The 140,217-nt window shown below is 46.7% G+C and overlaps 11 protein-coding genes, 2 long non-coding RNA genes and 2 pseudogenes across 20 annotated transcripts; 8 read left to right on the plus strand and 7 right to left on the minus strand.

The window, feature by feature from the left end:
- The first annotated feature begins 5,804 nt into the window (after nt 1-5,804).
- LOC120651050 lies at nt 5,805-6,836 on the plus strand. The gene is made up of 5 exons (XR_005665911.1): nt 5,805-6,170; nt 6,287-6,317; nt 6,408-6,447; nt 6,563-6,602; nt 6,722-6,836. It is a non-coding gene; the product is annotated as an uncharacterized LOC120651050 (long non-coding RNA).
- Nucleotides 6,837-8,854: 2,018 nt separating this feature from the next.
- LOC120650322 (DEAD-box ATP-dependent RNA helicase 35A) lies at nt 8,855-12,124 on the minus strand. Its single transcript, XM_039927443.1, has 2 exons — nt 10,991-12,124; nt 8,855-10,084 (listed from the first exon to the last, which is right to left on the minus strand). The coding sequence occupies exons 1-2, from the start codon at nt 11,986-11,988 to the stop codon at nt 9,220-9,222; spliced, it is 1,863 nt and encodes a 620-aa protein (XP_039783377.1). The 5' UTR covers nt 11,989-12,124; the 3' UTR covers nt 8,855-9,219.
- A 776-nt stretch (nt 12,125-12,900) lies between these two features.
- Nucleotides 12,901-15,339, minus strand: LOC120650397 (treacle protein-like). The gene is made up of 2 exons (XM_039927551.1): nt 14,991-15,339; nt 12,901-14,310 (listed from the first exon to the last, which is right to left on the minus strand). The coding sequence occupies exons 1-2, from the start codon at nt 15,048-15,050 to the stop codon at nt 13,213-13,215; spliced, it is 1,158 nt and encodes a 385-aa protein (XP_039783485.1). The 5' UTR covers nt 15,051-15,339; the 3' UTR covers nt 12,901-13,212.
- A 481-nt stretch (nt 15,340-15,820) lies between these two features.
- On the plus strand, nt 15,821-18,572 carry LOC120650475 (annotated as a pseudogene). The gene is made up of 4 exons (XR_005665639.1): nt 15,821-16,036; nt 16,313-16,569; nt 16,655-17,105; nt 17,974-18,572. The product of XR_005665639.1 is annotated as an apoptosis-inducing factor homolog B-like (transcript).
- Nucleotides 18,573-21,890: 3,318 nt separating this feature from the next.
- On the plus strand, nt 21,891-26,338 carry LOC120650552 (probable E3 ubiquitin-protein ligase RHG1A). Of its 3 annotated transcripts, none has more exons than XM_039927871.1 (6): nt 21,891-22,126; nt 23,305-24,696; nt 24,885-24,935; nt 25,041-25,139; nt 25,326-25,478; nt 25,994-26,338. In XM_039927871.1, the coding sequence occupies exons 2-6, from the start codon at nt 23,404-23,406 to the stop codon at nt 26,132-26,134; spliced, it is 1,737 nt and encodes a 578-aa protein (XP_039783805.1). In that variant the 5' UTR covers nt 21,891-22,126; nt 23,305-23,403; the 3' UTR covers nt 26,135-26,338. The 3 variants fall into 3 exon arrangements, with proteins under 3 accessions (XP_039783805.1, XP_039783681.1, XP_039783738.1); XM_039927747.1 differs by having other exon boundaries at nt 21,892-22,121; nt 25,994-26,213; XM_039927804.1 differs by having other exon boundaries at nt 21,892-22,105; nt 25,994-26,213.
- Nucleotides 26,339-27,755: 1,417 nt separating this feature from the next.
- Nucleotides 27,756-31,903, plus strand: LOC120650720. 3 transcript variants are annotated; one of them, XM_039928130.1, is made up of 4 exons: nt 27,756-28,455; nt 29,603-29,770; nt 29,894-30,349; nt 31,602-31,903. In XM_039928130.1, the coding sequence occupies exons 1-4, from the start codon at nt 27,878-27,880 to the stop codon at nt 31,621-31,623; spliced, it is 1,224 nt and encodes a 407-aa protein (XP_039784064.1). In that variant the 5' UTR covers nt 27,756-27,877; the 3' UTR covers nt 31,624-31,903. The 3 variants fall into 3 exon arrangements, with proteins under 3 accessions (XP_039784064.1, XP_039783997.1, XP_039783921.1); XM_039928063.1 differs by having other exon boundaries at nt 29,603-29,734; nt 29,813-30,349; XM_039927987.1 differs by having other exon boundaries at nt 29,603-30,349.
- Nucleotides 31,904-38,226: 6,323 nt separating this feature from the next.
- Nucleotides 38,227-42,825, plus strand: LOC120650898 (putative adagio-like protein 2). 2 transcript variants are annotated; one of them, XR_005665875.1, is made up of 3 exons: nt 38,228-38,676; nt 40,646-42,459; nt 42,553-42,825. XR_005665875.1 is itself a non-coding variant. In XM_039928230.1 (2 exons), the coding sequence occupies exons 1-2, from the start codon at nt 38,426-38,428 to the stop codon at nt 42,243-42,245; spliced, it is 1,851 nt and encodes a 616-aa protein (XP_039784164.1). In that variant the 5' UTR covers nt 38,227-38,425; the 3' UTR covers nt 42,246-42,825. The 2 variants fall into 2 exon arrangements, 1 of the variants encoding a protein (XP_039784164.1); XM_039928230.1 differs by having other exon boundaries at nt 38,227-38,676; nt 40,646-42,825.
- An 812-nt stretch (nt 42,826-43,637) lies between these two features.
- LOC120651008 lies at nt 43,638-46,563 on the minus strand. 2 transcript variants are annotated; one of them, XM_039928364.1, is made up of 3 exons: nt 46,014-46,563; nt 44,322-45,305; nt 43,638-44,048 (listed from the first exon to the last, which is right to left on the minus strand). In XM_039928364.1, exons 2-3 carry the CDS (start codon nt 45,248-45,250, stop codon nt 44,012-44,014), a joined length of 966 nt encoding a protein of 321 aa, XP_039784298.1. In that variant the 5' UTR covers nt 45,251-45,305; nt 46,014-46,563; the 3' UTR covers nt 43,638-44,011. The 2 variants fall into 2 exon arrangements, with proteins under 2 accessions (XP_039784298.1, XP_039784376.1); XM_039928442.1 differs by lacking the exon at nt 46,014-46,563 and adding an exon at nt 45,510-45,989.
- Nucleotides 46,564-51,269: 4,706 nt separating this feature from the next.
- On the minus strand, nt 51,270-57,266 carry LOC120647984 (annotated as a pseudogene).
- An 8,901-nt stretch (nt 57,267-66,167) lies between these two features.
- On the minus strand, nt 66,168-70,152 carry LOC120651131 (endoglucanase 5-like). The gene is made up of 2 exons (XM_039928544.1): nt 68,903-70,152; nt 66,168-67,140 (listed from the first exon to the last, which is right to left on the minus strand). The coding sequence occupies exons 1-2, from the start codon at nt 70,010-70,012 to the stop codon at nt 66,418-66,420; spliced, it is 1,833 nt and encodes a 610-aa protein (XP_039784478.1). The 5' UTR covers nt 70,013-70,152; the 3' UTR covers nt 66,168-66,417.
- Nucleotides 70,153-77,845: 7,693 nt separating this feature from the next.
- On the plus strand, nt 77,846-83,641 carry LOC120651197 (U-box domain-containing protein 52-like). The gene is made up of 10 exons (XM_039928650.1): nt 77,846-78,122; nt 78,242-78,363; nt 78,678-78,799; nt 78,885-79,054; nt 79,159-79,201; nt 81,018-81,312; nt 81,429-81,512; nt 81,653-82,195; nt 82,391-83,143; nt 83,260-83,641. The coding sequence occupies exons 1-10, from the start codon at nt 77,861-77,863 to the stop codon at nt 83,335-83,337; spliced, it is 2,472 nt and encodes an 823-aa protein (XP_039784584.1). The 5' UTR covers nt 77,846-77,860; the 3' UTR covers nt 83,338-83,641.
- LOC120651326 lies at nt 79,255-80,998 on the minus strand. The gene is made up of 2 exons (XR_005666142.1): nt 79,880-80,998; nt 79,255-79,691 (listed from the first exon to the last, which is right to left on the minus strand). It is a non-coding gene; the product is annotated as an uncharacterized LOC120651326 (long non-coding RNA).
- Nucleotides 83,642-84,642: 1,001 nt separating the features above from the next.
- LOC120651267 (VIN3-like protein 2) lies at nt 84,643-94,733 on the minus strand. The gene is made up of 4 exons (XM_039928743.1): nt 94,276-94,733; nt 91,745-92,426; nt 86,492-86,799; nt 84,643-86,413 (listed from the first exon to the last, which is right to left on the minus strand). The coding sequence occupies exons 1-4, from the start codon at nt 94,292-94,294 to the stop codon at nt 85,188-85,190; spliced, it is 2,235 nt and encodes a 744-aa protein (XP_039784677.1). The 5' UTR covers nt 94,295-94,733; the 3' UTR covers nt 84,643-85,187.
- A 14,763-nt stretch (nt 94,734-109,496) lies between these two features.
- Nucleotides 109,497-117,892, plus strand: LOC120651053. The gene is made up of 3 exons (XM_039928397.1): nt 109,497-109,722; nt 109,966-110,100; nt 117,455-117,892. Exons 1-3 carry the CDS (start codon nt 109,580-109,582, stop codon nt 117,639-117,641), a joined length of 465 nt encoding a protein of 154 aa, XP_039784331.1. The 5' UTR covers nt 109,497-109,579; the 3' UTR covers nt 117,642-117,892.
- A 173-nt stretch (nt 117,893-118,065) lies between these two features.
- Nucleotides 118,066-119,707, plus strand: LOC120651060. Its single transcript, XM_039928410.1, is given in 3 exon segments — nt 118,066-118,203; nt 118,205-118,291; nt 119,051-119,707. Coding segments are annotated over 3 exon segments (804 nt in total). The 3' UTR covers nt 119,630-119,707.
- Nucleotides 119,708-140,217: the final 20,510 nt, after the last annotated feature.

Raw genomic sequence — 140,217 nt, forward strand, 5'->3', positions numbered from 1 at the left:
AACAAAATCAAGCAAGGCAAGCTTTTACAAACGGCAGAGCAGAATCTGTCCCCACTCTGTGATTTAAAGAAGGCAGACAATTCCACAATTTGGAAAGCTGGAATTTCACAGGGAGTCGTGCACTTTTAGTGGAAATCCCACGAAATTCCAGCGTTCCAAATCGTGTCTTACATCCATCACTTGGGTTGATCAGGAACTAATCTATGATCCTCAACATGGAGAGAAGAGCAAGAACGATTGATTACTATACGGCTATTAGCAACTGATGACTACACTACCAGTCCTACCGAGATCACTGGTCATGGAGATGAAGCCTTCCTCTTCTCCGTTTCTTCTTGGCCGCCGCCATGGCATGGACACTGGGAGGGAGTCGGCGAGAGGGAGGGACGCCGGTTACCTCGCTGCAAAAGCACGCGCGATCCTGTCATCTGTTATGCAGGGGGTTGGCGCCGGTCGGCACGACCCGCTTGTCGTCGTCGTCGCCGGGCAACCCCTCGCAGGCGGCGCCAGCTTTCTTCTTCTTCCACTTCTTCCCCTGCTTCTTGCACCGCGCGACTCTGGCGGCGTCGAAGGCGGCCGTGGCGGCGACACGCCCGCCGCCGCCGGCACTCGCCCCCGAGAGACGCGACGCGGGCACTGGCGCGCCGGCGCTCGGAGCGCTGTGGACGGCGGCCAGGAGCGCCAGGAGCGCGACGAGGCACGCGGCGGCGGCGGCGAGCGGCGCCCACCGTCGCCTCCTCATGACGCCCGCCTGACTGAGGCCCTGAGCGCGGAAGGTGGCGGCGGCGGCGGCGGAGTGGAGCTGGACGTGCGGCCTACGTGAGCGGAGGAGAGGGATGTGCTGGTAGAGACGTAGAGTGGCGGTGGCGCTGGCGCAATGGCACCAGTGCAGCGTCGTCACAGTGGCGCAGAGCCAGAGTAGCAGCTGTTGCGGGTGCTGCCAAGAAGTTTCTGATGGCAAAAGATACTGGGAGTGAGTTCAGGTAGTTTATAACTTTATATATATATATATGCTCGTTTAGGCCGTGTTTAGATATTTCGAAAAAAAAAATTGCGATTGAATCTTGCGAATTTGAAATATTAAATGAAGTCTATTTACAAATTTTTTTGCACAGATGGGTTGTAAATCTCTTGACGAATCTAATGATGCTAATTAATTCATAATTAATTAATAATTAGTTGATGATTACTGTAGCATCACTGTTGCAAATCATGGATTAAGTAGGCTCATTAGATTCGTCTCGCGATTTACAGCTCATCTATGCAAAAAAATTTATAAATAGACTTCATTTAGTACTCTATGTATGTGTCGAAATATTCGATGTGATGTTTTTTTTGCGTTTATGGGGTGGGAAGCCTTGGCTCGCTGGTTCTCTCTCTGAATTTTCAGTTTTCTCCCTCTGAATTTCCCTGGTGAAGTCCATTTCTGTTTCAGAGTGTGATGACCGATGGTGTGATGGCAATCAAAACACATCAATATACACATTTGACACGACCACTCATACTATAAATCTGTCAGAAATCCTGCAAAACTCTTTATGCCACAGTGCATATACATTTCCTAGTACTGAACGAGTTCATCACTTGTTTTTCCTGAACAAAGACGATCTTTACGCGTGTCAGAGGCAGTGAGTGATACCTGATAAAGGGTGTGTTTAGTTCATTTTGCAAAAATGTGTAAAGATGTAAACAGGACATTTGAAGTACTAAATGAAGTCTATTTGCAAAACTTTTTGCATAGATGGGTTGTAAATCGCGAGATGAATCTAATGATGCTAATTAATTCATGTTTAATCAATAATTAGCGGATGGTTACTGTAGTATCACTGTTGCAAATCATGGATTAAGTCGGCCCATTAGATTCGTCTCGCGATTTACAGCCCAACCATGCAAAAAGTTTTGTAAATAGACTTTATTTAGTACTTCAAATTAGCAAGATTCTTTTTCACTTTAATGCGTTTACAATTTTTTTGCGTTTACATGTAAAAACTAAACAGGACAAAAGGAAAAAAAAAGAGGTCAAAGAGGGCATAGTACTCCGTACCACCCAAGTCCGCTAGGACATACCTACTACACCGATGAAAAAAGCTGCAGCAGAGCCCCATTCCTCTGGCAACAAACCGCATTGATGAGCCATCAATCCTCCTGTTGCAGCAGAGAACATTGAGAGGACTAGGAAGGAGCAGAGAGCGGCCAGAGAGACCGGCCGAGCGTGGTAGCTTGCCATGGCAAGGGCATTTCAGTTTCAGTTCACTTGTTTTGTTTCTCTGCATGGCATTGTTGCCCATCAGTGGAACTGGTATTCTAAGCATGTTTGCAACCCTAACCCTAAGGGTCTATCTGATAAGAACTCGGAACACATGGATTCTAGATCGATGAACTACAGACTTGTCGGTAGGCGGTAGCAACTGAATCCTTCTTCCTTGTTCTTGTTCCTTGTAACCGTAAGAGAATAGATGGTGCTCTCTACACTAGCAGTAGCAGCTGTTCCTCAAAAGGCTTCTACAGAGCTAGGGCTCCCGGTTCCGTCACGTTGCCACCACTGTTGCTGCCATCAGCTGCTTGAAAACGTACATGGCTCAGTTATATGCTTCCTCTCCATTCCGGCCCTGCTTGGTTGGCTTAGCACAAGTAGCATAAAAATTTTGATCAATAATTAGAGGTACTAAATAATGACAATTTGCAAAACTAATTCCACAACGCTGCACTACTTCGCGAGACGAATCTAATGAGGCCTTTGACCGCACGATTAGAGGATGGTACTGTAGCATCACTGTAGCCAATCATCGATTAATTGCTGTCATTAGATTCGTCGTGAAAAGTTACACCCATCCGTGAAAATGTTTTACAAATAAACTTCGTTTAGTACTCCATACATATAAGATTCTTTTCTCGAAAATTGCGCGCGCTACTCATGCTACCAGAACCAAACAGGGCCTCAATGTACTCCTAGTCCATCCTATAAGAGACAGATTGAATTAGGCTAGGACCACCCTATAAGGGACGGATTGAATTAGGCTAGGACCACCCCGCATTCTGCCCCTGCTGAGGAGCTACAACCTTGTGAACCCGGATATTTGTACCCAGAAAATGCTACCATATTAAAATCGATGGCTCATATCAGCCGCTAGGAGCCTGCAACTCAATCCGACGGCTACGGACGACAGGCTTCAACGCGTTGAAGCCTCGCCTTCCGCCGTGCATGCCCGCTACGGCAACCGCCAAGCCGCCGGGGTTCGAATCCAGAAGCGGGCGAACAAAAAAAAACCACCCCACTCGACGCCTCCTCTCCCAACCTCTCCTGCTGCCTCCTCTCCCCGCCTCCGCGCACACATCCACCGTCGCCGCCTCCCCTCAGCAGCGGCGGAGCGGGCCGACTGCCAGATGGGTGCAGGCAGAGTCGGAGGGGCTGCTGTTGGGCGTCGCGAGGCCGCGGCGAGGCGAGCCGGAGGCAGCGGCGCGGGGTGCCGCTGTCGCCGCCGACGCGGGGCCGCGGCGCGGGGTGCCGCTGTCGCCGCCGACGCGGGGCCGCGGCGCGGGGTGCCGCTGTCGCCGCCGACGCGGGGCCGCGGTGGGGGTGCCGGAGGTCGCACATCCGTGCTGCCGTCCGCAGAATAGCGCCACGGTTTCCTCGAGTAAAAAAAACCACCGCAGTCTCCTCTCCCTGCGGCTGCCGCCTCCTCTCCCCACCTCCCCCTCGCGCTCTCCACATCCCTCTCTCGCTGCCGCCGCCGCAGGCGCCTCTGCCGCCACCTGCTACTCCGCGGCATGGCCGACGAGGTCCGTCGGGACCGGCCGGACTCGCGACGCCGGGCAGGCGACAAGGGGGCCTGGTTGAGGCGATGCCAGATCTGGCGGGGGACGACCAGGTGCCACCCATCCCCCAGCAGGTAGAGAAGGGGCCGGGTCCTCGGCGACTAGCGTGGCCACCACCGGAGGGGAGGCTGCCGCAGATCCGTTGCCGGCCGGAGACCGCGTCGCGGAAGAAGGTCGCCGACGCCACGAGTGCCGAGGAGCCACGAAGGAGGGGCTGAACGAGGCGCCGGCGAGGGAGGGGCACGGCCGCGAGCCGCCCGGCAGGGTGGACGCGGTGGAACTGGAGGAGGGTGGACGCGACCTCACGCGGACAGCGGCGGCCCGACCACACGCGGAGGAGCGGCGCCTTGCTTGGGCAGAGATGCAGGTGGCAGAGGCCGGCGGAGCACGGTGGAGAACGCCGAAGGCGGTGCCGGCGCCAACACCTCTCCTGGCGCGGCGGCGTGGCTTGGCTTGGAGGTGCCCGACACCTCGGGTGGCGCGACTCTGCAGATCCCTGGTGGAGGAGGCTGAGGCTGGCAGCCGCGGCGACAGCTGATGGGTAGTACAGCCCTGGGCTGCTCGACTTCCACTCCCTCGACACCGAGCTCCTCACCAATGTGAGCGCGATTTCCTTGTCTTCTCCGTCGTATGAATTCGCGATTGGTTAACCCCCCCCCCCCCCCCCAAGCTATCCTGATTGCTTAGGAGCTTGCCTAATCTTCCGTCCATTCTCTAAACCTCTTAATACTTTGACAATTTTAAACAAATTAAAATGGAAGAAAATATCAGCTGGCCTCAGCTCAAGCTCCTTTGCAAGAATCAATGGCTCCAGATTCCACAACTTTACCCTATTTATTCAACTAAAACATAACTACTTATTAAGTTTGCCTTTCAATTTTGCATGTTGAAGACTTGCAGTGAGATCAGTAGCTCAACACCTTTCCAGCGTTTGGTATTTTAGTCATAGGCAAAGCACCAAGTCAGTAGAAACTTGGGATAAGAAAGGTGGGAAGGAGATGGCCAGATGGGTGTAGTTAGGAACATGTAGAAATGCAGATGCAATATATCACTATAACATTTTTGAATTATTAGACTAAACTTTTCTTACTATGACATTTTCTAATTAACAGACTTTAAACTTTTCTTACAAAAAATTATAGAAACTTTACCGTGTTTGCAAATAATGGGAATGAACTTTGTTTTAGGAATTTATGTCTATAAGACTTTTAAGTTCTTCATGATAAGGGTCTTCATGGTGTAAATATATTTACTTTACCTTATTATTTATATGCATGTATGAGCCAACAAGTGCTCAGATTTGATCCAACTGTAGACCGAGTTATGCATCTAGTTCTCTCATTTTGGAAGTATTTTAGATTCAACTAAATCCAGTGTGAAATAAGGAAAGTACTGGTTTAAAACTTTAAACTGAGTCCTAAATACAATGTCATTGGATAGGTTAATTGAAATGGCTCATTATTCTCTGCCTTAATTCTTCTTACTTCCTACGAAAAGGACACTTGCTCAGCGCATCTTGGAATAGTAGTCACAAATTCAGTTTACATCTTTATTTTTAAGTTCTTAATTAGGACTCATGGTCTGTTTGGTCCTGTCTTGCTTCATGTTTGTTCTTATTGTTGTGAGGTAGACCCACTCTTACCCATCCCTAACATTTAGTGATGCATTCATATTGATTTCTCCTCTGCATGATCAGTGTGAGAACCAATATATTTTGAGTCAAATATTGAAGTTTTGGATATATCAGAAATTATGTTGTAGCTAAACATATTGAAACTGGTTAGCTGATTTGTTTGTTTGGGTGGCCTAAAAATGGATGATTTTGAGACAGTAGCAATGTTTTGGATTTGAAAGGAAAAACATTATGACCTTGAATAATTTAGTACCTCAAGAACATTTTGTGTACTTTAGTTTAGTTTGGAAACATTATGTCTTGGAGGAGTGGGGTCACCTGATGGAATGCTTGGACTTGCCGAGCTAATTGGGGGTCACATGTTTCGAATTGTTTGTTGCTAACCTAGAATACCCAAAGAACAAGTCATAGAGTTTTGCTTCATAATTTTCTTGGTTCTTTTTTGGGAACCATATTAACTGATGATGTTTTGCTTCTTTCAATTTCCCCATCAAAGGTTATTAGTTGATTTACTTACAGCATGTTATGCACCACCATCGCAATTTACTTACTGCATGTTATGCACCACTACCGGTAGCATTGATGTAAAACGTGTTGAACAGTGTATCTTTTCATGAAGAGAGGTACATGTTTTTAACGAAGTTTGTTCCTTTTCAGTGTATCTGAAGCTAAGCTTCCAGAGTATCCACAGAAGACTGAAGCATTGCATGTACATTTGCAGGTAACATGTAGATATCATGCAAAGTTTTATCTATAGCTGATTTCCTTGCATCAGTGGGGTTTTATATTTGACGAAAAGGAGTTCTATTGGAATCAAAATGAATCACTGTTGACCAGGTTGGAATCTGAGAGGTCCCCATCCCAGATGGTGAGCAAATCGCTTCCTTCTCCTCTGATTTCTGTGATGCTCAGTCTGATCCTGTTCTCACTCTTGCTTTGTTCGTGCTCCAATTTGTAGAGGAAAGAGGATTTCCTGCCCATTGGGGGAGAAGATCTCAGTGAGGATCCATCATTTATTTGGAATAATCTTTCTTTGCTGATTGATTGTTTTTTTAAGCTTTACATTTTAATTTTGGATGACTCATGTTCTTTTCTTTGCACACATTTGAGCAGAAGGCCGGAAAAAGTATCCAGGATTTCAATGGACAATGGGGTTGGATCAGATGTTTTTTTCTTGATGCCACCTATTTAAATATATGTCTATGATATGATTTAATAACTCGGACATGTCCTAATCATTGATGCTCATGTAACTCCAACGCTCTTTTGTAGGACATGAGTTTGCTTGCAACAGCTGAACATGACTGATAGATTCCATTTTGCAAACAGTGACAGCCCTCCCATTTAGTATTGGTCATCCATCTGCTTTCGATGCAATTTTCGGACAATATTTTCCACTTCAAAGGTCTTTGGTTTGCAGTGCAATAATGCTTAATTCAAGTTTATAGGTTGAGTTGAAAATAGTATGGAAACTCACATAAATAACACTTGATTCACCTATCTCTTCTATCATGATTTTGTACCTTTTCCCATCAGTATGCAGTATTTATTTGCTGAATGATTGAATATAAATATGTTCCTTCGTCACTTTTATTGTACCTTTTATTGTCTCTTCTATCATGATGTTTGTACCTTTTATTGTCTATCTTGCTGAGTTATTTTCACAATTCATTCTAAAGCCAGTAATCTATTTGCACATGCATGTGCTACACAAAAATGACTATGAAATTAAAAAAAGTTTAGAATTTGCTTCTTATCCTTCGGAACTGATCTATAAGCGTATCAAAAGAAATACAATAAGAAAGTTTAGAGAATTGTTTAGCTGCTGTGGCATATAATTGACTGCTAAATTTTACCCGTTAAGCTTCCAGAACTCTATATCTGTATATTTGCAGACTATTCTGTACTGATCTATCCACTGCTTTAGCTAACTTTGGTTGTTTTCGATTCTTACTGCATCTTAAACATGTGATGCTGCACTTAAATATGTTTGTTTTTTTTTTACCCGTAGCGTTAGCACGGGCCAAGTTACTAGTAGTCAGCTTAGGGCGGCTGTCCTGCATGTCCGCGCCGTAAGCTAGTCGCTAGAGGGCAGCCATGGCGTCCATTCCACTGGACAAAGATTTGCTGCCAAGCTCAAAGAGCTGTTTCAGATTTCCATGGGATTCCTGAAAAAATCAGTAGATTCAGACTATTGTTTGGTTTTTATTAGGCTGCTTGGCTTGCGAGAAACTGGAGGACGTGCCAAATTGCCAATGCCTTGTTTGGTTATCAGACCAATGCCAATGCCCAATGGCAAGCACGCTGTCGTTCTGAATTCATCTCTTTTACCTTTCGCATCTTGTGTCATCATGCATCAGTTCCGTTGCGTAGCCCTTGTCTGGTTGCGATGAACTCCGGAGGTTGACGGGTCGGCCAGTGTGCCCGAGACGCAAAGCCTGGGACATCACTGCTGCTGCTTGAGACATGAGAGAGGTGACATGTAGATGTAGCCGCAGGAGCAGGACAGGAGCACTACTCCTCCTCCCTCAACACATGTTTCTGAACCCTTTGATTGAACGTTTCCCCCAGCATTCCATGGCCGGATGGCCCAATGTGCAAACCTAAAACCTAGCATTGTAGCCTACAAGCAGGCACCTCCAGGCTGCTGCAATCTCTAATACCGAATCGACCTGGATTAGTGAGCATCTAACGGAGCATGTAATCCGCTTGTAGAGTCTCCAAGACAATTCCTTGAAACATACATGTTTCTGTACGAGGAAGCAGCTGATCTACTCCAGCAACAACTGAAGCTTCAGAAGATGCATAGGCATTAGCTCAGACAAGAAAACGCAGTCAGGACAGAATTCAGAGGCGAATTATTGGATGCCATTAGGAACTCTAATTTCCATGAGCCATACAGTGCTTGCTTTAATTTAACACCGCAGGGATTACACAAATGAACCCTGCCGACTCCAAGGGCCTGTACATCACTGTAGGAAAATGAGTACTATGGCACAGTGCCTGGCACCAGCATCATTGCGTCAGCACGGCTGCACAGTACCCATCAAGCACGAAGAAGCACATCAGCTCATGCAGTACGGTGTGATTGTACGGTAAACGCCCAGTGTACCGTTCCACGATGGATGGCAGCACTGAAAATTCGCTCGTTAAAAAGTTATAAAGTTCGAAAAGAAAGGGAGCATTGAACACAATCTGTACTAACACTGGCTTCACAGTGTAAACACCAAAGCCAGTTTTGGAAAGAAATACCAGTAAAAGCTCAGCTTACATCAACCAGGGCCTCCCAGTTCATGCGCCCAAGCGACACACAGTGGTGATCAGAACAACGTATATCAAAAAAAGGCCCACTACCAGCACGATTTTTTTTTTCATAGGTAAAAGAAAAGGAGAGAATCCATCGCATGGACAAAGATTAATTAACAGATCACGCACATTAGACATGGTATCACCTACCAGAAATGTATTCGCTCGCGGAAAGAGATCAAAACAGGTGCTTAAAGAAATTACTTTAAGGAACATATGCTACCAACCAAACAATTCTCTTTCGGTTACATTTTACAACAGGGTAAAATAATCTAGTCTTCTTCCACATATCCCGTCTAGCAAGCAGCATGATACCAAGCATATCGAAGTTTGGTCGTGCAAACTGTCTTCCATCAATGAGGGGGCAAGGTGCTTCGGCTAGCTGATACAGATAACATGATGGAGCACAAGTTGCCGCATCTTATAGCTTCTAATAACCATACACAAGCACCATCCTAGAGCAATCATATTTCTCCTCGGTAGCCCCCGCCGCCAAAGTAGTCTTTCCTCGAGCCTGCAATTGCCATGGATTTCTGGTGCTCCAGCTTCGGACAGTCACCAACACGATGGCCAAGCCCACCACAATATGCACATCCCTTGACACCACTCTCCTTGGCAATTATTTCCTCATCCTCCAATGGGTCATCGAGCTCTGCCAACACCGGTGGAATCCTCTGCTTTGCCTCCTTCAGCAGATGCTTGAGATCAAGAAGCGTTGTCTCTGTTTGGTTCTTGTTGATGAAGGTAGTTGCTATGCCAGTCTTCCCACATCGACCTGTTCGACCAATTCGGTGGACATAGTTCTCTATTTCGGCAGGCATGTCGTAGTTAATGACATGCTGGATGTCAGGGAAATCAAGACCCTTCGATGCAACATCAGTAGCCACCAGAACATCCTTCTTCCCAGACTTGAAGGAGTCAATTGCATTGTGTCTTTCCTCTTGATCTTTTCCTCCATGGATCGCAACAGCCTCCACTCCCTTTAGAAGAAGGTACTCATGGATGTAGTCCACATCAGCCTTGTTTTCACAGAAGATGAGAACAGGCGGTGGAGTCTTTTGGAGGCATTCAAGGAGGTATATAATTCTAGCGTCTTCCTTGACATACTCGACTTCTTGAATGACATCAAGATTTGCTGCTCCAGCTCTCCCCACATTGACAGTAACTGGTTTCACAAGGGCATTCTTCGCAAAATTTTGAATCTTCTGGGGCATAGTAGCAGAAAAAAGAAGGGTCTGCCTTTGATCCTTGAAATGGTCGAAAACCTCCTTGATGTCATCCTCAAATCCCAAATCAACCAGCCTATCTGCTTCATCTAAGGTTAAGTACCTGTGCAGAGAATGAAAGGGACATTAAGTAACTTGAAACAATGTGCAAATACTGGTAGAATGGTAGAGATGCGGCGAGATTGCCTATTTTCAATCAAGCAAATTCTGAACTGAAAACATAAAGCTCTGAAACATGCAAAATTGCCTAAGCAAGGGGCCAATTTGCTTGTTAGATTACTCAGTTGGAAGAAACAAATTAGCTAAAGACAAATAATTCAGGCTAAAATCTGAAATCTGGTCATAGTGACCGGATTGTCAGTTAAGAAACTAACATTTTTACTGCAGCAATTCATAACAATCATTGCTAAACTAGATGCATCATTTTACCATAACTAGTACATGACAACTGCAACAGGAATACTTCAAACACTACTTTCTCAAGGTAGAATTTTTACTAAAAGAAAACATAACTTCACTTTACTTCAATAAATAATTGTAAAGCGGATTAATAATAAATTACAAATGCTGACTGGGTGAAAATTTTTGCTACTATGAGAGCATATGCTACTCTTTCCTTAGAACAGGGTGCAAATTTTTGCTACTTTGTGCTACTCCTTTTGCAAGAGGGATTTGTTGCATCCAACATGCACCATGTCCTACATGACATAATATGATATGTGATGGCATATTATACACTCTAGTACAAAGAAACCAAACCAAACAAAATTGAGTAGTCCTTCATAGCCTTTTACTGCTATGGCCACACTATGCGAGCAGGTTTCAGACACAGGGCTCATGAAAACAATGTCCAAGCTAAACTTTAATCCCAGCTACTAGAGGTTATAACTTATAACAGAATATTTTTTGTTCAGATATTCACATCCACAAACAGCTAAGCAGCTAACATTAATATATCCAACAGTTAAGCTATGGAAACAAGTTTCTGATGCAAAAATTAAACACTCACCTGCAGTTATCGAGATTCATCTTCTTCTTGGCAAGCAAATCTTTGAGCCGGCCAGGCGTTGCCACCACAATGTGCACGCCCTTCTTCAACACATCCAGCTGCGTCCTCATATCCACACCCCCAATGCAAAGCAGAGGCCTTATCTCCGGGTACCCAGCATCCTTGAGTGGAAGGAGGAACTGCTCAATCACATCATAGGTCTGCTTGGCCAGCTCCCGCGACGGGCAGATGATCATCCCAAACGGGCCCTCCCCAGGCACAATCGGCATCAATATCTCCTCCTGCAGCGCTACCATGATAAGCGGCAGCACGAACACGAGCGTCTTCCCCGACCCCGTGAAGGCGATGCCGATCATGTCGCGCCCGGAGAGAACCACGGGCAGCCCCTGCACCTGGATGGGCGTGGGCTGGACGATGCCCCTCTCGCGCAGCTTCCGGAGCATGGGCTCCGGGAGGCGGAGGTCGCGGAAGTCCCGCGCGGGCGGCGGGACGTCGTTGCCGTCGACGATGATGTGCCACTTGCGGCGGAGCTCGTTGGCCTTGGCGAGCGGCATGCGGCGGAGGCGGAGCGGCGGCTTCCACCCGGTCTCGATCGGGTCCGTGTAGACGATGCCCTTGGCGATCTCGCGGACGGACCTGAGGGACTTGAAGTCGGAGAGGTTGTCGATGACCTCCTTCTCCTGCTGGATGCGCTGCTCCGTGGCGGTCACCTCCGGGGCCGCGCGCTTGAGCTGCGTGGCCTTGACGAGGAGGCTGGGCTTGGCGGCGGCGTCGGGGGCGGAGGGCTGCGGCGCCGGCGGCAGGGGCGGGGGAGGCGGCAGCGGGAGGGAGGAGGCCGCGGCGGATGCCGGCGCCGGCTTGGAGAGGCGGAGCTGGCGGAGGCGCTCCGCCTCCATGGCCCGGCGCTTGGCCACCGGGATGTACTCCTCGTAGTTGTCGTCCTCGTCGGAGTTCGCCGCCGCCGCCGCGGCGGCAGAGGAGGCCGCGGTGGCCGCCATCGGCGGGCGTGGTTGGGGTTAGGGCTTGGAGGGGGGCTGCGGTGGATTTGGGGAATGGAGGAATTGAGCAGATCGGGTCGGGGTGGATCGGTCTCGCGTGCGGGGAGGAGGAGGAGATTTTTTTTCTTTTTTGAGTGGAAGAAGAGAGTTACCGACGTGAAAGTTGAGTCGGTGGAGGCCCACGAGGGATTAGGCCCAGCCCGTAAACAGTAAGGCACGGCCCGTCCAACTAAGGGCCCAGATTGGCGGCTCAGAGAGAGAGAGAGAGAAGGTAAGCACCATGACGAATCTAGCAAAAGAATATTTTACATTATCAATCTATACATAATACCTTAATGTTGCCATGGTCACACATAAAAAAAATTGACATGTAAAAATCCTAAGCGTCATTTATAATTGGGGAGAGTACTCAATTTCTATAAGCCACGACCATATGAGTGAGGATATAGGCGTTGTACCCGTCATATTGAATCTTTGGACGTATGCATGGAGCATTAAATACAGTTAAAAGAAATAACGCATTATATAGTTTATCTATAAACGACAAGATGAATTTTTTAAGTCTAACTAGTTTATAATTGAACACTAATTATCAAATAACAACGAAAGTGCTACGGTACGAAAATCCAAAAAATTTCGAGAACTAACAAGGCCTAAAGGGAAAAAGAAAAGGTGGGGGAGGAAGAAAAATGCTTGGTGCATCTAGTTCTCTTGAAGATAAAAGGCGTTGGAGCTTTGGTGACCTGTAACGAGAGGTAGGAGGGTAAAGTGTTTTTTTATTCCATGATGATGATCATTGCCAATGGGAGTTAGCAACTGATGTTGCACCACAACATCTGCAATCCTATGTTCACGTAGGTTTTGGAATTCAATCGTAATGGACAATTTTCAACAAACACACACATGCTTTAATTTCAGGGAAGACTAAACCGATGAAATTATAATTATACGAAGAATGTTGGCAAAAATGTAACACCGGTCTTCTTCCTCCTTACAAAATACTCCTCCGTAACACGACGAGCTCCATGACGTGACACACTATACGCAGGGGCGACCACAAATTAACCGGGGGTTAATTAGTAGTAACAGAGATTAACGAGCGCCGTGCACGACGGCGGCCGGCGGCTGGCCGGGGGAGGTAATAATTAATCAAGGCAAAAGACACGAGCGTGGAGGGGCGATGCGTCGCCGCCGCCGCCGCGGGCCGTCCGGGGTTGGCCGGCCTCAGGCCGACCGGCGGCAGCGCTGCCGCGGCGTGGCGGCGGCGTCCTGCTTGTTGCTGTCCATGACGGTCTCGAAGGCGCCGACGAGCGCCCGGACCCTGCTGCACTGGCGCATCTCCAGCAGCTTGCTGCGGGCCTCCTCGATCACGTCGTTGCTGCGCGGCGTCGCCTCCCACCGCCGCGGCTGCTCCGACTCCGCCCGCGCCTCCATCGCCGTCCTCACCCGGCTGCCCTGGAACTTCCTCGCCGCCCCCTTCTTGTCGCCCTGCTCCTCCTCGTGCTTCCTGATCGCCTCCTTCACCACCGCCACGAACTTGTCCGCCACCTCCTCGGCCGCGGCGGCGACGGGCTCCGCCGCCGGTGCGGGTGCCGCTCCTTTCTTGGGGGACTCCACCTCCACCTCCTCCGTGGCGGCGGCGGCGGCAGTCTCCTTCTCATTCTCCTTCCCCTCCTCCGCCGGTGCCGTCTTCGCGTCGCACTCATCCTCCGCCGGCGCCGCTGTCATCGCCCCGCAGTCATCCTCCGCCACGACCGGCGCCGCGTGATGGTTCATTTCGTGTATGATCTTCTCGGGGACGACGTCGGGGTGGTCGTGGCGCTCCTCCTCCTCCTGCTGCTGCTGCTCCACACCGGCCGCGGTGTCGCCGTTGCCCTCGTTGCGGGCGAGCTCGGCAGCAGCAGCACCACCACCACCTAGGCTCACGGCGCAGGCCGTGTCGGAGACCTTGCTGGTGGGCGACGAACCGCGCTCCTCGCCGGCGGCGAGGTCCTTGCTCCTCACGCGGCGCGACCTGCTGGAGCGGAACGCGCGGGCGGCGCGCTGCATGAGCCTCCTGGGCGACCACTGCGACGCGTAGTACGCCGCCATGGCCGCCGCCGGCGTGGTCGGCTTGGACTTGGCCTTGCCGGGCGTGGACGGCGGCGAGCCGGCGCCGGGCTTGGCCGCGTAGGACGCCGACAGCCCGGAGGGCGTGGTGGGCTGGGAGGCGGGGTGGTGCGCCGGGTTGGAGCTGAACGGCGACGGCGGGTCGCCGAGCTCGCTCGCGCACCGCGGCAGGGACCGCGACGGCGCCATGCCCGCCTGCTTACCAGCAGGGACCTGCACACAATGCCAGGAGATCCGTATCGTGAACTCGTGATGGAGATCAACCACACCAACAAAAAAAAATCCCCAAAATCCAAATATATATAGATATGGTTGCAACCAGGAGAGGGGATATTTCGTGCATGATCAAAGGAGTCCAGCACTCCAACGAGATCAAGAATTCGCCATCCCCCTGTCCCAAGGACGCGTAAATCTTTTGACTTGATCTTCAAGGTATCAATCATACTTAACATAAACACGACGCATGTACATCCACAGCACATTCAGATGGAATAAAAAAGTTTTTCTTTTTCACACATTGCAAAAATAATATTACAAAAATGTTACTACTAATAAACTCCACATGAAAAATAGAAACCGAGTCCTAAAGGCAGCAATGTAGTAGAGTGATCATGAGGAGATGCATGCATGTATGCATGAGACTTGGGTCATGTTTAGTTCCAAAAAAATTCTACAGTGTCCGTCACATCGAATCTTTACACACATGCTTGGAGCATTAAATGTAGTTGAAAAAATAACTAATTACACAGTATAACTATTTCATACGAAATGAATCTTTTAAACCTAATTAGTTCATGATTAAACACTAATTGCCGAATAACAACAAAATGTGCTACAGTACCAAAACTTAAATTTTTTTGCGAACTAAACACAGTCTTGGGAGATGAAATCACCTCGAGCTTGACCTTCATGCTGCAGGCGCGAAGTTGAGGATCACAGGATTGGCTCTGCATGACGGGGCGGCGCTAGGCTGAAGAAGGACGGGGCAGAGGGCCATTTGAAAGCCCTCGCAGAATGGCCGAGGCCTCGGGAGGCGACGGTGGTGGCAGGGGTGGCCAGCCCAGGCCAGGCAAGCGGGGGAGGGAGAAGTCGCCGAGGAGATCGTAACGGCCGGGATTAAGACGAGACCGCGGCCGCGCACGTGGCGGCGTCGCCGGCCGCTCTCGAGCCCCGCCGAGACTTGCACGGCCCGGAGGGTAATTCGGTTGCTCACCGGCTATCTTTGACCTCCAAACACACGGCAGGGCACGCTCGGCCACAACCCGATTCCATGCGTGATCCTGAAGAAAAAAATCACGCAAAAAAGGTTTTTTTTTTTTGCTATCGGTGACATCACAGATATTTGCAAAAGAAAGATTTTTTTAATAAATAAATAAACACGAAAGGAGCAAAGACAAAGAGGTATCGCCGTATCGGGCAGAAGGCAAAGGATTCCTTTCGTCTAGTTTTTTTAAATCGAAATTCCTTTCTTCTTGATGTACTCTACAGTAGAAGTTGACGAATTTAAAAGAGATATTTATGCCCAACGAACGCGGTTTTTCCGCCGGCGCGTCGCGTTCGGCCGGCGACTCTAGCGATGGTGGGGCTGCCATGGAGCTCCACCGCCCCTATCTCGGCCGTCGATTCGCCAGCGGACGGCGGGATGCGGAGGGGCACCCGGTTCCTTTTTTAATTTTTAGCCGCCAGCTTGACAGATCCAGCCTTAATCCCACTCGAGCTTGATTAACTAGCGCTAAACCGGGGGCGTGAGCTGCAGTTAAGCAGTTTGCTGGCGGGGGAGCTGTCACCTGGTGGGCGCCGGCTCGAGCGAGAGCTGAGAAGCGATGGCGGCAGCCGCGGGGTCGGGGAAGGCCAGGGTGGTGGTGGTCGGCGGCGGCGTCGCCGGCTCCATCCTCGCCAAGACCATGCAGGGCCACGCCGACGTCGTCCTCGTCGACCCGTAAGCCTCGGCTACTCGGCTCCGGCCCCTCTCCGTTTTTCTGTCGGTTTGGCCCCCTCCCCGTGCAGACCACATGCTTGCGGAAATGCCAAGTCGTTCTCTGGTGCTTGCTACCGTTTGTGCCCGTGCTCCCACGGGCGGATCGGGCCGTGTGATTCGGCGGGTTGATTTTGCCCCTGCTGACTCTGGATGCAAACAGGATAAGAGACCTGACTGGTGCTTGAGAATCCGGGAGAACGAAATGGGGTGCTTTTGTGCTATTCCTTCTAATCACAGGAAGGAGTACCTGGAGATCCCCTGGGCTGAACTGAGGTCAATGGTTGAGCCATCTTTCGCTGAGAGATCATTGATCTATCACAAAGATTACCTCACCGATGCAACCATCGTAACGTCTTCTGCAGTCAGTATCACTAATGATGCCGTCCTGACAGCTGACGGTCAATCTCTTCCGTATGATTATCTCGTCATAGCGACTGGCCATGCGTTGACTTCTCCTGGCAGCAGAGCTGAGAGGATAAAAGAATTCCAGAGAAGTAACTGCAATCAAGCCACATACTGAAAAACAGTTTTGTCGCCTTCCCTAACCTACTTATACTTTGTTTTGTATGCTTGCTGCAGATAATGAGAAGATAGAATCATCAGGTTCTGTACTGATAATTGGGGCGGACCAACTGGTGTTGAACTAGCTGGAGAGATTGTGGTAGACTACCCGGACAAGAAGGTGACCCTTATCCATAGAGGACCACGTCTAGTCGAATTCATTGGAGATAAGGCATCAAAGAAGACTCTTGATTGGCTGACTTCAAAGAAAGTTGATGTGCTTCTTCAGCAATCAGTTGACTTAGGTTCATTATCGGATACCGAAAAGGTGTACAAAACATCAGGTGGAGAAACAGTAACTGCTGATTGCCATTTTGTATGCATTGGTAAGCCACTGAGTTCATCGTGGCTACATGACACCATCCTTAAGGAATCTTTGGATAACAAAGGGAGGGTAATGGTGGAGAAGGACCTACGAGTGAAAGGTTATAACAACGTTTTTGCTATTGGTGACATCACAGATATTCCTGTAAGTCTATGCTTTGAACTTATTGTTCTCCTTTTTGCGACTGTTGCTGTCTTCGTATTGATTCCTCTTTTTTTTGGACCAGCTTGAATTTAATTCCATAGAATACCAATCACCCAAATTTATGCAAACTGAACATTCTTAATGAGTGCGTATCTATGTAGACTGATTATTCTCATTTGTCAGACCAGCAACAAATTTAAATTTTGTATACAGCAAGTGTTTGGTTGGCCTAAATGTGATAATACCAATGCTTTGCAAAGAGTGAATATTCTGCAAGAGGGCGTGCCTTTGTACACTGATATGTAGTCGCAATCAGCAGTTCACTTCTTTTGCCTTTTGACGCACACTGCTTTTCATGTAACCTGAAGCCCTTAACCATTTTCTTCATAGTATCCGTTAAAGTTTTCAGTTATTTTGGGAACTGTTCATTCCATCATAATTTAACTATCCTTTAACAATCATGACGATGGGGTAACTCTGTTCACAAAGGCCACTGCTACAAGAAAGTCATCAACTTATTCCATCTACACCCATGGCCTTACACCCCTTATGAATTGAGTAATCCACGATAAACTTATTCTTGGAGGTTAATAGTTTTTCTGCTAAAAGATATTAAAGTCTCATTGCCCTACTATTAAAGTTGTTCCTTAATTATGTTGTTGTGGGGAGAAACTTGTCCATATAGTGGAGAGTGATTACCGATCATTACAATTCATGTTCCTTCATTTTTATATTGTTCATGCCTCCGTGGAGGAACCTCGGTTAGAAAACAGGGGCCATAGAGCATCATCATCAATTTTTAATTTAGGAAATGGTGACTTGATCCAAAAACTATGAATTATTGAAGCTAATGTCTATTAATGTTCAGGAAATCAAACAAGGGTACCTCGCCCAGAAGCATGCACTACTGGTGGCAAAGAACCTGAAACTACTGATCAAGGGTTCCCCAAACACCAAACTGGCAACTTACAGCACTGGCTCTCCGATGGCACTGGTCTCTCTTGGAAGGAAGGAAGGGGTGGCTCAGTTACCATTCCTGACAATCAGTGGGTGCTTACCAGGCAAGATCAAGTCTCGGGATCTATTCATAGGCAAGACAAGGAAGCAGATGGGCCTGAATGGTTGACTTCATCCGTGGAAGCATGGAAATGAAACTTCCTGTGCCCTAGTTTTCAGACAAGGAAATGGAATTTCTTCAAATAAAGAATGTGCTGTGCTGATATGCCCTGTATTTGTGCAAATGTGATGGTGTGGTTGCCTGAATGGTGGTGAGCAAAGTGTGTTATGTACATGGCTGATTGGTAATGAACAAAGTGTATGCTATGTACATGTATTTTTATGGAAGAAAGTTATGTGTATGTATACAAGGACCCTTTTGGTCCAATACAATGTCATGTCATGTTCAAACAATGAGCGCATTTGTTTGCTGGTAAAAAGCTAACATGAATTCTCTTTGCTTGTTGGCAACAATGCCAGCAATGGCAATTTGATGCCTATGGGGCGGGCCTGTGGGTGGAGATTGGAGAAGATCCATGTCCCTGTCAGGGGCAGTGCCTATTAAAAGGCGCTCCTGGGCCCGAACTGGATGTAATAGAATGGTGCTTTCTCCAGAAAAAGGAAAAAAAGAGAAGGCTGGGAGCCTGTCTGACACTGGCATGCACTGCTGAGAAATGAGGAAAACATTTTGGTAAATTTCTTTTTTTTGGTATCATATTTCCTGTCTTTCCATGAGCCATCAAGTGAGTGAGACATGTCATTCTATGCATGGCCAATCCATTTGGTCTGGTCCTATGGGTCTGGTGCAGGCTACTACATATGTCATGTGCACCACTGCTCATCCGTTTCATGGATTCTGAAGCTTTGACTTTCGCGGTTTTGCCTATGCTTGGATCCTTATCGCAAATTGTAACTGCTTTCAATGGCGATGAACTAATGAGAAGGACAAGTGGACTAACCTCTCCTCATACTTTACATCATTGCAAGCATCATGCTCAGTCCTAATGTCTTTTTTTTTTCTTTTAAAAAAAGTCCCATTGTCATTATGCTGGGTTTCTCTCTCTAAGTCATGCTTCCGAAGCTACAGCCATGATGTTCACTCCCACACTCATTATCTTTCAGGACTTGACCTGGACCTTTATCTTCTTATTAGGATCATGGGATGCAGAAGAAAAAAGCTGAAGCATAGCACTAGAGGATTGCCGGACGAAGCTGGCTCTTGAAGCTCATTTTTTCTTTCTTTCTTTTCTTGTTTCTCACGCTAATTTCCTGGCTGCCCTGTGATCTGAATCCAAATGAACGTGACCTTAATTTGGGGGCAGGTGCGCAAGGGTGTGTTTAGATCTCTCAAAAACTCCAAACTTTCCATCACATCGAAATCACATCGAAATATTAAATATAGCAAATGACTCATGCATGAAGTACTAAATGTAAGTAACTAAAAAACTAATTGCATAGTTTTGATGTACGTTGCGAGACGAATCTTTTAAGCCTAGTTAGGTCATGGTAGGACAATATTTACCACAAACAAACGAAAAATGCTACAATTTATTACAGTGTCCGATGTGACTTTTTCTACCCGTTTTCCAGGAATCTAAACACAGCCCAAATTGAATACCTCAAGCTACGATTTTGCAAGGGCCAAAGCTACACCTTGCCCACTTGTGTGTGGGCCCACGGCCGGACAGGACGCGTTGCCGTCTGATTTGTCGAGTCTGTATCAGCAGGCTGCACCGCTGCAAGCCTGCAAGCGCCTACTGTACTAAACCAGCAGCCAGAAAAGAAATCTTATCATCTTAACAGCGCGCCTATCCTAATCTCCCCATTACCGCTCCTGATCACATCATATTTGATGCCATCACGCTAACCACCGCGGGAACCCTATTTTTTTTCTCACATCATCCCGACTCCTTGGAAACACGTACTGTACAGAAGAGCTGCGTATCATTACGAATAGATCCTTCCGTACGAGGCATCACGAACGCATAATAAGAAAAGGGAACTAATTTGGGTACAATAATTATGGAATTATGGAAATAGTTGTGCCCAGACCCAAAGTTCAGACAATCCCCTGGACGTGGGTTTCAGGTGACCTTTTCCGATCATTGGTTAGCTGCAGCCGACCCATTTGATGCTGTTGCCACCCACTTCATTAGTTTGCCCATTGCCCTTCTACAAAGGAAGCTGTATGTGTACCTGTGTGGTGACACGCGGGTTAATGCTGGGTTAGTGCTGCTTCACTAGAGGAATTTAATTAGCTCAAAGAGGCCACTATAAGCGCCCACGACCTAACAGACAAACCACGCACGCGCGCAACGAACCTGAATCGAGCACAGCCATCTTTGCGTCCGCCTCAGTATGTGGAGAACTTGTTTAGTTCGCGAAATTTTTTAGATTTTGATACTGTAACACTTTCGTTGTTATTTGACAATTAATGTCCAATTATGAACTAATTAGGCTTAAAAGATCCGTCTCGTGCTAATCAGTTAGACTGTGTAATTAGTTATTTTTTCAACTACACTTAATACTCCATGCATGCGTCCAAACATTCGATGTGACGGATATTATAAAAATTTTTTGGGAACTAAACAGGGTTAGTTCCTTTTTTTCCCAAGAAGATAAACCCGAATGCACCTGCCGTGTAATATAATTGTTCGAAAAAGGTAAATCGTAGAATTCATTTAGCGTGAACAGTGAAGAAATCTTGAATATTCACGCAAGGGGAAAAACAAACTAAACTGTTAACAAGATAGGGCTATTGGGTAAGCTAATCCATTAGCTAGGTAGCTGGAATTAGTTAGGTTGAATCAGCTAATTAGATTCTTGCTATCTGGATATATAGAATGATTTTTTGAGGGAAATATATAGAATGATTTTAGCTAGGCATTAACGGGTCATATCTGAATCCACACAGCTAAAATTAGGCTGTGTTTAGTTCGCAAAAAGTTTGTATTTTGATACTGTAACATATTTCGTTATTATTTGACAATTGATGTTTAATCGTAGACTAATTAGATGTAAACAATTCATCTCGTTCTAATCAGTTATACTATATAATTAGTTATTTATTTCAACTGTATTTAATGCTCCGTGCATATGTCTAAATATTCGATATAACGAGTACCGCAGAATTTTTTTTGAGAAAGTACTCTAGAAAGAAAGGTATATTACCACATTACAGTACATGTACAGTACAAGTCAACAATTCCCACCAGGTCCTTGTTTAGTTGCAATTTTTTTGGAATTTTGGTACTGTAGTACCTTCGTTTGTATTTGATAATTATTATCTGATCATAGATTAACTAGGCTCAAAAGATTCATCTCGCAAATTACAGACAAACTGTGTAATTAGTTATTTTGTTTAGCTATATTTAATACTTCATATATGCGTTCAAATATTCGATGTGATGAAAAATCACGTAAAATTTTGAAATTTTGGATGCAAAGGCCCAAATTGCCGCACGATCTCCCGTCTTCATTCCCTTGCCATTGCCGCACGATCTCCCGTCTTCGTTCCCTTGCCATGGTACGCACGGCCAGAAGAAAAACGTACTTTGATAAAAAAAAAGAAGAAAAACGTACTACTACCACGTTACGTTTGTCACGTGCCCGCGCACTCCACGTTTACCGTGCTGCGTCCCCTCCCCGCCCGGGCCCACTCCCCGTGCAAAAATACCTGAGCACGCACGCAGGCGACAGCCCCCGGACCTGGCCCGTCATAAATGGCCTCGGATCCACCCGGGGGGAGGAAGGAATCCAAGCCAAACCAGGACGAACCCCCCCCCCCCCCCCCCCCCCAAACCCCCACTCGCTTCTTCGCCTCTCGCCTCCTCCACTCCCACCTCGGCGGCGTCACCTTCCCCTCCCCGCGCGCGGGCAGCCGGGCAGGGCGTCCAATACGGCGTCGCGCTTGGGGCGCCTTCCGAGGCGGAAGCGGGCCCCCTCCCCCCTTATCGAGCTCTCTGGACCGGGTGCTCTCGAGCGGAGGCTTCTAGGATCGGGAGGTGATCGATCGATGCTGTGAGGTTTTGCTTTTTTTCCTCCTCCCGTTTCATTTTGTTGTTTGGCATGGGCCGGCGTGATTCGGCGGGTTTTGCCCATCGGTTTCGGAACGTTCGGTTTGTTAGAAGGATCATCGCGCGTCTCGGGCTGGGAAATGGAAGGGAGTTTCGGTTTAATTTCTTGGGCGTGGTTATCTTCAAACGGTTCAGCCCTTCGGGGAGCAGTTAACCTGATTAGATTTCAAACGAATGATGTCATCGCACTCCCTTCTTCAATGATAATGTCATGATCAGTGGAGTGTGGTCCCGGATCCCTTTTTTTTTGGCTTATCTGCAAAATATTGTCTGCGGATTAAGGTTATATTCAAGCTTGAAATTATGAGGTTATCTTTCCTCTCCTGTACCGAGCTTTGGCGTCCTACTGGCCTGTCCCAAATTCTCTCTGATTTGAAATTCTCTCTGATTTGGTCCTGTCCCAAATTCACTTTGATTTGGTTACAGATGTTGGGTCCTGTCTGTTGTTGATCCGGAAGGTGAGTTGGTACGTGGTAGTGGTACCACCAGCACCTCGGACGTGGTTGCTTTTGATACAGGCTTTAAAAGTTAAAAAAAATCAGGTGATAGAGCTCACCTTGTGCCCTGTGCTCTGAAAAGCGATTATGGTTATTGATTCTACAAGTGTGGCGTGCTAGGCAAAAGTGTATCTTAATAAGTAGTGACTAGGTTGTGAATGCTAAGGGGCGATTTGACTGTATACCTGTTGCCCTTACTAATCTTTAGGGCATAACATTCTTCCAGGGTTTATGTTCTATCTGCCATTTGGAATTGTCCATATAATTAACGGCTAGTATTAAGGATATCTGCTGAAACTTGAGTGCATTTTTCATTGCGCAGTGAGAGGGTGTTTGGATGAGGGATATTCACGTGGCAATTTATAGGACATGACCATCCAGTTATATATCCGCGAGCCAAATAGACCCTTGATCATACTTGATTTTTATACATTAAATTTCATAATCTCTCTACTTTTTTGTTGTGGTACTGGGGATAGTTTGCTGAAACCTTGGTCATAGTGGGATTGTTGATGCTAATATTAGTTCCAAAGTGGTTTATTATCTGCTTTAAAAGGTATCCATTCTCAAAATATCCAGGGGCATTTTTCTAAATGTTCTTGCTCATTATTATCTGCATCCATCCTCCAGGTTTTGTTGTTTGCTGACCTTTACCAAATTATCTACAAATCTGCACAAGTATAAGATACTGCAGAAGGATTCTCGTGGTGTCTATTGTGGACTAATTGCATGGAGGAATATTCAGACAGGAGATCCAGAACAGAAATTGCATTTCGCGGGAGGGGTTCCAGATTCTCTTATCAAAATCAAAGTCCTGAAGAGAGGACTAATCACAACAGTGATGGACCGGGAAGCAGCACTAGACTCGATCCTATGAAAACGGGAGTTACTGATAATCAAGAAAGACCAAGATATCTGCATGATTCGTTTAAATCTTCAAGCTCAAAAGTGGGGCATGCAAGTTCCTCCAAATTTCCACTTAGAAAGTTTGAGGAAAAGCGAAGGCAGCCTTTGTCGACAGGGGTTGACATTGCTGAAAGTGGTAGAAGAAAGGCTGAACCCTTCAAGCAGCTGGAGAGTAGTAAGAAAATCATTGTAGGTGATGAGAGTTCAGACACTCTGCGGATAGAATCAAAAGGTTTTACTACTGAACAAGGTCGTTTGTTAACACCTGGTCCAGAATGCTCTCATTTTGCTGGTCCTTCAGGTGTTTCTGCACATAGAGCCGAGTCCTTGGTCCGAACTGCTTCACTAAGTTCTAGGACACATAGACAGAAAGAGAAAGAGGTGAATTTGGGTACTCCAGGAGCATGTTCTTCATCTTTGACTAATCGGTCTACTATGCCTAGAAATTCCACCACTGGTGTGAGGCCAGCTTATGGTCATGTTAGTGGAGTACAGAGACGTGGTCTTAAAAACCTTGGTTGTACTTCAGCACCTGATGTTCAGCCTTCAGGTTGTTCATCTGATTCTGTTTATAGTAGGAGGTTTGAGTTCATGAGAAAGAGGGCTTCTGATCCTGAAAGCTTTTCCAGATCAAGGAGCTTTAGTGGACCGTCTAATTCAGATCACTCATCTCCAACATATATTCGCGATACTGGTCCCAGAATCAGAATGAATGAATCATTACTTTCTCAACAAATAATAGAAAGCAGAAGCAGAAACCAACAGGAATCAGCAGTTTCAGTTAGGACAAGACGACCTTCTCATGCCACTACACTGAGGGCTCCTGATGAACGAGCAGATGGCATGCTTTCTTTGCATGAGTCATCCACAAGGAATGGGCAATCAGCTCAGGAACATCTTTCACTGGAAGAAGTCTCCACCGAGAGTTCAATAAGACCATTGTTTGCGGAATTACCTCATGATATTTACTCATTTAGTCATTATCAAAGCTCGAATTCTCAAGCTGAAAGAGGAAGACCAAGCTCCCTTTTCGAAGAAAGTCCTCCACAAATGTTCCATGGACTCATGGGGGAGAGAGATGGTCATAGACGCATAAGCATGGGAGGAATTGCAGAGGTTGTTGTTTAAAATGTTTCCCATAGTGGTTCCAGCTATTCTATTATTGTTGTTACATCTTATGTTAGATTAATTCAGTTGTATATATATTGGTACTGTTCTCAATTTTGATAAATGGCCTTAACTTTGACTAAGGAGGTGGTGAGAGTATAAAAGTTTCAGGACTAAAATAGATTTATTTTCTGTAGGTTTTACTAGCATTACAGAGGTCTGAACAACAAGCTGAGCTGGCTTATGAGGTTAGTTGCCTGGTATTCGTTGCCCAAAAAACTTAAAGGCTAATCTGTTCCATGGTGCATTTCACTGAACTGTTGGATAACTCTCTTTTCTTTTCTTTTTTGCAGCAATTGCTGGTGCTGGAAACTAATCTATTCCTTGGTGCCTTTGCATCCCATGATAGACATAGAGACATGCGGATGGATATCGACAATATGTCATATGAGGTATTTTCTTCGTCGTTCAAACCTAAAGGCTGAAGGGGTTTTGCTAGAGATTGCTTTTCTTCCAGGAACATCCCTTATTTGGCATTTGAAGCTCTTGCTATGATTTGTGTACTACCTTTGGCCATTATGATGGAATCCTTGTTCATAACATACTTACACGAGGTGCTTGCATTTCCTTCTGATCAGGAATTACTGGCACTAGAAGAGAGAATAGGTTCTGTAAGCACAGCCCTTTCTGATGAGCAGTTTGCGAAATGCCTCAGAAGAAGCATATATTGTCCAGTTGCTACAGGAGTAAATAAATCAGTCATAGATGACATAAAATGCAGCATATGCCAGGTACTATGTGATCAGTATTTCTCTGTTGTATAAACAATAAACAAAACACATATAAAGATGAACATCAGGCACTTTTGTTTTCCCATGAGGAACTGATAAGGCAGTGGGGAAGTGAATATGAGTTACTGGGAACTGGTAATTTTGGACACTAAGTGCAATATGTTTAATTTTGGCATTGAACAATGGTCGTTAAGCATTGTTTACATTTCTCACTGAATTTAATTGCAGTTATTAAAATGTACTGTTACACTGTTTACTGGATTCCTGGAAATGTAAATAGCACTGTTTATGCTTGCTTCTTCAGTATCCTTGTTATCGTAAGTCTTAACTGTTGTACCCTTCAATCTACCATATTCAGAAGCGACTGCATCCACTGTTTTAATCCCACACCACCACCACACGACACCAATTTCAGTTAACCACACGCCCTTATCTGAAGGGAGCGGAGCAAAATATTCTGCCATGCATTACTTAATCAGGAAATCTTTACTGAAATTTACACCTGCCTGTTCCAGGAAGAGTACAAGGAGGGTGAAGAAATTGGGCGGTTGCCATGTGAACACCGGTACCATGTGTGCTGCATTGGCCAGTGGCTTAGGCAGAAAAACTGGTGTCCAGTATGTAAAGAGTCAGCAGTACCTTCGATGGTGGACTAATCCAAGGATGTTTCAAGCTAGTATGTATCTGGTGCCCATGACTGTACATGTGAACATGTGAATAATATGGGCTAGGTTCCCTCTAGTTTCTGAATATCAGATACTTGGATTCCGTATGGCCCTGGAACTCTGGAAGACTCCTTAAAGTGCTATTGGAATGGATCGAATCACTGGTCGATGATTAAATTACGTTAAGTTCAATCACGAGAGCAGCCCTTTCTTGTTGCAAGATGATGACCATTCCATTCCTGGAACCAGAAACACCTCGAAGCTTTTAATAAATGTTATGTCAAGCCTTCTCGCCAGTGTTGTAAATGGTACGGATATTTTCCGATCGTATTCGAATTTGATCAGGTCTGAAAGGATTTTTATCCGTTCGAATTCGATTCTGAGTATTCAATATCCGTAACCGACCTGTATCCGAGTACTCACAAGTTACATTTTATGATGTCGATACCCATTACAATCTTATCTAGCAAATACTAATATTATTCGTATTCGGCTCTGTTTTCGAAGAAAAATATGAAAACAAATACGATGTCAGTAATATCCTTCCGCATTCGATCTGTTTACATCCCTACTTCTCGCTTTATTTTTGTTGAGTGGGAACACTTGAGCTTGGAATGTCCCGCAAAGTTGCTTCGTAGAATTACAGTGCTTACAAGATGAAATTGACTGGGAGTATTTCCGCCCCCCTTTTTTTACTTAGGGGTTCCATAAATAAATGCTGCTGATATTATAAATTTTATTCTGCGGCCACACTCAGCAGCGTTAGAGAGAGAAGATCAGTAACCAAGATGAAACTGTTACGGCATACGGTAGCATTTGAAATTTTACTCTTTTCTTCCAAAAAAAATGCGTTGGAGTTTTTCATTCAGTACATATTTACATTTGAATTTTCAAGGGCTGCGCTAGATGCCAGAGATTCTGTGGCTAATGACAAACTCTCGGCCCATGTCACTTCTTACATGATATTGGTCGAAGCTGTTGTCTTTCTTGCATGATCGAGAGCTACAAATGGGATGGCGCCGCACCACACCACCGCCTGCCCTGTGGATATTGTCGCCCATATTGACCACGCCTGGCGTTGGCAAGGCAGGGGCGAAGCTACTTGAGCTTCACTGGGGCGGTCGCCAGCGGCGTCGTCCCGGAGGAGCTGCGCCAGCATCGCGGAGCTAGCCGGCGTCCTCGAGCCGGGATAGGTAGGCGTTGATGGCGCCGCACTCGCCAAAACAGAAGCCAACCGAAACAGCGAGGCGGACGCTGGCCAGCGCATCGCCGATTCGTCGTAGAGCAAGCAGGCCATGGAGCGCTAGACGCTTGCCGAACTGGAGCATCAGGTGGATGGGGCCTTGGCTCGGGTACGGTAGAAGGAACAGGCAGGAGGCAGCTACCGCCACTGCCACCGCCGGCGGCTGTCAGCTTGCCATCACTGTGCGGTGTGGGATGAAGTTGCGGCTCCCCATGGCGGCGCGGGTGTGGAGGGCGGAGACGCCGATGACGGGTAAGTGGGCTGCCGCGGGTTACCCGAATCAACCCGCTTCTGCGGAGTGGGCTGAAATACTGAATTATATGGGCCCAATGGGTTGACGTATCGGAGTTGCCCGCGCCGCTTGCAACATGACTCCTCCGGCACGCATCTTGCCGGCCGCCGCCGCCTTCATCGGCGGCAAGGCACCTTGTGACCTTTCAAAACCCCCCAATTTGTCTCTAATTTCCCAATCTGTCTCCAGGTAGGTCGCCATGTCCGCCGCCGCCTTCCCCAGCTGGGCGATCCTGGAGCCCTTCGTCTTCCGCCGGGACGACGACGCCTCCTTCCCGGACGAGTCCAAGGCGCCCGTCAGGGCGTCCGGCACCACATCCTTGGGCGCCCCCTTCCGCATCGCCTTCTCCTTCGCCGAGCCCCCGCGCGTCTCCCGCCTCTACGCGCAGCTGCCGGGCTTCCCGGGCCCCGACAAGCTGACGCCCCTGGCTTTCCTGGCGACCCACCACCGCCTTGCCCTGCTCCAAGTCTGCACCTTGCTACCCAATTTCGTTATAGTGCAGGACTTCTTCATCTTCAGCGCCTACCACGACCCTTCCTCGCTCCAACGGCTCCCTCCTTCTAGCGAGATGGATGCCCAACCTCCTCCTGGTCATCTTGACTACCTAGTCGAGCGGCGCCTGCTGAGAGACCGACACATCGGCCTCTTGTGCCGAGGCGAAGGCGAGCAGGAGTTTGTGGTGGCAGAGCTCCATCTCTCCAAAATCCGCAACAAGGTCCACGCTGACATCTTCTTTTTGAAATCAGCTGTCCCAGCACGATGCGGCGAAAAGTGGAGGATGAAGTCCATTTTACCCCCTGAAGTTGTTGAGGAATCCAAATTACCCCCTTGAACTGCAATACCAGGAATGGAACCCCCTTCAACTTTTAAAACCGGACAAATCACCCCCTGACTGATTTTCACGGTGGTTTTGGCAGTGGGCCCCACATGCCAGCCTGCGGGCCCCACATGTCATCCTCTCCTTTCTCTATCTCTCTCTCCCTCTCTCCTTTCTCTTTCTCTATCTCTCTCTCCTCTCTTCTCCAGATAGCCGCCGCCACGCCCCTCCCTCCGCTGCGCCTCCCTCCACCGCCACCTCCCTCCGTCACCGCCGCCTCCCTCCTCCGCCTCCCTCCGCAGTGCATCCCTCCCGCCGCCACGCATCCTTCCGCCTCCCTCCCTCCCTCCGCCGATCGCCGCGCCTCCCTCCGCCGCCCCGCCGCTGCCGCCCTCGCCGCCAGCCGCCCGACGCCGCGCGTCCACTCCGATGCTCGCACACGCTGAGCCCTTGACGCGTGGAGCACCTCTGCCTCGGCCGCCGCCGCCCAGAGCACCTCACCAGGGACACACGCACGAGCTCCATTGCGGCGGGAGCCCAAGGCGGTGGTGCGCGGCGACGGTGGGAAGAGCTCTGTGGCAGCGCAACGAGAAGCGCATGAGCACCGTGAGGTGGCGACTGCGGTCGGGACACGGAGAAGGCGCCTGGAAAGGGGGTCTCACCGAGCGCGGCGGACGGCGCCGCCTGGCGGCGCGACGGACTGGCGGGGAGGCGGGTCCGGGCGACGGCAGGTCGGGACGACGGCCTGGGGAGCTCGGCGGAGTCACAGTGGAGTTCCACGCCAGTGGAATCGGCCGGCGGTGGCGTGGAGGCGTCGAATTGCGCCGGCGGCGCGAGCTCTGTGGCAGTGCGGGCAGGCCCGCGGAGGAGAGAGAGATAGAGAAAGGAGACAGGGAGAGAGAGATAGAGAAAGGAGAGGATGACTTGTGGGGCCCGCAGGCTGGCATGTGGGGCCCACCGCCAAAACCACCGTGAAAACCAGCCGGGGGGTGATTTGTCCGGTTTTAAAAGTTGAAGGGGGTTCCATTCCTGATATTGCAGTTCAGGGGGTAATATGGATTCCTTGACAACTTCAGAGGGTAAAATGGACTTCATCCAAAAGTGGAGCTCCGTGCGTGTGCCCATCCTCCACAGCGGCGACCCCGGCGATCTGCTCTTCTGGCAGACTGAAGGCGTCGTCCCCGTCGACCACTGGCTGTGCTGGATTGACTACTCCCGGGGCATGCTCTTCTGTGACTTGTTCGGAAAGCCCAAGCCTACAGTCTCCTTCCTCAGGTTACCTTTGGACAATCTCCCTAATAATTTTTACAACCGCAGCTTCACCCACAGCCGGATGTCCCGCGGCGTGTCCGCCATTGATGATGGCCGTGCGCTCAAGTTCGTCCATGTCGCCCGCAGTGATGGCATTGGCCATGGGGCACTCAAACCCGGTGCTAGCTTCACCATCACCTGCCACACCCTCAGATTAGACGGTAGCATGGCGTTGTTGAAGAACAAGGGCATGTTAGGCCGCATGAGGTGGATCGAGGACTCCACAGCCACCTCCGACAAGCTATGGCCAGCATCTGCACACAGGGAATCCCCTGATGAGTTCCCACATGACATTGTCATATTCCCCCAAGTGAACATCGACAGGCCACATGTGGTTCACTTCCTTACCAGCTCGTATGAGCCTTTGAAAAAGATGTGGCTGGTTGCCATTGACATGAACACTGCAACCGTGGAGTCTTCTTCTCAGTATATCAATGGGAAGGAGGATCTTGCAACTGTGGACTCCGACTTGACCACACTAAGGTCCACCTGTCCCATGCCCTTGCTTACCTGTGAGCTATCCAAGTACCTCAATCCCCCAAGGTAACATTATATTATATTGCTGCTGGCTTTTATCTACCACCTGCTTAATTGATTTTTGCTGGTTGCATATTTATTGCTGCATATATGCAATTTGTTCATCACTTTAATCTTGTTAGTATTTCACTACTGAGTACTGTAAGAGCAGCCTATTTCTCCAACTAGGACATTTAGCGATTACATTTATTCGCAGTTGGAAGGAAAGTATGCTACATATTTACCTTCAGTGTCTGTTTTTGGCAATTCTTTTCTATAGCATAACTACTTTATGAAGCACTGTTATATTGCCGCTGGCCTTATCCAAGTGTACCTCCTGCTTAATTGATTTTTGCTGGTTGCATATTTATTGCTGCATACATGCAAGTTGTTCATCACTTTAATCTTGTTAGCATTTCACTACTGTCAGGCCCAATCCTGAGGGAGTAGTATATATACATGTACATATACAATTAGAACGTACAACCAGGGCAGATAAGAAACGAAACGATGTGTCGCGCATGACTCCTCCCAACTGACTGACTCCCACGATTAACTAACGTTGATTGGTAGCCACGCCTAAGACTACACGATCTACAGGCCTTTTAAGTGATACCTTTGAGTTGGTTCAACACGTTTAATTTGTAGCTTTGCAATAGCTTTCAACCTTCAATTTCTATTTGTTTTTTTTTAATTTTCAAGCTTCAAGAAATATTTAAATGATATTAGTATTAGTATCTTTGTTACTGACTTGGCATCTAGAATTGCAAGAACAAGTTTTTGAGATAATACCATATATAGTACTAATATGTATAAATTGTTTGGCTAGAATTTGTTTTTTTATGCACTCGCTTATTGGCGAAATGTTCTACATATAGATTTATCATCACCATTAATATTTATAGGGCCCCATCTCCAATCTCGCATCGGCCCCCCTAAAACCTCAGGACCAGCCCTGCTACTGTAACAGCAGCCTATTTCTCCAACCAGAACAGTGATGTAGCCTGCAGGCTACTTAGCGAAAGATAAGCAATAGGCTTAGGAATGGTGGAGTTGTCAATACCTTCTTTCATATGGTGTTGGAAATAAATTATTAGCAGTTAGAAGTAAAGTATACTACGTATTTACCTTCAGTGTCTGTTTTTGGCAATTCTTTTCTATAGCACAACTACTTAATTTATGAAACACCGTTGCATGCTAGCCTGATCTTGCTAACAGAAGTAAGTTTAGTTTGAACATCCATTTAGACCACTTTTTTCACAGTATTTATGTACTGCAGGAAGAGGAAGGATGTGGAATGAGTCACGTCTGCCAACTTCATCGTACTTCTTATATACTATCTAATGGTTCAACAAGAAAGATCTATGTCATGTTTGTCAACAAAACTGAAGGAGCTATTTCATATCGTGGCCTATTACGGTCTACTTCATGCTGTATGAACAGATAAGTTATATCAAGTTTGTGGTGTGTTGCATACTTGCATAGGTTTGTCAAGAAATTGTGTGGTGTGTTGAGTTTTCAAGTATAATCTTTAAATTGTGTCCTTGCCTGTGCTATACCAAGTTTGTATGTGAAATTTAATCTGTACTATGTTACCACTTCTAACGCTATGGTGGTATATTTATGCAGTATATGTTGTGCTAACTTAATTGTTGGTATCCTGTTCATGTAAATTATTACAAATCATTGTCACCGCTATTCGTAAAAAAAATGACGCGCATCGTGGAGTCTGGCGCGCAATCACGGAGTGGTAGACATTTGCGTAGAAAACCTCACATGGCCAAGGGGCACAGTCCATACACTTCTTTTTCCCTTGTCTCTACAAATCCTTCTCCCTCTCTCTGAATGGAGGGACGGTATAAGGAATCTTTTGTCTGAACGGAAGCCCTCTGAAATTTGAACTCCACACCCCAGTTAACAACTACCTGGGCAGCAAGACTTTTTGTTCTTGTCACAATCACATCCATCCATCTAGAACGCAATGCAAAATAAATGAGAAACGATTTGATATAAAAGAGCACGGAAACAATGGTGATCAGCAAAATATGCCGGAAAGAATGCCACTAGGGACATGCACTAGGGCTCATCTGTACTTGCAATGATGGGATGCAAGTCAACGCTTGCTTGCTTGCTTGAGAATTATAATCCACAGAGGGGAGGGCAGGCGAGATGAGGGGATTGTACAGTCAGTACTCCCTCCATCCTGAAATGTAAGGCATTTTAGATTTTTGCAGACAGATTATGGAGGTAGAGAAAAGATACATATACCCCTCATCAGTGCATTATTCAGTTAATCAATTGCTTAATTTTTAGTGCGCGCACCAAAATTAAGGAGACTAGCATGCCTTTTTTTACTCCCTCAACCCACCATAATTGATTTTTTTTTACAAAACTAGCACCAAAACCAAAAAGATTAGCATGCCTTTTTGTCCAAAAGGCTCGATGATGCCTTATATTTAGGTACAAATTTGAACCCTCAAATATCTTATGTTCCAGAACGGAGGGAGTATATCTTCACATAATTAAGTAGGGGGTGTTGAGTGGACATTTGTGCCAAAATACGAATCATGGTGGCTTTGTGCTTGAATGAGGAGCAAGTGGCATTGCAATGACAGTTTGGGATGCTGATCATGAGCTTATAGTTTACTTGGGTATGATGATGGTGGGTGAAAGTGATTCGAACATCACAACACTTACAGAAATGGCAACATGAGTTGATAAGCTCAAATATCTCCACATGCATAAACAGTACAGATTTCCTATTGGAAGTCTCGCTGTGAAAGAGCCCGGTTCTATGAACATGCAAACCTAGGAAATCAATGTCACACAGGATAGAAGAGCCTAGTTCATCATCTTGATGAGCTCGTTGATGTAGTTCTCACGGTTACCGGCATCACCACCCTCAACATAGTGGTTCCTCTTCTTCAATTCAGGCCACCAAGTGGTGCCTTCAGCTTGAATGGCAACAGGAAGTTGTTGGCCTCCTTGAAATGTGGGCGAACGGTCATGATCTCATGGACAAGATCAGTGGCGGAGCTCGGCAAGAAATTTAGGTGGGGCATAATTTTTTATGTTATCTTACGGCCACCACGTATGAATGTTAAATATGGTCTATTAATTCAACAAATACCAACTAAACAAGAGTAAGAAATAAGAAAATCCAACAACCTATGAATTTGAAGACAAATTAGTTAGTACAATGTAAGAAAATCCAACTAAACCTATGAATTTGAAGACAAATTTGTTAGTGTATAATATATCATATATGATTATTTAAAAACAGCAGCACATGAGAACAAGGAGACATATCTAACCAGCTCGCCCTGCACTGTAGAACTGAGCTGCTAAGGCAGGCAGACAGGCAGCAGCGGGCACTAGGCGGCAGCCCTGCAGGTTTGCCTGGCTCCGTCGATGGAGACAGCGAACGCTGCTGCTCTACCGCTGCGCCTGACGAAGAAAAGAAGGGTATTAGGGGCTCCTCGTTGGCAGTAGGTGGGGCAGTTGCCCCACCATGCCGCATGAGGAGCTCCGCCTCTGGACAAGATCCTCTATGCATATGATGTTGTGATTCCCGAGGCCCTGGCAGGCAGGAAGTAGAGGGAAATGATCATTTAGATTCAAATTGAAACACACATATCTGAAGAATGATCACAGAGGCTTTGGGGATGGCTCACCGCCTCAATTACATTGTTGTTGCTCAGAGGAATCATCTGCTTGTTCAGCTTTTCATAACTTACTAAGTTGTGTCACTTAGGTCCATACCATTTGACGTGGCGCCACATGACATAAATATATGAAAAAAAATCCTTCAAATTTGTCATCTTCTATATCTCGATCCTCCTCATTCCCGCCCTGACGTCCACAGCGCCGCCGCCCCATAATCCGCCCTGTTGCCGTGCCGCCGCTGGGCGGCCGCCACATGAGGCCGGGGCCAGGGCCCTGCCCGCTCGTCTGCCCGCGCCCAGCACGCTGACGGCGACCGCCCACAACCGACCGGCCTCCCCTGTCAGGACGCCTCTAGCGCCGGGCCCTCCTCCTACTAAGGGCAACCTCCCGCGGCGAGGCCCCCTCCGAGTGCCGACTCCCGCGTCGGGCCCGCCTAGGGGTGGTAATGGGCCATGGCCCTAATGGCCTCTTCACAGCCCAATAAAGCCCTTAAAATTTTTAGTTCAAAAATACATATGTTTAGAGCCCGGCCCTTTTAGGGCCCGATCCTTAGATTTTCTAGTTCAAAATGTTGGGCCCTTTACCACCCCTAGGCCCGCCTCGCGGCGAGGCCGCCGCACTCGCCATGGTCCGGCTCGCGGTGAGGCCACCGCACTGCTGAGGCCGCCGCCCCGCGCCGGGCCCGCCTCCCTCCGAGGGTCGCCCCCGCGGTGAGGCCACCTCCAAGGGCCGGCTCCCGGGCTAGGGCCACCTCGCGGCGAGGAGTAGCAGCGCAAGGGCGACGTGCGCGGCCGCGACCAAGGCTATGAGGTGGGCGGCCTCGAGGACCAAGCAGGCAATGTGCGGGAGCCTGCCCAGCGAAGGGCTCTTCGCCTGCTCCGGCCATGGTGTCCAGCACGGTCATGGAGTCCATGCCAGCTATGGGTGGAGATGTGGAGCGGCCGCCAGCACTTGGAGGCCGCCCAGACCGAAGAGGAGAAGACCTCAATTGATCCGAAATGGAACTTACTTGTCAATTGATGGAAATGGTGAGCTTTGTGGCGGAACACCTCAACTTCATTTAGCTCCATGTTCCACAACTACTGCTGAAAAGAATAGAAAACAGTTGTCAAAATCCTTCGGGATCATTTTGGTTCAATGAGCGGGATTGTATTCATAGTTTTCGTTGTTGCTATCTTTCAGTTGATCCGAAAGAAACTCACACAAATACAGGGAAGCCAGCTCGTACCCATGGCAATGCATGAACAGACTCCCCTACCATGTGCTGTCAAATGGAAAGAAAAATCCTAAACCTTAAACTCTAAAGGTATTCAGACCGGTCTAACCAAAAATAAAATAAACCAAAATAAAACCGCAAGGAGTATGAAGGTTTTGAAAGTGATCGAGTGCTCTAGCCTAAGAGGAAGAGGAGGTAAATTAGACAATCTAAAAATCTTAACTTATAGCTCCAACTAATTTGCACAATAATTAAATTAAAATATGCTATCTAAATGTGCAGCTACGGTTCTTCTCATGTGAAACTCTCGTTCCAAAAAAATTATGCAATCTATAGCCAATCCTATCAAGATAGTACTCTATGAAAGTAAAGGCACACAAGGTTGCAATATAAAATGCGAAAATATAAAGGAGGGAGGAGAGGAAGCAAACTCTCGACACGAGAATTTATCCCGTGGTTCGGATTGCCACAAATGCGCCCTTACATCCATATTGTTGAAGCACTCACGAAAATTATCGCTTCCCGGCAATCAAGTCTTTCCTGCGGACACAACCACGGTCATTTTGATCCCGATTTCTATTAAGGGAACTCCACCAAGAAGGGTTGTCGACGCCGCTCCACAATAAGGCGGAGGGTCGAAGACATGCCGGCAAGCCACCGAGACTCCAAGGATGAACGGCGCACCGAGATACAATATAGTTCACTCTAGAATCAACTCAGAAGGCTCATCACCTTGCTCTCACACTCTCTCAAGAGCTAACCTATCACTAACACTCTCAAATGTGTGCTAAGGACTAAGAATTTGATCACTAAGCACTTGGATGGTTTGGCGAACTTCTTCAATGTGTCTAGGACTTCACTTGAGGTCCAACAACTCCAAAATCACTAGGGAAGCCATATATATAGGCTACCAACTCGAACTAGTTGTTTGTAGCCGTTGAGGCATTTCTGTCCTAGCCTGCAAATTTTTCAGTTGATCAGAAACATGTATTATTAACATACATTTGGCATTTCCTTGGACTGAATTATGTGTGGAGTACAGCAGTATGATTCCTAGGTCGTAAAAAGGCAAACGGGTCTGCACTTTCTGCTTCGCCACCTATTCGCTCTTCAAAAGTTTGCCAAAACCATCCTACCAAATAACAACCAGCCTCGTTTTGTTAGGCTTACCGTTTAAATAGGTGTCTGAAAAACAAAAATGCTTTGTGCAGTATGAAAGATAGTCTACTCCTATATGACAACAGAAACACCACTAATAGAGTAATGCACTGGCTGTTTCACTAAATCAGGTGACAAGTTGCCAACATGCACGAATGGCCGGTCGTTAGGTTTTGCTCAAACGAGCCAAGCCGGCAGCACGCTTCCCTCTTTCTTGTGCTTTTCATCTGTTCAGTTGGTGTATCATGCAGATTGAATGTAGTATGAGATTGTTTGATGGTACGTCATAGAGTTCCGCAAAAGCGAGGGAAAAAAAGTTCTCTCTCGGTGAAGGTTGTGTTCAATATTCAAAGACTAAAGAACTATGTACAAGATTTGTGCTTGGAGATCATTGCAATAATACATCATATCAACAATTAATTGAATACTCCTAAGAAAAAAAACACTAAGATATTATGCTCTTATATCGTATTCATATGGTATGTACTCCCACCCTTTTAAATTATTAGTCGTTTTGGCTTTTCTAGACATACAAAATTTCACCATGCACCTTTTTTGCGAGAAATTTTGTTATGCATCTAGACATAACTAGGGGTGGTAAAGGGTCCAAAATTTTGAATTAGAAAATCTAAGGCCCGGACCCTAAAAGAGTTGAGCTCTAATCTTATATAATTTTGTGTAAAATATTTAAGGCTCTTGTTGGGCTGTGAAGAGACCACTAGGTCATGGCCCATTACCACCCCTAAACATAACATATATCTACATGCATAGAAAAATTATATACCTAGAAAAGTTAAAACAACTAAATTAATTTAGGACCTGAGGCCGTGCATTCATCATATATATTGCTGAGGCGATGCCGTGCATTCATCTCTTTTGCGTGCCATGCATAGGCTGATGTCACGCACGCTTAACCCCAAACGCCACATGCATGCAAAAAAAAGCGCCGGCACATCTTGCCATTGCAAGTCTGTACACGATTATAGCAATGAAAAGAGCAAAAATGCAGGGGTGACAAATGATACCCGAAAGTAACAACGAAAGAATAATCAAACTATTTAATTTTTAGTTATTCAAGTAAGCACTGTCGTTTCATTTTCTAAAATAAGATATGTTCATTAAACGGTGATACATCATTGATGTAACCTAACTCAAACATCCAATTCTGATATTACATATATTCCAAACTCATTGTCCTTTTTAGTCTATGAATTTTCTTTGAGATGTACTGGTACCAACATTTTTTAATTTTAGTTTTAAATAAAAATAATTGAATAGATTATATTCACTATTTATGTTTGATTTTTCATTTTTTCACTTGTTATTTTGGCTCCTATTTTAAATATTCGTTAAAACCAAATTGCTGTATTTCTTTTTGGCAATTTACAGGCAAAAGTGGTGGATGTTTAATTTCTTTTTTCTTCAAGGTAAGGCATCATCTACACGTGAGACAGCTTACTTTCAAAGGACATGAGGGAACTTGCACGGTATGTAAATAAACCAAGAAGAAATTTCGTGTGTGTCGTGACATGCACAATCTAAGACTGATGATGTCCTTCACTTATTTTTAAGGATTCTGTTCAAATTCAACCTATGTCCTAAGGATTTGATTACATCTTTATTACTCTCACAATTTCGCTTTACCGTATAGTACCATGCAAAGATAATCGTTTTCAATCTCAGTAATATTTTTTTGAAATAAAACTATAATTTTTCTGTGGCTAGTAAAACCCCTCCCCGCCCCACCCCCCACCCCCAACCTCTCCCGTCCTTCCTCTCCACAGCCGTCCGCCCGCCGGGACCCGCAGATCCGACGGCGCCGATCGCCCCACCCCGCCCGCCGTCTTCCCCAACCCCTCACCCCGGTCGTCCACTCGTTCGCCGCTGCCTCCTTCCCCCTCCTCCTCCCCGATTGCGCCGCCCCGCGATTGGCCTCGCCAACCCGCGCCCGCCGCCGCAGTATAAATCCGGCCCGAGCGAGCCCTCCGCGCCGTCCCCACCGCGCTCCGACCACAACCCTAGCGGCGCGCGCCGGCATGGGCTAGGGTTCCCCCGCGGCAAAGATGGAGTGGGATAGCGACTCCGACGGCGGCGGCGGCGGCGGAGACGAGGATGAGGAGGAAGAGGAGGAGGAGGAGGAGGTCCAGGCCGGGACCGGGCCCCCGGGGTTCTCGCTGGCCATCGAGGGCGTGCTGGGCGCGTGCGGGATGGTGGTCTCCGACGCGCTCGAGCCCGACTTCCCCATCATCTACGTCAACCGCGGGTTCGAGGACGCCACCGGGTACCGCGCCGAGGAGGTGCTCGGGAGGAACTGGTAACCACCTGCCCCGTGCGCTCCAGTTTGGAATCCGAGCTGGGTTGGTTCTGTGATTATGACGGGGGGATTCATTCGTTGCTAGAGGAATCTCTTAGGGTGGATAGTTGGTCGACCACGGAAAGTTATTTAGCGTGCTTGCTGTTTTGTGGTGACCTGAGCAGTATCCCATAGCCCGTAGATAATATCTAGATTTATAGCGGCCGGCTGGAATCAAGTTAAGATGCTATTGAACTTGTTTGGTTTCCAATGTTAAATTACTGACAGGTAGTATTTCTTCCTTTCCTGTGTTAATTTAAGCACTGTAGCAATGAGGGAGTCTATTTACATGAACTGTAACAACTAGACTAATAAATTCATGATGGTTTTTGGTTTATGATCTATGTATAAACATGTTTATGTTAATGTATGATGTGCTGGTTTTAGGTTTCCCTTAGAGAAGGAGTTGATTCGAACTGTTAGTTGCTTCAAATCAATTTCAACTGCTAGTCCCACCAAGTTATATGCTAGGAGTGGCAATTTAAGATGAAAATGGCCTGTTTCCCTAATATTTAAATTTTATCCTAGGATATTAAGAAGTAAGGAGGTATGTATTTTGGCTCTGTATAATTCTTCGCACTATCCAATATTCCAATTCCCTGATTATAACTCTGTTGGAAATTCATTTTGAGATGGGGTCTGGCCTACTTATTTTCGTTTCATTTCTAGTTGATTATGTATGAAACTGTTTTTTTACTTCATATGTTGGCAGTGATCTTTATCTAGAATTACAATATTCCACTTTATATAACTAGAATGGATGCGTTTTGTTGGATAAAAGGGCACCAGTTAACAACTATTCCCTCCACTAATTAGCTTATCCCAAACATCATATATTTAAAAACGGAGGCAGTAGTAGTGGATAATTGATCAGAGATCATCTTGAGATGTTGTTAACCTATTATTGAGGACTTGTATATGGACTTGAGGCAGAAAATTTTGAATTATAGTTATAGTTGCTTGAACGTCTAGAGCACTGTTCTGTTCTGTTTTGTTTATGCTTCTCTTCAAGTTCAGCCTTGCAACAGAAGAGTTTCATCATCTGTCAACAGATTGCCTCATGGACTGCATATTACTGTTATGATTAGAATTTTGTCAGTATCTTTTAGAAAGACTTAGTGATGTCCGCCAACCTTGGCACCATACAACACATCCATGATGGATATAAAACTGTTTGCTCCTGGCGTCATATACTACTACAAGTTCCTAATTTATTTAGAAAACTGGGATCCTGCCCTTTCAATGTTAGGCAAAGTCATATCCAACAAGGTGATGGCAGCTTATTACCAGTGGTACCAGTAGCCAGTTTCCTTCAGTGACCAAATAGTTGCCTTAAGGAATTTAATGGATACATGTTGATGGGTTTGGATTTACATGAAAAATTGTAGAGGAAAGGAAGAAAAAGCTTTTGTTGATGGTTTAAAGATGGTACATATTTAGAAATTCTGTACAGGCATATGTTGTCTATGCTGACATTCGTTAGTTTTGTATGCAAATCAAATTTGGGAATTAAAAATAGAGGACTAGAAGTAACTGAGTTACAAATGCCGGCCTTAAGTACCATATTTCATGTGGGTTGGACAGTTAAGGCACACTACATGTAGTCTTTAGTTGTATCAGTAATGTCACCAGTAGTTAACTAATGAAAGCACACAGTGAACTTCTGAATAATAAAACTTGCTTTGCTGATATTGTCTCGAACATTGTGCTCATAAAATTAAGTATGGAATGGATGCAGAATGTTATTCTCTACTGCTACTAAAAGAGGGTTAATTAAGTTCAGTTGACCAAATACAGATTTCTTAATATTTTCTTTCACCTCTGAGCAAATTTGAAAATTTAACATCCTATGTTAGCCATTTTTTTTTGTACAATTTTCACTTGCTTCTTCTTTAGTATTATTGTTAAGCTGCCTTTTTTTTTATTGCAGCCGGTTTTTGCAATGCAGAGGACCATTTGCTCAGAGGAGACATCCCCTTGTTGATGCTGCAGTAGTTACTGGGATTCGGAGATGTTTAGAGGATGGGACCAAATTCCAGGGTGATCTGTTGAATTTTAGAAAAGATGGTTCTCCATACATGGCAAAGCTGCAATTAACACCAATATATGGAGACGATGACACAATAACACACTATATGGGCATTCAGTTTTTCAATGATTCCAATGTTGATTTGGGGCCATCTCCTGGCTCTGTAACAAAGGAACTTGTGAGATCTACATGGATTGCACCAGATAACACTCCCCCACCGTCTTCAGTGGGCAAGGGTAACTTATGGGAACATTCTAGTCTCTTCCTACTGAGTGATGAGGTACTGTGCCAAAAGATCTTCTCAAAACTGTCACCCAGGGATATAGCCTCTGTAAACTCTGTTTGTAAGAGACTGTACCACTTGACAAAGAATGAACACCTTTGGAGGATGGTTTGTCAGAATGCATGGGGCAGTGACGCTACTCGGACCCTTGAGAGTGTGGCAGGATCAAGAAGTTTAGCTTGGGAACGGCTAGCTCGAGAGTTGACCACCCTGGAAGCTGTTGCCTGGAGGAAATTGACAATCGGTGGTGCGGTGGAGCCATCTCGGTGCAACTTCAGTGCCTGCGCTGTAGGGAACCGTGTTGTCCTTTTTGGTGGAGAAGGTGTTAACATGCAGCCAATGAATGATACATTTGTGCTGGATTTGAGTGCCAGCAAGCCAGAATGGAGGCACGTCCATGTGAGCTCGGCTCCTCCTGGTCGCTGGGGCCATACCTTATCATGCCTAAATGGATCACGGCTGGTTCTGTTCGGTGGCTGTGGGGGGCAGGGGCTACTGAATGATGTCTTCATTTTGGATCTGGATGCACAGTATCCAACTTGGCGCGAGATTCCTGGCCTTGCACCACCAGTGCCACGGTCGTGGCATAGCTCCTGCACAGTGGATGGTACAAAGCTGGTGGTTTCTGGTGGCTGTGCTGACTCTGGTGTACTTCTAAGCGATACCTACCTCCTAGATGTTACAATGGAAAAACCTGTGTGGAGGGAGATACCTGCATCTTGGACTCCACCTTCTAGACTTGGGCACTCCCTTTCTGTTTACGACGGCAAGAAAATCTTGATGTTTGGTGGTCTTGCCAAAAGTGGCCCTCTACGGCTCAGGTCCAGCGATGTATTCACTTTAGATTTAAGTGAAGACAAGCCATGCTGGCGGAGCATCACTGGCAGTGGGATGCCAGGAGCTGGTAATCCTGCTGGAGTTGGCCCACCTCCTCGCCTTGATCACGTCGCGGTGAGCCTTCCTGGAGGTAGAGTTTTGATATTTGGTGGGTCTGTGGCGGGTCTTCACTCAGCCTCGCAGCTTTACCTCCTGGATCCAGCTGAAGAGAAGCCGACCTGGAGGATTTTGAATGTTCCAGGGCGGCCTCCACGGTTTGCTTGGGGCCACAGCACCTGCGTCGTGGGAGGAACAAAGGCAGTAGTTCTTGGAGGACAAACTGGAGAAGAATGGACACTAACTGAAATGCATGAGCTTTCTCTGCTTAGCTCATTAGTTTGAAGATGAAAAGCTTCCTTGAAGAGACATTTCTGGTGAACAGCTGCCTCTTCGTGTGTGTGACTCAGGCTGAAACAATTTTTTCCAACAGTGGGGCTACAAAAATAGGGTTCGCGAAGTGATTTTACTCTGTTATCTCAGGGCAGTTGTGGAGTAGCCCCTGAGGTGGATCGAATCTGATTACTCAATCTATGTCTGGGAGTCGCCTCATCTAGAAGTAGGAATAAGTTACCTCTGCTGTTGTTGTTTGTATGGTCTACGTTGCAATAGCATACATAAGCTAATCTCAGTTCTTATCATGTTTCCAAAGGGAGAGCTGGCGTTATGTAGCTGGAGCCATGCGACACACTCATTGTGTTATGATGGCGCACATGCTGACACCGCCATTGTTGAGAAGCGATGCTGTGGTCTTCTGGTTTTTGACCCATCGATTGCTGCTATCTGGAGAAGCTGTAACACTGTTGTATTTACTTATACTTTTGCATTACTTTGTGCTTACACCAAGTGATAGTGATACTTGTGACATTTTCTTTACCGTCTTGATTATCAAAGGATGAATCTCAATAATTCCATCTTATTCGTACATTTGCCTTATGCTAGGAGCCTAGGACCGTGTTAATGTCTTGACGTTGATGGTGACCTGATGCTGAATATCAATTTGCATTGGCCTCTTTCTCCGAGCTGGGATTGGTACGGGTGACCAACCGGCTGTTGTACGCTAGGGCAGGGTCAGGCACACCGCCAAGTTTATCCAATTACTTCTCTCAATTTTCTGTTCTGTGATTTTATCATCTGATTACATTCCATCGAGTAATTAGGGTTAACATTTCCTGCTATTTCTGGAGAACCTGCAGCACTGCCTTAGCTTCTCCCATCTCCCAGTTCTAAAGACACTTTTTCGTTTAACTGACTCTGACGCGTCATCTTTATCGAAAGGACATTGATGCGTAAAAAGACCACCTGATTTTTTATCAGAAGGGACATTGATACGTAGCAAAGACTACCTGAATTAAGTAAAAGAGACATTTGATGCGTAACAAAGACTCGGAGGTATGAGCTGCCTATCCAGACAAGCAAGGCATTTTCAAGCCACTTGATGATTGACATCAAACAGAATCAAAGCAGACACACCACGGAAGAAATCAGAGCAAAGGCAACGGCAGTCGAGCACGAAAGCTCTCGATAAGCCCAAGCACAGATCAGGAGGTACGGTACGGAACATGCTTACGAGCCCAGCACCCAGTTCCTTTCAGCGCCTTCCATTCCAACACGGAAGGAAGTCTCTTCCACATGCCCAGCAGCACAAGCAAGCAAGAACACAATCATGCAAATGCAATTCAAAGCTAGATTGTACCATCTTCAAATTCTCAACAATTGTCAAAAGAGGCAAGAAAATCAGCATGGTAAGTCTTAGGAGCATTTTTGCTGTTAAAGTAGGCTGCATTCCAGAGAAGCATTTTGAGATACAAGGATCTGCAAGACAGGAAGCTGATCTTCAAACACTGCTACCATAAGTAGGGAGCTAAATATTTACATTAAAGAACCTGCAACGGAGATGAAACCCGCTGCAAATCAACAGTAACAAAAGGCTTGCTGCTATATTTTCTGTACAGGAAATTTGGGCTGCCAGAGCACCTCCAAGGGTGGAGAGTTTTATTTTCTTCTTTTTTGTTTAAAACAAAGGAAAAATAAATGAACAGAGGTCGAGCAATTCTGATTGTTGCTGCATCAGACATCAGCACGGCTTTTCCTTTTTTTGCTGGTTGATCCTACAAGTGTGAAGGTCGGTGTCTGAACCTGGGATCCCTAGATTGAACAATGGTAGAATGTGTATCAGAGATGTTAAACAAACAAATAAAAAGAAGATAATGTTTGTTATAGCTGTAGTGTTGTTGTGCCAAGACACGTCCTATGCTTGGACATAGTTTTATGCTTAAGAAAGAAGGTTGCAAGATGGAGAACATAAAACAGAATTACATTTCTATTGGTTTTATGGTTTTGTATCTGCATGTGTACACCATCTTAATCATATAATATCTAACAATAGGGAGCAGGAAATAGCAAAATAAGTGCGCAGACCTGTAATGACCAGCCATTCTCCTTGACGCTGCAACCCTAGGCATGGCCCCTGTAACTATATATTCGTCATCAATTTCATCAAATCTAATTTCTCTTATGTCAACAGATCTTGTTGGCACTTCAAGGGCAAGGCTTTCTTGACTAGATCTATTGCTGCTCCTCGTTCCACTATCTCTCCTTTCCCTTGCTCTTGCTCTTCTTCGGCCTCCTGAAGATCTACGGAACGCCTTGCAAAAAATACAGGATGCCCACCAGTTCCTTCTAACCCTGTGGTAGACTTCATACTCATCTCCAGCTTCATCATCCCCATACTCGATGACATAATCTCCCAAGACTATACCATTAGGAACCTGTGCATGTATTGTACTCAAGACATCTATTATATCAGAAGACTGCTGCAAATTCTCCCAGTCAACCCGGCGAGCAGGATCAATTTCTGAAGGGCGTGAATTTGGATGTTTTTGCTGGGTGTGCTTCTGAAGTTCATGGAAGTTACCAGCATATGAGCATGAACTCTCTTCACAACAACTTTTCTTCTGGTTAAGATGCAAGCGAGCCTCATCAATAATAAACCACCCAATCACATCACCTCTGCACAACGGGCAGGCTGGGCTGTTATTTGCATTAGATGAAATGATATGAATGCTATTAAGGGGAGCCACAGTAAGAGATGAGACTTTCACATTGACTGGTATCCCATGAGCAACTTTGAACCTCTCAAGACAGTTTGAACGTGTCTGATCTGTGTCACATATGAATGGTCTACAGCCCTTCTCATATGAGGTACACCTCAGTAAGACTGCATTATGAGGGATATCGAGACAGATAGGGCAACTAACATCCTCCACCCAACTCTGATCAAATTTTATGTCCAGATCAAAGGAACTGGGCTTTACCACCTTCTTCATTAACAAATTCCCAGAACCCATGCTGAACTTTGTAGGTAGATCTTTGGCGCTATCAAGTTTATCTTCTCATGGCAGCCTGCACAGCATCAAGCAGCAAGTCGATTAGTATATGAGCCCTGTCATTTAACACATCATATGGATTTCCTGTAACCAATATAGCAGCAGACTTTGCATATGGGAACAAGAACAACCTTAGTATGTTTACATCAAAATTCGTACACGCTACTACAGTTTTTCAAAACTCTTGCCATGTAATCAGAAAAGGTGATGAACACAGTACCATCTTTTAAGAGAAATGTTGACTTCTCAAGAGAAATGTTGGCACAATCAGTTAGATTGTGCAGGTATGAACACAGTACCATCTTTTAAGAAAATTCCCAAAACCATCTAGCGAACTGTAAACCAGGAGAAATTGAACCGACGTTTGGGGGAAGCTGAAAAGGATATATCACGAAAGATTCATAATATTCCCTGAAGAAAAACTGATCGAAATCAATTGTCAAAGCCCATCGACTAAATCCATTCCGCAACAAAAAAAGAGTGGTTAACAAACTCTAACTAAATCCTTGCCCCTAAATCCCTCGCACGAACTCGAGACCAAGCCTACAAACCCCCAAAAAATCCACTGCATCGCATGAGAATTTCTGCAGACAAATCACACAAGAATACCGGGGGAAAAAACAATAACAAAAAAAAACAAGATGGAGAAGAAGAACATGGGACCGGCGCACAACAGCCGACCGCCCAAGAATCGCCAACGGGGAGGGGACAGGTCGGGTCGTACCGCTGCGTCCTGCTCGGCGGCTCGCTGCCGGCAGGTGCCGGAGAGTGGCCGAGGAACGGCGGCCGCCGCAGAAAGTGACGAGGTGAGGAGAGGTGAGACGTCTCCCTCGCCTCGCTCCGCGACGCCAGGTCTCTCTCCTCCCGTCTCTCGATGTGGAGACGAAAACGAAGGTTGCGACGTGGACGCCAGGCCACTGACGGCACCGCCGCCGCAACGGAGAGGACGAGGATCGAGGAGGGTGAGCTTTCCTCTGCTTTCTTGTTGTACGGGCCGTGAGGTTCTTGGAGCCTAGACGCGGGTCGCCGGAGGTTTCCCCGGCCGGAGCCTGGATGCCGGGGGAGGTAAAGGCAGACGAGGACTTGACGACCTGCAGGCTGCAGGTGGTTTGGTTTGTCAGCGCCGGTGGTTGGATTTTGGGAGCATTTCTGGGAGAGGAGGAAGAGAGGGAGAGCGAACTGAGACTCTGTGGCCTGTGAGTCCCTTTGGTATCTGCCATTGTGATGGACTCTGGAAAACGGATGAATTTCACATAAAATTTTTAAGGTTGAAAACGGGACGGGAAAATCCCGTATCCCGTCCCGACCGGCACCATATCTTGTAAAAACCGATCATATACTGTTTCCGCAAGAAAACAAGAACGGGAAAAAATCGGCAGAAACAGGAACAGAAACAAAAAAAGAGTCTTTTGCCGACTGCCGTCAGTTGTTCCCATTTTTTGCCTGCATACCAATTCAGAGTCCCAATTCCCTCTAGGCCCGGCCCAATAAACAAACCCTAAGCCTGCCTAATGCCTAGACCCCCACCCGCGGCCACCCCGACTCCAATCCCCCCACTCGGCCGCCACCCCCCATCCGGCCACCCCGACGGATTGGCGAATGGCGATTGGCGACTCCTCTGGTCCTCCCACTCGGCCGCCACGGGCCACAGCGACAGGCGACGGCGCCACCCCAGAGGCCCAGACCGAGATCCGCTCCGCTCGCCCGCTCCGGCGCTCACCTGGCGCCACGCCGCCGCCCCAATCCCTCCCTCCCTCCCTCCCTCCCATCGACCTGGCTTCGCGTCGCGCGGCCATCCAGGTCCGGTGTCCCAGCCGCCGGCCCGCTGCCCGCCAGGAGCAAGACTGAAGGAGCCCAGACCGGCAGCCGCCGCCCGCGGAGTCGACGCACTGGCGAGGCAGCGAACGGACCGGAGTCCCTGCGTCTGCCGTCTGCGGCTTCCCCTCCCTGGCCACGCACAGGTTGCAGCACAGCAGTGCTGTTGCATGCATGTGACGTTTGTGTGATGGAAATGACCTGCTGTTGGAGACTTAATGTTGCTGCAATGATGTTTGTTTATCAAAATCATTTATTCAGTATATTGTTTTGCATGTGAATGATGTATGGTTGTATCTATTGTGTCGAGCTAAATGTTTTGAGTAGTTACATGTGTTGTTCCCGATTTGAGGTACCGATGTGTTGTTCCCGATTTAAGGTACCGATTCCCGATCGTAATCGACAAATTTCCGACCGATATGTTCCGTTTCCGATATCCCGTAATATCGTTTTCGTTTTCCCGTCTGCTTTTCCCGTTCCCGTTTCTGAAAGAAAAAAAAACAGGAACAGTAACGGATAGGGTATTTTTCCGACCGTTTTCACCCCTAAAAATTTTTAAAGAACAAATTTGTTTTGCAGTAGTTTTTTGATACATTGTTTTGCAGTGGTTGAGAAGGGGGCCAAATATCTAGGCTTCACGGTTTTTTTTTAATAACATAGGCTTCACGGTTGAAAGTAGGAAGCTCATCACTTTGCACTTTTAAAGAGAGGTGCTTTTTATGCACTGTTTGTATTTCACGGCTCTCACTGTTTCGACTAATTTGGTGATTTTATCCTCTTAGACTTGCAGCAACAAACGAAACAAAATATATACAGTCTCTCTCTCTCTCTCTGCTGCAAGAATAAAATTCAGTACAATAGGATTCTTTCTTTTCGTGTCTTCTATTAGAACTAAAAAGATTTTTCCGGAGTGGGAAACCAAACACTTAAACGTTCACATCTCAACTACTGCAGATGGAATATCAACTCACCATGAAAACAAATGTACTGAGGTATGATGATGCACCAAATGCAACAAGCAAAGGAGAAAAATAAACATTATAACCAGTACTGCACTACGATGTGTGTCCAACAGATGAAACATCAAATCATCAATGCAACAAAGGAGAAAAATTAAATAAACATAACAAGCTATCTTATTATACAAAAAAGAAAAAGAAAAAGTTATCTATGGTGGTTCCACATACTACTGACCAAAGGCAACTTCCACTATTAAATTAGTCTTCTGGCATTCATATCCAGGTTTATGCATATCTAATGCCGGTGGCCAAGAGAATTGTTTCCCTAACCAGAACTAATGTGATCTCACACATTTGCAATAATTTACACGGGAGACAAGATTGCTGCCTGGTTGATCAAGCTAATGTTGTCGACAATGTCTGCATCAATAATGCATTAATCAGGTAAAGCATGCAATTTTTATTGGGAAAACGTCGTCAGGTAAAGCATCTACAGTCTCCAAAAGCTAGGAAAAAAGAAGGCCTAAAAAGTGCTGCTAACCTTTTGTCGAGATCGATCAGTGCTAAAATGCTAAGCTCCATAAGCATGATTCAAGCATCGAATTCCTACAATATTCACCAATCATTCAGAGTCCCCGTGCAAATGTTTGATAAATCAGTGCCTTCATTCTCAAAGATACATTCTTTTCAAAAATCTCAAAGATACGTCATACAGGCATGGATGGTATATAAAGTTATAAACACATAGTCCGATTAAGCTGAATGAATATATCCTCTGACATTGTTAAGACCTAAAAGCATTCTAAGGGTACTTTCAGTAACCTATAGATCACTAACTCACCTTTTGGTTTTCTAAGTTGAATTCTGTAAAGACAGAGAAAAGGTTAACAGAGAGCAAAAGGAAAGCGACTTGTGGTGTGGAAAGAATCAAAAGGATGTCAGCAGAAGGGCGGAAAGCCATGAAGACGGGAATGAGCGGTTTAGCGGCCTGGTTTCTTGAGGGGTAATCTACTAATCTTTGTTTGCAATGCCTCATACGACTCTTCTCGGAATAAAATTCCAGTGACTCTTATTCCAGTGGCTCTTAATGGTTCCTTCTTCTGGGTCGCTTTCGGTTCGACTTTGCATTGATAGACTTGATAATTATTCATTAATTAATATATTTTTAGGTTTGAGTAAGTAAATTTTACTCTCCCTGTCAGACATATTTGTCACCATTGATTTTTTGCTCAAACTTTGACCAACAATAATTTCTTAGTTTAGTTAAATAAAGTGAAATGGGTACAATTTGATATCACCTAAAGTACTTTAAGCATGCCTTGTATGATTCTCAATTTGCATGAATATCCATAGAAAATATAAATAGTTGAATGAATGAAAAAAATTAATGGTAACAAATATTTGAAATAGAGGAATTGGTACAGTTGGTTAGAAAGAAGACACCATCTACGAGTTATGAAAATGGACTCTCAACAGTGAGAGATCGAGGCTGGATTTTCCTTAATATAAAAAAATGAAAATGGAGGCTGCTGGGTTGAACCAAAGGCAACGGAATATTCTGATTCTCTTCTCTTTTATAAAGTCATCTGCAACAAAATGAGCTTCACATGCTGATTTTGGGAAAACACTTGTCAAAGTCAGAGCCAGGTCTAATCTAAATAATTGTATTTTTTGGTATATATTGTTTATCCATAATCAAACTTCGAAACTCTCTTCATTAAATTAAAGTTTCCAATGTTAACTTTTTCATGCTGTAATAATACAAAACAAGAACAACATAAAAGTTATATCCATGGGACAAATAAGAAGTTTCAAAAGGTGATTAGACTCTTTAATCTCTGAGGTATTGTTCACGAAGCATTAGCAAGTAGCTAGTATGTGCAAGTAAATTGTGACGACTAGGGAGACAGGCTACACCCTACACCTAAAGTCCTTGGTTCCTTTCATTTTTTTAGAAATAGCAAACCGAATCAACTTTTGATGATAGTGCCTCACAACTCAAAAGAGCAGCATAGATGTATCCATCAACGACTCAAAAAAGCAACCCGAACGTCACATTTGCTGGGTTGGAATGCGTCATGAGACTGATTGAGATAGGCTATTTAACGCCAACGGAATTGGAGTAGGAATAATCCGTTCTCTTTTTTTTTAAAATATGCTTTTTTTTGTCCTTCTCCCAAACATAAAAAATTAACTATTTGCTTTATTGTTCGAGGACACATACAGTAGTTCAAATAGACGAGCCCTAAAAAAATCATATGATTAGCCTTTAATCTTGTTGAAGGACCCGATCATTACAAGATGGAAGATCATAGTCATCCATCGTTCGGCAGTGTGTGCCGACGTGTTGTCTTGACCACACAATTTCAGTGAGGCTGACGCCAGCTATGGTTGGTGGATCGAGCTGACACGTCCTTTTTTTTTAAGAAGAAGAAGAGCCGACACGTTTCTCCTAGTACACACTTTTGCTTGTACACACGCGGCAAGCATGCCCAAGCATGTGTTGATTTATTTTTTTTTATTTTTTTGAGCATGTAGCTTCTTCAGTCACAAGTACCAAACATGTCATATTTGGGTGAAGCTAGTGCCTACCTCTAAATTTCAGTATGAAAGTCAAAACAAAAAATTATATAGATAAAAATTTAAAATTAAATAATTCTAAGAGCCGTAACTCAACACGCATGAACCACGTGCATGGTACGTACTCCGTATCAGCTGCAGATGTAGAATATATTCCTTCAGTTATGAAATGGTCACAGTTACGTGCAAGGAATGTATGGGTTAGGAGCTTACTCAAAGGTTTGACATTGTGCAAGCTCGATTGCTTGTGTACCATAACAAGCAAAATCCAGGATAATCACCTATAATTAATTGGGAAATGTTTACATGAATGCCTTCCAAGTGATTTTTAATCTTGTATCAACATCTGTTCTTTCTGGGTAAACACTTTGCATCAGCATCTTCAGATCCGGACAAAACTTTCATAACATCGCCGCCACCACATAGATGGAAGAAGTTGTGGACACAGGAAACCAGCAAAGAACAAGACAGAACTTCAAGTACCATTTTCAGGTTAAAGCCAGAGTACCATCAGATACATGGCTCAATGGCTGACAAGTCTACTTCAACCAAGAACGGCTCACAAGTTTGCAGAGAGACATAACACAAGCTCCATTATGTAACTGAAGAGGGCTCTTAATCTGAGCCTATCTCATTGCCGGACCAGGAGAGGCCTGTGATATCTTCCCAACGCTTCCTTCTACCTCAAAGGCACTTCCATTGCCGGCATAGCTCAGATCACCACTATCCATCGCTGAGTTCCGCTTCCCGTCACGGCGGGCCTCGAGCTCCATGCTCTCCTTGATCTGCGCCACCACGTCTGTCAACGTAGGCCGCTCTCTGGAGATTTCTTGCTTGCAATGGAGTGCCAGGTTGGCAACTTTCCAGACTGAGTTGACATCGTAGATGCCTCCCATGCTTGGATCTATGATGCTCTCAATGCTGCCTTGGTCGATGGGGACAACAGGGGAACGGCCGGTGATGAGCTCCAGGAGAACGACTCCGAAGCTGTAAACATGCACTGAGATCCCGTGCGGTACTGCACGTGCAGTAACTGCCGCTGACATGTGGGCCCATGTGCCGTGGGGCCCACGTGTCAGCGGCAGTCACTGCACGTGCAGTGACTGCACGGGAACTTCGTCCCTGTAAACATCACTCTTCTCACTGATCTGGTAATTGCGGTAATACCTGTGTAAGGGTAGAGTTTAGTTAATACTTGGTCTGACAGGTTACGAAATATTTCATTCCCATAAGGCAATGCTACTCGAGCTAATGCTGATGAAAAAGGTTTTTTTTTTGTTGTTGAAGCTGGAAGTGGATAGTATAATATAACTGTACACGACGTACTCAGGATCTAAGTAGCCCATTGTACCAGCTGGTTCAGTGGTGATATGTGTTTTTGAGTCGCTGAAAACCTTGGTCAGACCAAAATCAGCAATCTTAGCACCAAGATCTGTGGTCAAGAGGATGTTCCTACTCTTCACATCTCTGTGGATCAATGCTGGCTTACATCCAACATGCAGGTACTCCAGACCTGCGATAAAGTAAATGCGTACATTGTTGTAACAGTGTACAGGTATAAAGGTAATCCCAGAAGACGGTGCATTCATACCTTGAGCAGCATCAAGGGCGATTTGAAGTCGTTGCTCCCAAGTAAGTGATTTTCTAGTAGAAGTGTCTAGGCACATCAACAGAAGCTGAACACAATCAGTATAGATTTAAAATAAATGTTGGAGAAATGCATTCATTTCATAGACTCGGAAACTAGTGTGCATAAGCGCAACTGCTTTAGGAACTGTGAATAGCTTCTCTGAGAAAGTGTAGCATCCCTCTGTAATTTGAATGTAAAAATATAGCACAGAGCTTACTTCTAATTTAGGACGCCTAAAACCAGGATTATTTTATATAAGCATCTATATTTGAACAAATAAGATGAGCAACCTCTCAGATGATCCTGCAGATTCCCTTCAGGCATGTATTCATAGACAAGGGCCAAATGATTTTTGTCCTTGCAATAGCCAATCAAGGATACCAAGTTCCTATGATGTATCCTTGTCAAGTGTTGAGCCTGCAACATAATTCAGAAAACTGTAGTTCAGAAAAAAATTTGACGTTTCTTAAGAATGATTACTAAGTGTAACACTGTCTACAAAAACATAATATACTGTTTCCTAAAAAAACATAAGATACTTCAATATACCCGTTCATTGGAATTCTGAAACAGCTGGTTTCGCAAAGAAAGAGAGGGTGGATACAAGGAACATTTACTGCATTCTGTCAGCATATTTCGTAAGAGGGATATGAATGGAAAAGTGACACAGCTACTTCAAATTGATTTCCTTTTACCTCAGCAAGAAATTCTTTACTCCCTTGTGAAGATGATTCTGAACGCACTTTCACAGCAACTGGATTTCCATTCTCCAAGTAACCAAGGAAGACAGCTCCAAACCCACCTTTTCCAATCTCTTGGCTGAAGTTATTCGTAATATGCTTCAGTTCTCTGTAAGAGAATTCTCGGTTCTCAAGTAATGCTGTTTCATCTTTCAGACCATTAGCCTTTCTTTTAGCTGCATGCATATGGAGAGAGTATTAGAAGGCAACAAATGTCAGTGTTTAATGTATAAATAAATAAATAAACCATGATTTTTCCCTAACTGTATTACCTTTTTCCTTGCGTATTCGGCATAGCAGAAAAATTGAGAGAACAAATAAGGCCATAACAGCAACTATTGGAATGACTATGGCAGTAACAAGTGCCCCTTTCATTTTCTTCCGACCTGATCCACAGGTAGTAGTGGTACCATTCCCACATAAATTTGCATTATTACCAAGCCTGGTAGCATCAACATGTATGGAATATTCACATTAAGGGTATGCTTTGAACATAACCCGAATAAAGAGAGATGCTCTATAAATTCAGTTATCAATCAGATCTAAAACTAGGCAAGGAAGTAGCACTGTCACTGTTCTTAGAGTTGCCATTTTACTAAAAAGAACAAATAAATTAAAAAAACCCATAAATGCATTGGGAAAGAGTAGAGTAAGAATTGAAATTTTTTGATACCTTCTAGTGTGGATAAAAATTCCAAACACAAAAGCAGAATTTTGTTTATTACCGATGCTATGATATTGTTCTAATTTACTGACTATTATAATTACTACCTGGTAATGGGATACTTTTTGCTTCCTTATTAAATGGACAGTCAAAGAATCTGAGGAACAAGAGAAGTCCAAATAAAAAATGATAAATTTAAAACAGAAGTTACAATACTAAAAATTAAACTCAACCTGCGAGGGGCAAGCCGGATGTTACAATACTATGCCAACAGCTTTGGAATAAAACCACATCGTGCAAACACATTGAATAAATAACATGATTTATAAAACATACCTTATTGATAGAGTCCCATTTTGCGATTTTTGAAGAAGACTGTAAGGAATAGGTCCACTAAGATCATTGCTGGAAAGATCCCTATAAAGAAAATTCATGGCATATGAAAAGTTTATTCTATGAAAATTCCATAACTGGAGCAGATATTTAGTATGACTTACAGAAACACTAGTAATGGAAGCTGCCCAAGAACATCTGGAATGGAGCCATAAAAGTTGTTGTGTGATAAATCCCTGGAATAGGTAACAGTTCTTGTAAGAAATAGCTTTACACCCAGGCTACATAGAGACATGAAAATTTCACAAAATTACCGCAGTATACTGTATGAAGTTTAAAACAGTCTGTTCACTGATTCAGCCATAATCATTGCAGTTATATTAGGATTTTATGTGCAAGGAGTGATGATTTAGAATTTTGATAGTATTCCTGCCAATTCTTTTGGTGTAGACAGTTTTGTTTCCTCCAAGACATAAACTGTTTTAGTTATAGAACAGAAAAAAAGAAATAAACACATGAACAACCAGAGTGTGGGTTGGGTGGAAGGGGTAGTGGGGATGAACCACATGGGTGTAATTTGCTAGTAGTAAAGAAAGAAAAGGTTAATGTCTACAAGTGAGAAGGAAATCCTACAGGTACTGGAGTGCTTTCAGATCTCCAAAATATGTAGCGATGGAGCCGACCCAGCCCATTTGAAGACAAGTTTCTGTAAATAAATAAATAAGAGTGCAGAATAGTTAGATTCCCCTCTTGAGAAGTCATAATGTTTCTTTGGAGAGTCTAAATATTCAACCTATAACTATTCAATTTTTTCAAATATCACTGAAACTTACAGTGCTGTTATTCTTGAGAGACCGGCTGGAGGATAGGTACAGTTCAATCCTTCCCATGCAAAGGCTCTTGGAGAACATGGGTCACCCATCCAGTTTTTGCTCACACCAAAAGTTCCTTGGATTGCCATCATAGCTCTAGCTGGTATGCAAAACAAGAAATAGTTATATGAACATACAAGCTTTTAAGATACTGAGATGCCATCAAACCTATTTTTTCAATGAACAAGAGGGGCAAAGCCTCTTGAAGATACTGATACAAGCTTTTAAAATACAGATTATGTATTAAAAATAAAAAAACGAGTTACAACAAATAAAGTACAGAAAAAGGGGGGAAAGGAGCTAAGGTCAATACACCTAAAATGTGATACAAATGTAGCAGAGTTTTAAGATTGTAAGAAAACCAAAGTTGATACAGCAAGTAATTATAGAAACTTGCAAACCATATTAATATTGCAGTTTTAAATCCATACCATCTACAGGATCAGTTGCAGTCTCACTTATTGGTTTAATCAGATACATCTCCATAGCATTGAGTATAGGTGGGAGTGTTGCATTTTTTATAGCAACAAGTGAGATGGTATACCTTTCCTGCCCCTGAACAGTGCCAGAAATGGAATCAGCAAAGAGGAAAGGTGGGGTGTAAGGTTTTGAGTTCCATGTGCTGTTATTGACAATGATATCAAACTGTCGCAGTGCATTGCTTGCTACACTGCAAATCAGCAAAGTAGAAAACAAAGAAGTATCTGGAGCTGATATTGACCGAAGGATCAGACGGATCCCATGAGAAATCAATTCTTGAGCCATTGACAGGTGTTGCAGCAGTTTGCATGACGGCTGATGGCACACCGTAGGCGTCACTTAGGTAATTCTGAACAACAGATGTTGCAGATATCTCTTTCCAGCTTGGGATTGTGTCATATGTGGACCAGAGGCGATCATGGGGATCTAACGGGTACCTGTTTGGACAAAAGAAATATGCTATTGTAATACAGTTCATTCAGTCATAAAAAGTTGCATTAAAGTTGAAGCAAAAGATAAGCGTTATTCTCTAAAAAAAAAAGATAACTGTTATTTGTCTTAAAAGGAACAGCTCTTCTAAGACAATCCAATATATAAGATGGTTAAAATGAGAGCTCACATTCATTCATAAAGATAGTTCCTTTTGTCTTTCCTTCTTATTTTCAACAAGTTCAGAAGATATCGTGGTGTACGAAATGTTTGTGACATCATAGTTTCTACTTTTATCAACCAACAGGGTGATTATACTGACTTGGCCAGTTAAAATTTCATACATTCAAAACTAAACTCAAACTCACCGGACTATGGAATTGTCAGTGGGCCCCATGTTGAACCGATTAGAATTGATCAGCACAATATATTGACTAGAATTTGATTGTGGATAAAGAGTACTCTCCAATGGCCTCAAATCCAGCCCAGATATAAATGGAGTCCCCATCCCTTTGTTCACCAAACAAACTTGCAGGTAATCAGCAGGAGCTACAACTATGATGTCCATCCAATTAACTGCACTTGAACCTCTGAACTTAACTTCATGCCAATAATTTGCCCCCAGGTACAGATCAAATACAGGAAGCTTCTTCAGGCCATCGTAGTTTCCATAGTAGAAGGTTGCACGAACAAAGTACTTGTTTCCTGCAACCAAGGATCTCAAGGTGTAGCAATTCCGCGTGCCATCTGGAAAGAAGCGGACATTATAATTGCGCCATGCTAGTGATGGCTTGATGTAATCTGAAGAGATGTTGCGGTTTTGTCCTAAGCTGATAAAATCATGGTCTGAGACATATACTATGCTTGAAGTGAGATCTTGGTATGAAGAGTTATCCGGGATGCCACAATCAATGCTTATGAAACCTGTAAAAACAAAATATTAAGTAAAAAAGTATACTGCCAAGCACACCATCATTCACAAACTTATTATCATCGAAAAGGGTTTGTTCATACACATGGATTACACTTTTGACAAATTGTTAGATTTTCCTCTTTTACACGAGAAGGCTTTCCATCGAGCATTCATATGAGAGATTAACCATATCTTTCCATTGTAAACTATATGAAATAAGAGTTGCATAATTAGGGACAACGAACCTCGGATATCAGGCTGGCCACTAGTGTGCTTCAAGATGTAGAATAGGAGAACTGCAACAAATAGCTTCATGCTTCCTATTAACCCTTATGATCACTGGACATAAAGAGAGACCTTCCACTTCAGAGACAAAGACTATATATGCATATGTATGACCCATATCCATCAGGAGAGACCAACACATTTACAAATATTTACACGTTATATAAGGTTGTCCTATCCTGCTATCACAGGGCAAGAAAGTCAACAGTCAAGGAACTAGATGTCAACAGTCAAGGAACTAGATCAGGCTAATCATGCTCCAACCAATAGAGAGGCAACAAGTAAAGCACCCTTGCAGCTCCTATAATTGATTCTTAGGATGAGTACTGACCTCTATTAAACTAAAACCAATTCCACTCCAACTCAGATAGCTAATGGTGACGTAGCTTCAGTGTGCCGCTTAGTACCTCCTGTTGTTATCTTGTGGCGCATAACTTAATCATTATCCTCCATCGTCCTATTGACCAGATACAATAAACTGTTAGGATGATGATCATAACGAATCTTGCAAGTGTCATACAAAGCTAAAATCAGGGAAGAAAAAAAGTATGTCTGCCGCGGACTTGCGTAGTAATTAATAAGCCCTGAACCTTCTGGGCTTCTACACACTACATGCTTTGCCAACAACTGTGAGGGCAAAATAAATTGTGTGACTCCAGATGTTCACATCACATCATTCACATGGAGGCATGGAGCCTACCTGTACGGCTGTACCTACTGCGGAGCATACCTTTGCAGTCGCAACGCGCGGCAACATCGCCCCGTTTTTTCTACTTTTCTATTTTTTAAAAACATTTTTTACAAAAAATATATTCTTAGTTTCACAATTTACAGTTTTATACCCTGCCGCCCGGCAGGAGGGCGGCAGGGGTCCTACCGCCCCTCTGCCGCCCCCTGCCGGGCGGTAGGGACCTATATGTAATTAAAATTTGAGTGCTATCGCATGAAGGCCCCTACCGCCCGGTGGAGGGGCGGCAGGCAGCCCGACCGCCCGGCGGGGGGCGGCAGGCTCCCCCCAATATAAAAGCAGAGGTCCCCCCACACCTGCATTTGCAGCAAACAATATCCATAGAGGGAAAAAGAAGAGACGTGGGGTGAGGGAGAGAGTTGCAACAGCGAAGCCCTACCGCATTTTGGATCCAACCCGCAGGTAACCAATATTTCTCAACTTTGCCATTCTAATTTTTTTGTATTTTTAATTCTATGATTAGTGTTTTTTTATAATTGTAACCGCTTAGGGTTGGGATTAGTAGTTATAATTGAAGCCGTACCATGGTTTTAGAAACTGGTTTAATTAAAATTAAGTCTTTGGATGGTCAGATATGTCGAGCAAGGTGTCGTTTCAAGTTCATTACGGTGATTTCTATAGAATTACTCGTGATTCCTATGGAGTAAATCTATCAGCATTGGAACGGAGACAGTGCAGTCTAGATAAACCCCTAGAGAGGAGTTTTGGTTCCGTACGCAAATGGCTTAACGGGAAGTTTAATGTGAATCCAAAGACTCATTTGCTTACGGTTCATACCGTGACTTCCTGGGAAACAAATGGGGATTTCTGGGAGTTGACGCTTATAAGTAGTACGTAAGAATGGAAACATTACATGCACACAACTCTTCAAAGAGGGTGGCCTCTCGCAATGGTAATTCAGATTCACCAGAAGGTCGGTGATTTAGGTGACGGATCAACACACAGAACATATGACTGGAATGAAGAGTTAGAAGAGGATAAAAAAGAAGATAGCATATAAGTTCCAGAACCGGAACCAGAACCACAAGGTTTAGCAGATGAAGGCGAGCGGATACCTGGAATTGTGGAGGACATGGAGAAACAAGACCAGGATGCACAAATAATGGAGCAATGTGGGGACTCATCGGACGATGAGGACGATGAACGCTTCCCAGTGCTAGGTGAATGGCGTGAAGAGGGTTTTGGGAATTCAGTGATACAAGATATTAGATATTCGGAGTTTGAATACAGAGTGAATGAGGTCATACAAGGGGCAAAGTATCGTACCATTGAAGATGTGAAGGATGTTGTGAAGGTCTGGCTGTATCTCTGAGGAAGGAATTCAGAGTGTTGAAGTCTAGCAGCAAAGAATACGAGGTGAGGTGTGCATATAGAGCATGTACATGGTGAGTGCATGCCTACAAGGGGAAGTTCAAAACACACTGGGAATGTTCAATTGTTAAACCACATACTTGTAGATTGACAGGTGTTGTGGGACATCACCGTAATATCACATCTACTTTCGTGGCCAAGAAGATGTATGGGGTGATTCTTGACAAAATGGATTACGAGCCTGCATTGATAATTAGGGACATTGAACAGAATTTCCAGTATGTGATCAGCTATGCAAAGGCTTGGCGGGCTAAACAAAAAGTGTTTGAGATGCGGTTTGGCACTTATGAGGATTCATATGACAACCTACCTCGTATGCATGAAGCAATTGTGCACAGAAATTCTGGAAGTGCTTTTGATACATACAGTGTACCGAGCTTGTCAGGGGGGCCAAGCATTTTGCTGCGAGCTTTCTTCTGCATTGGTGCATGTGTGAGGGCCTTTATTTACTCCATTCCTGTTGTGTGTATTGACGGCACTTTCCTGATAGGGAAATATAAGGGAACAATATTGACGGCGATCGGAATTGATTGCAACAAGCAGATAGTTCTCATCGCCTTTGCCTTTGTTGAGAATGAGAACACAAAAAGCTGGTACTGGTTTCTTGAATGTCTGAAGAATCACGTTGTTGCTAGAAGGACTAATGTTTGCCTTATCAGTGATAGGCATGCAGGTCTCCCTGCAGCTATAAGGCAGTGTAACACCTCATGTGTTAATTCCTAGTAATTAGGAGTAATTATGTGTTTAACATCGTCATTAACACTAACTGTGCATGCATAAAATATTTTTTAATTACATTTTGCTAGCTTGTTAACACATGAAATGATGACTATTTTTCAAATCCAATGAAACATGTTTTTAAAAAAATAACTTTTAAATTTTTGCTCAAATAAACCTTTGCCTAAAAACAAAGGTTTAGAGTTTTATACTGTGAACAACTTTCATATTGGTGGATTTTGATGTTGCTATGCAAAAAGTGAAGAAAACTTTTAATTTTGCTTTGAATAGGACATTAATGCTTTGGTTTTAACATTTCAAATTTTAAACCATGATTTGATCTTCAAATGAAGTTTTGCCTAAAACAAAAGTTGGAGGAAATCAATTTTTGAACAACTTTCATTTTTGGAATTTTCCTAGTTTCTATATGAAATTTTGAGTTTTGGACGGTCAAAATCGAGCTGAGTTTCGTTGAATCTTTTTTCTCTCTCCCTGTTCACTGCTCCCGGCACCCATGGCCGCTCGACGCGAGGCGAGCGACTGCTCGCCGTCGCACTGTGCCTGCCCATACCGGCCGCTGCTCGCTCGTCCTTGCGTCGTCCTCGCCCTTATCTCAAGCCGAGCGGAGTCGTGCTCAAGTCGTCCACGGCGCCGTCTGTGCGCAGAGCGCGCGACGCGCGTCTCCGCCATGCCGTGCCGCCTCCTCTTTCTTCTTCTGCTGCTGCTCGCCGACCCCCTCTAGCTCCTCCACCTCGGGCCCCTAGCCGCCGGCGAGCCCCCTCGCCGGAAACCAGCCAGCAGGCGCCACCCCTCCCCTGTTTTCGCGACCAAGGACCCCAGACAGCAATAGAAACAATTCTAGGGGGTTTTCTGCGAAGTCTGTGACTCATATGAATAGTGTCGCGAAGGGTTGTTTTGCAATAATTGGCTGAAACTTTGAAAAATCATACAAAATCGCAGAAAAATCATAAAAATACAAACTTAAATTTGTTGGATTCTTTGTCCTAAGATCTACAACTTTCCTTTCAGGTTGATCTTTAGTTTCTAAATAGTTTTTCTCTAGTTTAAATGTTAGTTTAAGTGGTTGCAAGCTTTGAAAATACATAGTAAATAGTAGAAAATTGGTAAAAAGATAAAATCAGTTGAGTTAGTTTTGTTTTGACATGTAGAACTTAGGAAAAATATTTAACCTGCTGTTTGTTTAGTGTTTTTATGATGTATTGATTTAATCATGAGTAATGCTTGTTTTAGATTGTTTATTTAATATCTACGATTCGGAAAGTTGAAAAATTATGAAATTTATGCAATAGCTTACTCTTAGCATGATTAGTTCACTGTAAAAATTTCATGTCCAAAAGCTATGCACATGTGTGTAAATCTATTTTTTGTTCAGTTTGTCTTGTTTAGGCTAAAATAAATGCTTTATGTTAGCAATAAATGTTGGTAAATTGTTTTTACACTCTTTATCAGTATCTTATCATGCAAATTAATTTGTACTATCAGGTCCTTGCTGCATGTCAAGTGGTTGCCCTTGTTTGGTTTCTAAATATAGTTGTTCTTTTGTGTGTTGCTAAGAGGTGATTTCCTACATGTTAAATTCAGTAGATAATTCTTGTTTCCTGGGTAATCATGCTAACCATGCTAGAACTAGTTTGTTGCTTGTTTTTTTGTGTGCTTTGCTTGTGTTTGCTGGTTAGTAAATAAAGTCCAGAGCTTACTTCTTTTTGCTCTAGGTTTATGCTTAGTCTTCCTAATCAAGTTAGTCACACTTTTTGTAGGAAACACTTCAGGCTAAAATACTTGATTGAACTCTCATGTTGTAGCACCAACCCAGTTGCATTTTTAGTGTGTAAGCGGTGCTTGCTCGATAAATGATTGCCCAGTCATGTCTTTCCTTTAATTGCATTGCATTTGCATCATTGCATATCATTTAGGTAAGCTAAATGTGCGACATGTGGAACCGGAGGGCAATGTTGAAGCCGAGCCAGAAGATGGTGCACGGGTGGACCAATCCAGAAGATGGAAGGACCGACTGGAGTGCATCCTTGGACTGGGATGATGTCAAGCCTGTGCAAGACTACAAGCTAACTAACTGACTTTGTGTCAAACCCAGGTAAGCCCCGGAGCATAACCCCTAATTTGAGTATTCAATGTTTATTTAAGTATTTGTGCATTTACGTTTTTAGGAGTTATATGGAACCCTAGTATGCATGTTTCTCCCTGGGTACCTATGAGTCTATACTAGTATATAGGTGTCGTTAGTATTGCCATGCTTAACTAGGATCCGGTAGAAGTCGAGTGATTGCTGTCACTCGCGAGCTATAGGTTTCTGTTACTTATGGCAACGTGTCTTGAGAATGAATCAATGAGGAAAGAGAAATGAAGACCGGACGGAGATGAATTGGTTCTGGATATGAAATGGATGGAAAGTAAGCCTCCGCCTGTGTCGATTGAGGACCGTACCGTTGTTGGCATTGCTGACCGAGTTTGAACAGTACTAACCACATGCCGGAAGTAGGAGGTAGTCGAAACCGGTAAGCTAAATACCTGATTTGCAACGATACTTTGAATCGCGACCTGCTACTCTGGGAGTGGAATGATGGCGGGTGTTGGAGTGTATGTCGCCTCCTAGTTCTCTGGGAGTTCGCTGTGAGGGGCCCTTCACCCGGGTTTTGGCAGGAGTGATTCAGACGTCGGGGTAATGATGGGAACGGTTGACATATGTGGTCCGGCGTGGCTGCACGTGTCGTGTGAGTTAGGTCCACCTTGCAAGGTTAAATCGGATCGATTCGCCGTCTCTCTCGGTTAAGAGAACCTTGGTCACTGTGTCACATCGTAGTAAAGAAGTGAAAATGAGAAGAGAAGTATGATGAGATATGTTTGTGGTACTCTGTAAAGATTAATGTGATCAACTATGCTTGCTTTAGATGTTCAGGCAAATCTAGTTGGTACTTGATAAACTTAAATTGAGCTAAAATATTAAAAGTAAGGATCCAGTATTAGTAGCTTTTTAGCAAAACAAACTCCAGAACCAAAAAGCCTTGCATGTCTAGATAATGGGCTAAGTATACCCTTAGTCGGGTAAGCCTTACTGAGTATTAGTATACTCAGGGTTTGTTGTTACCCTGTTTTCAGGTATTTATTGTTGGTGGAAGCTGACCGGGATTCACGTCGGTGGGCTCGATGTGACATCCTCCCGACTTCGTAGATCTCGTGGTTTTCAAACTGAACTTTCTAAATTTCCACTGCACTTTAACTCTGATAACTTTTATTTAAACTTAATTGTAATATTTTGCTTTGTAAACTTAATTTTGAGAACTTTAGTCTGCTTGTAATCATTTGTGCTCGTCTTCGTGCAAGATTTCCGGTATTTTCGATCCTTAACCCAACAGGCTACCGGATTACACCGTTTTAAGTGCGCTATAACTTGATTAACGCTTAAAATGATAGTTAGTGCACTTAAGCCGGTTTAATTTGGGCGGTTCTGTCACATGCAGCTCCAAGAAGGTAGTCCATTTTCACCTCCTATATGGCCAGATGTTGTCAGTAGGTGGTGTGTGAGACATATGGCTACTTACTTTTATGAGCGGTTCAATAATAAGGATCTGATGAATTTGTTCAAACGATTGTGCACTCAGAATCAGCAGAGTAAGTTCGATGCTTTGTGAGGTATAATTGATGACATGAGCGCCAAATTGCTTAAGAGCCGGGCCTCATCATCCAGCAGGAGATGTTCTACAGATTCATTAGTTCGAGCTGCTAAACCATTTACACAGTGGATTGATGGTGCACCTAAAGAGAAGTGGTCACTTCTCTATGACACAGATGGGAGGCGTTACGGGATCGAGACGACCAACCATGTTGAGTGTTACAATATGGTAATGCGTCGTGTTCGTGGATTTTCTCTTGTTGGCATTGTTGAGTTCATCATGTATGGATGTGTAAGATATTTTAGAGAGTGGTACGCATCAGCCGCTTCCTTACTTCATGATCCAGGAGTGCGTTTTTGTGGAAGGGTCAATGAGTACATGGGAAAAAAATGGAAAAGGCTCGATTTCACTCAGTTATATCGATGGGCACAAAAGAGCAAAGGTTTGAGGTATCATGCAGGGACAGGACCGGACTGGGTGTCCGCAGACAAAGAGGTAGTTCAAGAAGTTTTGATAACCATTGACGGGAGGGTGTTCTGCAGATGCCAGAAGACAAAGGTGCATCACTTACCATGCTCCCATGTCATCGCGGCTTGTTCTGTATCTGGGTTAGATGCTGCGTCATATGTTTCTCACTATTTCACAAAGGAAACCGCTGCACAGACTTGGTGTCATGAGATATACGGCATCGGTATTCTAGGACCATTAACTCAACAAAATTCCCATCCAATGCTCATCCCAGATCCAGCTATGAAAAGGGGCATAGGCCGACGGCAGACACGTCGTATCTAGAATGGAATGGACGAGTCCGAGGTTGGAAAGAAGAAAAAACGTTGCAACTTGTGTGGAGCAGACGGTCACACTTACAAGAAGTGCCCACAGCTTTCAGTACCCACTGCTGCTGCCGAGGCTGGACCTTCCGGGAATCCGACGGATGGATCGGCTCCACCTACAAGAATTCGCCGCATCTAGTTGTGCACGCAACAGCTTGCAATGTATTTGTGTGTACGAACCTAAGTATATTATGTATATACTATGTCTAGATGTCTTGTTTAATTAGTTGGCAGTGCGTATTTCTCTCGAATTTGGTTGTAACGAATGAAACCTTGAATGTAATATGTTATGTGGTATTTTGTTTAACGTTCTATTTATATTTCGTTCATTGTATCTTATGTGGTATTGTATCATAGAGCCACACGAGGTTCAAGATTCACAAATAAATATAATCATTGCAATCAAACATAGCAAACATATGAGTATTGTAATTAAAGGTACAGGAGATCTGCCGTCCCGTCACAATTTACATCACAATCTAAAACCGATGAACATCATATGTTATAGATCATGTCATGAAATCATTTGGTCGTCATCTCAGTTGACAGATGGTGGTGATGCAGGTGGTGTAGCATGACTTGACGAACCTCTCTACTTTCCCTTTCTCTCTTTTCTGGTTCTAGGTTCATGTACAGGGGGTCAAACATCATTTGTTGGAGGCCATGGTTTTAGGGGCATGAAGTCATCCATATCGTCATCCCATTTAACACAAGTTAGTGCTTGAGGTGGTGCAACCATTGCCTTATGCTACAATATTTAGAAACAAGTTTAATACTATATTTCATTATCCAAAACTTAATTCTATTTTAATTTATAATTAATTTAAAAACAAGTCTGTAATAAACTGAAATTTTAATACTATAACATTAATTAAATTAAATTGCTTTGCAATATTAATAGATTCATACGTAACGTACATGCAGAATCACAAGTGCGGAATCCGGCAAGGCTTCGTTGTTGCAACTCCCTCCCTCACCCCACGTCTCTCCTTTTTCCCTTTATGGATGTTGTTTGCTGCAAATGCAGGTGTGGGAGACTTCAGCTTTTATATTAGGGGGAGCCTGCCGCCCCCCTGCCGGGCGGTCGGCCTGCCTGCCGCCCCTCCACCGGGTGGTAGGGGCCCCTCCACCGGGCGGTTGGGGCCTCCATGCGATAGCACTCAAATTTTAATTACATATAGATCCCTACCACCCGGCAGGGGGCGGCAGACGAGCGGTAGGGGTATAAAATTATAAATTGTGAAACCAAAAATATATTTATGTAAAAAATATTTTAAAAAATAAAAAAATAAAAAAGGCCAACATCGCCCCTCCTTGACCAAGACGAAGATGGTGCGCGACTACCCTCAGTGCGCATATCGGCGCGCACTCCACGAGCCGCCGCACGGCGTCCCGCACAGCGCACACGCCGGCCCAGTGGCCTCGGCACGCACGGAGCAGGGCTTAGGCGGCAGGGTAAGCCGCTACACCGAACGACCCCCGCGCGCGTCGACGCGCATCACCTCCGGCGGCGCCCCTCGCCTGCTCCCCCACAGGGATCAACGAGACGCATTTCATCGAACACCTTCGGCGGCGCCGGAGGTGGCGGCGCGGCAATTTTTTTTTTTTTTTGCGAGGGGCCGTCGACCTCGAGAGATCCAGCACTCCAGCCCATCAGCAGACCAGCCCATGTTTATTGGGCTGCCGTGCTGCAAAAGCTCGGGCTTCTTAGGGGGCCCACATACCTTTCAGCCCAGCCCGCTGATAATCTCGGGCTTCTTAAGGGCCCATCCATCGGTCACCGACAGATACTGGAAGTCCCTGATCTGATCAAAGTCAAAGCAACCTCTCCCTTGATCACGCGTCTAAAGCTAATCGTGAGAAACAAAATAATAGGCCGATTATATTTTTTGAAATTGCTACAATTCACTTGGAATTTGTGATTTTTTTTCTTTTCGATCCATTTCTATGTGCAAAACAAGAAACAAACACTGTTCTCTAGGAATCAACAAAAAGAATTGAATCTCGTATACATCCATCCTAATCAATATCACTTTTTTTTTGCTCTTTTGATTTTTTTATTTTCCGCCATGCCATCGAAATTCCGAAAGGAATCGAACCCTTCTCCTATCAAAGGTCCTCCGCCGGCGCCGGCCCGGCCTCCTCCGGCCGCCGCCGCCGCGGCTGCTGCCCCTCCAGCTGCATGAGCTTGGAGAAGACCCCGACCATGGGCGCTGTGTTGTACGTGCAGGCCTCCGTCTGCATGTACTTGCCGCGGTGGTCGGTGAAGACGTCCTCGCCGTTGGGCCCGCCGACGACGGCGCCGACGAGGTCGTGCGGGTTCTCCCGCCGCGCGCTGTACCACGAGTCGAACCCCTGGAGGCAGCCGATGAAGTCCCGGTCGTGCCGGAACGACGCGCTCGACGCCGCGCGGTGGTGCACCCGCCGCGGGTACGCCGCGCCGTAGCCCACCAGGTAGCTGGTGCGCATCGGGTTGCTGCCCAGGATGTAGTCGGCCTGGGACTTGGCGAACGCGAGCACGTCGGCGGCGTCGCCGGCGGCGCCGCCCTCCTCGCCGCCGGCGCCGCCGCAGCGGAGGGGCTCGCCCAGGGCGGAGAGCACGTCGGAGTAGACGGTGAGGAGGAAGGCGGCGCCGGAGGCGTACTGGAGGTTGTTCCAGGGGCGGATGAAGAGGAGCCCCGCCGGGGTGCGGCCGGCGTTGTGCTCGGCGCCGCCGGGGTTCTGGTTCATGCACGAGCACACGTAGTACTCCGCCTTGGAGCGGAGCTGCTCCACCACCGCGCGCTGCTCCGGGCTCAGCCGCAGCCGCCGCTCCTTCGCCTCCACCAGCAGCTGAAACATTCATCGGATCAACAGAGCAAAATCAGCAGCTGTCTGATTAAAGAAAAAAAAATTCAGTGTTCCAAGAACAGAACAACTGAGTCAGGTGCCATTGAAATTTGTAACGAGATTTGATTTCTCAAATAAATTTTAGAAATAGCAGATCAATACTTCGAATGTATTTCATTTTTTCCAAACAAATTTTTCAAAAGAAAAAAAATGCTGCAAGACTTCTAGAAATCTGACATGAGAAAATCAAATCAGATTGCTTTGTTTCATGGTCAGTTCCTGTTAGTCAAATTTTGCGCCAAACACTATACTGCTGCTGACTCCAGGAGTAAGACCCTAAGACTAGTAGCTACTGAATGGAATGCCCAGTTGCTCCCTTTCATTGTCATGACCCTGATTTCAGTGTCAATGAAACATGATAGTGGAGGCCCACCCCAAATGTAAGGCCAAAAATATAATCCAGAAATTAGAATCGTGGCCACATGATCCTTCTCCCTGGATTCAGTTTGTCAGGGCTCTGGTTGTGATCCAACCACTTCAACTTTTTTCCAAACATGTAACTACTGTTAGTTGAATGGCCCATGGGTTGATGGATATGCCATCTTTTTTTTTTACTTAAAATTGACTCTAGTGTTGTCTTCATGTTCAAGTGCCGTCTCATGCTCCCTCTGTATTTGTTTTCTCTCTCAGATTATTTATGTGCTAACATTTGCTTTCATTAACAAATTTCAAAATGACACCGACCCCTCTGTCCAAGTGCACCAGCAAGATGGTTAGAATCTTCAGAGTTGGTTGATTTGCTTGCTTCAAAACATCACATTCCAAGCATGGTGAGAGGGAGGACAGGCTTGTGGATGCATAAAGAAATTAGAAATGTGCATGGTAAGAGATGGCTGCCTTGTATTCTAAGCATAGGGAGGAACCATGGTCAATGCTATCCATTTCTGTCAGGGTTAGGAATGCAGTCCATTTCTGCAAGACCCCCAATAATGCCATCAGCCTACTCTACTACACTTCATTAAAAAAATTCCCAGGGTTAGGAAAAACAGTCTGTTTCTTGAAGAATAATGCATGGTACCTAGAGCACATGAGAGGAAAAAATGTTATAAATGGCTGGCAAAGGACAAGATAACAGGTAGAGGAAAGATATGATCTGCTTGCTGATAAACAATTGGTGAGGCTTCTATATATGATCCCCATAGTTATGAACATTGATCCTCTTATTAATGAGCTAGATTTTACCGATGTATACATCTGGCATGTTCATGGTATATGGAGATTAATGTGGATGTGCTAAATTAGCACATATCTTTCCCCTCAAAGGAAAATACATAATGAAAATAAAAGCGCATACACACACCATGCATTCCTCTACAAGATGGAGTTGTTGGTTGTGGAGATGCTGTGCATCTCCATCAAATTCAAACCCAAGCAATGAGGGGGGCAGCAGGGCTATGCTTGTAAGATAGCCCAAGCAAAAGGGAATGGTGCACCAAACAGGCTTGCCCTTCATGCTAGCTTACAACAGGTGCTACTCACTTTGCAGGCATGCAGTTAAAACAAACATCCACATCAAAGTGCCCCAACCAAAAGGCGAAAACGATACGTTCGTGAATTCCACATGAAGTTCTTTTTTTTTCTACAATTTGATATGGATTGATGTAATTCGACAAAAATTCACAAATTTCAAATGAGGCGGGAGACGAGTAGATGTATATTTCAAAAAATAGGAGTGAGTATGCGTGCGGTGTAAGTATGTGAGTACCTCAGATGCCAGGACCTGGAGTCCAGCGTACTTGATGTCCCAGCTGAACTCGGAGACGGCCCAGCCGGTGCCGCCGAAGTCGTCGGCGTTGGCGAGGGCGTAGTCGAGGTAGTCGCGGCGGCCGGTGGCGCGGTGCAGCCAGAGCGCCGCCCACAGCAGCTCGTCCTGGTACCCGCTGGACGACGGGTAGTAGCTCTTGACCACCTCCACGCTCTCGTCGTAGCGCCCCCTGAACTTGTCGGCGAACTCGAACAGCTGCTGCGCGTGGTGGAGCAGCAGGTGCGCGTAGTGCGCGTCGCCGGCGCGGCGGAACACGAGGGACGCGGCGGCCATGGCGGCGGCGGTCTCGGCGGCGACCTCGGAGCCGGGGTGGTCGGCGTCCACCTTGTAGGCGCGGCGCGAGGTGGTCATGTCCTCGGGCCGCTGCCAGCAGTAGTGGTCGGAGTCGCCGTCGCCGACCTGCGCCCACAGCTCGGTGGGCGCGGTGTGCGCCTTGACGAAGTAGTCGGTGCCCCACTTGATGGCCTGCAGCGCGTGCGCGAGCTCGCCGGCGGCGGACACGCCGGCGCCGTACTCGAGGACGCCCCAGGAGAGGAGGGTGACGGTGAAGGCCATGGGGAGGCCGAACTTGACGTGGTCGCCGGCGTCGTAGTACCCGCCGACGAGGTCCACCCCCTGCTCGAGCCCGTCGGTGAGCCCCGAGTGGCCGCGCCACCGCACGCGCTGGTTGTACGGCAGCCGCCCCGACCGCTGCGCCTCGAAGTAGAGCAGGCTCTTGGACAGCGCGTCGCCGTAGTCGTGCGCCGCTGACGCCGCCGCCGCCGCCAGCGACACGGCGACCACGGCCGCGGCCACCACGAAGCGGCCGGAGACGTCGCTCATTGCAAGAACCGAGCCTGACGACCAACCACCAGCAGCCGGTGAGGAATATAACTGCAGTGAGACAGTAAGTAATGGCTGGCTGCTGATTAATTCGCTGCCAAATTTAGCAGGGCGGCCTCGGCAACGCGATAGATGGTCAGGCGAGCACGGCACGGCACGGCACGGCGAGACCGCCTCTCGCTCTCTCCGTCTCTGTCTCTCTCTGGAACACGGCAGGGCGCGGCGCATTTATACCCGTGGCCGCGGTTCGGAGGAGGAAGAAGAAGAGACAAGCAGGCGACGGGGGGTAGGAAGGCCAGCCGCGTGCATGTCGGAGCAGGAGAGAGGAGGTGCAGGTCGGGTCGAGGACGGAGCAGCGGGTTGGTGGACAGAGACCGGAAGGGTCGGGGTCGTCCTCGGCTTGGCATGGCGGTGCCTTCACAAGAGGATGACAGGGACGCCGGCTGCTCCTACGAGCAACTTTTTTTTTTTTTGCTACAACTTTATACATGTTGAGCTTCCTGATGATGTGATGTTGTTGAACTCTGTTCTGGTTGTGCCCGGGCCCACGTCTTGCTCTGTTCTTGGTTGGTCCAGCCCGGTCCACGTGGCGAAGCAGGGGCCGTCTAGGCTGTCCGGTCGCGGATCGACGGCTGGGATCCACGGATTCATATGTGAACAAAGAAATTATTACGGATTTTGTTTGTCTTAGCTGATTGCCTGCCACTACCATTTCAAAATATAAGGCATGGAAAATACTAGGTACAAATTAGCCATATATGGTGATCGGTTCTCGGACTAAGGGCATGTTGGAATGGTGACGGCGATACGCCAATTCGGCGTACTATATATAACATATGGTTTTTTATGGTCGATCCGGACATTGTTAGTGAATATTTTCCATCGCCCTGGCATCCAGTTAATAGATTGCCAAACTATTCCACTGTGGTCTTTTTCGTAGAGAGAAAGGAAAAGGGAGAATGGTTTGGCCCTATTTTTCTATGATCAGGTCTGAATGTCTGATGATGAGTAGTTCGTTGCGACGTCTCTGTCAGGTGTCAGTAAGTAACCGGTCGTTCGAGCCTCCATTCCTCCCCGCTGCTGTGACAAGTAAGCTTAGAGCCCAGGCAGAGACAGCACAACTTGTGACCACCAGTATCGGATGCTTTGGTTGGAATCCAAAACGAAAGCTCCTGGAAGGGAAAAAAATGCTTGCTTTTTGACGCATCTGATGAACTGCACGGACAACTAAAGATAGTCCACGTTTACAACAAGCTTGATTAGTTAGAGTTCGCGACAGCGTGTTAGGCGAGACTGGAGCTTGACAAGGAGAGTTAGACTTGGTATAGTAGTACCATAAATGTTATATACGGCAGCCATAGTGCAATGAAGAAGTTTAAAGTTTTCGCAACTGATAATTTTTTTAATTAGATAATGGATCGAATTATGAATAAAGCAGATCCCTGCCTCAGATTATATACTAGAAAATAGAAAATGATGTTCTTATTAAGATGAATAATCTTTTTATCCTATATTTCTTTTGATGTTTTTTCCTTTTTGCCAATCTACCTTGAAATAGGAGAAGAGTTGAAAGAGGCGTTTTTTTTTTCTAGGCGGGTTCTTGTGCTGCAACAACACTATTCATGCCAGCGGCATCATGATTTTGCGACATAACATATGTCAAATTTAACTTAATTTGTATATTCTCCTATTGCAAAACCTCTAGGATATATATATATATATCAAATCTACTTTATTCTCTATTTTCTTTACAGGAAAACCTCTAGTTCATCAACATTTGTTTTTGTTTTCCCATTTATTAGCTACTTTTTTTCTAGAATAGGGGCACAAGCAAGCTCTTTCCTTTGTTGTTCATGACGTTTGGCATGCACCCCTACCATGGCCGAGTGCTGTAGTCGACGCATTCAGGTGTTTGGATTTCAAACTCCGTAATACGGCCAAGGCGCTGAAAAGCTGGAGTGCCAAACACATCGGCTCGCCGATCGTCTTCAATTGGCCATCGCCAAGGAAATCGTTCTCCATTTGGATCACGCCCAGGATTTCAGAAACCTAGCGCCTCATGAGCTAGCTCTGAGAAGGAAAGCTAAACTTTGTTCGTTGGAACTAGCCTCACTACAGAGGACCTTGATCCGCCAGCGTGCGCGCATATCATATTTGGCGGAAGGGGATGCTAACACCCGGTTCTTCCACCTGCAAGCATGCCATCGCAGCCACAAGAATCATATTACTAAACTACGGGCGGATGATGTCGTGCTGTTCAAAGAGGAAGAAATGGCCGAAGCAGCCTTTAACCATTTTAATAACATTTTGGGGATTGAAGGACAACAGCTCAATAACATAAACCTGGAAGAATTAAACCTTCCCTCCATTCACGGTGAATCCATTGACCATTGCTTTACGGACGAGGAAGTTTGGCAGGCCATTGTTGACATGCCTACCGATAAGGCCCCTGGACCGGACGGGTTTACCGGTCTGTTCTACCGTACAGCCTGGCCGATCATCAAAGACGATATCATTAGGGCTTTCAACGCCCTCTGGTCGCTGGACGGTCGGAGTTTTTACTTGGTGAATCAGACATATTTGGTACTCCTTCGCAAGAGACAAGATGCCTCCTCCATAAGCGATTATCGACCAATTAGCCTGATCCACAGCTTTGCTAAGCTGTTCACTAAGGTGTTGGCGCGTCGTCTCTCACCTCTCATGCACAAGCTGGTCAGGCACAATCAGAGCGCTTTCATTCGCTCACGACTCATCCATGACAACTTCAGGGCGGTGCAGTTAACGGCAAAATTGATGCATCGTGCAAAAATTCTGAGTGTGCTTCTTAAGTTGGACATCGCCAAGGCCTTTGACACGGTCAATTGGCGCTTTCTGTTGGCCATTTTACAACATTGTGGCTTCCCCCGCAGGTGGCGGGACTGGATCTCTCTTATGCTTTCGTCGGCAAGCACCAGAATTATTTTGAATGGGTCGCCTGGGAGGAGAATCTGTCATGCTAGGGGATTTCGTCAGGGCGACCCGCTTTCACCCCTACTCTTTGTCATCGTCATGGAAATCTTAAATGCTCTTCTGAGATTGGCTGATATCAGAGGCCTTCTATGGGCGCTCCACCCCAAGGTCCGCGAGAGAACTTTCCTATATGCTGATGATGTGGTGGTATTCCTGTCGCCTGAGGAACAGGATTTGCTGCTCACTAGAGTCATCCTCAACATTTTTGAGGGGGCGTCTGGCCTTAAGACAAATCTATCCAAATGCCACATTTCACCCATCCAGTGCGACTTGGAAGCTTCGGTGACTCTTTTCACTCACTTCCCGGGGAAATTTGACCCGTTCCCGATACGATACTTGGGGATACCGTTTGGCCTGCAGAAATTAAGTAAAAATGTCTTGCAGCCCTTGGTCGATAAAGTGGCGTCCAGACTTCCATCATGGAAGGCCGGCCTCCTAAACCATGCAGGGCGAACTGTTTTGATCAGAAGCACGTTGTCGGCCATTCCGATACACACGGCGATGGTTGTGAAGATCTCTCCATGGGTGATCAAATGCATCGATGGCTATCGCAGGGGTTTCCTCTGGAGTGGGGCCAAAGATGCTAAACGTGGGCACTCTCGGTTGGCATGGCTGCGGGTATGCAGACCAACTGATCTTGGTGGGCTCAGCATTGTGGACCTACAGCGGTTGGGTTATGCCTTACGCATGAGATGGTTATGGCTAAAGCGTATTGATGACTCTCGTACATGGTGCGACCTCCCCGTGGAGTCTGAGAGTGTGGTCGACCAGATGTTTCAAGCGTCGATCTATGTCGAGCTGGGAAATGGACACAAGGCATTATTTTGGACAGATCGTTGGCTAGAAGGGAAGTCTATATCCGATCTTACTCCATACCTAACTAATGCAGTGGGTCCCCGGATCAAGAAACAAAGAATTGTAGCTCAAGCGTTGAATGGGGGTGCCTGGGTCCGTGACATAGCCGAAGCCTTAACTGTCCAGGTAATTCTGGATTACTTTCTCATATGGGACCTAACAAGGGATATACAACTTGATGAGAACTCAACGGACGCAATTTGTTGGAAGTGGACATCGGACAGGGTTTTCACTACCGCCTCCACGTACCGTTCCTTCTTCATTGGTCAACACCCGGTGGAGGGAGCTAGACTCCTCCGCAAGACACGTGCGCCGGCAAAATGCAAATTTTTCATTTGGCTAGTCATCCACGACCGTTGCTGGACAGCTGCTAGAAGGAAAAAGCATGGGTTGCAAGACGATGACACTTGCGTGCTGTGTGCACAAATGTCGGAGACGATTGATCACTTGTTAACTGCATGTCCGTTTACAAGAGAAGTGTGGTTTCGCCTGTTGCGCAGACTTGGCTGGGAGATGTTGGCGCCAGACTCTCAATCCACTTCTTTTGTTAGATGGTGGTTCGGTGCAAGGAAACAAATTCCAAAGGACAACCGCCGGTGTTTGGACACCCTCATTACCCTCACTTCTTGGTTGCTATGGAAGGAGAGAAACGATAAGACTTTTAATCGACGAGTGCGTACAGTCGATGACGTACTCACTTGGGTGTATGATGAGATTGACGCTTGGCTTCAAGTTGGTTTTAGGTGCCTTGAATTGGCGGTTTGTAGGCTAGGTAGGCTTTCGGGTCGCGCAACGGGGATCATGTAGTCATGTTCTTCGGATTGTTCTGTGTCGGTTTTGATTCTAAAACCAACCCTTGTGTAATACTTCTGTTTTCTTCTTAATGAAAAACGTGCTTAGGCACGGTCGCGAAAAAAAAAGAAAGAAGTAAGACCCTGCACCAACATTCCATTTTTAACAAACAAGCTAAGCGAGCGAGGTAGTTAGGTTTCATGATTCAAATTTTACCCAAGCTGTAGCAATATCAGTCAGAGTTCCTTCAACTGCACATCCTCCTTTTTTTTCAATAATGTATGTGCCTCACCACGTATTTCATTAAGAAAAATATATATTTTATAGTGATCGGAACTCTCGAGACGCCGGCGAACTGTCTTCAACGACACAACTCGCTGTTAGGAAACTATATATATTATTCCTAGATTCCATCATATACCTCGCAAAAATAAAGATTCCTTCGTATAAAAGTGGGACAGCCATCAAACGTCCTCGACCGGTGCAAGCAATATATGTGCATTATTGCGTCATGCATACGTCACCACACTACAGCAAGCAGGCAGCGAACGATCATGAAAAAAGGTCAAAAAGGGCAATGAATTGAAAAAGATTTGGCAAATGGCAATGGAATACCTACCTACACACGCGTGCATGGAAATGCAACGCGGGCGTGTCAACGTTGCAGGATTACAGTCAGTTGAAGCAACGTACTGCATGTCCGCGTCTTCGACGCCGAACCTCGACGACGATGGCTGCCTGAAGTCGTCACCGGTCAAGGTCGTCAGTTATCGCCTACAATAGCTAATAGACTATAGCTACTGTCTCTTGGCTTCTTCCTCCTCTTTCTCACACATGCATGCACAGTTTGAAGTCTCAAAGCAGGCAGGCAGGCCACTGCAACTAGATGATTGGTAGAATTCCAAGCTAAGGTAGATTGATCTTCAAAAGGAGAAAATGAACTCCATGCAGCTAGATAAGGTAGAAAGATGGTGGTGTAGGTGCATGATTGGGCATTTTTTGCATGGAGCCAAATTACAAGCCAGCACCAGGACTTTCATTCCCAGGACCCAGATGACCAGATTGGCAGGCAACAAATGTGTTCAAAGCCAAAAGTTTGGGTTGTTATTATGCAGAAAAAAGGAGAACACAAAGGTTGAATATGGGGAACATCCTTTTGTCTGCTGAATTAGTTTAACTGATGATGATGGTGCAGCATATAGGAAGGTTGTGAAAGTGTTGCTTGCATATATGTAAATATTTTCATTGCATGATATGCACCTGTGTGGTCTGATACTTTGACTTTGCTTGTAAACAAGAAAGAGGAAAGAAAGGTCGAGGCACCTACTAGCTGCCAGAAAAGGCCTAACCTTTTTTTTTTTACCTGCTGAATCACCTGTCAGCATCATATCAGTGGACGATCAAATTAAAGGAGAACAACACAGCAACCCTTGCATGCCTGAATGCATGCATCACATTCACTCGTTTTCGGTTGTTTGATTTACTAGCTATTTCTTGCGCGTACGTGTTTGGTGGATTCGATCGACTAAATTTAGTCCAACTCTGTTCATGTGTTTAAAATGACTTGCTTCGTATCGCATGGATGGATGCTTTTTCTCCATTGCCGGCTTGGGGAGTTCGGTGAGGGGATTGATAGAGAAAGTTGGCTGGGAGGGGGGCGCATTGTATCGTCAGACGGGCACCGCTTGTCAGCAACGCACTAACCACTGTAGTTGCCGGGCAGATGTCAATCGGTCGAATGGGATTTTGATCGATCTTCAGTTACAGAGTTGACATCAGACGATCATGCAGGAAACGTATTTTCTGCAGTACTGCATAGTACTCATTAACAATGGCCGACAGGAGGTGTAGATGCTTTATGTCCTTTGTTGATCTATTGTCCTTCATATACACTGTCAGACGATATGATATTCTTTAGGGTATATAAATCTTTTCTCAAAAACATCTAGCAACCAGTGGGGACGGGGGGTGATACGGAAAAAAAGGTCAAAAAGATATTTCAGCGATAATACATTTTTTTGGAAAAGGGAAATTTTATTGATTTCAAGCACAATACATCAAGGTGATATATCGTCTCAAAATTTTTCCGACCTCTGCCTAAGCGACACACAGCCTAAAAGAGTTTGACATAGATCCTTCCACACTAATGACGGTCAATCCTAAGACTAGACCGACACCCTTGTGCCCGGGCAAAAAAAAATCCTTAGCCACCTATGCCAAGAAATAAGATGCTTTTGAAGGATAGCCCATGTACGGAGTCAGTGCGTAGTTGAGTAGATAATTTGCAAAAAAAAAGATTTTTTATTATCAAACACCACTGTATTTCAGCGATAATACATAGTTTCTTATTTATTTTTATAGGTATATTTTTACCACCTAACCTGCTGGATCAAGTTGCTACAGCTACAATCATATTGGTGATAATAATAGTCAACAAAGATATGTAGAGATGACAATGTAGCAAGGTTATGCAAAGTTATACAAATCCGTATCAACCTAATATGTAGAGATTACTTTACCTTGATTACTTCATGTCCCATCCTTCATGTCCCATCCTCGATGTGACTGATACATATATGCTTTTTTTTCCAGACACCGTGTTAGATGTACGTTATTTCAAAGCAAATTTAGTTTGCTCTGCCGCGGTCTCCACATGCTTTCTCAAACGTGGTTACTATTTGCCATTAGATTTGGATTATTAGAAAAGCATGACTTCTAAGAACAAAACAAAGTGGTTAGCAGATGTGGTTGTACCCCTGTTGTGTCTTATTATTGAAGATATTTTTTTCAATAGTAGCCAACATGTTCATTGGCACCGTGTGTGTGGTGGCTTCATCAATCCTAATATTTGTTGGCACAGTTTCCTATAGGCGTTCACCAAGATATGTTTTCTACGTATACATTTATAGTATTGGTTGTGCATGAATATATTTAAGCATTTACATCTATACTGCATTTTTTTAAGAAAAAAAGAGAGAAAGAGAAAATAAGTCATGTTTCATAGAACAAGATTTTGACCAACATGTTTCATAACCCCACCATGAAATGTCTCTGGATAGTCTACGTAGGAGTATTTGATGTGTGCTAATGTACTTTCCTGTAATAAATTTTAAAAAGTGGGAGAAATTTATGTATTTGGGTCTTAATCTAAAAAAATTTATGTATTTGGGCCAGACTTGGGCTCACTCTTTTTTTTTTTGGAAAACTTGAGCTCACTTTTCAATTTTCATCGAGGAAAGGGCAAACAGAAGAAGTGGCATGCAACCGCAGCGGGTTCCCCGCCAAACTCGCGGCGTCCTCCATTTTCTTCGCGCCCTCTCTCTTATCCCACCACCACACCACCACCACCTGGCCATTGGTTGACGCCATTGACGCCATGCCCTCGTCCTCCTCCTCCGCCACGACCAGCCCCGCTCGGAGATGTCGCACACGTTCAACACGCAGCCCATCGTCACGCCGGCGAAGAAGAAGGACTCCCGCAAGGACGCCGCCGACGCCGCCGTGAGGCACTGCACCCCGCTCTCGTCGAGGGGGCGCGGCGCGGGGACGGCCGCCGTCGCCGTCGACGGCGACAGGGGCAGCCAGTACGCGCTCAAGTGGGCCGCCGACCACATCCTCGCCCGCGGCCACCCCTTCTTCCTCATCCACGTCCGCCGCAAGCCCACCTCCCTCCACGCCCACGGTAATCTCACCCCGGCCCCAATTTTCTTCATGTCCAAAATGCAATCCTGATTTGTTCTAGTATCAGTCAGATGTGTTGCTAGGTATCTGAATCTCTCTGATTGCTCGTGATGCGTGCAGGGGGGAAGCAGTTCGCCATATCGCACGTGCAGGATGATGTTCCGGCCGCGTTTCAGGCTCAGGTGGATCTCCATGCCAAAGATCTGATGCTTCCCTTCCAGTGTTTCTGCAGCAGGAGAGGGGTAATCACCATCGCCTACCTTTCCCTTTGATGAAAAAAACGCAGGATTTCAGTTATTCTTCTGCAAGTGAACTTAGGATGATATTCCTGTCAGTGTGATCATATAACGATTTATTTGGTACTCCATCCGTTTCAAATTATAGGTCGTTTTGACATATCTATATACATAATTTTTATCATGTATCTAGACATAGTGTTTATCTAGATGCATAACAAAAATTATGCATCTAGATTTGCCAAAACAACCTACAATTTGGAACAGAGGGAGTACCAAATACTGTAACATTTTTGTCTGACTTACTTCAATATCTGCAGTTGCAATGCAGTGAAATTGTCCTGGATGGAGCAGATGTGGCCAAAGCCATTGTCGATTTTGTGGTGAGAAACAAGGTTGACAAGTTAGTGTTGGGGGCAGCATGCAGAAATGCATTTACAAGGTGCGGTGCAAAATCTTAAACAGGCCATACACACACGATTCCTTTTTCTGAAAGGATTCCATCGTTTTCCATTATTTTTTTTCAGAACAATATGGAAATTGGATGTACCAACATCTGTCACAAAATGCGCACCGAGCTCCTGTTCAGTGTATGTGATAGCAAAAGGAAAGATTTCTTCTTTTAGGCCTGCCACTTATGCAGATGATAACAGCAAAGGAGATTTCAAATCCAATCTACCTGTCAAACAATTAGCAGGTGTGAAGTGTGTTTCTGTTACACCCTTATTCCTTGGACTGTACAATACTAATCTCGGATAGATTGTGCCATGGATGCTCATGAGGTGCATATGTGATTCGCAGGTGAACCAACAAACAAGTTGCATGATGGACATGATCCATCAAAGTGAGTATAAAATAATTCTGCCCTGTCCACATAAATGGTCGTCTTGTCGGCTGTATGCAAGTCTACTCATGCTGTCTTCCGATCAATATTTAGCCTACCAGTCTACAACATTTTTTTTTAAAAGATCCCGAACCGCAAGGTTCGGCGTACATTAATAAGAAGAAGAGAGTTGACCCTGTTTATAGATAAACCGGGCCCAAAAACTGCACAATCGAAATACAAACCTACCACTACAACACCTACAACTAGCAACACCAGCTGGTTGGATTGGGACATCAACCGGGCCTCACTCAACTTTGGCTGGTCGGATTGGGATATCGACATGAGCCACAAAGAAAAAGACTCCACCTGGCCGGATTGGGACATCGACCCAAGCTACCACAACCTATGCTCCATCCGATCGGATTGGGATATCGACACGAGCCATCACCACCTACACTCCGCCTGGTCGGATTGGGACATCGACACGAGCCACCATAACCCTAAATAACTGAAAAAAGAAGGAAAAAGAGAAAGAAAGCCCTTTCAGAAGCCGTCAACGCCAAGGAAAACCTCCATGCCGGAAAAGCCTGACATCGCATTCAAGAAGGTCAAGACGCCGAAGACGTCGTCGATGCCAACACAAGAAGGGTTGGGCTTTCACCCGCCACATCCGACATGGAAAACCGACGCCCATACCAATGGCCACAGACGAGAGCCAGGTCCGAGCCAACGATCCACGACATCGCCTTCAGGAAGGAAATGACGCCAATGGCATCATCGATGCCATCCCAAGGAGGGATGGGTTTTCACCCGCATTGTCACCACGGTGAAAAGACGGTCCGCGTCACCAACCCACCACCATGGTGTAGCTAGCGAGCCTCCGCACGGCCGCAGCCAACGACGCCACCACGGCGACGCTACGCCCGAGCAAAACCGTTGTCGGCACACGCCACCACGGCGCCGCCGACACACCGCAGTGCAGGTAGACCAGACGCCGCCGAGATCGCAGCCGCAAGCCGGGCGCCGAGTGCGGCCGTCGCTCACCCCCCCGGCCGCCAAGGCCGCGGGCGCCCCCGTCCACACCCACGCCCAGCAACGCACCACTGCGGGAGCGCTGCCGCCGCGCGCTAGCTGGAACAAGTGCCGCCACTCCGGCACCGGAGCGCCATGTGCCCAGTCGCGCCGGGCCGCGAGCGCCGCCGCGGCCGGCACCGCAGTGCCTCGTGCCCAGCCGCCGCGGGCAGCGAGTGCCGCCGCCTCCGCGTCCTGCAATGCAAGGCCGCGGCAGGCAACACCCCCGCGCACCACTGCTCCACGCCGCCGCCGCCGCACCCCGCCCCGCCGAGCGCCCCGCCGAGCCCCAGGGAGGTCAGATCCGGCGACCGGGGGTGCGGATCCGGCCGCTGGCCGCCGGGAGCGGCGGCCGCCGCCACGGACAGGCCGTCACAGCGCAGGAGCCGCGCCGCCGCCCCCCGACGCGCCTAGGAGGCTAGATCCGGCGGCGTAGGGTGCGGATCCGGCCGCCCGGGAGGTGGATCAGGCCGCTGGACGCCGGAGTCGGCCACCACGGCCATGACTGGCGAGCTACCAAGCGAGGGCGAGGGGGAGGGAAGGAGAGAGCGAGAGGAAGGTGGAGCCCCGCCGCCGCCTTCCTTGCGGCCGCACGGGCTTCCGGCGGCCGCTCAGGCGGCGGCGAGGCGGTTGGGGCATGGCCTGGGGCGCGGCGGCTCTCGGGGCTGGTTCTGCCCGACTTCAGTACTCGTCTGCAGTTATTTTTGTACATGCTGGTGGTTTCTATTTTTTTTTTTTTTCACACTACTTGAACTCTGCTCAGGCCTATACCAGCACGTGCCGTGATACCCATTTATGCCAGTTCTGATGGATCAACAGAAGACGGGAGCCTCATGTCATCAAATCAACAAGGACAGCGCGACTCTTCATCTCTACCAACAACATCTTCATGCCCAAGTGAATTCGTTAACGACATTCATCAACATGGCTATCATTTGTCTCCAGAATATGCTCGGCGATATATGGATGGAGATGCTCATAGTGCACTAAATCCTGGACACGTCTACAGTCCATTGTTGCCAACCACATGCTCTGAATCAAACTGCCACCATTTAACAGTATGTTTTCAACATTTAACCTGCTATATCTTGTTTCTGAAATACTAGTGTTAATTTGCAAAAATATTTACTCTCCCATATACACGCAAGGCTTATCAACAGCATGCAATTTGCAGGAAGATGATGATGCTGAACTAAGTCTCTTTAAGGTTGAACGGAACCAAAACAACAGTGATATGCTTCCGTGGAAGTACATAGAGGTATTGTTAGTACCTCATGCTTGATTGATGGTTGTGACTCACACTCAAATTTGAACTGAATCTGAAGCACTCTATTAGTTACCATATTTACATATTTGGATCAAACGTGTACTGAAAATCATGTGCAATATATTGAACAGGAACACAAGGAGCCGGCAAGAAACCCGGAAAGTTCCTCTTCCAACCTTCCATCTCAGAGAAACAGACCGGATGTAGAACCGTGTAGTCAGTCAGCAATTGGCCCAAAGCATAAACACTTGAGCCTTGACACTTTATCTTCTGACAGTCAACGCAGAGAAAGAATCACTGAGGAATTTATAGATCATGATTACCATGATATCACCCAACCGCTGTTGAAACGCTGGCCACCGATTCAGTCACCTAGAGAGGACAATATAGTTGGATCTGCTCAGGAAGGGTCTCACATACTCCCACTCACCCTTAAAGCCTTGCCAAGGCCAATCGAGACGAAACGGATGCTGGAATGTCTCCCTACAAGACTCGAATGCAGAATATTCAAGCCTGATGATATCACGAACGCGACTCAGCATTTCTCTGACGAGCTGAAGATTGGGGAAGGAGGCTACGGACCCGTCTACAAAGCGACACTTGACGGCACTGTTGTGGCCATCAAGATCCTCTATTCTAATATAACTCAGGGACTGAAGCAGTTTCAACAGGAGGTATGCCTGCCCACAGCTGATTTTGTCTGACCAAATTGTATCCTCTTTGCCACTCGCATTCCTACTTTCTAGAGTCTAAACTGCATAATCTTCTTCTGATAATTTTTGCAATTTTGATGTTTAATCTGTCCCGTTGTTCTTACAAAAGGCGGTAATCACTCTGTTTGTTGTTGTATCACCATCATCATCAATCAGGTCGAGCTGCTGAATAACATTCGGCACCCCAACATGGTGCACCTGGTGGGCGCGTGCCCGGAGTACGGCTGCCTGGTGTACGAGTACATGCCGAACGGCAGCCTGGAGGACCGCCTCTTCTGCCGGTCCGGCACGCCGCCGCTGCCGTGGCCGCTCCGCTTCAAGATCGCGGTGGAGATCGCCAGCGGCCTGCTGTACCTGCACAAGATGAAGCCCGAGGCGTTCGTCCACCGCGACCTCAAGCCGGGCAACATCCTCCTGGACGCCGGCTTCGTCTCCAAGATCGGCGACGTCGGGCTGGCGCGCATCATCCCGCGGTCCATGGACGGCGGCGCCGCCGCGACGACGCAGTACCGGGAGACGGCGGCGGCGGGCACCTTCTGCTACATCGACCCGGAGTACCAGAAGACGGGGCTGGTCTGCACCAAGTCCGACGTGTACGCGCTGGGCGTCATCTACCTCCAGATGGTCACCGCCAGGGAGCCCATGGGGCTCGCCTACACCGTCTCCGACGCGCTGGAGGAGGGCACGTTCGCCGACGTCCTGGACCACAAGGTGACCGGCTGGCCGGTGCAGGAGGCCCGGGCGCTCGCCGAGCTGGCGCTCAAGTGCTGCGAGATGCGGCGCAGGGACCGGCCGGACCTGGAGACCGTCGTGATGCCCGAGCTGATCCGGCTGCACCGGCTCGTCTCGCCGTCGGAATATCCTCCTCCTTCCATGGATCAGGCTCATCACCGTTCATCAAGTGAGAAGGTAGAGCTAATCAACACCACTTTTTTCTCTTCAATTGATCTTGAAGTTTGTAACTGATGCCGGATTTGCCGTTTAACTTGGGGTTTTCCTTTTCTATATTGTGAATGTGATTGCAGGATTTGCGTTTGGATGATGACCTGGTTCACATTCTGAGCGATGGGCCCATGAAAGGAGGAATATCATTTGCAATATAAACACCATGAGGACCACAAGTAGGTCTGATTGTACTATAAGTGCTTTCATTGGAATCTGCAGTGGTTTCTATGATTTTGTTTTTTGTAAATACCGCCTTAGCCCGGCAATTTTGGGGATCATTATGCTTGGAATTCTGCCATGATCAGGACAATGCATGAGTAGTGACAAAAATCATCAGCTTGGTATTTTTTTTAATTTTATGTACGTCCACTGAAGGATATTATCTATGAAAGATTCAGATGACAACATCGTTGTACAATTTCCCATGGTATAAATAAAAAATTGAATGCACATTTATGTTTTCTTGTGAATGGGGCATGCCAAGCACTTTGTAAACTAGTTCTAAGTTCAGTGAGCAACTCCATGTCGTTTTCAAATGGCGATGCTTGCTCATACCATTTGGGAAACCGTGGGTGCTGCAACGTCGTGGCGGTGGCAGCACCGAGGGAGATCGCCATTGCTCCGGTCCCGTCGAGGTACTGGACGCTGTGGAAGCTGCCCATGTTCGGCTGTGCCGGCGTGGCGGAGGTGCTCCGGGAGGTGGACGAGTGCCAGAGTACCAGGACGCCTACATCCGCCTCATTGCCTTCGACAGCTAGCGCCAGTGCCAGTGCATGTCCGTCGTCGTCCACAAGCCCGCCCATGCTCTGCCGGCGGCGGCGCCAGCTTCAGACTGAGTCCAGCCTCGCCATGGCTTAAAGCTTCAGATCATCCGATGCTAGGGTCTCCATGCAATGCAATGAAGAACACTATCTGGTTTCTGTGTGTTCCGATGTTGAATTGATGCACTGTTTTCAACATTGAGAATTTGAGATAAAAGATTTTGGGTGATAGCAAGGCGACAAAAACGGTTAATTGGATCTCTGTTGCTTGCACTGTCAGAACTTCAGAGATCTTGTGTTTGGTTGGCTTTTGGCTTTTTGAAAAGCAAAAGCAGGTTCAAAAGTATAGAACCAAACACACCCTTAAGGTTTTGGAGTTGAAACATGTGAGTTACAAGAACCTGGTAATATGAACTAACTTAAAACTAACGCAGAGGAATCAAACACAGCTTCCCATTGATGGATTTCATCCGATCTGACATTAGCAGCTGACAAGAAAATTGCCGTCAGTTACATCTGCAGATACCTTTTTTCCAACCTATACTGAGCTGAAAAGGAAGGGTTTACCAGTCGGTTACATCTGCAGATGGTCAACAAACACAATAGGACTATAGTAGCCTTCCAACACTTCTGGAAAAGATTGCAGTCATGCATGCCAAGCCACATTGGCCATGCACAGTACCAGCTCAGGCAGCACAGGAGTAAACCAACAAAACAACAAATGCAACAGTAGATAGAGAAGCATGAGTCAACATAACATTAAGGCAGATGTTCTGCTTCTTATGCATCATTCCTCCCATTCCCACAAGAGTCAGAAACATATTGCAATTTCTCCCAGATACAGCACAATCATTTTACTGACAAGACATGGTTAGCTCGGATTCGTCGACGTCCTTACGAAGCCTGCTTCATCCCACAGAGACAGGTGCATTATTCCTGATCCAGCCTGACAATCATCCTTCTTTGAGCAGCTACACGCCACAAAACTCATGATGCAGCCCATGATGCTCTAAGAATAACATGGACGGTACTGATGATAGCACTGTAACCTATGGAGTAAAAGAAAAGAAAAAAGAAGTTGCCTGATAAAATAAACCTACTGTCATGGGAAGATAGTTTCAATGAAGATTGTAAATGTCAACTACTTCAATGAAATTTCCAATGAAGAATCAATGCAACGATTCTGCTAAAAAAGAATGGGACCAAATATGCTCCCCACAAAGCAAATGTTAAGAGCTTCCAGTTGCTTAATGCCACAGATCCATGCAGAAACCAGAAGGCATGGAAGAACGCTTTTTGCTGTATATTGTCTCTGAGAAGCTGTCGACAAGCTGGCCAGAAAGGCTGACAGGGTCCTCAATAAGAGTATCCACGTAGACACTAACTATCTTCCTCTCATGTGGGGTGGCACGCAAGCTAAACCATGTCAGAAATTTCACCCTGAAGTTTGTTTCAATATAGCCCTCACATTCCAGCCACCTGACCACCCTGATACAGTACTCATAAGATGCTTCCGAGCAACCATCCTTGTGGCCAATGTCATCCAATTTACCTGATGTTCTTTTATTTGAAGAATTCCCTGGTTCCCTTTCAGGCCTTGAAGAGCCATTCTGAACAATGTTATCACAAGGATTGGGTTTGAAGCTCCTAGCACCATTCTCCTTGCCACTTTCCATACCTCTTGGTGCAGTGGGTGGCACCGAGCCAGAGTATCGAGGTGCAATGATCACCAACTCATTCCCAGGTGGTGCATTTGATGTGTCCTGTGATCTAGGAATGTGATCTACTGAGTTTGAGGACTCTATGAGCTTTACTGTCTGAACACAAGGATTGGGTTCCTCATCCAAGGCAGATGCTGAGAGCCCAGGAGCTTCTTCCAGCTCAGTGACTTCAGTTACCCTAGCTGCAGCCATCTGTATATTCTGCAAGTCTTCCATACGTTCACTGGGGTGATTAGATGCTTTATCCGAATCAAGGATCTCAGGTTTTTCACAATATTCAAAATCACTTTCAGGGGATTTGTTCAGATCAGCATAAACAGCAGTATTATTGTTTGAGTCCACACCCTCTGAGGAAGGATCAGACTGACCATCACTGTTTGTCTTTGGGCTCCCATTATTCTGTTCTAGTCCAGCTCCACCTGGGACCAAACCACTTGGGTCTTCCTTCTGACAGCTTGTCTTCATTCTAACTTCCCATGACCCCAACTCGATTGAGTTCTTGAAAGCAATAACCTTAAAGATATAGGTTGTAGCCGGTGCAAGCTCAGTGACAGGTAATTTTTTCGATTGTGGAAGAATTATGCCAGTAGGATTCGACAGGTAGGATTCAGTAACTGCCACTCGGTGCCATAGATTGAAGGAAGTTGCCTCTTGGGCAAGCATATGACATTGATATAAATCCAAAAATATTGTGACAGATGATTGGGTTATAGCTTCAAACTTTATGAAGTTTGGTGGTACCATACAAGGTCCTGAAAATGGAAACATGCACCAATTAGTCAATTCCATTTGTATATGTGATGCCAAACACAAAGGGTAAAGGAACATACGCTGAAGTCTTGAGTAGGCAGGAGATGCAGCAGAGAACATTGACTCCATAGCATTTATTGCTTGAACACAAAGTTTCTGAACTTCAGCACCAACAGTAAGTCGACTGACAATTCCACGACCCATGTTTGGAGCTCCAGACATAGGACCAACCTCAGCCTCGAGTTTCTTCAATGCTGTGTCAACAATCTTGTGCAATACCAAGTACTTTTCTGTTGCCATGAGGATTTTATGACTAAGAAAAATCCGATGACACAATACATCCAACCGCCGAGCATCTTTCGCTATCACAAGTTGTTTCTTCCAGGACCTGAGCAAGGGCATTTAATAGTCATGTGCTAGCTCAGCATGTTAACAATACCAAAATGGATCTACTAATTACAATTCACGCATTCCAATCGAAGGAACAAAGCATTACATGTGTAATATCAGTAACAAATCTATGAAAGAGATATTCCCCTTTTGCCTCTTATGGGATTATTCGAATTGACTGATTAACCTAATGGATATCTTCCCTCCTTTCCCTCTAGATAGATGCCTTGGATTGAGCATAATAAATATGATCTGTAAATTATAATTTCTCTAACATTCTCTTCCGCATGCTCTGTTCATCTTTACATGTACATCTTGCCTATTCCAAATGTAAGAGAGAGGATAGGAGAGAATAATGGCTTGTATTCCTCTAAACCCTATAAGGGTGGGATATATAGTTCCTATACATGGGCCTCTGTACATGGGCTCAATATACTCCAACACCCCCCGCAGTCTGAACTACCGGCGCAGCGGTGTTCAATACTGGACAACAAGAAAGCTAACACCCCCCGCAGTCTGAACTACCGACGCAGCGGTGTTCAAGACTGGACAAGAAGAAAATACAAAGGTCAAATACCCCCCGCAGCCACAACTAACCACCGGCTACGTTGAGGCTAGATCGTAACTCCGAGAAGGTCGAGGAGGGCAGTCCCTTGGGGGAAGATGTCAGCAAACTGGGAGGTAGTCGGGACATGGAGTACCCGAACATCGCCGATTGCGACTCTGTCGCGCATGAAGTGTAGGTCGATCTCCACGTGCTTCGTTCGCTGATGCTGGACAGGGTTGGTGGAGAGATACACGGCGCTGACATTGTCGCAGTAGACGAGCGTGCTCTTAGCGAGCGGACTGTGGAGCTCCGTTAAGAGCTGTCGTAGCCTGGACGTCTTTGCCACGCCGTTAGCGACAGCCCGATACTCCGCCTCGGCACAGGAGCGGGAGACAACCGGCTGCCGCTTGGATGACCAGGAGACCAGGTTGCCGCCCAAGAAGACGGCGTAGCCGGAAGTGGAGCGACGAGTGTCCGGGCAGCCAGCCCAGTCAGCGTCGGTGTAGACCACCAGGTCAGCAGAGGACGAGCGGTGAAACACTAGGCCGAGGTCCACAGTGCCACGGACGTACCGGAGGAGACGCTTCAGCGCAGCAAGGTGTGACTCCCGGGGATCATGCATATAGAGACAGACCTGCTGAACAGCGTAGGTGAGGTCCGGCCTGGTGAAGGTGAGGTACTGCAAGGCGCCGGCCAGACTCCGGTAGGCAGTAGGATCAGTCACCGGATCACCCAGATCAGCAGACAGCTTCGCCTGAGTGTCGACAGGAGTGGAGCAGGGCTTGCAATCAGTCATCCCAGCCCGCTCCAGAATATCAAGTGCGTACTGCCGCTGGTGAAGGAGAAGGCCAGACGGGCGAGGCTCAACAGTGACGCCCAAGAAGTGGTAGAGCTGACCCAGATCCTTCATAGCAAACTCCTGCTACAGAGAGGAAATGACACTCTGAAGCAATCGCTGACTGGAGGCGGTGAGCACAATGTCATCGACATAGAGCAACAGATATGCAGTCTCATCCCCACGGCGGTAGATGAAGAGAGACGTGTCAGACTTGGCCTCGGTGAACCCCAATGTCAGCGAGAACGTGGCGAACCGAGTGTACCAAGCCCGAGGAGCCTGCTTCAGACCATAGAGAGACTTGTTGAGCCGGCAGAACACATCCAGACGACTCGAGTCCACAAATCCCGCTGGCTGAGAGCAGTAGACAGTCTCTGACAGAGTGCCGTGAAGAAACACATTCTTCACGTCCAGCTGGTGCACAAGCCAGGAGCACGAGAGCGCAAGTGAGAGGACCGTGCGCACCGTAGCGGGCTTCACGACTGGACTGAAGGTCTCGTCATAGTCCACACCAGGCCGCTATGTGAACCCCCGAAGAACCCAGCGAGCCATGTAGCACTCCAGAGTGCCATCAGCCCGACGCTTATCCGTCCAGCTCTGTTCTCAAGGCGGTAAGGCGGACGCCTAGCAAGGTGGGGCGGCTGGACGCCTAGGCGAGCAAGGCGCAAATCGGTGGACGGCGCATGGACGCCTAGGCGTCGCCTTGAGAACAGAGGCGTCCAGATCCACTTGCCAGTCACCACATTGCAACCAGACGGACGCGGCACGAGATCCCACGTCTGGTTGGCATGAAGAGCCGCGTTCTCCTCTTCCATCGCGCGACGCCAGTGAGGATCCGCCAAGGCGTCGCGGACAGAGGAGGGTACCGAAGAGACCCGCGGCTCTCCCTCGGTGGCGGAGAGAGTCGCAGCCTGAGACATCATCCGCCGAGTCACCATGGGATGGATATGCCGAGGATCCCGATGGATGACTGGCGGGTGGATGGATATGCCGAGGATCCCGATGGATGACTGGCGGGTGGTACACCTCCGGCTCGGCTCGAGAGGGAGCCGGCGGCGGCTACGGCTCCATTGTAGGCGTCGTAGGAGCCTCCGGAGCAGCTACCGGCGCAGTGTACCGCTGCGGCGCCGGTGTCGGCGCCGAACGACGTCGGTACACCTGCACCGGCTGGGCGTACCGCGCAGGTGCAGGGGGAGGCACCGGGGCTGCGCGTGGCGCAGCAGGAATCACCGGAAGCGGTGCCGGTGTGCCGGGAAAAACTTCGGGGAAAGGAAAGACAGGTAAAGGTGGTTGAACCACCGGGTCAGTCGGAAAGAGGGACTCCAGCTCGGGGTCAGGAGAAGGTGTGGAGGAGGTGTAGGGAAAATCCGACTCGTCAAAGACGACGTGGCGGGAGATAAGGACGCGGCGAGAAGTGAGGTCAAAGCATCGGTACCTCTTGTGGTCAGGGGAGTAACCAAGGAACACACACCGAGTCGAGCGGGGCGCCATCTTGTGAGGAGCAGTGGCGGAGGTGTTAGGGTAACACGCACACCCGAAGACCCGAAGGTGGTCGTAGTGATGAGGGGTACCGAAAAGAGCGTGGTGTGGAGTGGGAGCAGGAGAAGCAGTGGACGGAAGACGGTTAAGCAAATAGGTGGCAGTGTGGAGGCGTACCACCAGGGCCAGGAGCAGGAGTGGGAGCCGGAGTCGGGTCCGGAGTGCCCCGAGCACCACCACCACGTCCCCTCCGCCGACGACGCCCTCGGCCTCCCCCACCCCTGGTCTGGCTGGTGAGAGGAGCACCAAGGAGAGGGTCGGGCGGGTCGATCCGGGGTCCAGATCCAGAGGGCGGAGCCTGGTGGGAGGATGAAAGCGCCATGCTCGGTGAAGGGGACGACGGGCGGGACAAGTAGGGCTTCTCTGCGGCGACCCGACGCGTGAGCGTCGGCCGTGGAACGCTCACGCTCCCAAGCGAGGGCAGCCGTGCGGGCCCGCTCCTGAGGCGCCGAAGCCTCGGACTTGGCGGCGAGGAGGGCCACGGCGAGAGCGTCGTCGGCCGTAGCAGCTCCGGCGGCGATTGGCTGCCCGCGGAAGGCGGCGGAGGCAAACGGTGCGTCCGCGGGGGGCATACCGAACGGCGTGCGCGACGGCGGCCTGCGCGGCGTGCGCCCGCGCGAGCTTGGCCTCGAGGTCCCACAGGGCGGCCGCGAGGCGGGCGGCGCGGTCGCACTGTTGCGGGAGGGCGCGGCGGCGCTTGGCCCAGACCCGGTCCGACGGCAGCGCGGCGACAAGAGCTGGCGGCGCCAGCACAGTAGGGCCTCGCGTGCCAGGAGGGGGCCCGCCCGCTGCAGGAGGCAGCGCGACGGTGGCGCAGGGCGCCCTCGAGGCGCCCAGAACAGAGGGGTCCGCGGGGCAGGCCGCAGGGGGCGCGCCCGCGAAGGCCGCGGGGCAGGCCGCGCCGGCCATGCCCGCACCAGCCGCGCCCGCGGCGTGGGCGGCGGCGGCTGCGGGATGTCGAGTAGAGGAGGCGCCCAGAACAGAGGTGGGGACGCCTTGGATCCACGCAGGAACAGAGGGGCTGCCGCCGGGAAAGGAAGAGAGGGGAGGGAAGGAGGAGAGGGAAGGGAGGGGCGGCGGCGGCGGCGGCGGCTGGAGAAGCATATCCAAGGGCAGGGGCGCCAGAGGCAGAGGTCCCCGCGCCAACAGGAGGAAGGAAGGAGGAGAGGGGAGAGGAGTGGGGAGGCTCCGGCGGCCGGCAGCCGACCATGGCGGCGGCGGCGCCGGCGGCAGCTAGAGGAGAAGGCTAGCTGATACCATGTAAGAGAGAGGATAGGAGAGAATAATGGCTTGTATTCCTCCAAACCCTAGAAGGGTGGGATATATAGTTCCTATACATGGGCCTCTAGATGGGCCTCTATACATCGGCTCAATATACTCCAACACCAAATGCTTAAAGTTCACCAAACTATGAACTCATTCACTCCACTTGAAACTAGTACAGAAAGATCCCCCCAAGGAGATATAACAAGAGCAGAAAATTAAATATGGTTGAGGAGCTATTTTCATAATTTGCAACCTAATAGATGTAGAATAAGGCTGTGCGTCCAAACAAACAAATCTTACTCCAGAGGGAAAATGGACGTCTCAGATGAGTAGCCACAGAAATAGCTCATTCCATAAAGTTAAACCGTGACAGCAGCAGGTTGCTTCTGAAAGTACCAAATTGAAATTTCTAATACTTGTTTCTCTACCATGAAATGTTTGTTTTCTCACAGCTCTACCCGGAAATATTTGTTTTTCACCAGGTTAAATAATAACAGTACAAGGTTCGATCCAAAGAATGGAATGAGTAAGGATTAAGGAAATCTAACAAGAGTTTGATGTTTTCACTTAGTAAGATCTACAAAGTATAGAAACTGGAAAAAAATGACAACGAAAAATATCAAAGCTGGCAAGCTGCATCATAATTAAACTGAGATTTCTGTATTGTTTGTCTATCAATGCAAGATTTACTGGAAGCGAAGACACGGAAACAGTCAGAAACTTTGTGTAACAAAAGGATGAGATACAAAACAGTACCCAAGCAAATCATTCTGTTTCCAACAGCGAGTGCAATAATAACCACCATCAAGTTTCTTGCATTGTCCACTCTGCAAAATCCCAGTTCTTTCATCCTTGAGAGCACATTCAAGATGGCATGAGAAACCACAGGAATCCTTTTGCAATGGTTCGTCTGAACTACAGAACAACCAGAGACTTGGGTCCTTGTTGTCATCATAACTGAAACAAATGCAGCATGTACAGCGCCTGCAAAATTTTTCCCTAAGAATAGCCCTGCAAGCTACATTTTGACAGTAGCGTTGATTATTAGTTGGCTCAGTTATATCAGATGCCCCTGAATTGTTTGCAATAATTGGTAGACGTGATGGATTTTCACTCTTTCTCGGTCGTTTTGCAGGGGACTGATGGTTAGTGTTGGGCTCAGGAACTAACTCTCTCTCTTTCTCTTGCACATGCTCCACTGGTCCAGACTGTTTTCCACTAACCACCCTGAAGAGATAATCTAGCATTCGCTGCTTGGATAAACCAGTATATTTCCTCTCCCTTCCAAGATCAGAACAAAGGATTTCTACAATCTCCCGACGGCTCCATGTCTGGAGCTTGTCAGGTGCAGTTTCCGGGCTCTTTGATAATCCACGAACAAGTTCTCGCTTTTCATCCACACTCATCAGTCGACATTTAGCAGGATCAATTGTTGTACCTGAGCAATATAACAACATATTACTATACGTTTTGTACATGTGAAACTAAATTCAAGATTTTGCAGCATTAGACTCTAGGTGCATCATCAATATCCATACAAATATAGGCAAGAGTTATGTATCAAATAAACTTTGTAAGCATCCATATTCACAATAAAATATCAACAAAGCTTGAGTAAATTAAAAAATTTATTAGATCCCATAAAGCAGTCAAAGAAAAGAGATACTGGCTGCAAAATTTTTAGGGAGTCATTTTGACATGATCCTAGAAACTAACAAACAAACAAGAGATGTGGTCAGAACAGAATTATGTGACATTAAGCTTATTTCGTTTGCCAATTTCACATTAACACGTGCTATATATAGCATGCAGGAGTACCTCAGTTAAGTGCCTCAAATTTTTTAAGAGATAACCAATACATTAGCTAAAAGCCTAAAACTACACTAGACAAAATCAAGAAATCAATTTAACCTGCATGCACAGACACCCCCATCTCCTTTTTCTGAGTCACCACTCACCAATGTCAAATGGTCCACGACAGTCTCTTACTAGCACAAACAATACTTTGTCAATTTGATTAACCATGTTAGCTACCTCCCAGTTACACTTGTATCTTGTGCTCTACCCAAACACAAGTACTTTTCCCACAATTTAATACTCTCTTAATTCCGACTCCCTGCTTCACTTCTACTATTATCTTTCATCAAAGAGAGGGGGGGGGGGGCAGAACGTTGAGTCCATGACAAAACAGGAAAGCATGCCAATCTATTCTATAAATAGAAGACTAACTCGACACTTAGTACAAAACATACGATACCAACTCTAGTTACATAATTTCCAAATATTTAGCCTTTATAACTGACCATTTGTGAGATACTATTCTATTGAACTCAGATTCTGGCACCACATTCAATACATTAGCTATTAGAACCTTCTACTTGTGTAGCCTATACCAATTGGATAGCATCAATGGGAGGCAAGACCGACTAGAGACACCCTTCAAAATCAAAACTTTTTCTTTGCCTACCTCAACCTGTACACAGCGTCAACGGAAACCGATGCACAGCAAGTATTCTAACAAACTTACCATCCAAACCCATCAAACTAAAGCGAACTATATGCACAACGCAAAAAAAGCCATGCATGCCATGGCGGAAAAAAAGGGCATTTTTGCAAGGTCAATGCTATCCGAATCATATCCGCTCAACATCCAAATCCAGGACTCCAATAGGAGCCCTCAGCAGCAGAACCACCGACCCGAACCTTTCTCCTCCCCCAAAAGAGATACTGCTACCGGTACCATCAACGAGGCACCAGCCGTGGACACGTACGTCCCCGGAAAACGACGTAAAGTCACCGAACCCCCGCCGCCCGGGATCCCACGGGCGGGACGAGCGCAATGCGAGTAGCCATCACCGCATGCACGCGAATCTGACGTTACCGGCCGCGGCGGCGGCGGCGGCGGCGGCGGCGGCATCCCCCCGCGCCACGCCGCCAGCCGAACCACACGCGGCGGCGACCGAACCAATCCGACCGGAAACTAGAACAGCGGAAAGCAAGCGCGCACCCACTAACCCCCGAACGCTAAATCCCGGATTCGCGGCGACGGACGCCTCGACGGCGCCAGCACGCGAGCCCAACCCGCCGCCGCGGCGCGAGCGAACCAGCGGAATCTCGACGCGGGGCGGGCACGGGACGGGAATCCCACCCCGCGGCGCGCAACCGCCGCCGCACCCGGCCGGCGGAACCCACCATCGCGCGGATCGAGCCCGCCCGCGGCGAGTGCCAGGGCGCGGGGCCAGCGGAAAACGACGTGAGGGGGGAGGGGAAGTGGGGGGGGCGCTGACCTCCGCGCGGGGGATCCATGGCGAATTGGGCGGGCGCCGGAAACGGCGAGGGGAGGCGGAGGGAGGAAGGGGGAGATCTCTCTCTCTCCTCCCTCTCTCGCTCCCTCACGTGGCTCCTCTCTCCTCTACCCGGCTGCCCTCCCCTCTCCTCTCTCTCCTCCCTCTGGCCTGGCTGCTGGCTCTGCTGCGTCGTCTGCTGGGTGTTTTCTCTCTCTAGGCGTACGCGAGGTTAACTCCCAGCCTGGGGACTCGGCACGCGGATCAAAGCGCCCGGTGACGCCGCGTGAAGGGGGAGATATCTCTCTCTCCTCCCTCTCTCGCTCACTCACGTGGACTCCTCTCTCCTCCTCTGCCCGGCTGCCCTCCCCTCTCCTCTCTCTCCTCCAGTCCTCCCTCTGGCCTGGCTGCTGGCTCTGCTGCGCCGTCTGCTGGGTGTTTTCTCTCTCTAGGCGTACGCGAGGTTAACTCCCAGCCTTGGGACTCGGCACGCGGATCAAAGCGCCCGGTGACGCCGCGCTTTTGCGGTGGACACCCCCGAGTTCCCGCGTATTCCGGAACTGCCCCCGGGCGGTCAAAGTAGATTAGGCGGAGCGGGAGTCCAGCGGTTGTTGGGAAACTTTCACACCGGCGAGAGCAGCCATGATGCGGTGATGATGTCTCCACGCCGTCTAGTAGTGTGCATGACGTAGAAATAAAATGTTAGAGGTAGCTACAAACTTAGGCCCCGTTTGGTAAGGTTTGCTGGGAGGGTGGAGCCGGAGTTGGAGATGTGGAGCGCTCCACTGCGCAACTGTTCGGCGCTGCTCCAGGTTAGAACTGCTGATGGAGACATAGGAGAACCCCTCCCAAACGGCTCATTAATTAATTGCACGTGAGGTAATGCCATTTTGATGTGTATAAGTAGTGTAGCGCCAAATAAATATATAACATTAATATGTTATCAATAAAAGTGTTGCTATATAACAAGTCCAAGAAAAAATAAGAGATTTTCGAGATACGGTTGCAAATCCTAACAATAAGGCATTTAATGCACTTGCTACCGTCACTCGAAAGTAAAGACACCTTAAGTTTCATTTCAAATGTAATTTTGTATAAACAAAAATAAGTATATTTGTAGTATAGCAGCGAAAACACCAGTGTGGCCATCAGGAAGAGAAAGTAATATGAAACACATCGGTAAAACTGCTAGCTCCTATTTTGTCAAATACTTGATTATTAAGAAATAATTCATCTTTAGATGCGCTTTCAAACTGCTTGCTGCTGCAGTTTTGGATACTAGTAGTTAGTACGTAGCTCGAAGACACGACGCGGCCGCGGGTTCTGATGGCGGCGGCGCACGCAAACCGCGCGTCGTCGTCCGCGTCACACGAAAGATGCGCGATGCGCTACAGTTGAGTACAACTACGAGCAATGCGGGGCGCCGGAACGAGACCGACGGCTGGGCCCGGGCGCGCGCAGCGCAGGCTCTAAAACCGCCGACCCACACCACGTCGTCGTAGCGCCAGCCAGCCACCACGTCACCACCCACCTGCCGCGCCACGCCAAAGCCCAGCAGCCAACGCTGGGGCTCGATCAGCCACCCGCTCGCTCCAGGGACCCCGAAGCGCGAATACGCGGGACGCGGAGGGTGTGTCTGCATAATACTAAGCCCCAAGCGCGCTAATCATCCGTCCTCGGCTCGCGCTAATCACCGTGGGCCAAGCAAGCAACGAGAGGGCCCGCCAGGGTACGGCGCACCCTGCGGGCCCCACCCGCAACCGTGCCGTGGGATAAAATAGTGTACTTTTATTTTATTTCGAGGAAAGATGAGGTAATAGTAATATTTATTTTGGGGGGTAAGCGGGGGTGTGGTGTTATAATTAATGGCGTTATAGAGGGGGTGGTGGCATGGTGGTGGGGGTGACGACTGTGAAGAGAGAGAGAGTATTTAATGGAGGGGCGTCGGAGCAGGCGCTTCAAGATTCGCGCGCCAACGACTTCTCTTCCATGCGGCCATCCCCCATCCCGTCCCAGGTCCGTTGGCGGGCCTCGGGCCCCGAGCTGCTGAGCTGTCGAGCGCTTGCTTGCGTGGCGTGGAGGGGCCGCTCGCAAAATGCTGCACGTACCACGACATGGCAATTGCATCTTCCATCTTGGTAGACTTGAGGAAATTGTATACTACTCGCAACTACTAGCACATTAGAAAAAGTTTAAGGCACTCTCGCTCTAATCACGTACAGTACTCCTACTACCTGCTAGCGTAGTCGTCGCCTATCATTGTCAGTTTGGCGCTGGGAGGAAGGAAGTCGTGTCAAGCCCGGCCCAATCTAATCTACCAGACCACCGCACCACCCCGTCACGATACAGATGGAGGGTAGGGCTCGGCCCTCGGCCGGCCGGCCGGTATAGAATACTGTGCGCGTGACAGCGGCAGCAGCGGGGTGGGTGCGCCGCGGCAGCTGCTGCTGATGCATGACCCTCACTTCCTTCAATCAAAGCAAGCAGTGCAGTGGCAGGGGCAAGCTGGTGCTGGCACTGGCGTCGCGCGGTGGCCCAGCACGTCCGCATCGTTTTCCGCCGGCCGGGGCCGGGATATGGATGGATGGATTGGGTTGGTTGGGTGGCCGGAATGAAACGAGAGAGTGTGAGCGCGGCGGGGTGAGTGGAAAAGCCGAAGCCACCCCCGGAAAGCTTCCATCTCTGATCTCCCCACTGGCCGGCCCGGCCGCTTGCTTTTGCAAAGCGAGGCGGATCTCCTCTCTCTCCCGTCCCGTTTTGCTGCCTCAGGATGTGGACGTGGTGTGTGCTGCGTTGCGGGCTTTGCGGCTTGCCTCATGGTCTCGTGGAGGGGAGGGAGCCATGGGCGATCTTGCCGTCCTGGCCTCCGGGTGGGGAGAGAGATCGCACGCGACGCGACCGGCCAACGGGGGCCTGGTCCGATACTCCCATGCATACTTGTCTGTACGTGGTGCCTGCAGCACCGGGCCGGGGGCCTTTAATTACGAGCTCTGCCCGCGTATGTGTCGTCGACCCGCGCTTGGCCGGCCCGCTGACTCCTGCCGAGGCATGACAGCCTGCACAAAAATACCAGCTTGTTTTCCCAAATAATACTTGTTACTTTCAACCACTTTATTTATTCCCAAATAATAATATTTGGCACTTCCTGTTCCCCTAAACATGATTTTCCATTTTACCCTCACAAGAATATTATAGAAAGAAATATTCTAAAGATACTAACCTTTTCATGTGCATTTTGTTCATTTCATACTTAAAAGATGAATTGCCTTGATAATCGCATCTTGGTCAGAGCTGTCCGTTCTTAAAATAGTGCAACTCTTATTTTTCGAAAAGTCCGACAATTTTAGATTAGATCAAATTTATATAACAAAATTGTTAATATTTTTACCTCGAGACGCACTAGAGTGTGCCGCTTCCACCATTGCTATGCTACTTGCTACCCTCACCACACACCTCTACAACGTACTCCCTCCGTTCCAAAATATAGATGTTTTGGTTTTTTAGATTCATATTATTTGCTATGCACTTAGATATAATATATGTTTAGGTACATAATAAAATATATGAATCTAGAAAAGTCAAAACGATATACATTTTGGAACGGATAGAGTAGATTACGAAATACACAACTCTTTTTTTCCTTTTCCCCCTCCTTTTTTACGTGTGCCGAATACCCTTTGGGATCGAAATATCTGAAGAACATGAAGTGCAGCTTGTGTTCCCTGGTGCTCACTGCTCTGCTCAGGTTGCGCCGCCCGTCGCGCAAGTAGGCGCGTCCATTTCCGGCCATCGCCGTCGCCGTCCGCCGCGATCCCCGCCCAAAGATCGCCGCGGAAACGCCGCTCTCGGGCGCTACGGACCCGGCGCCCACTTCACTGTGCGGATAAGCTCCGAGCTACGGGGAGGGCCCTCACGGCCCCACCCCTGATGGCTGATGCCATTACTAGCTCTCCCGTCCTGTCACGGCAATGACCACGATTAAAACACGTGCTGTTATTTTCAATCAATCGTACAACAAAGTGATGATAAACTTTGTCATGCTTTGGTGACGGTTTTTTCTCTCTCTTTTTTCCCCTTAAAAAAGTTCGGTTGACTGCCGGCCTTTTCTCTGCTTGTATTGTACAAATGGCGATCAGAGAGAGGCAGAGAGTGCAAGTGCGTCGGTCAAAAGTCAAAGTTAAAAAAAGGGTACGAGTAATACTAGCTCGTGTACCCTTCGTTTTTCACTGAAAAACACCCTGGAAATATCGAAATTGGGATTCAGATGTACCCAAAGCCACAGAGAGATTCAGATCCAACAACAGGAACCACCTACTGACGATGGTCAGACTGGCCGATTCTACTTTTGACTTTTTATTATCTAGAACTAGACAACTAGTAATGAATAGCATCAGGATTTTTATTATCTACTAGTACTAGCTTTCCCATGCATGCACCAAGATTTATGTAAGATGGAAGCTACGTGGATTTGTTTTAGAAATCGAAGAGAAGTGTGCAGATTTGTCTGCCCTTGATCATGGGCCCACTGCGTAACAGATCAGGGACTGATTTGTGGCCCGTGCTAATCCATCTTTAGAAGTTGACAAACGTAATCACTCGTTGTTGGATGCATTTGTTCATAAAAAAAATGGATACTAACTAGGATATGTTAAAATAACTGCCTGTCATGATTGGCCAATGATCGTTGTACATAAATCTCAAATCTGCAATCGAAGTAAAGCTGTTTTGGAAGATCAACAACAATACCCATTTACGCTTTGCAGATGTATTACTTTGCTCGGCTGTCTGTGGCTGGTGCTGATTTGCTGTCAGAGAAAAGTACTGTTGGCTGGTTGGTCATTTGTGGCTGGTGCTAATTTGGTGTGAAAGAAAAAAATAGTTGCCAACAGAAAGCGAAACAATGCAGTACTACGCATCCATTTGGACAAACAAACATTTTTGGTACGAAACAATTCAAAAAGTCTTCGAGATCTGAAGGTACCTACTGTGCAATTGGGAAGATACCATCCCGGCCCAATAGGATTGGAGGGCGGGCCATGGCAACACCGGCCCTATTTTGTCGTCCTAATTTTTTTAGAACAACTTTTTTGTATTAAAAACTTAATAAATTTCTGACGCTTTCGTGACATTTGTATCCTTTCCTCAAAAGTCAGGTTGCTGGCTGTCGACCTTTCTCCGATGGCGCAAATGGCAATCAGATAACTAGTAGGCGTACAAGTGCATCGGTCAAAAGTTCATGTAAAAGGTCAGTCTTCAGTTGTAACCACCTCAGAAAGGTCAAATCTTACGCCTGCTTACCTTGCTTTTTTTTAGGTCAAATCCAACGGCAATTTGTGTTTCTGCAGAGAGCTTATTGATTGAACGTCCAAGGCTATTCATTTGCAGAGAGCTCACTGCCGTAGCGCAGTAGATGGAGACCACAGGGTTGTTGCATTGCCAAGTTCAGAAAAATGTTCTGTGCAGAGACGATTCATCTCTGAACCACCGAGGAAGAAAAAAACTGCTATTCCTTGAAGCCAAACAGGCATGTACACGATCACACGAGATAAATCCTGATGCCGTGACTTGTCAAAAAAAAAAATTCGGGACAGCATTTTTTTTGTAAACTAAATGTGAGCCGTAGATAGATCCTGATGCCGTGATCAGCCGGCTATTATACATTCCTATCCCGCACGGCCGCGCCGCCGCCAGCGATCGAGACGGCGCAGGGCGCCAACCACTGCTACGAAAAGTATTTATTGGGATGGGTAAAAACATATTTTTTTTGACGGAATCACCAAATTAAAATCTTAAATTAAACGTAATGGCCATCATTTGAACACATCAGGCGCATTAGTTTAATGATTTAATTTGACGGTCCTTTCTCAACCCACGGGCAGATCGAAACAACACCGGTAATCCCACGCAAAGGTGGACACAGATGGTACAAGCACGACAATTACTTAAAAATATAACGAGGCGACAAACCGATATATAGAAGTTTTTACAAACCGCGTTCAAATACACACATAGCTTACATAACTTTATGAAGTAAATAATTTACAAACTTATCCATGGGGTAGCCAAGTTCAAACGGAAAAAGAATCTACAACTACGCTAGTGTTCTGCCTTTACACAACCGGTCGGACCGGCCAAGATGAACCTCCCTGCAACTACCGGTCAGATCGGTCCACAGACCGGTCAGACTGGTCCATCAAAACAGACGGGGCGCACCACCAACCCTCACATGCGCATCCCCGCGGCCTCCTAGTCTAACTGTCTGGTCCAACGACCTCCCATCCCTCTGCGTCTCGGCGGATGAACTTGACGCAACAGGGACAGAAGTCAACGTCTGGGTGCCCTGAAATAAATTGGTGACAACAAACTATGAGCAATTAATACTTAGCAAGACTTACCCGACTATTAGGTATACATAGCCCACATATCTAGACATGCAAGGCATTTGTCTAGTGGTTTATTTTGCAGAAGAAGCGACTAAAGTAATTTCTTATTTTCATTATTTTAGCTCCAGGTTCTATATGGATTAACTATAATCTAATATTTGCATAAACCAACTATAGCAAACATGGTAGACCAATAAATAATAATTCAATGTATTCACCAATATATACAATTCACATTCCATCATATTACTACGATGCAGCAAAGAGATCAAGGCTCTCATAACCGCGAGACACGACCAATCGATCCGATTTAACCTTGCAAGGTGGACCTAACCAACACGGCACGCATAAGTCTCGTCGGATCACACGCACCAATCCTTCCCCTCCCCGCCTCGAACTACAGGAACCAGTCCAATGACATATAGTCAGCTGAGCCCTACGTGAGACCACCAAAAGTAACATATGCAACCCCTTTCTCCGCGGCCACTCGACTACCCTAGGAGTTGGGTGTGGGTTCCTGTACTTTCGAAGCAAGGCAGTACTAGGCTTACCAGTTTCGACTACCTCCTACTCCCGGCATGTGGTTAGTACAATTCAATCCCCGATCAGCACTGCCGACAACAACCGGTCTTTAATCGACGCAGACGGGGCTAAGACACCCAGAAACCCTGTCCTACTGCCATATCTATATCATCATCCTTCCCCGTTCGGTCTCAAATTTCCATTCATTCCATATTAAATTCAATAACTCATGTACTGGAATATAATATATCCTATATCTCGCGAGTAATCGGAAATTACTCGACTTCTAAACATCCTATATCTCGCGAGTGACAAGAAATCACTCGACTTCTACCGAGAACTATTAAGCATATCATTACTATCGCCTTATACATACCAGTATAAACTCAAGGGAACCTAGGGATCATGCAACTAGGGTTCCAAATAACTCCTAAAATGTAATGCGCAAATAATAAATATATAGTGAGTCATAATTTAAAATAGTAGGTCATGCACCGGGGCTTGCCTTGAGACTGCTGCTCAGCACTAGAGTCAGCTGAGCCTTGGGCCAACTCCTCACGAACCTCCTCTTGCGGGGCTTGCGCCTGCAGCTCCTGTGGCTCCGCAACCACCTCGTACACCACCTCCTCTGCCGCGGCTGCTACATGTATGTATATGCATATGACATGAGAATGCATGCATGATTTATAAAGTTTATAGGTAAGCAATAACCCAATTAATTTCTAATCAATTGTACCAACAACCCCTCATTAAACCCTCTCAGCCACTGCCACATCGGTCAGACCGGTACCTAATACCGGTCAGACCGGTCCGATTTAACCCAAACACGCTACTGGTCAGACCGGTCCCTCCGACCGGTCAAACCGGTCCTACCCAGACCAAGAGCTAGAATTCTTGGCGCGGTAAAAATCGCCCACCAACTCTAAAACCCTCCTAGGAACCAGTTCAGGGATGCCTCTGGAGGTGTTTGACCAGAGCGAATCGCTTAAAATCGCCTAGAAAAGGAGATCGATCCATCCCTAGCTAGGATACCTTAAATGAGCCTTTCCCCCGCGAAGAACTTGATTCCACGGCACCCCAGGGAGAAAATCGTGGTGAAGAAGCTCCCCCACGATGACTTTCATCCTTCCTTGGCTTTGAATCGAGTGGAAATGAAGGATTGAGGATTTAGGGCTTGGGGAGAGGGAGAGCTTGGGAGAGAGCGAGCTGAGCACGGTGAGGATGAATGAGTTGGTGGGGGGAGAGAGAGAGTGGTTTAAATGCTGTGGGACCCAAAACGGTTGAAACCGGGTCAACCGGTCAGACCGGTTGCCCCGACCGGTCTGGCCCAAGCTGACAAGAACAATTTGGTTTAGTGATTTGTCGTGTGAGTTTGAAACTAATGGTCGTGATTAATTTACTTACAGAGGATTAACACATGGGTGTTATATTTTTTGGGGCGGGTAGCGCGCTCCTTGCTAGTTCTCGCTGCTAAAAATACCTATTTTTAGGGGCGAGTAGCGAAACCGCCCCGAAAAACACATTTGCTGCCCTCCCACCCCTGCAAATCCATTTTCAGGGGCGGGTCACCGCCCTACCCGCCCCTGTAAATAACTTTTCAGGGGCGGACAGGGGGTGACCCACCCCTGAAAATGGATTTGCAGGGGCGGGTGGGGGGGTGGCCCGCCCCTGCAAATGAATTTCCGACCTAACAAAATAATTAGTAATTTGTTTTTAATTTGTTTCGCGATGTTTTAAAATTTGAATTCCCACTTTATATATCTACCAAGCTAAGTCTATATTGTCCCATTCTGATTCAACACTCAAATAACAATGCATTCAAATAAAATTTCATAAGATAAAGGACTTGTAGTACAAGCTGTTCAACAATAATAGTAGCGATACATCCATGCATATTACAAATTTAAAGCTAATGCATTGCTCGCATCCGTAGATAGATAAGATAATTGCGGTCTCCAATCGTCCACCCTAGAACTTCATCAAAATACACTAGTGCACGAACAAGTGCACTCTCCTCCGCTTCCCATTGGTGGCCACATAGAGAACTACAAATGTCGAACAATGGAGTGTTAGGCTGACTTGCCCTGCAGAAGGAGAGCTTTGCTTGAAACCTATGACCTCTTGTAAAATATGGCTCTTCACCCATGCAAGTCAAACCTAAAGTCTCCATGACTTGATTCATAATAGTCTGAAAGCTAACTGATGCAATGGTATATTGATTATCAATGAGATCCTGCAAAAAGGTGATAATAATGTTATGAAAGTTGAAAGAATAATGCAACATTACTAAAGTTAATAATGACTAAAAAGAAAATCTCATACTCTGTCTTGTTGATTAAGACGACAAAACCTCTCTGTAGTCAGAATAACATTGGATTCTCTTGCCTGTAGCTGTTTAACTCGAAAATATGAAAAGTCGGGCAAAAAGTACCCATGATTCTTAAGCTGCTCTAGGCATGCCTCCACCGCTAGCTTCTCATAAGTTGTCCAAATGGGTGCCTCTCCACCCACTGCGGCAATTGAAACCATGGGTATCATCTGTAACACCCCGGGTGTTTACACAATATTTTAATTAGGTGCCTGCACAGTAATTGTGTGGGTTTGCTATACATTATGTGCTCGATTTAAGTGAAAAGGATCTTTTTGTAATTATGAAAGGTTATATGTGTAATTATGATTTTATGTAAGGTCCTTTATAAAGTTATTTGTGTTTATAGCTTTTATGGAGGGTGTTTGTGCAAAATTTCAGTGCATTTATTGCATGGCATCAAATTTTGCTTGAAGGTCTACATTTGAAGTGAAATTGCTTTGAAAAAGACAAATTTCCTGGAATTCAAAATCCCTTCAACAATTTTAATTTTAGCTCTTGAAGCTTCGGCCAAATAAATTTTTGCACAACATCAAAGTTGTAGATCTTGAAATTTTGAACAACTTTCATGTTGGGCACTTTTCCATTTGAGCTTTGGTTTAAAAGTTATCACTGGTTTACAATTTAGTCCCTGGAACTTTTGGAAATTGCAAAATCGCCCTTATGACCATCTCCCCTCCCTGCTCTGCTTCTCGCCGCCGGCCACCGACAGCGCCGCCGTGGAGCGCCTTCCCGGCTTTCCCGGCCATTACTTCGCCATGCGCTGGCTTCCACGCGTCGCCGGCGAGCTCCTCCCCCTCCTGTTGCCTCGCGCTGGAGCCTCCACCCCTCGCCACGCACCCCCGCCGCGCCCAGAACCTCCCCGACGGCCGCCACCGCGACGCCGCCGTGGAGCGTCCCCTGCAGAGCCCGCCGCTCTATTCTAGCGAGCTCCCGAGCACTACAAGAGCCCCAGAACTCGATTTCGTGCTTCCCTTCGCTCTCTCATCGCTCCCACGCCGCAGAACGCCGCCGCCGCCCTGCTTGAACCCCGGTGAGCTCCACCCCGCCGCGGAGCCGCCACCCCAGACCCGCTCCACCCCTACAGCCCCCACCCTTAGCACCGCCTCGACCTCGCGCAGCTCCCAGGCCACTTCCCCTCGCCCAAACCTCACCGGAGCACCCTCGCCGTTGCTCGCCTCCGCCGCCGACCCGCCCTGCTCCGCCGAGCCGCCGCTTCCGAGCCTCTCCCCGCGACCCTAGGCCACCCAGTGGTGCGCCTTGCACCCGTGAAGCTCACGCACCCCTCCACTCTCGCCGCCGGTGAGCCCCTCGCCGGGAAATCGCCGGTCAACCGCCGCCCCCTCTCTCTGACCCGGCCCAGGGACCTCGGGGTGGAAGAAACAAAACTTCAGGGTGTTATTTGAATAGACCTAGACTCATGTGAATAGTGCACTAAGGACTGCTTTGTTTTTTTTTCAGTGAACTTTGAAATTCTAGATCAATTCATAGAAAATTCGTAAAATAGCAAATCTTGATGTTTTGGAATCCTTTTGGAGAGCTCTATGCAGTAGAACCATAATATGTTAGGCTTTAGTTGCCAGTTTTTGCTGTATAAATGGTTTTGTGTCACTAGATAAATAAATACTAGATGTTTAGTCTTTTTCTTATCTGATGCTTGAAAGCTGTTATTGCTATGAAATTTTTGGTGGTAGTTTACTCATGTAACACTAGCTTTGCTATAAAAATTTCATGGTCAGTTCCCTTGTGTAGCTATTTATTTGTTTTAATCTTTGTTTAGTACACTTTATTTATGGTAAATAGTTTCTGTTTGTAATAAATCATGATTTTATTTTGGCATGTTCTTTTTGAGTAGATTAGCTTGTCCAGGAAGTTTAAGCTTCAGTTCATGGCTAGAATAGGAGTTAAAATTGAATCTTGTTAAACTGGTGTCTGTTTTGTTTAATTTATCTGAATTAATTCCGTGTATATAAAATCATGAAAAATTCACAGTAGCTAGATCGTCCCTGTGTAGATCTCCTGTTAAATTTTGAGCTTCTGTTTTGATCTATTTTGATCTGTATAATTCAGGCTTGTACTAGGTGTTGCCTGCATAAATGATTTATTGTGATTAAATGGTTACATGTATTCATATGATTTTTGCAGGATAGCTTAGTATGTTTATGTTCTGTTTAGTGTAATTTTGGTGTAATTTATTTCTATTTGTACTCTGAGTTGTTGATTTATTTGTAAACCATGACTTAATTGTATAGGAAATCACCCCCACTTGTTTATGAAGTTAGTCAACTTCTTTTGTGCTGTTGATCATGATGCCTTGTGTAGTTAAATTTGTTATTTAACTACTCTATAAACGATTGCCCATGTTTGTTTATAATGTTGTTCTTGCATTACATATAGATACGACTACTTTGTCAGACGGGACGTACGAGTTGATTCCGGAGTCTGACGGAGGTGATCTCGAAGCTCAAGTGAACACTGCGGAACTAACTGAAGCCCCGAACCAAAGTTCGGAAGAGCCTAGCGCTGAAATAGTTAGCAACTACCGAGAAGGCAAGCCCCGGACATAACCTATACTTCAAATTAATATCATTTACTGTATTATTTTACTTGTGCATTTACAGTTCATAGGAGTTGAATTGAAAACCTAGATGCATGATCCTAGGAACCAATGTACTGAACACTAGACTTGAGTTCGAGTAATTGCTAAGCTTATAGGAACGGTAAAAGTCGAGTGATTGCCTGTCACTCGCGAGCTTTATAGGAATTGCTTGTTTACTTTCTGTTATCAATATAAGGACGACGGACGGGGTTGTGTTCGATATCATGTCCTATGTGAGACCCCGTCTGTGTTGATGAACTTGCTAAGGTCGTGGTGTGTGGTAGTGTTGGTTAAGTTTTTGAACGTACTAGCCACATGCCGTAAATATGGTACGCGGTAAGCCTAGTAACCGATTGGACCGGGGAGTGGATATACCTGACACTCTCTCTTAGAGATAGGTTTATTTTATGTTGCGCAACACTACGACTTCTAGGGACAAGGGTGGACCGGGCACGGGTGGACCTTGGAGCCCTGTAGTCGGGGAGAGTGTTCCTATCCACGAGCCGGAAAGAAAGGCAAACGGTTGTTTGGAAATGACCCGACGGTATTCCAAACGTGTGTGTTGGGTTTTCCTTGCAAGGTTGAATTTCGATTCAGAATCGTCCGCCTCTCACGATGAAATGAGACTGCTTGATCTCTTTGCCACACAGAGTAATAAGAGCAACAATATTCTTATTAATCTTGATGTTTGTTTAGAAGTTCCACCATGTTTGGTTAGTAAATGCTTACATAGAATGGTTAATCAACTAGAATATTGAAGCTAAAACTTGAAAGTAAGGACCTACTCTTTATTGCTTTTCAGCAAAGGAAAACCAGAGCCTTACAAAGCCTTGCATAGTCTAGCTAAGGTAGGCTACTTATACCCGTTGACGGTTAAGTCTTGCTGAGTATTAGAATACTCAGCCTTGCTGTTGAAACCCCCTTTTTCAGGTATGAGTTTTGAGGATCAGATCGCTAGCTTGACCTATCCTTGCTCGTTGCCTCCTGGCTGGTCCGTAGAGTGGGATACGTCTTCGACCGGCAATGACTATGACGAGTGATACCATGCCTGGGCTAGCCTGGTATCCTTTTTGCGACGTGTTGTAGCCGTCGTGTTTTATCTTCCGCTGTTTAAACTCTGAACTTACTCTTATGTTTTGTATAACTGTTTTACTTAAGTTGGTTTTGTAATAATCTTTTGAACTGGTTTGTAATCTTTAATATGCCTGTGTTGTAAAATTGTGGTTGTAATATCTCTGGACTCACCTTCGTGCGGGGTATGCTTGTTCGATCCGAGAATCGGTGGTTGTATCGGGACGTTACCCGACAGACCAAAAATTGTTCCGTTTGAAGTGCGTTTAAGCTAATGTTGCCTTTATGGTGATGGTTTACGCACTTGAGCCGGGATAATTTAGGCGGTTCTGCCACATCATCGAGGAGGATGGATCCTCTCCTGCTACCATCGAGGACCACTCTATATGTCGAACAGGTATTTGAAAAGAAATATGTACCCTTTTGATATCTGGTTGCCGAACAAGCTCTTGTCGAGCCATAAAAGTAGTACCACCCAAACCTTCAACAACATCTTGAAGCCATTTAACAAGGTTGATAAGCTACATTGTATGTGATCAAATTTAGAATTATTTGAAGCTGCATTGTATGTGAGCAAAAGTATATGAAACTAATAATTGAAACTTACAACATTTGGAATTGATCCGCACGTTCGATCACCCAGTGGCAAGTCAACATCTTGGTGGAAGTGTATGCCTTGCTGCTGAGACACAAAATCGTCCATAAGCGTACGACCACTACCACGACCCCTACCACAACCGCCACCGCGGAACATCTAACAGTACAGGTTCACATTGAGTAAATATGAATAATTAAATTCATAGTGTAACAAAAATTCACTAATTCATATACTCTCATTCTCATTCAAATGGAAAAAGTTCTAACCCTATTACCTTACCCTAAGACTAACCCTAACCGTACAGGTTCTAACCCTAACCCTAACCCTAACTCTAACCGTAGGGGAAGGCATGGCACCTACCGTGTGGCTTGGAGAGGAACGAGGACGGGCGCTGTGACGAGTCGTGGCCGAGGAGAGCTGGCGGCGGCGTCAACGGTGTGGGTCCTTCTCCTCGGCGAGCTCCAGGTGTTGCGGCGGCGGAGGTCGGGGCGGCGGCAGATTCGGGCGTCGGCAGATCCGGGCGTCGGCGGCGGATCCGGGCGTCGGTGGAGGAGGCGGCGGTGGATCTCGACGTCGGCGAGGAGGAGGTGGCGGCGGTGGCGGCGGCGGCGGCGAGGAGGAGGAGGAGGTGGTGGTGGCGACTGCGAGGAGGAGGAGGAAAGGAGGAGGGAGTAGAGGAGGAGGTGGCGGCTGCGGTGGCGAAGAAGAGGGCGCGGAGGAGGAGAAGGAGGTGGTGGCTGCGGTGGCGGCGAGGAGGAGGAGGAGGTAGTGGCTGCGGCGGCGGCGAGGAGGAGGAGGAGGAGGAGGAGAAGAAGGCGGCGACTACGAGGTGGAGGAGGAAAGGAGAAGGGAGTGGAGGGGGAGGTGGCGCGGAGGAGGAGGTGGCGGTTGTGGCGGCGAGGAGGAGGGCGCGCGGAGGAGGAGAAGGAGGAGGAGGTGGCGGCTGCGGCGGCGGCAAGGAGGAGGACGAGGAGGAGGTGGCAGCTGCGAAGAGGAGGTGCGGCTGCGGCGGGCATATATAGGGGCGGTTTGTAGAGGCAAGTGGCGACCCGGCCCGTCCCAACAAACCGATTTGTAGGGGAGGGTGGCGACCCGGCCCGCCCCAACAAATATTTTTGCAAATTATTCAGAAAAATAGATTAATGCAGAAAAAGTAAAACACATGATAAAATTGTAAAATTTTCACCATAGGAAAAATAAAATATGTGTAACATAAGAAAAATATCAAAATCATATTTCAGAGCATATAATGAATAAATATTTTCAAACAATAATGTATACCTATGTCACACTACTATGTCATACAACTTAAGGCTAATTTTGTGTTTTCAACACTCTTTAACACTAAACATGTTGAATTGTATTTTTCATATTTTTTTACAATTCTACATGACAATACATGCTTATGGTAAAATTACACGTTGTTTTGAAGTATTTTGCATCCCCATTTGAAATAAATAAAATTTTCGAATAAATTGAAAAATTATTTGTAGGTGCGGCTCATCCCCTCAGCCGCCCCTGAAAATGCGTGCGGTTTGTAGGGGCAGGTGGGGGTTGAGCCGTCTCTAAAAATCCCTACAAATGCTATATTTAGGGGCGGTTGTTTCTACAGCACTCACCCCTGTAGGAACGGGTGATTTTTTAGTGCACACTCCACAGAGAAATCGAGACGTTGCTACGAATGTTTTTTAAGCTGTGAACCCTCCCACGCCCGGTTCTTCACTTCTTCCTCTCCTCCGACGCCGGCCGTAGCGCCGCCGCCAATAATGCACCGCCTCTCCTCTCCGGCGGTTCGACCTCTCCTCTCCTTCGTGGCCACCGCGCCGCCTCGCTGGTGGCGAGCGGCTTCTGCACGGCGAGTCTTCCCACTCATGGCGGCTCCTAATCCACCTGGACGTCGTGTTTCCCGGTGTGTTTTCTTCTTGTTTTCTGCGGTGGTTTGGGATCTGGAATGCGACCAAGTTTGGGGGATTTTATTCACCATTCTTGTGTTGATTTTTAAGACAAGAATTGGGAGAAAATCACTCCCCACATGAATCCCAAAGCATAAAAGCAGAGGGGAAAAGGCAGAAAAAAACAATACATCGATTTTCAGGCTTGCACATATATTACATTACGATTTCAATCCTGACACAAATATTCTTCTTGACAGATCTCCACATGGACATCGGAACATGGCGAGCGGCATTGTACAGAAAGGGGAAGAGTTGGATGAACAGGGCAGATGCCTCCTCTCCCCTTCTGCCAACGACGGCAAATGTGATAGAACTGAGGGAACTCTCGACATCTCTGTGTTGGGAAACGGGTAGGCTACGCTAGCATCACTACCGCATATACCCAAGATACTTGCGAGTAGAAGATCATAGATCGTTACCACTAGACGCGCAGCGCAGCGGAAGAAGTCGCGCGTCGATGTAGAGGAAGTAGTCGATCACGTCCCACGAACCGAGCTCCTCGTACTTGATCCCGGCAGCCGATCAGCGCAGCAGTCGTAGCAGCGCCTCCACGGAGTCCACACGTACGGGGATGAAACGCCGGGCGTCGGTGTGCTAGCACCGCACGCACGGCATGGGCGGCGGCCGAGAGAGAGAGAGGGGCGGCGACTAGGAGGTGGCGCGGCTCACCGGGGGGTCACCCCCCTAGCCCCTCCCTCGTATATATAGGGCGTACTAATGTGCTTCTATCTCATAGGCCCATTAGTAACCCTAATCCCTCTTGGATCAATATCCTCTTGGGCCTTTAAACCGTATTGTGATGATGGGCTCTTGGGCATATCACCAACAATCTCCCACTTGCACTAGAGACAATCATACAGGCAATCTTTCCAACATTCCAAACCCCTTAAGTGTGTGGCCCGTTAGGTTCATGTGTAGGTGGTCGTGATCGGAAATCATTTCCGAATCACAAGTCAATAGCGGCACCTAGCAGGGCATAGTGACTCACAAATACACATAAAGATCATATCGGCCGAACCTTAGATATACTCATACACCGATCCCTTTGCCACACGATACCAGTCAAGCTCAAAGCGAGATGCGTGCCACCTTTGTGATAGCTCGATCATTCTCTCGATCTAATAGTGGATTCCATTCATAACTAACCTTTAGTCATCATGATTAACTCTTTAATCACTTTGGCATGGCCATGCACTTTCAAATCCAACTATCTCGAGGGGCCCAGAGATATCTCTCCTGTTATCTAGGAGGGGCAAATTCCATCTTGATCTGCTCACATCCCATTCCATGTTTCATGACACACCTGTAAGCTACTTTTGTAACTACCCAGTCATGGAGTAGCGTTTAGCAGCCCCAAGATGCACCACTACACACAGTGAGAAACAATGACGATCTCAGGTCTAAGGATCTAGTAGGTATAACACTCAAGAACAACTGATGGCACATACAAAATAACAATCCCAACATTTTCTTGGAGTGGGTCAATCCAACACCATGTTCACCAACATGTGTCCACATCATTAATCTGATATCTCCATATCCATGATCCGTGAAACATGATCATCAATTAATGCATGTGCTAGTCTCAACGTCGTTGTTGTCCCACACAACGACATAAACTAGGGATAATTTAGAATCATATCATTGTCAACAAAGAGTTTCACGAACAAGTCACATACTTGATAATCAATGTAAAAATAATCATCCATGGAACAAATAACAATTATTTATCATTACATAAACATACTCATGACACAAAAATCTCCCACGCACACTAGAATCACTGATGTAAGTATCTAATACCCATAGATCTCATGTGCGCCTCATGCTTTGATTGTGGGAGAGGCTTCGTCAACGGATCAGCAACGTTTGAATCCGTGTGCACCTTGCAAACCTTCACATCACCTCTCTCAACAAAGTTACGGATGAGGTGATACTTCCGCAGTATATGTCTGGACTTCTTAGTTGTTCTAGGCTCCTTTGCTAGTGCAACGGCACCACTATTATCACAATAGAGGTCCACTGGACTGGACGCACTAGGAACAACACCCAAGTCAGAAACAAACTTTCTGATCCAAACAGCTTCTTTTGCAGCTTCGGAAGCTGCAATATACTCGGCCTCTGTCGTCAAATCAGCCACCGTATCTTGCTTGGAACTCTTCCAGCTCACTGCCCCACCATTGAGGCAGAAAACAAAACCGGATTGCGATTTGGAGTCATCTTTGTCTGTTTGAAAACTAGCATCGGTGTAACCCTTTACAAGGAGCTCATCTTCGCCTCCAAATATTAGGAACATATCCTTAGTTCTTCTCAAGTACTTAAGGATACTCTTTACAATTGTCCAGTGAGCTTCACCAAAATCTGACTGATACCTGCTCGTAATACTTAGAGCAAAGGAAACATCTGGGCGCGTGCAAAGCATAGCATACATGATCGACCCTATGGCTGAAGCATAAGGAATCGTACTCATCCTCTTTTGCTCATCAGGTGTCGTAGCACACTGACTCTTGCTTAGAGTAATGCCATGTGACATTGGCAAGAAACCTTTCTTGGAATCTTGCATATTGAACTGATTCAATATCTTGTCAATGTACGTGTCTTGGCTTAATCCAATTAGCCTTTTTGATCTATCTCTATAGATCCTAATACCCAGAATATAAGCCGCCTCTCCTAAATCCTTCATCGAAAAACTCTTTTTCAATGAGGTTTTAACGGCTTCAAGCATTGGAATATCATTTCCGATCAGTAATATGTCATCCACATATAGGACCAGAAACACAAGTGCGCTCCCACTAGCCTTTTTGTAAACACAAGGCTCATCTTCATTCTTGATGAAGCCAAACCCTTTAACTACTTCATCAAAATGAATATTCCAACTCCGAGATGCTTGCTTCAATCCATAGATGGACCTCTGAAGCTTACATATTTTCCCAGCATTTTTAGGATCGACAAAACCTTCAGGCTGTATCATATACACATCCTCACTTAGATGTCCATTAAGGAAAGCGGTTTTGACATCCATTTGCCATATCTCATAGTCATAATATGCGGCAATTGCTAGGAGAATCCGAACAGACTTTAGCATTGCGACGGGCGAAAAGGTTTCCTCATAGTCAACACCTTGGATTTGTCGGAAACCTTTCGCCACCAATCGTGCCTTATAGATGTGAACATTTCCATCCATGTCTAATTTTTTCTTAAAAATCCACTTACAGTCGACAGGTCTCACACTGTCAATTTGATCGACCAAGTTCCAAACTTGATTATCATGCATGGATTTTAACTCGGATTCCATGGCTTCAAGCCATTTGTCGGAGTCGGGTCCCATCATTGCTTCTTTGTAGGTCAAGGGCTCATCATTTTCCATCAATAATACGTGGCGCTCCTCCGTAATAAGGAGGTTGAGCTTGTCAGTAGCGCGACGTACCCTTATAGACCTTCGTGGGGCTGGTGCCTCAACTACGGGTTATGCAACATCTTGCACATTCCGTGTATGTTCAGTGGTTGCTGAAATAGTTTCGGGTGTTTCCTGAATTTCTTCAAGTTGCACCTTGCTCCCACTAAATCCTTTTGAGAGAAACTCCTTTTCTAAGAAAACACCATTACGAGCGACAAACACTTTGCCTTCCGCCTTATTGTAAAAATAATATCCTTTGGTTTCCCTAGGATACCCCACAAAGAAGCATTTGTCTGACTTTGGAGTGAGCTTATCTGACATCAAACGTTTGACATAAGCCTCACATCCCCAAACTTTGAGAAAAGATAATCCGGGACGCTTCCCAGTCCATATCTCATATGGTGTTTTCTCAACAGACTTACTTGGAACCCTATTCAGTGTGAACGCAGCAGTTTCAAGAGCATAACCCCAAAATGACAATGGAAGATCAGCTTGGCTCATCATGGACCTAACCATGTCCAACAAGGTTCGGTTCCTCCGTTCGGATACCCCATTCCATTGAGGCGTTACGGGCGGAGTTAGCTGCGGAATAATTCCACATTGCTTCAAATGATCACCAAATTCAAGGCTCAAATATTCTCCTCCATGATCAGATCGCAGAAATTTAATTGTCTTGCCTAATTGATTTTGTACTTCATTATGAAATTCTTTGAACTTTTCAAACGATTCAGACTTGTGCCTCATTAAGTAGATATAGCCATATCTACTAAAGTCATCAGTGAAAGTAATGAAGTACTGAAAACCACCTCTGGCTATTGAGCTCATTGGTCCACATACATCGGTATGTACAAGTCCCAACAAGTCACTCGCCCTTTCACTATGATCAGCGAAAGGCGCTTTGGTCATCTTTCCAAGCAAACAAGACTCACATGTGTCAAATGATTCAAAATCAAATGAGCTTAACAATCCATCTTTATGGAGTTGTTCAATGCGCTTCTCATTTATATGACCTAAGTGACAATGCCAAATAAAAGTGGGATTCAAATCATTTGGTCTAAGCCTCTTAGTATTAATGTTACAGACAGATTTATCCTCAAGATCAAGAACATATAATCCATTCACCAATGGACAATGAGCATAAAAAATACCATTGCAAAAAATAGAACAACGTTTGTTCTCTATTACAATCTTAAAATCACCAACTTCTTCCAAACATGAAGAAGAAATAATGTTCTTGCTCAAAGCTGGAATGCAATAACAATTATTTAATTCCAAAACTAATCCGGAGGGTAGAGACAAGTGGTAGGTGCCGACTGCCAACACCGCAACCTTTGCGCCGTTGCCGACACGAACGTCCAACTCGCCTCTTGCAAATCTTCTAGTCTCACTTAGACCCTGCAACGATTTGCAAGTGTGAATTATCGATCCAGTATCAAATACCCATGATTCACTAGAAGATAATGCAATATTTATTTCTATAACATTTATACCTGAAGTGGAAGTCTCACTTCCCTTCTTCTTCTTCTTTTCTTCCAAGTACTTCTTGCAGTTCCTAGACCAATGTCCCTTTTCATGACAGTGGAAGCATTCATCCTCAGAAGTAGGGCCAGATTTGGCCTTAGGTGCTGGCTTTAGCTTAGAGCCCGAGGACTCACCACCAGAACTCTTTTCTTTGCCTTTACCTTTGGGATTAGGAGGCGTCCAACGCTTCCTCTTTTTGTTCCCCTTCGAAATCATCATCACATGATTGGGATTCTTCTTAATGCTCTCATCTGCTGTCTTTAGCATCCCATGCAACTCACTCAATGTTTTATCCAAGCCATTCATCTGAAAGTTCATGATAAAAGGCTCATAGCTCGCCGGGAGCGACTGGAGAATAACATCAGTAGCCAAGTCTTGGTGAAGTTCAGAACCAAGTCTGTCCAAAGTCTCAATATAACCAATCATTTTGATCACATGAGGACTGACAGGGCTACCTTCTGCCAGCTTGCACGCAAACAAGGACTTTGAGATATTGAACCTCTCAGTCCTGGCTTGGTTCTGAAACATCCCACGCAGCCCCTCGATCATGGTATGAGCATCCGCATGCTCATACTGCTTCTGCAGATCAGGGGACATGGTGGCGAGCATCAGACAGCTGACATCAAGTGAGTCATTGCAGTGCTTCTCATAAGCTCTACGATCAGCAGCAGTTGCATTGTCAGGGAGATCATCAGGATATGGCTGCTCAAGAACATACTCCTTTTTCTCTTGCCTGAGAATAATTCTCAGGTTGCGGTACCAATCAATAAAGTTTGTTCCATTCAACTTTTTTTTCTCAAGAACAGAACGCAAATTGAAAGCAGAATTATTACTGGTAGACATGATCTACAACATTAAAGTAAAGCAAGATTTCAGCACTAAGTTTATGTAAAAGACTTTCATTAACTGATTTAACAAAAGACAACCTACTATATCAAAGTCATCTTCCCTCTAATGACATATAGTGGTTCAAGATCCATAATCACTAAAATCCTAGTGAGCTTTAGCATCACGGCTAGAAAAGTAGTGATACAGGTAAGCAACAAATTACTAATCACATCTCTATGCGACTCTTGTTTGTTGGGTGGCATCCAATGCCCCGGCCCCAACCCTATGCCTTAAAGCCCAAAACTGTTTTGATAGCTTTGTTGAGTAAACCAATACTATGCTTGTGAATGTCCGACATCCACCCTATACAAAAGTGATAGCTGAGGGTACTCTACTTTGGTAAACCTACCACACAACGATCAAAATTTATAGGTGCAGCCATTGGTAAAAGGCATAAAAAACTCAACCTTTTCCGAGGGAAGCTATTCTATCATGATTAAAGCATCCACCATATGTAAAAGCATGAAAGAATAGTATGACAGGAAAATAAACATCACAGGCATATAATCATATTATATTGTGAATAGTATGGCCTCTTGCATCACAATGGGCTCCATCGCCATGGCTCCAAGGTGACCTCCATTGCCATCCGTCCTGTCTTGTGGTGATCATCATCGCCATCGTGATTGAAGCCTCCATGAAAAGATACTAAGCCACTACATCTAATAGCTAGTGAAATAATTACATGAGGATTCAAACATCACAAGTCGACACGCAGGTCATTATACAATAATGGTGCAACCTCAACCCGGTTGTGTTAACTTGCGACATGCAGGCCGCACAAATCATCACATACATCATCACATGACATTGAGGCCATACCATTCACATTACACCCTGCAAAAACAAGTTAGGCGTACGACGTGTTCTACCAAAGTAGCGCTTGGGAAGCCGCTACAGCGAGAAAGCAACGGCGGTCCCGCTGGCCGGTCAGCGGGCGGGGGGTCGAGGGGGGATTACACAGATCGCATCTATGGAATCCCTATGAAAATCTCATCAGAGTGATCGCATCACCTCAAATCCGAGCCATTCATAATGCCTCAATTTTCACTAGGTCAATCACATTGACCGTGCAAACTTTGCACTTGAGAAGACTGCATCTACACATGACCTCGATCTGTTGGTTCAATCTGCTGACTATGCACACAGTTAGTCCCGATGGTGATTCCAGCCGGTAGGGACATGTCGTATGCATAACAGAGAAAGAACACAAACTAATCTTTTGTCACATGCCGCGCAATCAACTCGCTCCAGTTTTAACCCCTTATGACCAATTGATCTAATCAAACCGTGCAAAAGTAATAGATCCAATCTACTACAACAACATATCACCTATATGCAAAAGATCCAGACCAAAAACTACGCAAGATGGCTCTGGTACCACTGTTGGGAAACGGGTAGGCTACGCTAGCATCACTACCGCATATACCCAAGATACTTGCGAGTAGAAGATCATAGATCGTTACCACTAGACGCGCAGCGCAGCGGAAGAAGTCGCGCGTCGATGTAGAGGAAGTAGTCGATCACGTCCAACGAACCGAGCTCCTCGTACTTGATCCCGGCAGCCGATCAGCGCAACAGTCGCAGCAGCGCCTCCACGGAGTCCACACGTACGGGGATGAAACGCCGGGCGTCGGTGTGCTAGCACCGCACGCACGGCATGGGCGGCGGCCGAGAGAGAGAGAGGGAGGGGCGGCAGCTAGGAGGTGGCGCGGCTCACCGGGGGGGTCGCCCCCTTAGCCCCTCCCTCGTATATATAGGGCGTACTAATGGGCTTCTATCTCATAGGCCCATTAGTAACCCTAATCCCTCTTGGATCAATATCCTCTTGGGCCTTTAAACCGTATTGTGATGATGGGCTCTTGGGCATATCACCAACACTCTGATACTAAACTAGACAGTGATGGTGAAGAGGGCTGGTCAGCACAGATACCTCATTTCCCTGTCGACGGTATATTCCCTCTGTATAGGTTTCCAAGGAGCAGGCACCGTGATGGCTCTATATACAGGGGCACGGATAGCTGGAAAGAAGAATTTGGTACTGCAAACCGTAACGAGAGTAAGTGATCAATATCTCTTCTCCCATTTTAGTTTTTTAGTATATTTTGCAGGCAGCATTAACTTATATATTCTTTGCAGAAACCTTGAGGTTAGTTCTTCTTAATTTTGTTTATTTTTACTGGTTGAATGCCAGCGCTTTGCAAAGATAAATGGAAATCTTGTCACTTGTCAGTTGCTACTTAGGAGTTGCATTGTTAGATGTTTGCAGAAGTAGGAGACATCTAAACCATCACGCCCTAACTATATTGCAGCGTGCGAAATTGGTCGATATCTATTCAACATGAGTTTGGTCTAGGGACAAGGTGAGATGGGATGGTACCATCCACCTTTTGTTTGGTTGGATGACTAGGAATAACCACATAAAAACTCTGGTCACCTTTTCTGGTTACAATATAACTCGTAATTTGTTTATGAAGCTCGGTTGGTGGCAATGATGTTATCAGATCCTGCTGATTGCGTCCTCCGTGTTGATGGAACTTGCATGTGGCATCCACCTCGCCCGATGTTGCAGATTTTCTCACTAAAGTTGCATAAAGTTCATGTGGACGGTGGCTTGGTAGAGTTGTATAGGATATATAGCAGCGTGAGATCGTCTGGATCCATTGCTTAATCATGTCATCAATTTCAGTAGGGATGATCCCATCATTGTGGAGCAGGTGAACATCTGTGATCATTTGTAAAGTTTTTTAAATTGCTATATCTTTTCAGAATATAAGACCAAACACACCACATGGCACAGAACTGATCATGCTACATTAACTTAATCTCTTTTAAACCACTAAAGTTGGCAAAGAGCGTGAATGTTGTATTAATTATGCTCTTGGACCATTTAATAGAAAAGTAGGTTCTGTTTGCACTCTTGATTTCCCTAATAACTAGAAATAGCATACAGTTATTGTACCATAGATTTTAGTTAATATTTGGGTTACAGCTGCCAAACGATGCTTCCATCTGAATAATCTGTCCGAAAGTAGAAAAATAATTTTGGGTTGTATATAAACTACAAATAAATATACCGAGTCTTAGATTGTGAAATGATGGTTTATGATGAAAACAGATCCATATCACCTGTTACACCAAAGAAAATCAAATCTAATACTTTCGGCTCTTGGCTGCTACTTAATACACCACACAAAAATGATTTTCTCTTGTTCATCATATGCATGTGGAGGTGAATATCATAAATATCGAATCATTACGAAATACATTTTCTTTTCTCTATTCATCAGACACAGGTTTTCTTTTTTTTTGAATATTTGGGATTCAAAACAAAACCAATTTAACAATGATCTTGGTCTTCAATTGTAAAGTATCCCTTATTCCCTTTTAAATATGAGTGAAACATCAATAGGGAAGCATTTTGCTTGAACTAATACTTCGATATGAAAAGATTCTAAATAGTAATAATTTTGTAGGGTTCTCTCATCAACATGAATGGCCCTAAGCGAGGGATGCAATTAATAGGCACTATTCTAATAGAATATGACTTGAGGATCAAGACTGGCAAACATGAAAAGGATGATCTACAGCTGATTGATGGTGCATCAATCATCGATGACATTGGCACTGAGGACCGGGAAATATTCACAAGACGAATTCATGGCGAGTATGGCACAATGGAGATAAGTGCATCACGTCTTCTCTATGCAGTTGAGGCGACCATAGAAGTTCTCATATCAGAAGTGTATAGAAGCTTCAATTTGCATCTTGGATGTTTTACGAGCGGGTTGCAGGAACAAATTCAGCTCTTTGATGGTGACATTGGCGAGTCATGTGGCTTAAAGAGATCTGTGGTTGCTGTAAGGATGCATACTTCTGTGGATTTGAAGTTCAAGGTAGGTTCAGAGTCATCCAGATCTGAGCATTGCTGTTTCTTCAAGGCGAACCAACATGGATGTGTTAGTAAAGAGATAAAGACTAATCTTGGTTTGATTTCAGTAAAGGTGACTTGGTCACCTTTGCCTAGAGGACTAGGTGTAGTGTTTCCTGCCTAATATAAGGTTTTATGGTGCCATACTTCTATATCAAAAGTTACCTCTGTTATGAGGAGGCCAAGAGAGATTAGGCAACCATCAAGACTTGCAAGGTTGTAGTGGCACCGGCAGCAACCGAAGCGGGCCAGAAAAAGGGAGTTGGTCCGGGAAAAAGAAAGGAAAAGGGAGAGGGGTTGGGCCTCCAGGGCTGAAATGGTTTAGGAGAAAAGGAAAATGTTTTTCATCTCCTGAAAACAACTCAAACACATTCATATGAATTTAAATTAGGAGAATTTAAATTCATATGAACCCAAACAATAAAATAGATGCAATTCAGCATGAATGCATAACAACCAAAACGACCTCATTTAATTTAGAAGACAACCAATTATTTTCCTTATACTAAATTCCCTGTAACGATAAGAAATGTTGGGAAAATTTTAAAATTACATGAAAAACATTGATTTATTTTTAATTTTAATCACATCCTGAAATCCAAAAGTTTCAGGGTGTGACAGGAACCTATTCCCTACCTCGATTTGGGCCGGGTCGCGGCGAGGGGGCGGCGCTACGAGGGCAGGCGGCGGCGGCCACGGCGGCTCTGATCGGCGGCGCAGCAAGGCCGGGGAGGAGGGGCGCAAGGGCGGCGTGGCTTGTGGTGGTGGTAGGCGACGCGAGGGGCCTATTTATATGCGGAATAAGGCGGTGGAGGAGGGGGGGGGGCGCGACGGCCGGCCGGCGAGCTCGAGGACGAGCTTTAATGGCGGCGGGACCGGAGGTGGCGCTGTGCTGCGCAGGTGTCGAGGCGAGCAGGTGGGGCGGTGGCGCGTAGCGGGGAAGACGGTAGCTGGGGAGGTGCTCGGCACAAGTGGGGTTGACGCGCGGCAGCTGTGTGAGCTCTGCTAGTATCGTGCGTCGGCGCTATGCCGGGCGGCGCGACGAGTGCATTACGATGGGACGGGTCAGGCAGGCGTGAGCGGATGAGGCGGCGCTGTGCTTGACGATGGGTGGCGCGACGAGCCTCCGGACGCGTGGTGCACGTGGGAGCAGGGGGGTCGGGCGCGCGTGGGCAGGGAGCAGAGGAGAAGGAAGGAGAGAGGAGAAGGAGGGAGAAAAGAAAAGAAGAAAAGGAAAAAGGAAAAGGAGAAGAGAAGAAAATGAGAGAGGAAAAGGAGAAGAAAATGAAGCGCTGAACTACTGACTCAGTCCACTGTAGCAGCGTGCACTGTTGCTCCAGTCAGTAGCTGGTCATCATGACTCGTCGCCCATGCGCGCGGCGCTGAGTCTTTAATGCTTGCCTTGGTAACTGACGAGCCGCCTCGGTAACTGGCGATCCACAGTGGGGACTGACAAAAGCTGCCCCGTGCCCAGCGGCAGCAGAGCACGCCTCAACCACTCGCACTTAATGCGGGTGGGTGAGGGAGCTTCCAGCGGAAGGCTTGCGCCCGCGCCTGCGTGACACGTGGCGGCTCCGCACCCCTCCCGAGCAGCTAGCTGAGCCGAGAGCTCACGGCGCTCCGGATAGGCACGTGGAGGTCCCGGACCCATCTGCGGGAGTCCGGATGGCACGTGGAGGTCCCGGACCCACCTGCGGGGGTCCGGGTCCGCGGCCACAGGTACTGAGCATTTCCACCTCTGGGACACGTGGTGACACCGGACCCGTCCCCGAGCGGGAAGCGGGTCCGGGACCGTTGGTCCGATGAGATGGAGTCGGACCCCAGGGGTCCGGCTGCTCAGCTCATTAGGGCATAATTACGGATAACTATGCGAGTCTTGGCATAGTAGGAGTGGATACCCCAGTTGCAGGGTACCGACAGAGGCCCCCGGGCCTGCCTCGGGAGAGGCAACGAACCCGCAGGTGGGGCCACTACTGTGAGCAACTTGGCTGCTTCTGGCGCCCAGCGGTGCACGCCGCAAGGGTCTTATCCCGCGTCGTCCATCCTTTGGGTCACCTACTGCATCATCACGTTTGGACCTGCACATGACTCAAGGTAGATGCTTAGTAGCGTACCCATGGGTCCCAAATCCTGTTGGTTGTGATCCTTTGAGATAGACAGCTAGACTCAGCGAACGGAGCTCAAGGGGCCGGCCTTTAGGTTAAGAGAAAGTCCGGACCTCCAGGTTCCCAGTCCTAGGTACTACGGCACTCATTCACAGGAGGTGGTGCGTGCAGGCTTAGGGTACGGAACCAGGCTAAGCGGCTACACGGCTCCGGACCTCCCCGGAGAATGAGTGCGCTTCCCTGAACCTGTAGGTTCCCAGGGGTCCGAACCCCTCTCTTCCATGAGGGGTCTCAAGCTAAGGCACTAGCTAGCCAACTCAATTCGGACCACAATCACCGCACAAGAGTAAGAAACCACATGGGGGTTAGCGCAAACAGAATGCGTAGATTGAAATTGGAATGTAACATCCTTAAAGACGAACTAAGAATAAACTTTTCCTTTATAACTAGATGTACATGAGATGTGCGATGTAAGCCAGAACACGGGTTTATGAGGCCGGAGCTGTCCGGACCTCCGGGCCCCCAATCTTAGGTACTACGGTACTCGCCCTAGGGAGGTAGAGCATGCAGGCTTAGGGTACGGAATCAGGCTAAGCGGCTACACGGCTCCGGACCTCCCCGGAGGGTGAGTACGCTTCCCTGAACCTGGTTTGCAGTGGTCCAGACCCCTCCACGGGGGAGGCTCACCGGACTGGACCACACGGAAGTACTACCTAGTTACAAAGGAAAAAGGCTTTATTCCCTGCTGGGCCTCTAAGGGTAGGACTTACAGAGATGTACAGTCGGGGGTGCGACCGGAGTCGGCTTAACATCAGAAAGAGCTACCAGAGTCGGCTTAGTGCGACCGGAGTCGGCTTCTCGCCGGAGCGGGCTTGGTGCGACCGGAGTCGGCTTTCCGCCGGAGCGGGCTTGGTGCGACCGGAGTCGGCTTTCCGCCGGAGCGGGCTTGGTGCGACCGGAGTCGGCTTTCCGCCGGAGCGGGCTTCCTCACATGAGTGAGGTATGCTGCGAGCTGGGATTTGTTGAAGCTGTGCTTCCCCCAGACCTGCTTGATGACGAGTTGGGAGAGCATGACTCGCTGTCGCCATCCTGCTGATGCGGGCTCTTGCCGTGCGAGTTCTGGCCCCCGGGCACTCGCCACCTGAAACATGGTGATGCCGAGCCGATGATCAAGCGAAAGCCAAGCTGCCCCTACCTAGCGCGCCAAATGTCGAGGTGTGGCAAACCACAGCCGGGTGGCGGAATACACCCGCCTAAGCCCAGAGGGTGAGTACTCGGGGGTTATCTAGTCCTAGTCAGGACAGCTCAAGACCATCCCTGGTCAGAAGATACGCACGAAAGCCGACGACAAGATCTCTGGATCTGAGACATTGAAGGCCAAAATGTAGTTTATAATACATCACCGGGCCCACCTGTCGGGGCCCCGCTCAGTGTACGTGCTCCCCTTAGACATATAAAAGGGAGAGCACGCCCGCTAGAACACAGGTTCACACAGACATGAAGCCAGACACAACACAAGCTCGGATTCACTCCAAGCAATCCCATTCTCAACCTCTTGAGAGCACAAGCAATACAACACACAGTGGACGTAGGGTATTACGCTCCGGCGGCCCGAACCACTCCAAACCTGCTGTGTTCATCGTGTTCTTACACCTCTAGATCGAGCACTCCTTGACTGCCCCCAAGCACATCCTACACTTAGGATTAGGTGAGTGCATTCCGCCACCCGGCTGTGGGTCTGTAAACCACGACACGCGTGATTTAACTTGAGGAATTTTTGGGATGTTACAAACCTACCCCACTTAAAATGAATCTCGTCCTCGAGATTCGGCTGGTTCCTAAAGAGATGGGGAAACTCCTTCTTCAGGGCATCTTCGCGTTCCCACGTAGCCTCTTCTACTCCGTGCCAGCTCCATTATACTCTGCAAATCTGTACTTCTGAGTTCCTTGTTCTTCTTGTGACCGTGTCCAGAATTTGGACCGATACCTCCTGGTATCGCAGATCTGGCTGTAAATCTTTGCCTCTACTGGCACGTGTTCTACTTCGTGTACCCTCAAACACTTTCTTAGTTGTGAGACATAGAACACTGGGTGTATGTCTGACATTCCTTCTGGTAGTTGAAGTCGGTAGGCTCCTTTTCGACTTTCTTTAGTACTTGGTACGGTCCAATGTACCGGGGGGCTAACTTTCCATGTACTTGAAATCTTCGGGTCCCTCGAATAGGTGAAACCTTAAGGTAGACAAAATCTCCTGGATTGAAACTTATTTCTCATCTCTTCTTGTCCGCGTAGCTCTTCTGTCTGGACTGGGCTGCTTTCAACTTTTCGCGGATTTCTGCTACTCTTTCCTCGGTTTCCTTTATGAGGGCTGGTCTGACTAATGAACGTTCTCCCACTTCTGACCACATCAGAGGGGTTCTGCACTTTCTCCCATAGAGAGCTTCAAATGGCGACATGCCTAGACTCGCCTGGTAACTGTTGTTGTATGAGAACTCTGCATAGGGTAAACTTTGTTCCCAATCTTTACCATAGGTAAGGACACATGCCCTTAACATATCCTCCATAATTTGGTTTACCCTTTTAGTCTGTCCATCAGTCAGCGGGTGACAGGCCGAACTAAAATCTAATTTGGTCCCTATGGCTTTATGCAGACTTTTCCAAAACTTGGAGGTGAACTGGGTTCCTCGATCTGAAACGATTCTACTAGGTACACCATGCAGCTTTACTATATTATCCACATAGAGCTGGGCTAGTTTTTCTCCTTCATAGTTGGTCCGTACGGGTAAGAAGTGAGCGACCTTGGTGAGCCAGTCCACTATTACCTAAATGGAGTCGTAACCTTTCTGGGTCTTGGGCAGTCCTACCACAAAATTCATTCCTATCTCGTCCCATTTCCAAACTGGAATAGGCAGGGGTTGTAGTAATCTTGCTAGCTTCTGATGCTCAACCTTGATCCTTTGACATGTGTCGCAATGGGCCACGAACTGGGCAATGTCTGATTTCATTCCATTCCACCAATACTTTTGTTTTAAATCCAAGTACATTTTAGTGGATCCTGGGTGAATGGAATATGCCGAGTTATGAGCCTCGTCCATGATCATTTGCCGGAAGTCCCCTTCTTTGGGTACACAAATTCTATCTTTATACCACAAGGTTCCCTTACCGTCCACTCGAAAATCCGGTGCTTTGTTTTCTCCGGTATATTTGCGGATTTTCATTAAATCCTTATCCGAACTTTGGGCCTTTCTGATTCTGTCCTCTAATGTAGGTTGGACACTTAGCGTGTGGCCGGAGCCTCGAGGGACAACGTGCACATTCAATAGTGCCATTTCTTCTTGCAGATGGGCATTCTTGGGTCCATAAGATTTCTGACTTAAGGCATTGGCTACTACGTTAGCTTTTCCGGGGTGGTAATGGATTTTCAAATTATAATCCGTAACCAGTTCCAACCATCTTCTTTGCCTTAAGTTCAAATCCAGCTGGGTGAAGATATACTTCAAACTCTTATGGTCGGTGTAAATCTCACACTTATTTCCAATCAAGTAATGTCTCCAAATCTTAAGAGCATGCACTACGGCTGCAAACTCCAGATCATGTGTTGGGTAATTCTACTCTTGAGGCCTGAGCTGTCGGGAGGCATAAGCTACTACCTTCCCGTCTTGCATGAGGACACATCCTAACCCTTGGCGGGATGCGTCACAATAGATGACAAAGTCCCGGTGGATATCTGGTAGGGTTAGTACTGGAGCGGTTGTCAATCTTCTCTTCAATTCCTGAAAATTCCTTTCGCAGGACTCTGTCCAAACGAACTTCTTTTCCTTCTTAAGCTGCTCTGTCATAGGCCGGGCTATCTTGGAGAATCCTTCAATAAACCTCCGATAATACCCAGCTAATCCAAGAAAGCTTCTGATTTCACTAACATTAGTTGGTTGCTGCCAATTGGACACCGCTTCGACTTTCTCAGGGTCGACTGCTACTCCTTCTGCGGTCAAAATATGACCGAGAAAGGCCAGAATTCACATTTGCTGAATTTAGCATAGAGTTTGTGCGCTCTCAACTTTTCTAAAACTACCTACAGATGTTGCTCGTGTTCTTGGACATTCTTGGAGTAAATAAGTATGTCATCGATAAAGACTACGTCAAACTTATCTAACTTATCCATAAACACCTTGTTCATGAGGTTCATGAAATAAGCAGGAGCATTAGTGAGTCCAAAGGACATCACGGTAAACTCAAACTGTCCATAACAGGTGACAAAAGCTGTCCTTGGGATGTCACTTTCCTTGATCTTGAGCTGGTGATATCCTGATCTCAGATCAATCTTGGAGAAGTACTTGGCTCCTTTTAGCTGATCAAAAATACCGTCAATCCTGGGGAGAGGGTACTTATTTTTTATGGTGACATCATTCAGTGCACGATAATCCACACACATCCTCATACTTCCATCCTTTTTCTTGACAAACAGGACTGGGGCTCCCCACGGGGATGAGCTAGGTCTGATAAAACCACTTTGTTGCAACTCTTCTAGTTGTTTCTTCAGCTCTGCTAGTTCTGGTCCTGCCATCCTATAGGGTCTCTTGACTATGGGAGAGGTCCCTGGGACAAGGTCAATGGAGAACTCTATGTCCCGGTCTAGTGGCATTCCAGGGAGTTCATCGGGGAAGACATCAGGGTATTCATTCACAACTGGAACTCCTTCTAAGGATTTTACTTCCATACTGAAAATCATTGGGTCTGGTTCATTTCCCCGAGTATGGCAGGTCACTTGTATCCCATCTGAGTTGGTTAGGTGTACTACCTTGTCAGCACAACCTATGAGACCATTGTGTAGGCTTAATCAGTCCATTCCAAGGATCACATCTATTCCTTTGGACTTAAGTACTACTAGATCTATTAGAAATTCTACCCCACTTAAGTTGATCCTTACCCGAGAACAATCCAGTTGACACTTGATGTCACCTCCAGGCGTCCGGGTTAATAAGGGTGTTTTTAGTAGTACCGTTGGTATTTTATGCTTATCCACAAAACTTGATGATATGAATGAGTGTGATGCTCCAGAATCAAATAATATTGTTGCCAGAGTTGAGCTAACTAGGAACTCACCAAGTACCACTCCTTGTGCACCCTGAGCCTCCTGGGCTTTGATGTGGTTGACGCGGGCTCGTCCATACGGCTGCTGGCTGTTGTTGTTGCTGCCGATGGGAACACGGTTGGCTCCGGATACAGGTGACCTAGGCCCATTCACCGAGTTGGAGAAGGCCGATGCAGCAGGATTGTTTTTGGCATATGGACAGTTGGCAATGTAATGCCCTGTCTCACGGCAGTTGAAACAGACCCTAGCATTGTTGTTGGTGGTGGTGACTTGGCTTGCATTGCTCTGCGGGGCCTTCATGGTGTTCTGTCTCCTGAACTGCGTGTTAGGAACCTGGGAGCCTGTCACTTGAGACTGGGTCCTATACTGCATTGGTGCCTGAGATCTTGGTGCAGTATAGCTGAAGCTTCTCGGCTTTTGGAAGCAGTCCTGCTGGCGGGCCTTGCTTTCCAGGAACTTGTGCTTGTTATCCTTCCTTTCTTCAGCTTTGGCCCTTTCTGTGATAATGTCCTTGTTCATCAGAGTATTGAAGTCCGGGTAGATCTGGGGGGTAAGCAAGGTCCGAAGTTCTGGGTTCAATCCCTTCTTGAACATGTCCTGCTTCTTTTCATCATTGTCCACTTCTTCTGGTGCATAGCGGGCAAGCTCGATGAACTGGTGGGTGTACTCCTCCACTGACTTGTTTCCTTGCTGCAGTTCACGGAACTCATCCGCCTTGCGCTTCATGGTGGACGAGGGAATATGATAGCGGCGGAACTCTTTCACAAATTCCTTCCAAGTGATGGCAGAGGCATCTTCTGCAGCGGCACAGTAATTCTCCCACCAAGCCAAGGCAGTTCCGGTGAGCTAGTGGGCTGCCAGAAGAACCTTGTCTCGATCTTGGCATTTGAACGGCTCGAGCTTCCGCTGGATCACCCGCAGCCAGTCATCTGCATCTAAGGGATTGCTGGATCCGGCGAAGGTGGGTGGCTTGGTTCTCAGAAATGCCGTCAGCTTGTCATTCATGGTCTGCTCTCGTTGCCGCTTGTTGACGAGGGTATTGGCCAGGGTTTCCAGTATGAGGGTCTGATTGTGTATTATCTGTGCTAGGTCCCCGATAGGTGGTGGTGGTAGCAGTGGCACTTCCCCTTGGCTTCCTTTGTCTTGCTGGTCTACCTCTTGCTCCTTCTGATTTAAGTCTTGTCCGTGCTCTTCTTGCGATCCTCCTGCGCCAGGGGCTGCAGGGGTCCGACTGTGGGAGGCCCTCGAACCACATCGGGAAGCCATCAGTTGATTGGGTAGAGTCTTTATGAGATTGGGATTAAGTGATGTTTAAGTTATTTAGTTCGTATTTTTAAAAAGGCAGAATTTACTTCATGCCGAAAAGCACACAAACAAGCACACAGAACAACATGCACGAACAACTTTATTACAGCAAGGGGGGTACAACACTGGGGCAAGACCAAAGCGCGTACTACACATCCGGGTACAAAGACCACAATTAAGGGTACAACTTAAGCCATAGGGGCTGGGGGTACAACACTGGGGTGGCTTCGGAGCATGCTACTCGCGGGGCGATCCTTCTTCTGAGACGGAGTGTGCCTCCAGGGGAATAAGCAGTCCTTGCTCGCCATCTTCTAGGTTTCCGTTTTCCCGGGGTTGCTCAGCACCTCTCCTTCGACTGCATCACTGGATCTTTCGGGATTCTCGGGTGGAGCTTGTGGGGTCCCAAAAAGTGGTTCCCATCCTATGATGGGTGTCCCAAGTAGGACATGGTTTTTTCCAATCGTCGGGACTAGTGTTCCACTTCTGGTCCATTTTTGCATACGCCGGTCCCGGGCCTGCCTGAGGCTCTCCTGGGCAACTGCTTCGCTACTGACCGCGGCTGCGGCTGTTGCCTCGGCTTGAGCCACCCGGATCTGATGTATCCTTACCGCGAGCTCTGCTTGCTCGGCCCGGTGGGTCTGCTCCCTTAGGATGCTGGTTTGCTCGTCAAAGAGCTGATCCAAGGAGGCTTGGTATAGGGGTCCTCTTCATGGCGGCGCTGTTCCAGGCTTCGCATGCGAGCTTTCCAAACTGGGGTTCTGATGGCCAGAGGGAAGAACCTCATTGGCGTGGGGGCGAGGTGTCCTTCAAAGATCCGGCACAAATAGCGGAGCGCCTTCCTGACGACCAAGGGAAAGGTGTCTTGGTACCTAAACCCTATGGCGGTCACTCGCCATGGCTGGATATCGGGGTAGCGGTCACTTTTGGCGATGACCAGGATCACCCTGCAGCGGAGAGTACCATGGTGCTCGTACTCCCTACTGTAGTACCTTGGGCGTTCCGTAACGCCAAGGCTCTCCAGGGCATTGATCAAAAGATTGGGGAAACCAGGTGCAGCTTGGCAAATGCCCTGGTCCATCCTTCCTCAGTCATCTGAAAAACAAAGATAGGTTGAACAAGCTTTGCACGAATATTTGGGTACAAAAGGGGATAGACGGTCTTTATTATTTCAACAGTGTGGGGTACATTTTTCATGGATACATGATTATTAGGATAGAGGTTCTAGTCTACACATACTATTCTCTACTCATGGGGATGCTTCCTCAACTAGGTGCGGCGCTTCTTTGGTGGAAGACAATGCTCTTCATCTTCGGTCTGAGTACCCTTATCCCAATGGGTATCTTCGGGTTCTTCTTCTTGTGTCCTGGGCACCTCATGGTTTTGCCATTGGGCTTGGAAAGCGGCTAGGGAGTTCTCGGCTCGTATGACTCTTATCCGTTGGGCTTCCATATCTTGGATTGCCTTTTCCGCCCTGCTGATTTGGTGCTTCAGTTGTGCCGCCTGTTCTTGGTAGAGTTGGTCTAAGCCGGTGAGGTAGATGGATACGTGGGAGAACGTATCTTCTAATTCTTCTTTTTTCTTCCCAAGTCCTCTCATCCGGGCAATCCAGGAGCGTCCTCTTCTAGTAGGCGGGAAAAATCCCATAGGAGTCTGCTGGAGATGATGCTTGTAAACCACACGCAGGCGTCACAGGGCTTTTCGGGCAGCCTTTCAGTAGGTGTCTGGGAAGCAAAAACCAGTGGTGGAGATGAACCAGGGTGCCACGTCAGGATAGCGGGTGCTTTTTCCCACGAAGATCATCAAGTCGCACCGAAGGGTGCCCCTGGAGTCGTACTCCAGGTAAACGTACTCCGGTGGATCCACAACTCCAAGGCGTTCTGGACTGAGCAGCAACAACTTAGGGAGGCTAGGCTCTGCGGGGCAGATTCTGCCACTCCACTCGTCGTCGTCAGCCATCTGGAACCAGGCAAAGGCCAAAGGTAAGTGTTGTGTGGAAAGAGGGGCTAAGCAAAAAAAGTTCTAGGCGGAAGGGCTTAGAAAAGGTCCTCGGTCTTAGAAAAGATTCTCGGTCCTAAGGGTCACGTCCTACGGCCAACCTATAGCTCTGATACCACCTGAAGCGTCCCCACATAAGTAGAGACTAAATGTGATACAATTATCAGTCCCAGGAGACTGATAACACATTTATTCATCAAGTGGTACAGTCCCCGTACAAACCTCCGAGGAGGCGGACAATCGATACAAACGATAATAAGCAATAAAATAGCTACGGTGATACACCAAAGTACGACCCAGACGGTCTCCAGCTCGGGCTCAGAGTGATGCGCTAGCAGAAACATCTTGCAGAGGGCCAACACCACAGGCAAGGTTGGGGTTCGGACGCAACCTCTACTCAACGTCGTCAACAGCGTAGTCCGGGTCTTCTTCTGAAGAAAAACCACAAATATATATCGGGTGAGCACAAAAGTACTCAACAAGTCCAACCCCATCCACGGAGGGGGTATCACAGATATGCACAGGATAAATCAAGGACGAGGCTGAGGTTTATTTGCAGTAAAGCTAGATTTTACATATGCAGGGGTTTATTTTTGAAAAGATTTTAATTAAAGCAATTCTTTACTTGACCGTATACTGAGTGGGGTTGATCCTACACAAAGGATCCAAGTATTAATGCTACCGGACTCCCCGTCCGCCGTAGCTCTCGGCACAACTGCCGGACATCTTCCGAAACAACTCACACCGTGAAAACATCCCTCCCAAAAGTCTAGTTGTGTGACCAAACCATAACTCGCCCAATACCATGGGCATAGCTATTCGAATAGGTTTTAAACTCTGCAGAGGTGTGCAACTTTACCCACAAGCGGGGTACCACAGCACGATCACCTTAGGGTCGGTGCAGATCCCAACAAAGCTATTACCCACCTTAGCTAGACCTGACTAGCCAACACGGACTTCACCAAGGGGCATTGACCTAACGCCGAGGTTTAACCGGGGCATAAATCACCACGACCTTATGCCTTCTCCTTGGTCGCCCGTTGCTCTCAGCTCTCCTGATGGCTATTAGACTAACTAGTGGGGTTTATGCTAAGCCGTTGCCACATACAACGGTCGAGTGGTTTGCACGATAGTTGAGCTAGGCAAGATGACACATCAACTCGGTCCTTAATCGTGACGAGATGGATATCTCCAAACTCCTTGCTCAACCACGAGGGTACGAGCCTCCGATATGACAATCCACATGGGAATGCCATCCATCCATCCCATCCCAACATTCTCTTCTTTAATTTATCAAATATCCCATTTTTCCCTTACACAGAACTCACGCATTTTCCTTTTTCTAAAACATGTTGGAACTATTTTTATAAGCACGAGATCGTAAAAGGCATTCTAGCAGCCATTAACATCCAAATATAATAAATCATATTTAGACATTAATTTAGGTGGTTTAAGGAATGGTAGTAACAAATCAAGGGGTGGCTATCCAACCATATTTTCAGCAGTGAAGCATATGCAATTTATAAAACAGGCCAATAGGTTGTGTTTATAAAACTGGATCGAAATATGCAATCAAAGGATGAGATTGAACTTGCCGTCTTCGAATCCTTCCGGGAGTTCCTGATCGAGGTACTGTCCTTCGGGTTCGGGGTCACAGTACTGGTCCTCGCATACCTGCTCATGGTACTGCTCATCGACGGGCTCTTCCTCGGTCACTCCGTGATCTACGGCGCACACAAACAACCACACAATAAACATAAAGAAAATAAATGTTTTATCGTCGAGCTCGAATCAGAGAAAATTAAGATATGAAAATAGGAATAATATTTTCGGGAGATTTTCTAATGGCATGGCCGAAACTATTTTAGAAATGGCGTGGTAAAATTTCGGAGTGATTGGAGGATTTTTGGCGCATGAAATGATAGGTCGAAGAGGGTTTTAGGGGTTAAACTGGGATTTAGGGCTTATTTGTAAATATTTTTGAGATGTCAAGGGCTTGATTATTATTTTGGAAAATATCTGGACTACTCCAGAAATGGCCAGGGGTATATTTGAAATTATGTTTATATGGTGGAAGGGTTGGTTTTGAATAAAATAATAAAGAGGGGGCTTCTTTGTGAAAAGACTAAAGAGAGGGGGGTTCTTTAAAGAATAGGAGAAAGAGGAGGGGGCTAAGGGCAAAACGCCCTTCTTCTTCCTCCTTCCACGGGAAAACAGAGGAGGGGGCACAGGGGGGCGGCGGCTCCCTGGGCGCCGGCGGTTCCGGTGGCCCTGGAGGCCGGCGGCGGCCGGGGAGGAGGGGAAAATGGAGAGGAGGCCACGAGGAACCTATTCCCCACCTCGATTTGGGCCGGGGCGTGGTGAGGGGGCGGCGCTACGAGGGCAGGCGGCGGCGGCCACAGCGGCTCTGGTCGGCGGCGCAGCAAGGCCGAGGAGGAGGGGCGCGGGGGCGGCGTGGCTTGTGGTGGTGGTGGGCGACGCGAGGGGCCTATTTATAGGCGGAATAAGGCGGTGGAGGAGGGGGGGCGCGACGGCCGGCCGGTGAGCTCGAGGACGAGCTTTAATGGCGGCGGGACCGGAGGTGGCGCTGTGCTGCGCGGGTGTCAAGGCGAGCAGGGGGCGGTGTGTTGGAAATATGCCCTAGAGGCAATCATATTTCCTTGTATTCATGGTTAATAAAGTGTACCTTGAATATTCATGGATGACAACTTGTATTGATTAATGCTTATGTGAAGTATTTGTGAAACTCTATACTTGTATGAATATTCTAAAATGTTCCTAGTCGGAGTTCATGTGAGGACACACATGAATATTAGACTAGTACATGTATTAGTTGATTGACTACGTTTCACAAGTCATGGACATGGGGATGTCAAACTAATAATGTTGGCTCATGTGATACATGAGACTGAACTGACCCAACACGAGATGATGACTTCTCATTACACAATATGTACGCTGTGTCCTAAGATCTGAGATCGTCGTATGTACTCAAAATGTGAACTGACTTACTTAGGAGCCATCAAACGCTGCACCGTAACAGGGTAGTCATAAAGGTGGCTTTCGGGTCTGTCAAGAAACATGCTGTGAGACATAGTCAGTCAAGATGAGATTTGCCCCTCTCTACAAGAGAGAGATATCTCTGGGCCCCTCGAGTGATTTGGATCAGGAAATGCATGGCCATGCTGGGGTTAAGAGTTAACCAAGTATTCCGAATAACAGGATCGAGAAAGAGCGGTCGGCTTTAAACTAGACCAAATATCGTGAGGCAAAGGGAACATTATGTATATGATATTGTGGCGGTTTGTCTGATATGATCTTTGTGTGCGCCTTCACGCTCCTTCACGCCTAAGCCCTAGGTCGCCTTCGCGGATCTAGCAATCCGGATCGCGACGCTTCTTCCCGTACGTGTGGATACCTTGGAGGTTCTCGCAACTGCACTGCCGGCTTCCATCTGTTCGACTACATCGACGCGCGACAGAAGTTCCGCATCCGCGCGTCTAGTGGTAATCCCGTGATCTATAACTGCAGTAATCCTGGTTTATGCGGTAGAAAATTTTTGTTTCTACTACCTCATATTCCTACAGCGGTATCAAGAGCCAGTGCTGTCTCGTTATAGATCCGGATATGCGCATATGGAGATATGCGTAGTTTCAGATCGATCTATGACCTAGTTTCGTAAACTAGCTGCGAAGGTTGTGCAACGACATACTCCTACCGGTCGGTTTTCCGGCATCGGAGTTAAGTGATGCACATAAACCAGGTCACTGCGGTTGGGGATCAATGTGATTGGTCGAATTGAAACTTAGGGCATAAGCCGGATGCATGAGATGCATAGGGCAGTAGATTGGATCTACTACGAATTCCGTTTTGTTGCAAAAGCGTGTTTTACAGTAAAACAGTCATAACTTTTGTATACGAACTCGGATTTAGGCGAACTTTATATCGATTTGTATCTACAGAAAAAGTTAGACTTGATTCAGAACAGAAGCTCTATTTCCGCAAAATTTAGATTTGCGAAATTCGTCCCAGAAGATAGAGTTTGCGGCAATTTTAGTTCGAACATCAGAATCACATAACTCTGTTTTGCATGTTTTGTGATCGGTATGGCTCCTATGTGTATGCGATGCATGTGTGTAATTATTTCATGACCTGCGTGTCGTGATTATGACAATTCGGCCGGAGGCATATGAATTGTTGCATTTGATGTAATGGCCTGCGTGCCAATCTGTGATGATCCAAATCGTGAATGTAATTTTATTTACTAGCTATTAGGTGTAATAGCAAGTTCTAGTTCTTGGAGTTTTCATCACATGAAGAATGGTGCACATGTACATGGAGATGGAGATCAACATGATGAACAAGTTCCATGAAGATGGAGATCTACATGGCGAACAAGTTCTATGGAGATGGAGATCACCATGAGAACAAGGGCCATACTGATTCACAATTATGTGCTTGCTGTTCTTGACGTTTTACTACTACGTGCGTCATAGTAGAAGTAGAATGACCCCTCACAAATTTCGAGCTACCATACCCTACCAACTAAACCTTGCACTGTCCCATGTCTTGTATGATTGGTGGTGGGTCTATGAAATTAGGGCGCCACTAGTTTTCCTTGACTAGACAGGCTGTATCCACTGGTTTTCCTTGACTAGACAGGCTGTATCGGATACATGCACGCATAAAGGGTTGGTGAGCTTGACAAGGTCATCTTAACGGTTAAGGACCTTGGGGCATAAAGGTTGGGAGCGAGACATGGAGATATCACCCAACAACAAGAGTCATATGAGATATGATTAGCAAAGAGTTGCTTACCGATCTATCTAGTCTTCTAGCGGTGATGCTAAAGCTCACTAGTCGACTTGATAGTTGTGGGTCTTGAATCGCTAAGAATCAATAGAGGGATATTGATTTTAGTGGGAGTAAATTCTATTAATTGCTTAATATCGTTTACACCATCATGAATACGTTTGTCTTAGTATTTTGCATTATTATTTTGTTGTAGATCATGGTCCGCAATAACACCCAATCCTTTTCATTGTGTTTGGTCCTTGAGAAGGACAAACTGAATGAGACTAACTATGCGGATTGGATCCGCAACCTGAGAAATGTTCTCAGGGCAGAGAAAAATGAAGATGTTCTAGATACCCCATTACCAGAAGAGCCTGCTGATGATGCACCTGCTGAGGAAAAGACTGCTTACAGAAAGGCTTGTGACAACAACCTTGAAATAAGCTGTCTTATGCTCGCTTGCATGGAACCTGACATACAGATGCAGTTCGAGACAAACCATGAGGCACACGATATGATCGTGGCGCTTCAGGGCATGTTTCAAACTCAGGCCAGGACTGAAAGGTTCAATGTGTCCAAAGCCTTTGTCGAGAGCAAGCTGGCAGAAGGCGCTACAGTGGGTCCGCATGTAATCAAGATGGTTGGTTACACACAAAGGTTGGAGAAGCTAGGCTTCCCACTTGGCCAAGAGTTGGCCACTGATTTCATTCTCGCCTCTTTACCGCCAAGCAATGGGAACTTCATCTCAAACTACCATATGCATGGGGCTGAAAAGGGCCTGACTGAACTGTGTGGCATGCTCAAGACAGCAGAGAGTGACATCAAGAAGAGCACAAGCGGCAGCCATGTGATGGCTGTCCAGAACAAGCCTATTTTCAAGAAGAAAGGTTCTTCTTGGAAGAATAAGGGCAAGGCTAAGGTTGCGAACCCTAAGCCAAACCCTGCACCCAAGGCTAAACCTGGACCAGCTGCAGATAATGAGTGCTTTCATTGTCACGAGAAGGGACACTGGAAGAGGAATTGCAAGCTGTACCTCGCCTCGTTGAAGAACCGTTCTTCCACCTCGGATACGCTTGTTGTTCATATTACAGAAATATTTCTCGCTGACTCTCATGTTAATTCTTGGGTATTTGATACCGGATCGGTTGCTCATATATGCAATTCGATGCAGGGAATGACAAAGAGTAGAAGCGTTGAAAGAGCAGAAGTTGACTTCCGCGTCGGCAATAATGCAAGAGTTGCTACTGTGGCCGTCGGGACGATGCAACTTCACCTACCGTCGGGATTTATCTTGGAACTTAGTGATTGTTATTTTGTTCCTAGTTTGAGTCGAAACATTCTGTCTCCTTCATGTTTGATGAAGGATGATTATTCTTTTGTGAGTGAAAACAATGGTTGTGCTATCTCTAAGAATAATATGTCTGTGGCTTTTGCGTCCATTGTGAATGGGCTATTTGTTTTAAATCTTGATGATTCACCTATCTGTAATATTAATGTTAAAAGGCCTCGGCTTGCTGATTTGAATCCTACCTATATGTGGCATTGTCGTCTCGGTCATATAAGCGAGAAACGCATGAAGAAGCTCCATTCGGATGGACTTCTAACTTCGTTTGATTTTGAGTCATACGAGACATGCGAAGCTTTTTTGCTAGGCAAGATGACCAAGACGCCATTCACAGGTTTTCCAGAGAGAGCATCAGACTTACTGGAACTCATACATACTGATGTATGTGGACCAATAAGCTCGATTGCTAGAGGTGGATTCCAATACTTCATAACTTTCACTGATGACTTGAGTAGATATGGCTATGTCTACTTGATGAAGCATAAGTCTGAAACTTTTGAAAAGTTCAAAGAATTTCAGAGTGAAGTTGAAAATCAATGTGGCAAGAAAATTAAAGCTTTACGATCTGATCGTGGAGGAGAATATTTGAGCCACGAGTTTAGCAATCATCTAAAGAGTTGCGGAATTGTTCCACAACTTACGCCGCTTGGAACACCTCAGAGAAACGGTGTGTCTGAGTGACGTAATCGAACTCTGTTGGACATGGTTCGATCAATGATGAGCCAGTCGGACCTACCGTTATCGTTTTGGGGTTACGCTCTAGAAACAACAGCTTTCACATTAAATAGGGCGCCATCAAAATCCGTAGATAAGACACCATATGAGATATGGATTGGCAAGACTCCCAGTTTGTCTTTTCTAAAGATTTGGGGTTGTGAAGCATATGTCAAACGACTCCAGTCTGACAAGTTTGCACCCAAATCGGATAAGTGCATATTCGTGGGATACCCAAAGGAGACCTTAGGGTATTACTTCTACAATCGATCTGAGGGCAAAGTGTTTGTCGCTCGGGACAGAGTTTTCCTAGAGAAAGAGTTTCTCAAAGGAGAGAAAAGTAGAAGAACGGTGCAACTCGAAGAAGTTCGAGATGAGCCAATAGGACAAGACTCTACAAGTGACGCTAATGTAGCTGAACAAGTTGAGATGTCTATGGCAACAGAAGCACCTCCGCAACCACGAAGGTCAGCAAGGCTCCGCGTAGTACGGGAATTATTAATGTTAGACAATGATGAGCCTGCGATATATGCAGAGGCGATGGCAGACCCTGACTCCGAGATATGGCAAGATGCCATGAAATCCGAAATAGAATCCATGAAGGAAGATCAAGTTTGGAACTTGATAGACCCGCCTGATGGTGTGAGAACCATATAGTGCAAATGGATCTATAAGAAGAAGAAAGATATGGATGGAAATATTCACATCTATAAAGTTCGACTTGTCGCAAATGATTTTCGACAAGTTCAAGGAGTTGACTACGACGAGACTTTCTTGCCCGTAGCGATGCTTAAATCTGTTCGGATTATTCTAGCTATTGCTGCATATTTCGATTACGAAATATGACAGATGGATGTCAAAACAGCTTTCCTCAATGGAAATATGACCGAGGACGTGTATATGATGCAGCCCGAGGGTTTTGTCGATCCGACCAATGCTGGAAAGATATGCAAGCTTCAAAAATCCATTTATGGATTAAAGCAAGCATCTCGGAGTTAGAATATTTGTTTTGATGAAGTAGTCCAAGGGTTTGGCTTCATTAAAAATGAAGAAGAAGCTTGTGTTTACAAGAAAGAAAGTGGGAGCTCTGTTGCATTTCTAATCTTGTATGTAGATGACATACTACTGATTGGAAATAATATTCTTATGGTTGAGTCCGTAAAGACTTCACTGAAAAATAGTTTTCGATGAAGGATTTAGGAGAAGCAGCTTACATACTGGGCATCAAGATCTATAGAGATAGATCAAGGAGGCTTATAGGATTAAGCCAAGATACTTACATTGACAAAGTGTTGAAGCGGTTCAACATGGAAGAGACAAAGAAAGGGTTCTTGCCTATGTCACATGGCATACATCTTAGCAAGACTCAGTGTCCTACGACGACTGATGAGCGAGAGCGCATGAGTAAAGTTCCATATGCCTCAGCAATTGGATCTATCATGTATGCAATGATAAGTACACGCCCAGATGTTTCTTATGCTCTAAGTGTTACGAGCTATGAAGAACATTCTTAAGTACTTAAGAAGAACTAAGAATGTGTTTTTGGTCTATGGAGGTGAGGAAGAGCTCGTTGTAACGGGTTACACCGACGCTAGCTTCCAAACTGACAAAGATGATTCAAAGTCCCAATCAGGTTACGTGTTCACAACAAATGGTGGTGCTGTTAGCTGGAAGAGTTCCAAGCAGAAGACGGTGGCCGATTCTACGACAGAGGCCGAGTACATCGCAGCTTCGGAAGCTGCGAAGGAAGGTGTTGGGATAAGGAAGTTTCTTATTTAGCTTGGTATGTTCCCTAATGGCTCTAGCCCGCTGGATCTCTACTGTGATAACAGTGGAGCCATTGCGCAAGCCAAGGAGCCAAGGAATCACCAGAAGAGCAAACACGTTATGCGGCGATTTCATCTCATTCGAGAGTTCATCGATCGGGGTGAGATCAAGATATGCAAAATACACACGGATCTGAACATTTCAGATCCGTTGACAAAACCCCTTCCACAGCCCAAGCATGAGAGGCACACAAGAGCAATGGTTATTATATACATTCTGGATTGACTCTAGTGCAAGTGGGAGACTGTTGGAAATATGCCCTAGAGGCAATCATATTTCCTTGTATTCAAGGTTAATAAAGTGTACCTTGAATATTCATGGATGACAACTTGTATTGATTAATGCTTATGTGAAATATTTGTGAAACTCTATACTTGTATGAATATTCTAAAATGTTCCTAGTCGGAGTTCATGTGAGGACACACATGAATATTAGACTAGCATATGTATTAGTTGATTGACTACGTTTCACAAGTCATGGACATGGGGATGTCAAACTAATAATGTGGGCTCATGTGAAACATGAGACTGAATTGACTCAACACGAGATGATGACTTCTCATTACACAATATGTACGCTGTGTCCTAAGACCTGAGATTGTCGTATGTACTCAAGATGTGAACCGATTTACTTAGGAGCCATCAAACGCTGCACCGTAACAGGGTAGTCATAAAGGTGGCTTTCGGGTCTGTCAAGAAACATGCTATGAGACATAGTCGGTCAAGATGAGATTTACCCCTCCCTACAAGAGAGAGATATCTCTGGGCCCCTCGAGTGATTCGGATCAGGAAATGCATGGCCATGCTGGGGTTAAGAGTTAACCAAGTATTCCGAATCACAGGATCGAGAAAGAGCGGTCGGCTTTAAACTAGACCAAATATCGTGAGGCAAAGGGAACAACATGTATATGATATTGTGGCGGTTCGTCTGATATGATCTTTGTGTGCGTATAGGAGTTGACATGTCTTGGTAGAGGCCACTGTCTACTATTGGGCCGAGTAAGAGTACCCGGACCATGTCTATTCGCATATGAGCACATAGGGTCACACACTTAAGGGAAAGAAACCTGATAAGGATGAGATCCGAATTAGACTGGGCTTAGGTGCACTAATGGGCCTTTTCGGCCCAAAAAAGAGCGCCCAAGGTGGGGCCCAAGGCAGCCCACCTAAGGGGCTATATAAACAGAGGAGGAGGGGGCGCCTAAAAACCCTAGACCTTGTACTATTCACAGGTACTGTTCACGTGAACAGTAGCCGACGTGAACCGTAGCTGCCCGCTCCTTCGCGCCTAAGCCCTAGGTCGTCTACGCGGATCTAGCAATCCGGATCGCGACACTTCTTCCCGTACGTGTGGATACCTTGGAGGTGCCGCATCTGCTGCACAAGGACGAGCCGCACGTGAGGAGGTTCTCGCAACTGCACTGCCGGCTTCCATCTGTTCGACTACATCGACACGCGACAGAAGTTCCACATCCGCGCGTCTAGTGGTAATCCCGTGATCTATAACTGCAGTAATCCTGGTTTATGCGGTAGAA

This window comes from Panicum virgatum, chromosome 1K (genome assembly GCF_016808335.1).
Source record: "Panicum virgatum strain AP13 chromosome 1K, P.virgatum_v5, whole genome shotgun sequence".
NCBI lineage: Eukaryota > Viridiplantae > Streptophyta > Magnoliopsida > Poales > Poaceae > Panicum > Panicum virgatum.

What these genes read in the sequence shown, in the direction of transcription:
- LOC120651131 (XM_039928544.1), bottom strand. Translation starts at nt 70,012, where the DNA reads ATGCGCCGCGCCCTGCCGTGTTCCAGAGAGAGACAGAGACGGAGAGAG. An exon ending in TCCAGGTCCTGGCATCTGAG is followed by an intron (nt 67,141 to 68,902) that starts GTACTCACATAC and finishes TGAATGTTTCAG; the next exon opens with CTGCTGGTGGAGGCGAAGGA.
- LOC120650322 (XM_039927443.1), bottom strand. Translation starts at nt 11,988, where the DNA reads ATGGCGGCCACCGCGGCCTCCTCTGCCGCCGCGGCGGCGGCGGCGAAC. An exon ending in ATGAATCTCGATAACTGCAG is followed by an intron (nt 10,085 to 10,990) that starts GTGAGTGTTTAA and finishes TTCTCTGCACAG; the next exon opens with GTACTTAACCTTAGATGAAG.
- LOC120651008 (XM_039928364.1), bottom strand. Translation starts at nt 45,250, where the DNA reads ATGGGTTCTGGGAATTTGTTAATGAAGAAGGTGGTAAAGCCCAGTTCC. An exon ending in AGAATGGCTGGTCATTACAG is followed by an intron (nt 44,049 to 44,321) that starts GTCTGCGCACTT and finishes TGTTCAATCTAG; the next exon opens with GGATCCCAGGTTCAGACACC.
- LOC120650720 (XM_039927987.1), top strand. Translation starts at nt 27,878, where the DNA reads ATGTCCGCCGCCGCCTTCCCCAGCTGGGCGATCCTGGAGCCCTTCGTC. An exon ending in CGATGCGGCGAAAAGTGGAG is followed by an intron (nt 28,456 to 29,602) that starts GATGAAGTCCAT and finishes CCAAAAGTGGAG; the next exon opens with CTCCGTGCGTGTGCCCATCC. An exon ending in AAGTACCTCAATCCCCCAAG is followed by an intron (nt 30,350 to 31,601) that starts GTAACATTATAT and finishes TATGTACTGCAG; the next exon opens with GAAGAGGAAGGATGTGGAAT.
- LOC120651197 (XM_039928650.1), top strand. Translation starts at nt 77,861, where the DNA reads ATGTCGCACACGTTCAACACGCAGCCCATCGTCACGCCGGCGAAGAAG. An exon ending in CACCTCCCTCCACGCCCACG is followed by an intron (nt 78,123 to 78,241) that starts GTAATCTCACCC and finishes TGATGCGTGCAG; the next exon opens with GGGGGAAGCAGTTCGCCATA. An exon ending in GATGGACATGATCCATCAAA is followed by an intron (nt 79,202 to 81,017) that starts GTGAGTATAAAA and finishes AACTCTGCTCAG; the next exon opens with GCCTATACCAGCACGTGCCG.
- LOC120651267 (XM_039928743.1), bottom strand. An exon ending in AAACAGAATGATTTGCTTGG is followed by an intron (nt 86,800 to 91,744) that starts GTACTGTTTTGT and finishes GCCCTTGCTCAG; the next exon opens with GTCCTGGAAGAAACAACTTG. An exon ending in TGCCTACTCAAGACTTCAGC is followed by an intron (nt 86,414 to 86,491) that starts GTATGTTCCTTT and finishes TTCCATTTTCAG; the next exon opens with GACCTTGTATGGTACCACCA.
- LOC120650397 (XM_039927551.1), bottom strand. Translation starts at nt 15,050, where the DNA reads ATGCAGAGCCAATCCTGTGATCCTCAACTTCGCGCCTGCAGCATGAAG. An exon ending in GCATGAAGGTCAAGCTCGAG is followed by an intron (nt 14,311 to 14,990) that starts GTGATTTCATCT and finishes CATTGTGTGCAG; the next exon opens with GTCCCTGCTGGTAAGCAGGC.
- LOC120651053 (XM_039928397.1), top strand. Translation starts at nt 109,580, where the DNA reads ATGCACCGCCTCTCCTCTCCGGCGGTTCGACCTCTCCTCTCCTTCGTG. An exon ending in CCTGGACGTCGTGTTTCCCG is followed by an intron (nt 109,723 to 109,965) that starts GTGTGTTTTCTT and finishes TCTTCTTGACAG; the next exon opens with ATCTCCACATGGACATCGGA. An exon ending in ACTGAGGGAACTCTCGACAT is followed by an intron (nt 110,101 to 117,454) that starts CTCTGTGTTGGG and finishes ATATCACCAACA; the next exon opens with CTCTGATACTAAACTAGACA.
- LOC120650552 (XM_039927871.1), top strand. Translation starts at nt 23,404, where the DNA reads ATGGAGGAATATTCAGACAGGAGATCCAGAACAGAAATTGCATTTCGC. An exon ending in GCATGGGAGGAATTGCAGAG is followed by an intron (nt 24,697 to 24,884) that starts GTTGTTGTTTAA and finishes TATTTTCTGTAG; the next exon opens with GTTTTACTAGCATTACAGAG. An exon ending in TCGACAATATGTCATATGAG is followed by an intron (nt 25,140 to 25,325) that starts GTATTTTCTTCG and finishes CCTTCTGATCAG; the next exon opens with GAATTACTGGCACTAGAAGA.
- LOC120650898 (XM_039928230.1), top strand. Translation starts at nt 38,426, where the DNA reads ATGGAGTGGGATAGCGACTCCGACGGCGGCGGCGGCGGCGGAGACGAG. An exon ending in GAGGTGCTCGGGAGGAACTG is followed by an intron (nt 38,677 to 40,645) that starts GTAACCACCTGC and finishes TTTTTATTGCAG; the next exon opens with CCGGTTTTTGCAATGCAGAG.